Genomic DNA, 144,179 nt, shown 5'->3' on the forward strand with positions numbered 1-144,179 from the left:
TGCATTCACCTTATGACATCCAGTGGAACAGTCACTTTACAATAGTGCATCTAAATCTTAAAGGGGGGGGGGGGGGTTGAGAGGGATTACTTATCCTATCCTAGGTATTCCTTAAAGAGGTGGGGTTTCAGGTGTCTCCGGAAGGTGGTGATTGACTCCGCTGTCCTGGCGTCGTGAGGGAGTTTGTTCCACCATTGGGGGGGCCAGAGCAGCGAACAGTTTTGACTGGGCTGAGCGGGAGCTGTACTTCCTCAGTGGTAGGGAGGCGAGCAGGCCAGGCCATTCCCTGTTCACCCACGACTGTGTGGCCAAACACGACTCCAACACCATCATTAAGTTTGCTGAAGAAACAACAGCGGTAGGCCTGATTACCGACAATGATAAGATGGCCTATAGGGAGGAGGTTAGAGAACTGGCAGTGTGGCGCCAGGACAACAACCTCTCCCCCAATGTGAGCAAAACAAAGGAGCTGATTGTGGACTACAGGAAAAGGCAGGCTGAACAGGCCTCCATTAACATCTACGGGGCTGTAGTGAAGCGGGTCGAGGGTTTCCTTGGTCACTAATGAACTATCATGGTCCAAACACACCAAAACAGTCATGAAGAGGGCACAACCAAACCTTTTCCCCCTAAGGAGACTGAAAAGATTTGGCATGGGCCCCCAGATGCTCAAAAGGTTTTACAGCTGCACCATCGAGAGCATCCTGACCAGTTGCATCACCGCCTGGTATGGCAACTGCTCGGCATTTGACCATAAGGCGCTATAGAGGGTAGTGCGAACGGCCCAGTACATCACTGGGGCCAAGCTTCCTGCCATCCAGGACCTATATTATAGGTGGTGTCAGAAGAAAGCCCATAAAATTGTCAGAGACTCCAGTCACCCAAGTTATAGACTGTTTTCTCTGTTACCGCATGGCAAGCGGCTCCTCAACAGCTTCTACCCCCAAGCCATTAGACTGCTAAACAATTCATACAAATCGCCACCGGACAATTAACATTGACCCCTCCCCTTGTACACTGCTGATACTCACCGTTTGTTTGTTACCTATGCATATACACTTCGCCCCCACCTACATGTACAGATTACCTCAACTAGCCTGTACCCCTGCACACTGACTCTGTACCGGTACCCCCTGTATATATCCTCCACACTGACTCTGTACCATTGCCCCCTGTATATAGCCTCCACACTGACTCCGTACCATTGCCCCCTGTATATAGCCTCCACACTGACTCCGTACCATTGCCCCCTGTATATAGCCTCCACACTGACTCCGTACCATTGCCCCCTGTATATAGCCTCCACACTGACTCCGTACCATTGCCCCCTGTATATAGCCTCCACACTGACTCCGTACCATTGCCCCCTGTATATAACCTCCACACTGACTCCGTACCATTGCCCCCTGTATATAGCCTCCACACTGACTCTGTACCATTGCCCCCTGTATATAGCCTCCACACTGACTCCGTACCATTGCCCCCTGTATATAACCTCCACACTGACTCCGTACCATTGCCCCCTGTATATAGCCTCCACACTGACTCTGTACCGGTGCCCCCTGTATATATCCTCCACACTGACTCCGTACCATTGCCCCCTGTATATAGCCTCCACACTGACTCTGTACCGGTGCCCCCTGTATATATCCTCCACACTGACTCTGTACCGGTGCCCCCTGTATATATCCTCCACACTGACTCTGTACCGGTGCCCCCTGTATATAACCTCCACACTGACTCTGTACCGGTGCCCCCTGTATATATCCTCCACACTGACTCTGTACCGGTGCCCCCTGTATATATCCTCCACACTGACTCTGTACCGGTGCCCCCTGTATATATCCTCCACACTGACTCTGTACCGGTGCCCCCTGTATATATCCTCCACACTGACTCCGTACCGGTGCCCCCTGTATATATCCTCCACACTGACTCTGTACCGGTGCCCCCTGTATATAACCTCCACACTGACTCTGTACCGGTGCCCCCTGTATATATCCTCCACACTGACTCCGTACCGGTGCCCCCTGTATATATCCTCCACACTGACTCTGTACCGGTGCCCCCTGTATATATCCTCCACACTGACTCTGTACCGGTGCCCCCTGTATATATCCTCCACACTGACTCCGTACCGGTGCCCCCTGTATATATCCTCCACACTGACTCTGTACCGGTGCCCCCTGTATATAACCTCCACACTGACTCTGTACCGGTGCCCCCTGTATATATCCTCCACACTGACTCCGTACCGGTGCCCCCTGTATATATCCTCCACACTGACTCTGTACCGGTGCCCCCTGTATATATCCTCCACACTGACTCTGTACCGGTGCCCCCTGTATATATCCTCCACACTGACTCTGTACCGGTGCCCCCTGTATATATCCTTCACACTGACTCTGTACCGGTGCCCCCTGTATATATCCTCCACACTGACTCCGTACCGGTGCCCCCTGTATATATCCTCCACACTGACTCTGTACCGGTGCCCCCTGTATATATCCTCCACACTGACTCCGTACCGGTGCCCCCTGTATATAGCCTCGTTATTCTTATTGTGTTACTTTTTATTATTACTTTTATTTTAGTCTACTTGGTAAATATTTTCTACTTCTTGAACTGCACTGATGGTTAAGGGCTTGTAAGTCAGCATTTCACGGTCAAGTCTACACTGATGGTTAAGGGCTTGTAAGTCAGCATTTCACGGTCAAGTCTACACTGATGGTTAAGGGCTTGTAAGTCAGCATTTCACGGTCAAGTCTACACTGATGGTTAAGGGCTTGTAAGTCAGCATTTCACGGTCAAGTCTACACTGATGGTTAAGGGCTTGTAAGTCAGCATTTCACGGTCAAGTCTACACTGTATTTGGCACGTGGCAAATAAAGTTAGATTTGATTTGAACTTCCACAAAGCTGTGAACGATCTGAGAGATAAGGCAAGAAGGACCTTCTACGCCATCAAAAGGAACATCAAATTTGACATCCCATTTAGGATCTAGCTATAAAATACTTCAGTCATAGAACATGTTGCCCTTTATGGTTGTGAGGCCTAGGGCACCAACCAAATTGAGACTGCATGCAGAATTCTGCAAACACATCATCCATGTATAACGTAGAACACCAAATAATGCAGAGCAGAATTAGGATGATTCCCACTAATCATTCAAATTCAGAAATGAGCAATTCCATTCTACAACCACCTAAAAGGAAGCGATTCTCAAAGTCTCCATAACTAAGGCCTCACCTACAGAGAGATGAACCAGAGAATAGTCCCCTCAGCCCGTTGGTACTGGGACTCTGTTCACAAACAGACCCCACAGAGCCCCAGGACCGCAACACAATTAGACCCAACCAAATCATAACAAAACAAAAGTATAATTAATTTACACATTGGAAAAAACTGAACAAACTGGAATGTCTGTCTCTAATCAGAGAATACACAGTAACAGAATACCTGACCACTGTGACGAAACCCATATAAAGAAAAGCTTTGACTATGTCCTGCTTGCTATCAAGAGAGGCCGCTATTGCCCACTGCCCACACAATGAGGTGGAAAGCGAGCTGCACTTCCTAGCCTCCTGCCAAATGTATGAACATATTAGAGACAAGGTATTTCCCTCAGATTACACAGATCCACAAAGAATTTGAAAACAAATCCAATCTTGATAACCTCCTATATCTATTAGGTGAAATACCAACACAGCAGCAATATTTGTGACTTGTTGACACTAGAAAAAGGCAACCAGTGGTGCACAAACACCGTTGTAAATACAACCTTATTTGTTTATTTATTTGCACATTGTTACAATGCTGTACATAGCCAATAATATAACATCGGAAATGTCTATATTATTTCAAACTTCTGTGATTGTAATGTTTACTGTTAACTTTAGATTGTTTATTTCCATTTTGTTCATTGTATATTTCACTTGCTTTGGCCATGTAAACATATGTTTCCCAAGCCAATAAAGCTCTTTTAATTGAATTAAATGAGAGAGAGTCAGAGAGAGAGAGAGTATATGTTCTTTTGAAACCTTTGTGAGTGTAATGTTGACTGTTCATTTCTGATTGTTTATTTCACATTTGTTTATTATCTATTTCACTTGCTATGGCAATGTAAACACGTTTCCCTTGCCAATACAACTATTTGAATTTACAGTTTTTCTCAATTGCTAAAACACTAAAACCCATTGGCTGAACAACGTTCTCAGTTACCTGGACTCATTTAGCTAATTATGCAGTCTGTTCTCAATACCTTAAACCATTTCACATGATGAAACACAATTTGCAGATCTCACTTAGACTTTTCAGCAAAACTCTAAATACATTCTCATTCTCAAAACACATTCTGCACTCTAATGCACATGTCATCCATACTGGTAAACACAAGTGGCAACAATCAAATATAAATAGAGAACATATGTCATTGATTGAACACAACCACTCAAAATGTATTTAACTTGTTTCAAATGATGCGACAACCAATATAAGCCCGTTCAGATAGCAAACAGGTTGTTGAAGGTGGGAAGGAGAAGTCTGAGAATGGATACTGTAGTACAGTGCATTGTAGGATGTATGCTGTACAATGGACAAATTGTATGGCCCTGAACATTGTGCTTTCCATTTATTAACAGTACTGACTGCTCAATAGATTTTGACTGGTTGCAGGTTCATATCAACAAAGAACAAGAATTACAGTATCACAGAGACAAAGGACAAGTTTGTGAGATGCAGGGTACAGTACTGTAAATGTAGGGGTACAAGGAGGAGGAATAACAAAAAACTAAATTGCAAAGAGCAAAGCAGAGTAGTAATTTCTGATCAATTTTGAGCTACTATGATAGAACATGTTTTCGTTCATCAAAAGACAATGACGGAAAAATATGAATATTTTTTTAGATTAAAAATGTACTTCTCACTGACAATTGTAGGTTTTGAACAATGTGTTTTCTATTTTTCGGTGTATTGTTTACTGACTGCTTGAGAGTGTATATCATTTTGATTTTGACCACAGATAAAACTGTTTTGAGGCGAATGTTTCATTTTGCAAGAGGAGTCAGAGGTTATGTAAATAGTGCTTGAAGATGAGGTTTTGTGTTTAATGTTTTCAGGAAATGGAGCAAGGTTTCAGAAATTGTGTTTTAGCAATTGAGAAAAACTGTAATTGAATTGAGAGAGAGAGAGAGAGAGAGAGAGAGAGAGAGAGAGAGAGAGAGAGAGAGAGAGAGAGAGAGAGAGAGAGAGAGAGAGAGAGAGAGAGAGAGAGAGAGAGAGAAGAGAGAGAGAGAGAGAGAGACATGGTCAACTAGCTGACATCACTGTGTCGGGTCAGGAGCATGTAAACAGAGTAACACTAGATTGTCATTCAGAAATACCATAGATCAGTGGTATGTAATATATAATAATATATATAAATATAATAATAATAATGTATGTCATCAAAGTATCTACATCTCTCAACTACATCTCAAGACGACATACTGTAGATTTCTCCATGAACAGAGAGATGATATAACAATCTTTATACAAAACACATAATGGGATGCCTACTGTATTTGCATTTATTAAGGATCTCCATTAGCTGTTGCCAAGGCAGCAGCTACTCTTCCTGGGGTCCAAACAAGATGAAGGCAGTTACATCACACAAATAAAACAGTGCATCATGCAACACCTTGTTACACGACTACTCTGCCATGACATATCTACAATACAAAATGACTGTCTGAGGAGCTGTTGCAATATGAACATTTGGATTGTGTGTGTGTGTGTGTGTGTGTGTGTGTGTGTGTGTGTGTGTGTGTGTGTGTGTGTGTGTGTGTGTGTGTGTGTGTGTGTGTGTGTGTGTGTGTGTGTGTGTGTGTGTGTGTGTGTGTGTGTGTGTGTGTGTGTGTGTGTGTGTGTGTGTGTGTGTGTGTGTGTGTGTGTATTTGCACATGTCCTTCCACTCACATGTGCACATTTGCACTGTGAGAGGCTCCTGAGTGAATCTGCAAATGTAGTAAACACTATGACAATGCTGCCATCTACTGGAAGTAATACAGTCTTGCTACATGTCCATTACATTATTATTGTTACAGTTCTCTTCTCTGTCTGTCTGAGTATCCCACAGTATGAATGTCTCTCTCTCTCTCTCTCTCTCTCTCTCTGTGTGTGTGTGTGTGTGTGTGTGTGTGTGTGTGTGTGTGTGTGTGTGTGTGTGTGTGTGTGTGTGTGTGTGTGTGTGTGTGTGTGTGTGTGTGTGTGTGTGTGTGTGTGTGTGTGTGTGTGTGTGTGTGTGTGTGTGTGTGTTGGTTCTTCTATCCTTGTGGGGACCTAAAATCCCCAAAAGGATTGTAAGAAAAGGAAAATTCTCCCTTGTGGGGATTTTTCCCATTAGGACAAAGGCTATTTTAAGTTTAAGGTTACAATTAAGGTTAGGGTTAGAATTAGGGTAAGAGGTTAGTGGTTAGGTTTAGGGTTTAGGTTAGGGTAAGAGGTTAGTTGTTAGGTTAAGGTTAGGGTTAGAATTAGGGTTAGGGTAAGAGGTTAGTGGTTAGGTTTAGGGTTTAGGTTAGCGTAAGAGGTTAGTTGTTGTTAGGTTAAGGTTAGGGTTAGAATTAGGGTTAGGGTAAGAGGTTAGTGGTTAGGTTTAGGGTTAAGGTTAGGGTTAGGGTAAGAGGTTAGTTGTTAGGTTAAGGTGAGGGTTAGAATTAGGGTTAGGGTTAGGGTAAGAGGTTAGTGGTTAGGTTTAGGGTTAAGGTTAGGGTGAGGGAAAATAGGATTTTGGTCCACATGAAGGTAGAAGAACATAATGTGTGTATGTGACACAGGCAGGGTACTAATCTCCATACATATGGTTGAAATACATATGAACATGTTCTACACATGGTAGCCTAAGTAGGTAAGCATGTCTAAAGAACGGGCTATTATTGACGTCATGTAGGCTAGGCTATAGTGCTACTGAATACATTGAATATATTATAGAGGTGATTGTTAAGATGTGTTTAGGCCCAATCTAGTTGCTTATCCATACAGACTGAGGCCTATATCTTTAGACTTTTGCCTAGGTAGAGCTACAACATTGTGGGGAGATCAGTTTCATTCCCACTTTATTCCGTTTCAGATGGTTAGCAAATGAGGGTTATTTAATGACACAGGCTATATCATTTGGAATTACTTGCTTTATTGTCGGCATGTATCGATTTCGTCTTCGATATGTTTTTTCAATATAAGGTGTGCTTGCTAACTAAATTAAGAATTCTAATCGACAAATCGAGTTTCCTCTTCAAATCAACACGTTTAAACCAGCGGACCGGTCCGCGCCTTGCGCGTCAGCAGGCGACTGCACAGCACATGTCTTGATTGCCGATTGAGAAAAGCAAAGTGGTTTGGTTTGGGTGGATCCTGGATGGAAGGAGGCGATGGAATGTGTGTTTGCCGTGGACAGTGCGTCTTCCTATACGTCTTGTAATGATAACAGGACAAGCCACCCGAAACTCAACATCAACGTCATTGTGAGTCGCAGTGATCAAAGGTAGGCTGTTTGATCCGTCATTTTGCACCATTTCTCGATTATAATTATGGCGCTCGAAACAATGCGCATTGTGCTACTCTACTTGACGAGAATGGAGAACAATTTGATCACTGTGTAGACTATATTTTTGCTAAATGTATGACAAAACAGTCTCGTTACATTACACAATTCAGTCGAATTAGACAATTGACAAAACACAATCCTTAATCAGCTATAAGGGTATTCAGAATTAATGAGGGATTTAAAAAAATCGGTGGGAATATGATAGCGTGGTGTTTAAAAATGAAATGTCGATCAGAATGCATTTGACCAGGCCTGAATTAATTAATATGGTTATGGGGAGGTGAACAGACAATGTCTGACTGGATATACTGTCTTCTAATGGACATGTTCTCTGTTGACCCTATCAGTGAGACGTTTTCACAGCACAAAGGATGCAACAAACGGTTCCATGTATCAATAATGAGATTTCTGGTGACTCAAACACATACTAATTCTCCATAAGCACATACACTGCTACTCTCAAATCATTGCAGGTCTGTGTATCCCAACAACCATATATTGACCTGATGAAGAAGAGGGCTATTCTCTCTCTATTGCCTGAATTGTAATCTGCATTCTCATTGGATAGAGTGCATTGAAGTGGTCTAAGTACACCAAACAGTATTCTGTTATCTCATTGGATAGAGTGAATCAATGTGAGTATCCTCCGCCAATCAGTGGATGTCTAAAAACACAGCCATAGATTTACTACACATTGATTGTGTAGCTAGTACTGAGATGCTCAGATTCAGACTGTTGATGTAGTTGATTTGGATCCCCATTAGCTGTTGCATAAAGCCATATCTTTTCTTCCTGGGGTCCTGGAAGGAGTGCAGGCTAGCAGCATATAGAGCAAAATCCTGATCTGTATCATATTTTTATTTGATTTTTTATTTCACCTTTATTGGACCAGGTTGGCCAGTTGAGGACAAGTTCTCATTTACAACTGTGACCTGGCAAGACAGTCAGCCAGTCAGTCAGCCAGCCAGCGTGTCCATCTGTCAGCCAGACAGTCAGAAAGCCAGTTAGTCAGCCAGACAGTCAATCAGCCAGACAGTCAGCCAGTGGCCTTGTCATCTCTGTGTGACATCCTCCTGGTCATAAGCCTACTCTGTGCCAATCCAGGCCTTGTGTTGAGTACACTTGTACAAATGAACTGCACAAATCAAGAGTTCAACTGTCCTTTAAATCCATCCATCATTCCTTCCTCCCTGCCTTGAAGTAATTACTGATTTAACACAAGTGGATTGATAAAAGCAACGTTTCCATTAGAAACTTTACACCTATCCATGCACTTTATATCAGTGATTACTCAAAGGAAGGAAGGAAGGAAGTATCTCTCTGGGCACATCAATTCAATATCTATTCCACATTGGTTCAACGTAATGTCATTGAAATGATGTGGAAACAACGTTGATTCAACCAGTGTGTGCCCAGTGGGATGCATTAGAGCTCGACGTCCTGGTTTATGTCACTTTAAGACTTTATTCAAGACCTGTTCATTGTGGAGTGAACATGTAAAATCTAATTCATTTTACTCTATATAGAATTTCTGCTCTGTATGCAACTTATCCATTTAAGCTGATGCGATTGTTGATTGTTGTAACACAGGGTACTATTGAAAAAGAGACCCTGGTATCAATTTGGATTCCCTGTATAAATAAAGGTTAAATAAAAATAAATGAATATCAAATCTAAAATACCACCTTTCCATCTCTGAACAGATAAAGGAGGAGGAGCGTAATCAACTGTGAGAATGCACTGCTGTCTCTCTCTCACCCCCTCTCTCTGTCTCTCTCACCCCCTCCCTCTCTCGCTCTCTCTCGCCATCTTTCCCTCTCTCTTTCATCTGTCTGTAACATTGCTTCATTATTCTCTCCATCGGGACTATGCGCGTGCACAGAAGTGGGTGAATTTCATTCAATGAGAGATGGAGGGATGGGGAAATGGGGGAGGCAGCCTGGTAGCAGCATAGCTATGTTTCTTCAGAACAGGCTCTTCTCGTTTCTATCTCATGTATTTATACCAGAGTCATTTTACTCCAACACTGGAGGAAATGGACTAGTTAGTGAGTGTGGAAGTGCCGGTTTGATATGTGGGTCGCAACAGCCCCACTCACAGACAGACAATGTAATGTCACAGACATTTGCAGGGAGCAGAGAGATGGGGATGGGGGTGAAGGGGAGGTTGCCTTGTTACCATGGATGTGATGACCTGGTTGCCTCAGCAACGATCAGTAACACTTTTGACGCAAGGTCTTGTATATGAATCCACAACAGGGATCATTCATCTAGAATTTTCCTTTGTAAAGGTTGAGGCAAAAATATCCATTTTCAAAAGCTTAAAGCAGAAAAGCACCCACACATACAACCTCCATATTGATTGGTTGATGAGATCCATAATGTTGAGACAGTGGTCCTCTTCCAGGTCGTCACCTGCCTTTCACAGCTGTGTAGATGGAGGAAGCACTGTGTTGAGAAGGGCTTGTTTACATTTACATTTACATTTAAGTCATTTAGCAGACGCTCTTATCCAGAGCGACTTACAGGGTTAAAGGAACCACTAGGTGCATCATGATGGTGCTTAAAGCCACAGTATTCCCCATCCCTCCACCCCACCCCCCGAGCGAGAGAAGGGGTTGCAACCATGGCAACAGCTGTGTCCTGTGAGTGAGCTATTCACTTTCATCTGGATTACATTCTGTAGTGGAGCTGCCCCAGCAGATGAGATTTTGCCTCGCCAACAAGGTCTGTGTGTATGTGATGCAGGCCTTCCCAAACTCGGTCCTGCCCCCCTCGTTCATAAAACGGGTGACTGCCTGGGTGTGGAAGTGCGCCGCCCAACCTATCTGGGTTATATAACAGTCTATAAGCGTCAGAGGCACAGGCAAGTCATTCCCCCTCCACGCCTCCACTAAATGTGATCCATCTCTCCTCTGATTCTAATTCACACTTTGAACAGATAATAACCAGAGCATAGGCCCCAGTGTCTGTGACAAGCTGATGAGCCTCGCTCCCAGCCAAACACTAGCTTCCCTCCTGTTTGTGTGGGCTTCCCCGGTATAGAAAACAACAACAACTCTAACGCTACAAGTATGGGCTTCAGTTACTTGTCCACAGCCCGTAGTACTACTAGTAATTCACGTGGACAAAACACCATAACGAACGTTTTCTGCAGTAGATTACCTTTTGGATGTCGATATATATTTATATATATATATATATTTGCCATTTAGCAGACGCTTTTATCCAAAGCGACTTACAGTCATGTGTGCATACATTCTACGTATGGGTGGTCCCGGGGATCGAACCCACTACCACTAATCCTTCTGTCCCGTCTGTTTTGTTCTTAAGGAACTATGTTGCACTCAAATGTTTCTAGGATGCACGTTTTGTTCCAGCATGTATTTGACATGTAAAATGTTGCTTCTGTTTCAGACCTGGCCATGAATGACAGGACGTGTGACTGACCAAGGAAGCTTTGACAACACAACTTTAGACTAAAGAAAAATGATGTGTATCCTGGGTGGAACTGACTGTTAGCCTGATAACCATCGCTATGGCGTTTTGCAACGGCAGCCTGCTGGCTAGGTGTGCCCCCCTGATGGAGCTGGAAGAAGAGGAAGGGGTGGTGATTTCACCGCCGCCACCTCCGCCGCCAGGGGTTGGGACTACTAGTCCCCTCATGCCTGTCACCCTGCGTGTGACGCTGGCCGCTATCATGATCTTCATGATCGCCATCGGTTTCCTAGGCAACGCCATCGTGTGTCTGATCGTCTACCAGAAGCCCGCTATGCGTTCTGCCATCAACCTGCTCCTCGCTACGCTGGCATTCTCTGACATCATGCTCTCGCTGCTCTGCATGCCCTTCACCGCCGTCACCGTGGCTACCGCCGACTGGCGCTTCGGGGGAGGGTTCTGCCGTGCTTCCGTCATGCTCTATTGGCTCTTTGTCCTGGAGGGTGTGTCCATCCTCCTCATCATCAGCGTAGACCGTTTCCTCATTATCGTTCAGCGGCAGGACAAGCTGACGCCACACCGTGCCAAGCTGCTCATCGGCGCTTCCTGGGCGCTGTCCCTCTGCGTGGCGCTCCCGTCCGTGATCGGCTGGCGGGCGGGTGCGGCGGGTGTGACGGGAATTGGGGGGGCCTGGGCACCACAGTGCGTGCTGGGCTACAGTGAGTCGCTGGCCGACCGCTGCTACACGGTGCTGCTGGCAGTGGCTGTATTCTTTGTGCCGTTCGGCATCATGCTCTACTCCTACCTGTGCATCCTTAACACGGTCCGACGCAACGCCCTGCGCATCCACAACCACACCTCCGACCAGGCCAGCCTCCCAGTCCTCAACCAGGTCAGCAAGCTGGGCCTGACTGGCCTGCAACGTCCCCCGCAGGTCAATGTGGACATGAGCTTCAAGACGCGGGCCTTCACCACCATCCTCATCCTCTTCATCGGCTTCTCTGTGTGCTGGCTGCCCCACACAGTTGTCAGTTTGCTGGCCGTGTTCAGCCGGAGGTTCTACTTCAGCCCTGCCTTCTATCCGGTCAGTGTGGGGGCTCTGTGGCTCAGCTATCTGAAGACTGTGTTTAACCCAGTCATCTACTGCTGGAGGATCAGGAAGTTCCGGGAGGCGTGTCTGGAGTTCATGCCCAAGAGCTGCAGGCTGTGTCCCAGGGTGCCGGGCCGGAGCCACAGGAGGGTGAGACCCAGTAACATCTACGTGTGCAGTGAGACCCAGTCGGCTGTGTGACAGTAACATCTACGTGTGCAGTGAGACCCAGTCGGCTGTGTGACAGTAACATCTACGTGTGCAGTGAGACCCAGTCGGCTGTGTGACAGTAACATCTACGTGTGCAGTGAGACCCAGTCGGCTGTGTGACAGTAACATCTACGTGTGCAGTGAGACCCAGTCGGCTGTGTGACAGTAACATCTACGTGTGCAGTGAGACCCAGTCGGCTGTGTGACAGTAACATCTACGTGTGCAGTGAGACCCAGTCGGCTGTGTGACAGTAACATCTACGTGTGCAGTGAGACCCAGTCGGCTGTGTGACAGTAACATCTACGTGTGCAGTGAGACCCAGTCGGCTGTGTGACAGTAACATCTACGTGTGCAGTGAGACCCAGTCAGCTGTGTGGAACTAACGGTCACTCTGAGGACATGCCATGGTAACCGTGGAAAGCAGTGGTCACCAACTCTGATCTTGAAGCTACAGGGCGCTCCACTGGTGTAAAGGACATGCTATACTCTATACGATTTGTTAAGACATCAACATTTCAACAGTATAGACGGCTTGCTGCTAAAACATTGCTGTCTTTTAACTAATTATTTGCATTGGCGCAATAGTGGCGAGGACAGTACATTCTTGTGTTTTGTCTAAAGTGCTGTGGACACTGAACAGCCATGAACAGAGCCACTCAAAAGTCTTTATTTCCCTTCTCCTAAAAAAAGACCTGAAGAGAAATGATGTACAACTGGGAACAGTGTTTTCTAATGAACCATTTCCATGGTGTTTGTATAATTGGCTGAGTACTGTTGGTGATCGTTTACCCAGATGGTTGTTGTATATGTCTAATTATACTGAATGTAAATGAAAACGTTGGATAAAATTGTAAAGGAATGTTGATCAGTATAAAAGTGTTTCTGTGAATGAATAATTGATTAACTGAATGAACTAACAATCCAATTAACAGGTGTGTTGACATCATCAACTATGCATATGTAGCCTATAGACTGAGTAGAAATTAAAGATAACAAATCATGTTAAACACAGTTATAAGTTGTCTACATAAACTGTAATAGGCTAGCATTGTACCTTAAACTGGAACTAAAATATATGTTGGGCCATGCTGGTTGACAAAGGTAGAACATGTTGTCGAACACAAACCACGTACAGCCATCCCCTGCCTCTACAATGTCAATACAATGGTTGTGTTGCTGGGATACTAAAGACCTCTATTGGTTGTCGGATGCGGAGTGCATTTATGTGTGGAAGACCCATATCTTCCACAGCAGAACACACAGTCTGTGTTGTAGGTAATGCATCTCCATATGTACCGTGGTTAAACAGTTTACTGAGAGAAGTTCAAATCTAGGGCACACCATGTCAACTCATACACTTTGCGTACGGTGTGATTATCTCAATTCTACTGCTTGAATGAACAAGGAAAGATGTGTACTATGTACACATCGATGCCCAGGTAGAAGTGACCTTTAGACACAGATCTAGCATAAGTTTGCCTTACCCTATCTCCTAATAACCTTAGGCAAGACCTAAATATATCACAAAACAGGCTTTAGATTTAAGGGACAGGCAAAGGTTGCTTCGTTTTCTCAGCACACTGAGCTGCAAGAACTGACAGCGAAAACATCCCTACAGATCCTTTTTATGCAACATGAAAATAAAGTCTCTGCATTAAGTGTATCACTGGCTTACTTAAAATGAATGATACATAGACATAAGGAGAGGAAGCCATTATAATTGATTGAGACGTAGCCCATTTGAGCCCTACTTTGATGATGTATCTGATTGATGGGACAGATGAAATACGTCACAACCAGTCGTAGAGGATGCTGGGGCGAGAGGGCAAAGATGGCGCGCTCCACTAGCATGGGGCGTGAAGGGAAAGACACATCTCAGGATAGAGGCGCTTCTAACGCAGATCTCTTACTACACCCCGAGCTCCTGTCTCATGAGTTTATCCAGTTGGTTCTGAATGAGGTAAGAGACGAATCAGGGTTGAATTTCAACAAGGAGAGGGTTGATTTTGCGCTAGTCAGCTAGGTCCCAGCTAGCTAGCCTGTCAGCTAGCTAGCCACCGGTAGTTAACGTCAGCCAGCTTGTATTGTAGCCAAAATGGTCCGCTGATTTAGCTAGTTATTTATACCAGCGTCCGAACACTAAAGAGGCCATGCAAACCCAGCATGTTGGAAATATCGTCAGGAAAATATTATTAAACCAGCTTATAAAAATGTGTGAATCGGCTAAGGGCTTTATTTATTTATTTTTTTGCGCATGCGTCAGGTGAAATAAGGGATTACCTGGGGTGTATTTATTATTATTAACTGGGTGTTTCGAGCCCTGACTGCTGGCAGCTGTGGTATATCAGACGTATACCATAGGTATGACACATTTTATTTTTACTGCTCTAATTATGTTGGTAACCAGTTTATAATAGTAATAAGGGTTTGTGGTGTATGGCCAATATACCACGGCTAAGGGCTTTATCCAGGCACTCTGTGTTGTGTATAAGAACAGCCCTTAGCTGTGGTATATTGACCATATGCCACAAACCCCTGAGGTGCCTTATTGCTCCAGAGCACGCTGTAGCAAAACGTTTGTCTAGTTCATGAGTGTCAACTGGTGGTTTTAATGAGGCTCTAGCTAACACTTGTTTTGGCCCCTGTCCTGGATAGAAAAAGATAACCAGTGGAGACGATGGGAGCCGCGACCAGCTCACGGCTCTCTACCTCCGGCACGTCATCCCCCTCCCGCAGAGAGCGCTGCCAAACAACCGCTGGGGAAAGAGGATGGAGCAGACTCGAGCGCGACAGAGCACAGCCAGCGGACAGTCTCGTAGGTGGGGAGCGGATATGTTTCTCTAAAACGTGAAATCACCAAGGTGTCTGGACCTATCTAAAACATGCCATTTACATAACAAATAGAGATTTGGTTGATTTAAAAAAAACAATACTCCTTTTAACTCTGTTACATTGACAATACAAAAATACCACTGAGTCAGACTTTATTCAAAGGTAAACTCGGCATTCGAACAAGGAGATTTGAGAACCATACATATTGAAATGAGCGTGATGCAAGACTTTGCTCTGAGTATTTGTGCATGGGTGTTCTTCACGCTGTTACAACATGGGTGTTCTTCACGCTGTTACAACATGGGTGTTCTTCACGCTGTTACAACGTGGGTGTTCTTCGCGCTGTTACAACGTGGGTGTTCTTCACGTTGTTACAACGTGGGTGTTCTTCACGCTGTTACGTGGGTGTTCTTCACGCTGTTACAACGTGGGTGTTCTTCACGCTGTTACAACGTGGGTGTCCTTCACGCTGGTTACAACGTGGGTGTCCTTCACGCTGGTTACAACGTGGGTGTCCTTCACGCTGGTTACAACGTGGGTGTCCTTCACGCTGGGTACAACGTGGGTGTCCTTCACGCTGGGTACAACGTGGGTGTCCTTCACGCTGGTTACAACGTGGGTGTCCTTCACGCTGGGTACAACGTGGGTGTCCTTCACGCTGGGTACAACGTGGTAGCTACTGGACCAACTCTTAGTTGTTGAGGAAATCAGCCTGATATTAAAGAATGTCTCTCTGCAGTTTGATGGCCACAGATACCAAACAAAAAAACTTTGATTTCCAAGGATAACAAACCATACAACTCTTCGCAAAACCCCATTTACAGGTGGAACTGTGCAGATAAAGTTTAACAGAGTAAATCTAATGGTGGTGATATTTTTTTTTTTTTTTTTACTGTGTACATTGTTTAAAGTAGTCTTGTGCACACAGTTGCATGATTTGTTTAACTTTGAAATCAATGTTTGTTTTTTTGATGGGCATACATTTTGAATTGAAAAATCTGAGTCACTGTGGAATTGCCTTAATCCTACTGTAGCCTCAGTCAGTGTCCTGTTTTGTCTTACAGCTTCAGTGACGACCACAACAGGAAGAGGCCTCTGATCGTGTTCGATGGCAGCTCCTCTAAAAGTGGCCCCGTCAGACTGAAAAAGCCAGAGGGTCAGACCTCGGGGTCTGGCGTTACCGACAGATTCAAGCACCCTCCCTCCATGAACCTCTTCAGCCCCATACGCAAGCTGTCCAGCACCACCCCTACCCCCTCGTCCTCCCACAGCCCAGGAGGCCCCCATAGGAGTCCCACTGGGAATAAGGGTCTGGGGAGCCCTCCCTCCTCCCCCAAGTCAGTTAATCTCAAACGGGATGCAGACAGCTCGGTATGGAACCTCAGTATCTACTGGTCTATGCAAAATATTTTTCTAAAGATGATTTTCTGGTCACCAACCGTAGTCCTGGATAGCTGCAGGATTTAATTCCAACCAAAACAATGGATTCAGCAAATGGTATACTTAAGCAATAAGGCCCGAGGAGGTGTGGTATATGGCCAATATACCTTGGCTAAGGGCTGTTCTTATGCATGATGCAATGTGGAGTGTCTGGATATTGGCCAAATACCACAAACCCCCGAGGTGCCTTATTGCTATAATAAACTGGTTACCAATGTAATTAGAACAGTACAAATGCATTTTTGTATACCCGTGGTATACAATCTGTTTTACCACTGCTTTCATCCAATCAGCATTTAGTGTTCAAACCACCCGGTTTATAAATAATATATTATAATCCAATAAATCTGATGTAGATGAAACAGGTTTTTTATAGTTGCACTGGACCAAATGTTTTTACGTTCAGAAGCTCTCCAGAACCAGGGTTGGTGACTGCTTTCATGGGCTATTTGACTGACTTGGAAAGGTTTGGGAATGTTGATGTTATTAGCGAAACAGATCTGTGAATGTTGTCAGTAATCGTCTCTGTCTCCTCAGGGTGAGCTCAAAGAAAAGAAAAAGATCCAGAAAGTGACATGGCCTTGACCCTGGACCGTACCCAGAGACTCACCACTCCACTGTAGAGCAGTCATGAGCCACCTCACACTGGGGCATTCTCTGCCAGAGTCGGGACAATCACAGAACGGGTGGTGACATCCGTCCTCATTTACCTAACTGACCCCAGAACTACTCTCTGACCCTTTACCTGACCCTCAAGTGTCCTTACAATGAGTATTCTGCTCCTGGGACTTTACTGACTCTTAATGCAGACATGGCACCACAATATTTCTACGTTCATAAGTATTTTGTGGAATAAGCAGATTATCCCTAAATTCTGCTCTATGCATTATAATTCTGTGATGTGACCTACCTGACATCCTCTTAGAACAGTTAGAGTTCATCCTTCCAGTGCTGTTAGAGCTTGAGTTGAGGAGGTTGATGGTGTTTAACTTGATAGGAAAACATTGGGTCTACAATGCTAAGTTGTTATGCATCTTCATACGTCTGTGTGGCCGTACCATATCCACAGTGGGGCATGATGGGTAAGGGATTTCTCTGGGTTTTGATAATGATTCCTCTTACTGATCCTCAGTAGGAGGAACATTGCCACTGGCCGCCCCACCACCGTTACTGTTGCCGAGGTGCATCGTAATTGTAAAACTCATTGCAGTACATTTTTATTTTTTTATTTCACCTTTATTTAACCAGTTAGGCAAGTTGAGAACAAGTTCTCATTTACAATTTACATATAGCGCGTGCAATGATGTCGGGCGGGGGGGGGGGGGCACTGTTTTGTTGTTGGAAGGAACTTTGTTGCTGTTTTACAATTGAAGGATTCCAGCTTTATTGTACTGGTACTGTGACACTTGCATTTGTAATGGGATGTTTAGCTAGTGTGCCTTGACTTGAGTGGAGGTGCATTTGAATGAAATGGAAGTGAACCACCAGATGGTGCCAGAGACTCAGTCCTGCATTACTTGCAAGCGCCTGAGAAAGACTTTGCTCCTGGTCTAGGATCAGATTAGTCAACCTTGAATCCTACTCTTTACCATTAAGGCATCAAAGCATACCTGACCCAGGGCCAGCAGTTAGGGGCAACTTGTACCAACTCAAAGGCATTGTAGAAGATTTTCCCCAAATGTATTTAGCCGCCTCTACGTTCCAAAATGTAGATGTATAAAGGGAAGTGCCCATTGTTGGACTCCATCCTCTAACTCTGCCACCGCAGCTAAAGAAAACCCCAGAGGAAAAACTTCATGTCACTTCCTTAGTCATACAAGGTGTACAGCAGTTTGCATTTTTATAGGTCTTTATTTGGACTTCAGACACTGACTTCCTGTCAGCCCTTGTGACTGATAAGAGACATGTCTGTTGGCTCTCACCTTAATAGGCATGGCTCATCGTTACCAAGCATTTGCACCAGTGTCAGTCAAATGTATACGTGTTGGGGGTGATAAATAAACAGCTTAAAAACCAAACTGTCATTATTTACATTTTGGTTAATGTTTTTTTCTTCTTTTTGTTGTAGCTTTTGTTTTATTCCCATCTGAATAACATTACAAACTTTGCACCAGTGTAAATGCCCGGTAAATCTGAGTTAGTTCACATTTTCGCAACTTTGGGACTTATGCTCATACACACCTGTAGATAGCCTTTAAAATCTTAAAGGTATTTGGCACCCAAATCACACAATGACTGCAATAATTGTGTAGTTCAGGGGAAATATTCCGTTCAATACATAAACTCTGAATATATGACTCTTTATAATTATGACAGACATTCATGCGTAAAACCTCAAACTATGTGATGTATCAAGCCAGGGCATGCAGAAAGCAACATTTGCTGTTGCACTCCAAAACATTGTAATGTATATTTTTGAATTCATATAGTGTATATGGGGTTAGTAGCCTAATAACGAGTGTGTTGCTGATGCATGCAAGATCTTGCAACGCCCGGATAGGTATTTTACGTATTAGCAAACCACATAATGTTAAGGCAATCTGATGCCGGACTGCCCAGTCGATGACGTGGCACCCAATCATTGGTTGATGCATGCGACGTCTGAGAAGGGGATATATACACACAGTTGAAGTCGGAAGTTTACATACACTTAGGTTGGAGTCATTAAAACTCATTTTTCAACCACAAATTTCTTGACAACAAACTATAGTTTTGGCAAGTCGTTTAGGACATCTACTTTGTGCATGACACATTACATTTTTCCAACAGTTGTTGACAGATTATTTCACTTACAATTCACTGTATTACAATTCCAGTGGGTCAGAAGTTTACATACACTAAGTTGACTGTGCCTTAAACAGCTTGGAAAATTCCAGAAAATGATGTCATGGCTTTAGAAGCTTCTGATAGGCTAATTTACATCATTTGAGTCAATTGGAGGTGTACCTGTGGATGTATTTCAAGGCCTACCTTCAAACTCAGTGCCTCTTTGCTTGACATCATAGGAAAATCAAAAGAAATCAGCCAAGACCTCAGAATCTTTGTAGACCTCCACAAGTCTGGTTCATCCTTGGGAGACATTTCCAAACGCCTGAAGGTACCACGTTCATCTGTACAAACAATAGTACGCAAGTATAAACACCATGGGACCACGCAGTCGTCATACCACTCAGGAACGAGATGCATTCTGTCTCCTAGAGATGAACGTACTTTGGTGTGAAAAGTGCAAATCAATCCCAGAACAACAGCAAAGGACCTTGTGAAGATGCTGGAGGAAACAGGTACAAAAGTATCTATATCCACAGTAAAACAAGTCCTATATCGACATAACCTGAAAGGCCGCTCAGCAAGGAAGAAGCAACTGCTCCAAAACTGCCATAAAAATGCCAGACTACGGTTTGCAACTGCACATGGGGACAAAGATCGTAATTTTTGGAGAAATGTCCAATGGTCTGATGAAACAAAAATAGAACTGTTTGGCCATAATGACCATTGTTATGTTTTCGAGGATAAGGGGGAGGCTTGCAAACCGAAGGACACCATCCCAACCGTGAAGCATGGGGGTGGCAGCTTTGCTGCAGAAGACTGGTGTTCTTCCCAAAATAGATGGCATCATGAGGTAGGGAAATTATGTGGATATATTGATATATATATCTCAAGACATCAGACATCAGAAGTTAAAGCTTGGTCGCAAATGGGTCTTCCAAATGTACAATGTTCCCAATAATACTTCCAAAATTGTGGTAAAATGGCTTAAGGACAACAAAGTCAAGGTATTGGAGTGGCAGAACTGAATTTGTGGGCAGAACTGAAAAAGCGTGTGAGAGCAAGGAGGCCTACAAACGTGACTCAGTTACACCAGCTCTGTCAGGGCCAAAATTCACCCAACTTACTGTGGGAAGCTTGTGGAAGGCTACCCGAAACGTTTGACCCAAGTGAAACAATTTAAAGGCAATGCTACCAAATACTAATTGAGTGTATGTAAACTTCTGAACCACTGGGAATGTGATGAAAGAAATAAAAGCTGAAATAAATAATTCTCTCTACCATTAGTCTGACATTTCACATTCTTAAAATAAAGTGGTGAACCTAACTGACCTAAGACAGGGAATCTTTACTAGGATTTAAATGTCAGGAATTGTAAAAAACGGAGTTTAAATGTATTTGGCTAAGATGTATGTAAACTTCCGACCTCAACTCAGTACAGTGATACTCAGTTGTGCTCTGATAGGTCGTTGTTACTTCCTGGTTGTTTCGTTAATTTCCAATCAGACGTGTCGGCCACTCGCTGCCTGCCAGATGTCAGATGTCTTTGCCACACTCGGGGCACAGGATGTCGTCACGCTCGGTGAGGAAACCCCGGCCCACCAGGGAGACGGAGCACTTCTTACAGTTGAAGCAGTCGTTGTGCCACTGGCGCTCTTCAAACGAGATGTACTTACTGCCACCCAGACCTGAGAGAACGGGGAGAGATGAACACATGCTGTTATCAAAAGGTGAAGGATGTCTCTGCATCCAAAAACATAAATGAAGGAAACCATAGAGCAGTTATACTGTATCTTGCTTTCTCTTATCCATTTCCACAGATCAGTGATTGGGGAAGGAAGAAAGGTGGAGAACTTTAATAAGGATTCAAACAGGGCCACAGTGTACAGCGTGATGGGGTGAGTAAGTGACTGACTTCCTGATTTACAAGTTAGAACTGATTTAAAAGTGGCTATCTAACTGGCTGACTGACTCATTCTGTTAGAGACGGGTATACAATTTCCTCGCAGGTCTGCACAGATGATCGGATCGTTCTGTCATGTTTCCTTTAGTTCCTGATACACGAAGCACTGTTCCACGTGTCGTAAAGATCTGATAATCAGTGCGTGACCTGAGCAGAAAATGTGTATCCGCAACACACCCAGATGGATAGATAGTTTACCGCTGATTGGGGTGGTGCAGGAAGCACACTTCTTGGCATACAGGTTGCAGAAACAGTTGAGGCAGTAGGCAAAGTCGTCACGGGAGGTGAAGCGTTGGCCAGACAGCTGCTGCTTGCAGCCGGTGCACAGGAAGCAGTCCTTATGCCAGGGCTGGTCGCGATAGGTCACACCGCCAGTAATGATGGGCTATTATGGAGAGAGAGTTAGGTCAAATGTGACTGCACACAAATAAGCACATACACACCAACCAAGTGCTACACACCAGGCACCAACAGATACCAGATTTTAGTGGTTAAGCAATGCATTCAATAAATTGCCACGTGAGTGGATACTGAGGACATTTGTGGACATGTAAAGTACTAATCGTTCTTGCTCTAGTCTAGCTTGCCAGATTCACAGCCGGTCTTTCAGTAGTTGTAGAAAGAGCCCTGTTTTCTATCTCTCTGATGTATACGCCACTTTAGAGGACAGAAAAGGTGAGGAAGAGATACTACAGTATTTACTCTTAATATTATGACCTTAGACCTACCTTCTTGCAGTGCACACACTGCATGGCAAACTGTTTCTCGTAGCAGGGCACACAGAAGTTGTGGTTCTCCTTGGGGATGAAGCTCTTGGTGCCGATGGGCTGCTGGCAACGCTGGCAGGTGAAGCAGGTCTCATGCCAGCTGTTACCCTTATGCTCCATCTTCCTGGAGCCTGAATGGAGGGAGGGAGGGAGGGAGGGAGGGAGGGAGGGAGGGAGGGAGGGAGGGAGGGAGGGAGGGAGGGAGGGAGGGAGGGAGGGAGGGAGGGGAAAGTGGAGGAAGGAGGGATGGATGGGTGGGTAAAGGAATTAAGAAGTATAGAGAATGGAGAGTGCGAAAGAGGACACACATGCTACTCAGTCCTTGGGTTACACACAGTCCCTCACTGTCTGCCCCCTCAGAGCTGCTCTCTAAAATACTTCTTGGGTTTTAAAAAATTAATTAAATTAGAATTTTATTGGTCACATACACATGGTTTACAGATGTTAATGCGAGAATAGCAAAATGCTTATGCTTCTAGTTCCAACAATACTGTAATATCTAACAAGTCCTAAAGGCCCTAAACAACATTAGAATCACCATCGATAAGAGACAATACTGTGCAGCTGTATTCATTAAAGTGACTAGTGATCCATTTATTAAAGTGTCCAGTGATTGGGTCTCAATGTAGGTAGCAGCTTCTCTGAGTTAGTGATTGCTGTTTAGCAGTCTGATGGCCTTGAGATACAATCTGTTTTTCAATCTCTCTGTCTTTGTACCCACTGTGTTTGTATACAGAGGGGCATTGTTGTGTTCAAGGAAGTCTGGAGCTAATGTATTCAGTATCTACAGTACATTCAGTGTTTTTGCTCTGCTGCACCCCAGACCTCACTAGAGTAGAGTTACACTGACTGTCTGTCTGTTTGTCTGAGAGAAGCACCATCCCAAGGAATTATGGATATTATGATATTTAAAGACGTAGATTAGTTAGAATCATCCAAAACGTTCTACTACCACCACTACTACTACCATTGGTACTACTACTACTACTACTAGTACTACTACTGGTACTACTACTGGTACGACTACTACTGGTAGTACTACTACTGACACTACTACTACTACTACTGGTACTACTACTGGTATTGGTACTACTACTACTATTACTGATATTGGTACTACTACTACTACCACTGGTACTACTACTACGACTACTGGTACTATGATTTCTGCTACTACTACTGGTACTGGTACTGGCACTACTAATACTGGTACTACTACGACTACTACTGGTATTGGTATTACTACTACTACTACTACTGGCACTATTACTACTGGTACTACGACTACTACTGGTACTGGTACTACTACGACTACTACTGGTATTGGTACTACTGCTACTACTACTGGCACTACTACTACTGGCACTACTGGTACTGGTACTACTACTACTGGTACTACTACGCCTGGTACAACTGGCACTACTACTGCTGGTACTGGTACAACGAATACTACTACTACTATTACTACTACTGGTACTACTACTACTACTACTGCTGGCACTACTACTACTAATACTTGTACTGGTACTACTAATCCTGGTACTGCTACTGGTACGACTACTACTACTGGTACTGGTACAACTACGCCTACTGGTACTACTGGCACTACTACTACTACTGGTACTACTACGCCTACTGGCACTACTAATACTGGTACTGATACTACTAATTCTGGTACTACTACTATTATTACTACTACTACTGGAACTACTACTGGTACTTCTGGTACTACTACTACTGGCACTACTACTACTACTACTACTACTACTACTACTGCTGGCACTACTACTACTAATGTTGGTACTGGTACTACTAATCCTGGTACTACTACTGCTACTGGTACTACTACTACTACTACTGGTACTGGTACTACTACGCCTATTGGTACTACTGGCACTACTACTACTACTACTGGCACTATTACTACTGGTACTACGACTACTACTGGTACTAGTAATACTACTACTACTTGTACTGGTACTACTACTACTGGTACTACTACGCCTACTGGCACTACTACTACTAATACTAGTACTGGTACTACTAATTCTGGTACTATTACTATTACTACTACTACTACTGGCACTACTACTACTACTACTACTGGTACTACTACTGGTACTGCTGGTACTACTGCTACTGGCACCACTACTACTACTACTACTACTACTACTACTGGCACTACTACTACTGGTACTACTGCTACTACTACTACTACTACTGACACTGCTACTACTGCTGGTACTACTACTACTACTACTATGGGTACTACTACTACTGGTATTACTACCACTGCTGGTACTGGTACTACTACTACTGGTACTACTACTTCTATTTTTACTGGTACTACTACTACTACTACTACTGGTACTGGCACTACTACTACTGGTACTACTACGACTACTACTGGTATTGGTATTACTACTACTGGTACTACTACTACTACTACTGGCACTATTACTACTGGTACTACGACTACTACTGGTACTGGTACTACTACGACTACTACTTGTATTGGTACTACTGCTACTACTACTGGCACTACTACTATTGGCACTACTACTACTACTACTACTGGTACTGGTACTACTACTGGTATTACTACCACTGCTGGAACTGGTACTACTACTACTGGTACTACTACTTCTATTTTTACTGGTACTACTACTACTACTACTAGCACTACTACTACTGGTACTACTACTACTACTACTGACACTGCTACTACTGCTGGTACTGGTACTACTACTACTACTACTATGGATACTACTACTACTGGTATTACTACCACTGCTGGTACTGGTACTACTACTACTGGTACTACTACTTATATTTTTACTGGTACTACTACTACTACTGGTACTGGTACTACTACTACTGGTACTACTACTTCTATTTTTACTGGTACTACTACTACTACTACTACTACTACTACTACTACTGGTATTACTACCACTGCTGGTACTGGTACTACTACTACTGGTAATACTACTTCTATTTTTACTGGTACTACTACTACTACTACTACTACTACTACTACTGCTCAAACAAATCAACTCAAAATGTCAGGTCGGTAAAATAACGTAACTTCCTGAAGATTCATGGGAAGCTGTGTTTGTTTCTATTTCATTTGTTTTGATAAGGGCAGATCTAAATTGTGTTTGCAACCATTATGAAGGTTTGTGTACGTTGTGATAGTCCAAGATTAGTCTGTGTACATGCCTGTGTGCATGTCCGTGTGTGCATGCCCATGCGCATGCAAATGCCTGTGTGTGTGTGTGTGTTTACTATATGTAGATTAGATGAATGTTGGTTCTCACCAGGCATGATGGTCTTCTTGCACTCGTGGCACTTGGAGGAGTACTCATTGGAGTAGCACTCAGTGCAGAGCAGCTGGTCATCCTTGGTGGAGAAGGGCTTGTCCACCAGAGAGCGTTTACACTGGAAGCACTGGAAACACTCCTCGTGCCAGTGGCGGTCCTTATAGGACAGGTCCTACGGAGGCATCAGAGGGACAATTTCAGTCTTTATATCAGACAGCATGCTTCGACCATGTTCTTGGATGGAAGGTAAACTAAATGAGAGACAGTGCTAGTGGTTCATCCCTATTTGTATGTGTCATGCAATGCATACGTGTGTGTGTTCCTACCCTGGTGTACGTGTGTGTGTGTGTTCCTACCCTGGTGTACGTGTGTGTGTGTGTTCCTACCCTGGTGTACGTGTGTGTGTGTGTTCCTACCCTGGTGTACGTGTGTGTGTGTGTTCCTACCCTGGTGTACGTGTGTGTGTGTGTTCCTACCCTGGTGTACGTGTGTGTGTGTGTTCCTACCCTGGTGTACGTGTGTGTGTGTGTTCCTACCCTGGTGTACGTGTGTGTTCCTACCCTGGTGTACGTGTGTGTTCCTACCCTGGTGTACGTGTGTGTGTGTGTTCCTACCCTGGTGTACGTGTGTGTGTGTGTTCCTACCCTGGTGTGTGTGTGTGTTCCTACCCTGGTGTGTGTGTGTGTTCCTACCCTGGTGTGTGTGTGTTCCTACCCTGGTGTACGTGTGTGTGTGTTCCTACCCTGGTGTACGTGTGTGTGTGTTCCTACCCTGGTGTGTGTGTGTGTGTGCTCCTACCCTGGTGTGTGTGTGTGTTCCTACCCTGGTGTGTGTGTGTGTTCCTACCCTGGTGTGTGTGTGTGTTCCTACCCTGGTGTACGTGTGTGTGTGTGTTCCTACCCTGGTGTATGTGTGTGTGTGTGTTCCTACCCTGGTGTACGTGTGTGTGTGTGTTCCTACCCTGGTGTACGTGTGTGTGTGTTCCTACCCTGGTGTACGTGTGTGTGTGTTCCTACCCTGGTGTACGTGTGTGTGTGTTCCTACCCTGGTGTACGTGTGTGTGTGTGTTCCTACCCTGGTGTGTGTGTGTGTTCCTACCCTGGTGTATGTGTGTGTGTGTGCTCCTACCCTGGTGTATGTGTGCGTGTGTGTTCCTACCCTGGTGTACGTGTGTGTGTGTTCCTACCCTGGTGTTGCAGCCGATGGGTTTCTTGCAGTCCTCACAGGTGTTTGAGTACAGGCTCTCGTAGCATTTGACACAGTATGGGTTTTCCTCTCTCAGGACGTATTTCTTCCCGAACAGGGATTCCTTACAGTAGTGGCAGTCATAGCGCTCCGTCATCTTTGCACCGGGAATCCCAACTGAGGCAAGGGGAGAGAGAGAGTTTGAAAATATTATTTGTCCTTCTACTGTATAACCCATAACAGTCTAAGCTATGTCTAAGCCAGGAGGGCCTTACTACCCACACGAACATATTGAATAACATATTCACTACATGGAACAACAGACAGTCCCCCAAAACATCTAAAGAGGGTTTGTTCTGAAGTGTCTGTCCTATATCTGAGAGAGAGAATAAAGATCAGGATATATATATATATAATTTTCTCCTTATTTTTGGCACTAAACCATCTCCATATATACTTCCATAATTATTTTCAACTGGTACTGGGGGGACCTTCATACAAGTATTGTGAGGCCTGTGGGAAACCTAGAGCAAAACAGTAACAGACACATCTCAACATCACCTCTTCAGAGGAGACTGTGTGAATCAGGCATTCATGGTCGAATTGCTGCAAAGAAACCACTACTAAAGGACACCAATAAGAAGAAGAGACTTGCTTGGGCCAAGAAACACGAGCGATGGACATTAGACTGTTGGAAATCATTCCTTTGGTCTGATGAGTCCAAATTTGAGATTTTTGGTTCCAACCGTTGTGTCTTTGTGAGACGCGGTGTGGGTGAACAGATGATCTCTGCATGTGTGGTTCCCATCGTGAAGCATGAAGGAGGAGGTGTGATGGTGTGAGGGTACTTTGCTGGTGACACTGTCTGTGATTTATTTACAATTCAAGGCACACGTAACCAGCATGGCTACCATGGCAGTCTGCAGCGATACACCATCCCATCTGGTTTGCGCTTAGTGGGACTATCATTTGTTGTTCTCAGGACAAGGACCCAACACACCTCCAGGCTGTGTAAGGGCTATTTGACCAAGAAGGAGATTAATGGAGTGCTGCATCAGATGACATGGCCTCGACAATCAGCCAACCTCAACCCAATTGAGTTTGACCGCAGAGTGAAGGAAAAGCAGCCAACAAGTGCTCAGTATTTGTGGGAACTCCTTCAAGCCTGTTGGAAAACCATTCCAAGTGAAGCTGGTTGAGAGAAAGCCAAGAGTGTGCCAAACCGTCATCAAGGCAAAGGGTGGTTACTTTGAAAAATCTCAAATGTAAATTATATTTGGATTTTGTTTAACACTTTTTTGGTTACTACGTGATTCCATATGTAATATTTCATAGTTGTGATGTCTTCACTATTATTCTATAATATAGAAAATACTGTCCAAACTTTTGACTGGTACTGCATTTCAACCGTTCGCTGCCTGCATCCGCACGTCCGACTAGCATCACCACCCTGGATGGTTCCGACCTAGAATATGTGGACTTCTATAAGTACCTAGGTGTCTGGCTAGACTGTAAACTCTCCTTCCAGACTCATATCAAACATCTAAAATCAAATCTAGAGTCTGCTTTCTATTCCGCAACAAAGCCTCCTTCACTCACGCCACCAAACTTACCCTAGTAAAACTGACTATCCTACCGATCCTCGACTTTCGGCGATGTCATCTACAAAATAGCTTCCAATACTCTACTCAGCAAACTGAATGCAGTTTATCACAGTGCCATCCGTTTTGTTACTAAAGCACCTTATACCACACACCACTGCGACCTGTATGCTCTAGTCGGCTGGCCCTCGCTACATATTCGTCGCCAGACCCACTGGCTCCAGGTCATCTACAAGTCCATGCTAGGTAAAGCTCCACCTTATCTCAGTTCACTGGTCACGATGGCTCCAGCAGGTGTATCTCACTTATCAACCCTAAAGCCAACACCTCATTTGGCCGCCTTTCGTTCCAGGTCTCTGCTGCCTGTGACTGGAACGAATTGCAAAAATCGCCGAAGTTGGAGACTTTTATCTCCCTCACCAACTTCAAACATCTGCAATCTGAGCAGCTAACCGATCGCTGCAGCTGTACATAGTCTATCGGTAAATAGCCCACTCAATTTTACCTACCTCATCCCCATACTGTTTATATTTATTTGCTTTTCTGCTCTTTTGCACACCAATATCTCTATCTGTACATGACCATCTGATCATTTATCACTCCAGTGTTAATCTGCTAAATTGTAATTATTCGCCTACCTCCTCATGCCTTTTGCACACAATGTATAAAGACTTTTTTTCTACTGTGTTATTGACTTGTTAATTGTTTACTCCATGTGTAACTCTGTGTTGTCTGTTCACACTGCTATGCTTTATCTTGGTCAGGTCGCAGTTGCAAATGAGAACTTGTTCTCAACTGGCCTACCTGGTTAAATAAAGGTGAAATAAAAATAAAATAAAATAAATAAATGTGTTCTATATTCGTGTGTAGCCCAAACTGTTGGGACGCTACCGACAGAAGTTGGCAGATCTCTGTGGTTAAAATCTTGACAATAGATCAAACATATCATGATTTATTCCAGGACTCTTATGTTGTGAGAGTCTCATCTTTCCATAGAGGGGACGTTAGGACACTACGGACAATTTTGTAAGAAGACTGATTTTCGGGATGTCTCATGGTCTGATGAACACCGCTTTAGATGCGGAAGTGCAACATCAGAGGATGAGCTGAATTGAGATGCATCCAATGCAAAGAAAATATCTCTAGTTTAACAGATATCTCTGGTTTAACAGATATCTCTGGTTTAACAGATATCTCTGGTTTAACAGATATCTCTAGTTTAACAGATATCTCTGGTTTAACAGATATCTCTGGTTTAACAGATATCTCTGGTTTAACAGATATCTCTGGTTTAACAGATATCTCTGGTTTAACAGATATCTCAGGTTTAACAGATATCTCTGGTTTAACAGATATCTCTGGTTTAACAGATATCTCAGGTTTAACAGATATCTCAGGTTTAACAGATATCTCAGGTTTAACAGATATCTCAGGTTTAACAGATATCTCTGGTTTAACAGATATCTCTGGTTTAACAGATATCTCTGGTTTAACAGATATCTCTGGTTTAACAGATATCTCTGGTTTAACAGATATCTCTGGTTTAACAGATATCTCTGGTTTAACAGATATCTCTGGTTTAACAGATATCTCTAGTTTAACAGATATCTCAGGTTTAACAGATATCTCAGGTTTAACAGATATCTCAGGTTTAACAGATATATCAGGTTTAACAGATATATCAGGTTTAACAGATATCTCAGGTTTAACAGATATCTCTAGTTTAAACTCAGATTTTTATGGGGTTTTATGGGATATTTTAATTATGCTAATTGAATTTCCGCGGGCATCGACTCTAAGGGGGATAAATGGCTCATTCAAGTTATGGTCAAGAACCTTGATCCATTACCTGCATACTTTTGTAAGTATGTTTTTAAGAGTCCAATGAGATGAACAGAAGCCAGCTTGTAAAAGTCAAGTGTGTCTGTTGGCCTTCTCTGTGTCAGTGTTTATACAGAGATATCCGCTTCCTGACATTGAGTAGGAACAGAGAGGATACATCCTTCTCACAATCAGTCTGTTATAGTACATGAGAACTGGATCTCAATTCACTTGCCTGTCACTGCAATGAATATAATATCCACAAAGTGCATTTCAAATTCAAGCAAAGTGGAGGCAATGCAATATAGCACAATAGAGATCATTGACAAGACATTGAGGAAATCACAATACACATCTGCCTGTCATCTTTTAGCCAGTGTTATATTGCCGACAGTTGTAGTATCATGTTGTACTTTTGTGTACAGTATGTCTCTCTAGAGGGTTTAGTCTTTGACCTCTGTGTGTCAGTCTTTTGTCTGTTGGTGTGACAGCTGCTGGGTGACAGATGAGAGGAACACTATTAATAGCTCTATCTATCAATCGTACTTAGAGAGAGACAGGGGACCTTCGCCCCTGCGCATACCAACACTCACTATGTCACCATGCAGTCAGTCATCCATCACCTCACCTCCGGCTGTCAGCATCACAACGCACCACAACACAGCTCAGATGCCCACAGTGTGTGTGACACGGCACACTGGAAAAATGTCTACTCACGCTTTGCAGCTGTCAGCAGTCCAGCCCCTGATAAACCTCTGGTTATCCCTCTGTGTTTGGCCTGTCACTCTGCTGACCTGTGTATGTGTGTGTGTGTGTGTTTGTTTGTACGCGTGTGTGGCCGGCTGCCTCTGGAAGTCCCCAGTGTCCCAATCACACGACGCTGCATACCTCTCTCACTTTCCTCTCGCTCTCATTCTTCCTTCTCTCTTTCTTTCTGAGTTCTGACCTACTCCCCTCTTGCACACTGATTCCACCGTCATGGTTTGACCATATAAGGAGGCAAAGAAAAACAGGAGAACTTGAGAATGTCCCCCCTCACTTTCTTAATAAATTCCTTCTCTCTTTCCCTCTTATTCTTATTCACCCTCTCATCTCTCGCTAGATCTCTCTCCCTGTCCCCAACCCCCTCTCTCCATGTCCCCAACCCCCTCTCTCCATGTCCCCAACCCCCTCTCTCCCTGTCCCCAACCCCCTCTCTCCATGTCCCCAACCCCTCTCTCCCTGTCCCCAACCCCCTCTCTCCCTGTCCCCAACCCCCTCTCTCCCTGTCCCCAACCTCCTCTCTCCCTGTCCCCAACCCCCTCTCTCCCTGTCCCCAACCCCCTCTCTCCCTTTCCCCAACCCCCTCTCTCCCTTTCCCCAACCCCCTCTCTCCCTGTCCCCAAACCCCTCTCTCCCTGTCCCCAACCCCCTCTCTCTCTGTCCCCAACCCCCTCTCTCCCTGTCCCCAACCCCTCTCTCCCTGTCCCCAACCCCCTCTCTCCCTGTCCCCAACCCCCTCTCTCCCTGTCCCCAACCCCCTCTCTCTCTGTCCCCAACCCCCTCTCTCCCTGTCCCCAACCCCCTCTCTCCCTGTCCCCAACCCCCTCTCCCCCTGTCCCCAACCCCCTCTCTCTCTGTATTTGCTTTCCCTTGTTTTTCCAACCCGATACTGTCTATTTTTCTGTTTGCATTTCCTCATTACCTCATTCGTTCCCCCTTTCACTGGACTAAATCCCCTGTAATATCATGGTATGTTCTTCATGTATTACAGCCTTTGTGTATGAGATCCTCAGATATACCAATTCTTACTCAAGAATAGGGGTCCAAACAAGAATTGAAACTAAGACTGCATATGTTAAAGTGCTAGAGAAGGGTCTTGGTACTGGTCCAAATTAGATTGAAACAGGAAGTCAGAGGAATTTTCTGTTCTCTGTCTTCAATAGATTTACTATCCTATCTACCGGTAATAATGATTCTCCCTCTCTCTAATCCCTTTCCCAGTCTCTCCATCGCTGTCGCTCTTCCTCTACTCTACTTCCCCTCATCCATCCATCCATCCATCCATCATCTCTCGCTCTCTCGTTTTCTCGTTCTCTCTCGCTGTCTGGCTGTCTCTCTCTCTCTAACTCACTTAAATCAGGATTCAACTTGGTCCTAAAATAAAAGAGAAACTGAGCCCTAATAAAATCTCCAGCTATTTAAACGGTGGACAGCTGTTGGAGACGGGGCTCTGTGTTCTCTTCGATGTCACCTATACCAGCGACGCTAACGACAGACACCAACCACCTGACTAATATACACACACACACACACACACACACACACACACACACACACACACACACACACACACACACACACACACACACACACACACACACACACACACACACACACACACACACACACACACACACACACACACACACACACACACACACACACACACACACACGTGCACAGAATGAACACCTCAATGTGGAGGAATAGAGGGTATTTCTTAACTTTTGTCAGACATGTACAGTACTTTGCTTCTACTTGTAATACAAGTGTCATACAATGTAAGTACAAGTGTGCTGAACTCCTGGGAAGGTACATGCTGTGTCATGGTTCGACCCTGGGAAGGTACATGCTGTGTCATGGTTCGACCCTGGGAAGGTACATGCTGTGTCATGGTTCGACCCTGGGAAGGTACATGCTGTGTCATGGTTCGACCCTGGGAAGGTACATGCTGTGTCATGGTTCGACCCTGGGAAGGTACATGCTGTGTCATGGTTCGACCCTGGGAAGGTACATGCTGTGTCATGGTTCGACCCTGGGAAGGTACATGCTGTGTCATGGTTCGACCCTGGGAAGGTACATGCTGTGTCATGGTTCGACCCTGGGAAGGTACATGCTGTGTCATGGTTCGACCCTGGGAAGGTACATGCTGTGTCATGGTTCGACCCTTGGCTCTGAGGTATGATGGAATGCAGGTTTTGTCTGGTGAGGCACTGATTTTCTGAGTAAATGATTGAATCGAGTATTTTTCTGTCAATGATTGGATCATATGTCTGGGATGGGATTGAGTGCTGTCTGTGCTGTTGTCACATGTGTGCGTTTGCCCTAATTGTGTTATGCAATGCTGGAGAACCCATCTGAATCTCGCACACAAACACACTAAATTATGAAGATTTCTTCTGACTTTCACAAACCTGAGCAGTTAAACTCTCATTACGCTATAACCTTAAGTTAAAATGTCTTTTGTTTTTCACTATCATAATTAAACCTGTAATTCAATTGACTTGAGATAAGTTTAATATATTTACTGAGCAAGACAAAGATCCCACATCCATCCTCTCAACACCATAACCCTCCCTCCTCACACATCCACCCTCTCTCCTCCCCTCAACACCATAACCCTCCCTCCTCACACATCCACCCTCTCTCCTCCCCTCAACACCATAACCCTCCCTCCTCACCCATCCATCCTCTCAACACCATAACCCTCCCTCCTCACCCATCCACCCTCTCTCCTCCCCTCAACACCATAACCCTCCCTCCTCACCCATCCACCCTCTCTCCTCCCCTCCCCTCCCCTCAACACCATAACCCTCCCTCCTCACCCATCCACCCTCTCTCCTCCCCTCAATGCCATAACCCTCCCTCCTCACCCATCCATCCTCTCAACACCACAACCCTCCCTCCTCACCCATCCACCCTCTCTCCTCCCCTCCCCTCCCCTCAACACCATAACCCTCCCTCCTCACCCATCCACCCTCTCTCCTCCCCTCAACGCCATAACCCTCCCTCCTCACCCATCCATCCTCTCAACACCACAACCCTCCCTCCTCACCCATCCACCCTCTCTCCTCACCCATCCACCCTCTCTCCTCACCCATCCACCCTCTCTCCTCACCCATCCACCCTCTCTCCTCACTCATCCACCCTCTCTCCTCACCCATCCACCCTCTCTCCTCACCCATCCATCCTCTCTCCTCCCCTCAACACCATAACCCTCCCTCCTCACCCATCCATCCTCTCAACACCACAACCCTCCCTCCTCACCTGTCATCTCCCTTCCCGTCCCCTCAACATCATAACCCTCCCTCCTCACCCATCCATCCTCTCAACACCACAACCCTCCCTCCTCACCTGTCATCTCCTCTCCCTTCCCTCAACACCACAACCCTGCTTCCTCACCTGTCATCTCCTCTCCCGTCCCCTCAACACCACAACCCTGCTTCCTCACCTGTCATCTCCTCTCCCGTCCCCTCAACACCACAACCCTGCTTCCTCACCTGTCATCTCCTCTCCCTTCCCGTCCCCTCAACACCACAACACCACAACCCTCATCCATCCATCCTCTCTCCTCCCTTCTTTTCCACTACAAATCAGCCACCTCCCAATTTACCCCTGGAGTACCCACATCTGAACCCTGCTCTCTCTCTCAGCATCTCACTCAGTTGGAGGCTTGAGCCACAATGGTGGGAGTGGCCCACAGTGACACAAGTCTCTAATGATAGCCAGTACCCTCAGAGGAAACTGGAATGCTTTTAAGAGCCACGATAGAGGGGCTAGACAGGTGCTCAAAAAAGCTCAATGTTTCAACGACAAACTACTACAGAAATGCACCATCCCTCAAACATACAGGCTTCATATTTAGCATACCCAATGAGCTGAGTGAGCACTTTTGTGACTATTCCATTGGATCCATCCAGCCAGGACAGCACTGGACGCTATCCCTCAGTCTAAAGGGGTGGAACTCTGTTTCCCCAAATGTACCCCCCTTCGCCCATACCACTACCCACTCCTAACCATAACTATAGGGTATAGATAACTGGCAGATAGGCACAGAGCATATTAGACCCTGTCTGTCTGCCCTGTTTGTCTGCCCTGTCTGTCTGCCTTGTCTGTCAGCCATGTCTGTCAGCCCAGTATCCAGGCACACTGATAACACCTACACTTATCCTCTTGCATTAGATATTACAGCATAGCAAAGACAGGCTCTGCCACACGCACACACGCACACACGCACACATTCACACACACATGCATTGACTGATGGATCTTGTATCTGCATTGTGACAATGTAAATCTGCTGAAATTATTACCTTACCTTGCCTTGCTAAATAATAGCATTTAAAACGAAGTCCTCTACATCCAAAATAATTTCCTCTCCAAGGCACAGTGAATGCAGGACAGTAGGGTCAGGCTTTTCGAGGACACAGAAACACATCTTTAAGCTACCTAGTTTGATCATGCTTGTAATCTGTATCATAGAGAAGTAGTTGACACTGACTGAATTACCTCTAATTCAAAGTGACAGTGGCACATTTATTTAACAAAATAAGTCTATCAAGCTAAAGTTGAGTTAGTCAAATTAGTTAGAGAAATTAGGTCAAATGTCACGCATCAAAGCCGAAGTTCAGTCATAGTGTTCAAGGCCTGAATAACCGTAATCAGAGAGAGAGAGAGTTGTGGAGATTTAGGAGAAGGTTGGGAGTTATTGTTTGAGCTGAGTGGAGGGTGATTGTTTCAGGTGGTAGAGAAGAAGAGGTAATCAGATGGATGAATGGTGGAAAGATGGAAAAAAGAGAACATGGTTAAGTAGAGGGATAAGAGCTCAGATGGAGAGATGGAAAAAAGAGAACATGGTTAAGTAGAGGGATAAGAGCTCAGATGGAGAGATGGAAAAAAGAGAACATGGTTAAGTAGAGGGATAAGAGCTCAGGTGGAAAGATGGAAAAAAGAGAACATGGTTAAGTAGAGGGATAAGAGCTCAGGTGGAGAGAGGGAAAAAAGAGAACATGGTTAAGTAGAGGGATAAGAGCTCAGGTGGAAAGATGGAAAAAAGAGAACATGGTTAAGTAGAGGGATAAGAGCTCAGGTGGAGAGAGGGAAAAAAGAGAACATGGTTAAGTAGAGGGATAAGAGCTCAGGTGGAGAGAGGGAAAAAAGAGAACATGGTTAAGTAGAGGGATAAGAGCTCAGGTGGAGAGAGGGAAAAAAGAGAACATGGTTAAGTAGAGGGATAAGAGCTCAGGTGGAGAGAGGGAAAAAAGAGAACATGGTTAAGTAGAGGGATAAGAGCTCAGGTGGAGAGAGGGAATGGGCTTGTGAGAGGATGAGTGGAATGAAATGTTTTATGTCCCAGAAAAGGAGAAATAAGAGGAGTGAAGAAGGGATGGATGGGTAGAGGAGTGGACAGTGCTGAGTCCTACCTTTCCGTCTGTGGAGGGTGTGTGTCTGTGAGGAGTCTGCTCAGACTGAGACCGGTGAACAGAGGGCGAGCTGTAGTCACTCCTGATTGGATTACCCCACCCATAGACAACTAATTGTGGAGCGGGTGAGGAGGGGGTTGGGGGGTGAGGAGGGGGGGTTTGAAATGGGATATAAATACAATGGCCCTACAGAGAACTCTCTCTCTCTCCCACTCTCTCTCTCTCAACATACACACACACACACACACACACACACACACACACACACACACACACACACACACACACACACACACACACACACACACACACACACACACACACACACACACACACACACACACACACACACACACACACACACACACACACACACACACACACACACACACACACACACACACACTGTCACTCTGCCACACCAACTGCCCTTTGGCCTTGTAAGGCATTGCATTGTAGTTCACTAACCACACACAACTACTAACTACGCGGATGAGGAGATCAACTACTAATTTCTGTGTTTATAGTTTCCTCTCTCTCCCTGTAGACTCCTCTCCCTCCCTGTAGACCCCTCTCCCTCCCTGTAGACCCCTCTCCCTCCCTGTAGACCACTCTCTCTCCCTGTAGACCCCTCTCTCTCCCTGTAGACCCCTCTTTCTCTCGCTCTCTCTCGCTCTCTCTCTCTGTATATATCAGATCCAGCCCTACCATTCCCTCCTTTTTAATATTCTGATTGAGTAACCCTCTCCATCCCTCCCTCAATCCATCCCTTTTCCCTGCCTCAATCTAATCCCAACATCCTTTCATCCCTCCACTAACTCTGTGTCCCATTTTTCACAGAGAGGAAAGCCAGGAACAACACATCTCCCAGGATTGTTCCAGAATCCCAGTTCACAGACCTTCCTCCATTTGTGTTAGTTTGTGTTGTCTTCACAAAGAACAATCCTGTCATGAGACATTTTTTATTCGTTTTGAGCCCAGATTGCAACAGTACAGTCATTTAAACAGTTGAATCATTTAAACAGTTTAGTCTTGCGTCTAATGTTGTATGATATACCACCTACACACACACTTGTACTGTTGTGTACCTCATGACATTATGGCTCTTTGACGTGAGGCTAAGGTGGAAAGTATGCCGTGAGTTAAATGTTATAGAGCACTGTCCTCCTCTGAGATAGCTTTCAGAGAATCTCTCTATGTCCTTCCCTGTCTCTCCCTATCCATCCATCTCGATCATCCTCCCTCACATTCCCTGCCTCTCTCTCTCTCTCTCTCTCTCTCTCTCTCTCTCTCTCTCTCTCTCTCTCTCTCTCTCTCTCTCTCTCTCTCTCTCTCTCAGATGATGATGATGATGATGATGATGATGATGATGATAGCAGGTTTTCCTGGTCACTGTCCAGAAGGGAAGGAATGGGATCCCCTTGTGTGACTCAAGTGCTATATTTGTAAACTACATGTGGTGCTTATAGATGTTAATCAACATGAGGTGTGTGTGTGTGTGTTAATTATGGCCAACAGTATCCCTGATTGACTGTGGGAACGTATCGGGGAGGTAATGTGGTGTGTGATCAAATTTGATTTGTCACGTGCTGAATACAACATGTGTAGGTAGACCTTACAGTGAAATGATTACTTACAAGACCTTAACCAACAATGCAGTTTTAAGACAAATATGTGATAAGTAAAAAATAAGAAATAAAAGTAACAAATAATTAAAGAGCAGCAGTAAAATAACAATAGCGAGGCTATATACAGGGGGTACCGGTACAGAGTGAATGTGCGGGGCACCGGTGTCGAGGTAATATGTACATGTACGTAGAATTAGAGTGGCCATGCATAGATAATAAACAAAGAATAGCAGCAGTATAAAAGGGGGGGCAGGCAATGCAAATAGTCCGGGTAGCTATTTGATTAGCTGTTCAGGAGTCTTATGGCTTGGGGGTAGAAGCTGTTGAGAAGCCTCTTGGACCTAGACTTGGTGGTCCGATACTGCTTGCCGTGCGGTAGCAGAGAAAACAGTCTATGACTGGGGTGGCTGGAGTCTTTGACAATTTTTAGGGCCTTCCTCTGACACTGCCTGGTCAGCTTAGTGATGAGCTTTGAGGGCACTATGGTATTGAACGCTGAGCTGTAGTCAATGAACAGCATTCACACATAGGTGTTCCTTTTGTCCAGGTGGGAAAGGACAGTGTGGAGTGCAGTAGAGATTGCATCTTCTGTGGATCTGTTGGGGCGGTATGCAAATTGGAAGACACTTGCCAGTTGGTCAGCTCATGCTCAGAGTAATAGTCCTGGTAATCCATCTGGCCCTGCGGCCTTGTGAATGTTGACCTGTTTAAAGGTCTTATTCACAATGGCTATGGAGAACATGATCACACAGTCGTCTGGAACAGCTGATGCTCTCATGCATGTTTCATTGTTACTTGCATAGAAGTCATTTAGCATGTCTGCTAGGCTCGTGTCACTGGGCAGTTCGTGGCTGTGCTTCCCTTTGTAGTCTGTAATAGTTTGCAAGCCCTGCCACATCCGACGAGCGTTGGAGCCGGTGTAGTACGATTCAATCTTAGTCCTGTATTGAAGCTTTGCCTGTTTTATGGTTCGTCAGAGGGCATAGCGGGATTTCTTATAAACTTCCAGGTTAGAATCCCGCTCCTTGAAAGCGTCACCTCTACCCTTTAGCTCAGTGTGGATGTTGCCTGTAATCCATGGCTTCTGGTTGGGGTATGTACGTACGGTCTCTGTGGGGACAACGTCATCAATGCACTTATTGATGAAGCCAGTGACTGATGTGGTGTACTCCTCAATGCCATCGGAAGAATCCCAGAACATATTCCAGTCTATGCTAACAAAACAGTCCTGTAGTTTAGCATCTGCTTCATCTGACCACTTTTTTATTGACCAAGTCACTGGTGCTTCCTGCTTTAGTTTTTGCTTGTAAGCAGAAATCAGGAGGGTAGATTTATGGTCAAATTTGCCAAATGGAGGGCGAGGGAGAGCTTTGTATATGTCTCTGTGTGTGGAGTAAAGGCGGTCAAGTTTTTTCCCTTTGGTTACACATTTAACATGCTGATAGAAATGAGGTAAAACTGATTTAAGTTTCCCTGCATTAAAGTCCCTGGCCACTATGAGCGCCGCCTCTTGATGAGCATTTTCTTGTTTTCTTATGGCCTTCTACAGATCATTGAGTGTCGTCTTAGTGCATCGGTTTGTGGTGATAAATACACAGCTACGAAGAATATAGATGAAAACTCTTGGTAAATAGTGTGGTTTACAGCTTATCATGAGATAGGAGCGTATTGGTGAGGTAACGTGGTGTGTGATGGAGCGGAGAGGTGAGGTAACGTGATGTGTGATGGAGCGTATCGGTGAGGTAACGTGGTGTGGGTGATGGAGCGTATCGGTGATGTAACGTGGTGTGGGTGATGGAGCGTATCGGTGAGGTAACGTGGTGTGGGTGATGGAGCGTATCGGTGAGGTAACGTGGTGTGGGTGATGGAGCGTATCGGTGAGGTAACGTGGTGTGGGTGATGGAGCGTATCGGTGAGGTAACGTGGTGTGGGTGATGGAGCGTATCGGTGAGGTAACGTGGTGTGTGATGGAGCGTATCGGTGAGGTAACGTGGTGTGTGATGGAGCGTATCGGAGAGGTAACGTGGTGTGTGATGGAGCGTATCGGTGAGGTAACGTGGTGTGTGATGTATCGGTGAGGTAACGTGGTGTGTGATGGAGTGTATCGGTGAGGTAACGTGGTGTGTGATGGAGCGTATTGGTGAGGTAACGTGGTGTGTGATGGAGCGTATTGGTGAGGTAACGTGGTGTGTGTGTGTGATGGAGAGTCGGAGAGATAACTTGGTGTGTGTGTGTGTGTGCTGAGATTCAGCTGTGAATTAGACTGTAATGCTGATAATCACTGTGTGGAATTAAAGTCAACCCAACTACCACACTCACTAATAGATGTTCTGTCATGTTTTATTGCTGCCAATGCCAGGATGCTTATGTTGACATTATATTGACACAATTCATATCGCTGTCACTCCTCGCCCCAGCCCTTGACCCCCTTCCCAACCCCTCAATTCCCCGTCCCCACCCCATCTCTTCGCCCAGCTCAATGCGTCCTCGTCCCAGCCCTTAATTCCCTCCCCACACCACCCCCTTTCCCCATGCCACTCTACACCCCCTCAACCCCCCCATTCCATCACTGGCCCCCATGTATCCTCATCCCTGGGCTACCAGCCCAGTCGATAAGCCCAGCCGAGGGGATAACGCTGCAGCTGTCTGGGCACTACCAGGATCCATGGTGCTGTTAAAGCCTGGTGCTTACCGATGCCGCAAATACAGCCAGGACGGAAAGGTCAGGGCGCCCAGCCTCCGTCATCACCAGACCACCATTAATCATTTCCCCCCCAAACAGGCCCATCCCTGGGTTACACCAGAGCCCAGCTGATCCCCTGGAAGGGGAACCTTTTCAACCTTTGAACCGACCAGAGCTCCAGTACACTGACATGGATCCCTTGATAGAAATTGCTTTGATGGACCGGCCGTGACACAAGGTCACAAGGAGGAGGGATTCAAATTAGCAATCAGAGGTAACGGAAATTGAGGGAGTCATTTTGGAGAACATTGAGTGAGCTGTTATGGATGCAGGCTTTTGTTCTAGCCAAGCATTAACATATGTACAGTTGCAGTCAAAGCATTGGACACACCTTCTCATTCAAGGGTTTTTCTTTATTTCTACTGTTTTCTACATGTTCCATATCTCCTCTCCATGGTTGACCACAACAGAGAGGACATCCATACTGAAATGGGTATACCCAAGAGGACGCTCGTATATCATATACACACATCTCCTCTCCAGGGTTGACCACAACAGAGAGGACATCCATACTGAAATGGGTATACCCAAGAGGACACTCGTATATCATATACACACATCTCCTCTCCAGGGTTGACCACAACAGAGAGGACATCCATACTGAAATGGGTATACCCAAGAGGACACTTGTATATCATATACACACATCTCCTCCCACCAGCCTCCTCTGGTGTCAATGCATACTGAGCATGTTATCCACCTCTCGCTTCATGCCATAGCGGTTGTTCTCTCTGTACAAATGTGTCTCTTAAAAACACTGGGATTAAATTCAATCTACATCAGGCTAGTTATATTAGATATGATATTATACTGAACAAAAATATAAACGCAACATATAAAGTGTTTGTACCATGTTTCGAGAGCTAAAATAAAAGATCCCGGAAGTTTTCCATGTGCACAAAAAGCTTATTTCTCTCCAATTTAGTTAAAAAATGTGTTTACATCCCTGTTAGTGAGCATTTCTCCTTTGCCAAGGTTATCCATCCACCTGACAGGTGTGGCATATCAAGAAGTTGTTTGAACAGCATGATCATTACACTGTTAAATGTGCAGTTTTTTTAACACAACACAATGTCACAGATGTCTTAAGTTTTGAGGGAGTGTGCAATTGGCATGCTGACTGTTGTGCCATTCATCCACCGCCATCACCTCATGTTTCAACATGATAAATCACTGCTCTATGTCTCCCAGTTCTTCCATGGCCTGTATACTCACCAGACATGTCACCCATTAATAAGCATGTTTGGGATGCTCTGGAATGACGTGTACGACAGTGTGTTCCCACCAAATATCCAGAAACTTCACACTTTCATTGAAGAGGAGTGGGACAACATTCCACAGGCCACAATCAACAGCCTGATCAACTCTATGCGAAGGAGAGATCGCGCTGAAGGAGAGATCGCCCCGAATGAGGCAAATGGTCGTCACACCAGATACAGACTGGTATTTTCCCCTGCCCCAGTCCTCCTCTCTCTTCCCTTTCCCTGCCCCAGTCCTCCTCTCTCTCCCTCAGTCCTCCTCTCTCTCCCCTTCCCCAGTCCTCCTCTCTCTCCCTTTTCCCCTGCCCCAGTCCTCCTCTCTCTCCCCTTTCCCCTGCCCCAGTCCTCCTCTCTCTTCCCTTTCCCCTGCCCAAGTCCTCCTCTCTCTCCCTCAGTCCTCCTCTCTCTCCCTCAGTCCTCCTCTCTCTCCCTTTTCCCCTGCCCCAGTCCTCCTCTCTCTCCCCTTTTCCCTGCCCCAGTCCTCTCTCTCCCCTTTTCCCTGCCCCAGTCCTCCTCTCTCTCCCCTTTTCCCTGCCCCAGTCCTCCTCTCTCTCCCCTTTCCCCTGCCCAAGTCCTCCTCTCTCTTCCCTTGCCCCTGCCCCAGTCCTCCTCTCTCTCCCCTTTCCCCTGCCCCAGTCCTCCTCTCTCTCCCCTTTCCCCTGCCCCAGTCCTCCTCTCTCTTCCCTTTCCCCTGCCCAAGTCCTCCTCTCTCTCCCTCAGTCCTCCTCTCTCTCCCTCAGTCCTCCTCTCTCTCCCTTTTCCCCTGCCCCAGTCCTCCTCTCTCTCCCCTTTTCCCTGCCCCAGTCCTCCTCTCTCTCCCCTTTCCCCTGCCCAAGTCCTCCTCTCTCTTCCCTTGCCCCTGCCCCAGTCCTCCTCTCTCTCCCCTTTTCCCTGCCCCAGTCCTCCTCTCTCTCCCCTTTCCCCTGCCCAAGTCCTCCTCTCTCTCCCCTTTCCCCTGCCCAAGTCCTCCTCTCTCTCCCTCAGTCCTCCTCTCTCTCCCTCAGTCCTCCTCTCTCTCCCTCAGTCCTCCTCTCTCTCCCTTTTCCCCTGCCCCAGTCCTCCTCTCTCTCCCCTTTTCCCTGCCCCAGTCCTCCTCTCTCTCCCCTTTCCCCTGCCCAAGTCCTCCTCTCTCTTCCCTTGCCCCTGCCCCAGTCCTCCTCTCTCTTCCCTTTCCCCTGCCCCAGTCCTCGTCTCTCTTCCCTTTCCCCTGCCCCAGTCCTCCTCTCTCTTCCCTTTCCCCTGCCCCAGTCCTCCTCTCTCTTCCCTTTCCCCTGCCCAAGTCCTCCTCTCTCTTCCCTTTTCCCTACCCCAGTCCTCCTCTCTCTCCCCTTTCCACTTCCCCAGTCCTCCTCTCTCTCCCCTTTCCCCAAGTCCTGCTCTCTCTCCATTTCCCCTTTCCCCTGCCCCAGTCCTCCTCTCTCTCCCCTTTCCCCTGCCCCAATCCTCCTTTCTCTCCCCTTTCCACTTCCCCAGTCCTCCTCTCTCTCCCCTTTCCCCTGCCCCAGTCCTCCTCTCTCTCCCCTTTCCCCTGCCCCAGTCCTCCTCTCTCTCCCCTTTCCACTGCCCGAGTCCTCCTCTCTCTCCCCTTTCCACTGCCCCAGTCCTCCTCTCTCTCCCCTTTCCACTGCCCCAGTCCTCCTCTCTCTCCCCTTTCCACTGCCCCAGTCCTCCTCGCTCTCCCCTTTCCCCTGCCCCAGTCCCCCTCTCTCTCCCCTTTCCCCTGCCCCAGTCCTCCTCTCTCCCCCTTTCCCCAAGTCCTCTTCTCTCTCCCCTTTCCCCAAGTCCTCCTCTCTCTCCCCTTTCCCCAAGTCCTCCTCTCTCTCCCCTTTCCCCAAGTCCTCCTCTCTCTCCCCTTTCCCCTGCCCCAGTCCTCCTCTCTTTCCCCTGCCCCAGTCCTCCTCTCTCTCCCCTTTGCCCTGCCCCAGTCCTCCTCTCTCTCCCACAGTCCTCCTCTCTCTCCCCCAGTCCTCCTCTCTCTCCCAAAGTCCTTCTCTCTCTCCCACAGTCCTTCTCTCTCTCCCACAGTCCTTCTCTCTCTCCCACAGTCCTCCTCTCTCTCCCCCAGTCCTCATCTCTCTCCCCCAGTCCTCCTCTCTCTCCTCCAGTCCTCCTCTCTCTCCCCCAGTCCTTCTCTCTCTCACCCCTGCCCCAGTCCATCTGTCCTTCCCCTGTCCCAACCCTCTGTCTGGGCCAGCAGGACCCATCTGACCCATCTGTCTGGTCCAGAGGGTAACCAGGCCCCTTCACTTAGGCCTGCGTTTATCTAACTAATTCTGTCTGCTGGAGGGCGAGGACAGCTGGTGCGGTGACACGTGGGGAACGGGGTCCAACGCGGAGGATATGGATCCCCCAAAGCTATGGCAGTGATTAGAGAAGGAGGAGGAGGGGTGGATGAGAGAGAGGGGCAGGGAACTGGACAGGGGGTGAGGGGTGGCATTTATTTTGCCTGTCATCGAACGACTACCCCTCTCAACTCCCCTGCTATTTTAGTGGAGGGTGTGGAAGATAGTCTGGGGGGACAGTTTTGGCCTCAGACCACCCCTCATTATTATAATGTTTCTTTGTGTTCTTGTGGTGTGATATCAGCACGTCATTGGAGACTGAAACACTTTATTGTTGTTGCTTGAGAGTCTTACCCAACAGAAAATCAATGACAGATGAGATACTGTGGTCCGGGAGGTCTGCTGCTGATCACATTAAGTCTTCCTCTGCATTGGAGGTAAAAACACAGCCATGAAGGTCACCATTGATTAGGATCACCACCCTAATTATTGGTCAGTCGTGGGGGAGAGCTCAAATGGAAAAGTCACATACAGTAGCATAGCATTTCCCTTTTCTCAAGTCCTTACCCTATCCCCATCCCCCTCTCACCAAACAGACACCACGCTTCAAAACATTGTGTGGACTTCACGTCTTGGTGCGTGACTGACTGATCCAGTGTAGGGTCTGTTGTGGTGTGTTCATGTTGGACCATCGACAGTCTTCAGCCCTGTTTCAGTACTTTCAGAAGTCATTTTTCTTGCTCCCCTCCTGGTTGTTACTGGTCCAACATGATTGAATAGTTGTAGCAGGGGTTCCAATACATAGTGTTCATGACAGTATTTGTGTATGGTGTATTCATGACAGTATTTGTGTATGGTCAATCCTTGGCTTCGAGAGCTTTTTTTGTTCCAAGAAAATAGATTTGAGCACGTTCAGGAGAAAACATTTCAGACTGAACCTGCTGACTATCCCCTTGACCACAAACAGGTCATTTCAACCCAAAACAATCTGTGATATCACCTTTTTTTTCACCCAACTTTCAACCTAAATCCTGTGACATGGTGACATTCTTTGTTGAATTCACAATAGTTGAAAACTCAAACCAAATGTAAATCTAAACTCGACGCTGAACTGACGTCTGTGCCCAGTAGGATGTTACTATTGTTCCCCTCCTCAGAACACCACATTTACTGAGCAAGTGCATCTGAATTCAGTTCCTTCAGGGGCCCAAACTAATTCAAGGTCGAGACAGGTTTGCTGAAAAATAACCCTACCACCTAACTCTCATCAGCTAAATTAGTCTTGTTTTCTTGAAGCTAAAACATCATCACATTTTTACCAATGCCTTATCACTTTTGAAGAAAAGGTGGCCTCAAGCGTAGGACAATTTATGTTTTGAAGTCATGTGTCTTTGTTTGCGTGATGCCTAGTTTGTTCAATGCCCTATTGGTGGCCTATTTAGATGATTGTCTATTTGATGGTCTCTTTGTGCGATCTAGTTGTTTGTTTACTTGTTTTGATGGGAAGCACTCACTCACTGACTAGGGGCAGTATTCTGACTCCAATTTTCTTCAGTCTCCCATAGATGTTGATGAATGATTTCCAAGAAAGTCCGAATCAGCCCCCAGGAACATAACAGCGGCTGTCTTATAGTTATACAGTTGACTGACAATGCTTTTCCTAACTAAGTAACTTTCCTACTGAGTTCCACTCACTTTGATTTCATGCTTTTCAGAGTCTTCAAGAAAGGCCTGGTCTTGATAATTATATTACAGGTCTCATGTGCTTCTCATGTGCTTCTCATGTGCTTCTCATGTGCTTCTCATGTGCTTCTCATATGCTTCTCATGTGCTTCTCATGTGCTTCTCATGTGCTTCTCATATACAGTAGCAGTCAAACTTTTGGACACACCTACTCATTCAAGGGTTGTTCTTTCTTTATACTATTTTATACATTGCAGAATAATAGTGAAGACATCAAAACTATGAAATAACACATATGGAATCATGTAGTAACCAAAAAAGTGTTAAAAATATCCAAACATAGTGCTTGAATTTTGCGACTGCACTTGAAGAAACTTTCAAAGTTCTTGACTGACCTCCATGTGTTAAAGTAATGATGTACTGTCATTCCTCTTGGCTTATTTGACCTGTTCTTGCAATAACATTAATTTTTTATTTTGTTTAACTAGGCATATCGTCATGTGTGATGGACAGATACGGTTTGGACATAGAAAAGACAACCACCTTAACATCATGTAAGTGGGCCAGAATCAACACAGACACATGCACAGCCAGTGAAGTATATCAATTTCCCTTCTTTTCCATTGATTGACTCCAGTCAGTCCCATCTCGATTTATTAATGTTCTTTGCAGAAATTTTTCAATTACTGTATTTGATAATATTGGACTTGGTGTAGTCAGATATGCAATATTATCCATCCTCGAGGACCAATTTTACATAAAGACTTCCATGAATGACTGTTTTGTGTGAGCAACTAGACTTTCAACAGAGCCTTTTACAGTGCACTCTAGATTCCAAATTCCTACATACTTTTATTTACATTTTATTTGTCCAGGCGAGTCAATTAAGAACAAATTCTTATTTACAATGATGTCCTGAAACGGACATTCACATGATCCTATTGGTTGCTTCATATGTGTGCACAGCCACACTATATTGGCGTAGAGCCTCTGCAACCAGAGGAGCTCACTGACATTAGAGCTCAAAATGAACTGGTATTTTCCATCTGCGCAAGGACAGCCGTGGGATCCCCTCCTGATAACCCACAGAGGTGATGGAGACAGGAGGTGATCATTTGAGGCCGTCCCTGGAGATGGGGGTTACAGAATGGGGTGAGTGGGGTGCTGATGGATGGGATTTGGAGGGTTGTGGTTTCATATTGGAGTACATTTCTAAGGAGATCTTATTAAGAGTTCCCCAGAGCAAATCAAATCCAATTTTATTTGTCAGATACAGTGCCTTGCGAAAGTATTCGGCCCCCTTGAACTTTGCGACCTTTTGCCACATTTCAGGCTTCAAACATAAAGATATAAAACTTTATTTTTTTGTGAAGAATCAACAACAAGTGGGACACAATCATGAAGTGGAACGACATTTATTGGATATTTCAAACTTTTTTAACAAATCAAAAACTGAAAAATTGGGCGTGCACAATTATTCAGCCCCCTTAAGTTAATACTTTGTAGCGCCACCTTTTGCTGCGATTACAGCTGTAAGTCGCTTGGGGTATATCTCTATCAGTTTTGCACATTGAGAGACCAATTTTTTTTCCCATTCCTCCTTGCAAAACAGCTCGAGCTCAGTGAGGTTGGATGGAGAGCATTTGTGAACAGCAGTTTTCAGTTCTTTCCACAGATTCTCGATTGGATTCAGGTCTGGACTTTGACTTGGCCATTCTAACACCTGGATATGTTTATTTTTGAACCATTCCATTGTAGATTCTGCTTTATGTTTTGGATCATTGTCTTGTTGGAAGACAAATCTCCGTCCCAGTCTCAGGTCTTTTGCAGACTCCATCAGGTTTTCTTCCAGAATGGTCCTGAATTTGGCTCCATCCATCTTCCCATCAATTTTAACCATCTTCCCCGTCCCTGCTGAAGAAAAGCAGGCCCAAACCATGATGCTGCCACCATCATGTTTGACAGTGGGGATGGTGTGTTCAGGGTGATGATCTGTGTTGCTTTTACGCCAAACATAACGTTTTGCATTGTTGCCAAAAAGTTCAATTTTGGTTTCATCTGACCAGAGCACCTTCTTCCACATGTTTGGTGTGTCTCCCAGGTGGCTTGTGGCAAACTTTAAATGACACTTTTTATGGATATCTTTAAGAAATTGTTATGCAGGTGAATGAGGACCCAAAAGCGACTTGGCGAAAACAGAGTCTTTAATCCAGTATAAGGAAATAGCAATACTCCTAGACAAATCGGAGCGGTAAATAAAGCATAAAAACAATTTCACTCGTAATCACGAGAACTGACTGGAGACTCGATAATAAACTGCAGGTTGCCTCGGGAAGGCACTTGACCGTAGCAGACTCAGACACCTGCTCACCACGCAGCATCTGAGGGAAACACGACACGACAGGGCGATTCAAAGACACAGCACGGTGAACAATATACAAGGATCCGACAGGGCAGAAACGGAAAACAAGGGGAGAAATAGGGACTCTAATCAGGGGAAAAGATAGGGAACAGGTGTGGGAAGACTAAATGATTGATTAGGGGAATAGGAACAGCTGGGAGCAGGAACGGAACGACAGAGAGAAGAGAGAGAGGGAGGGAGAGAAAAAGGGGAACGAACCTAAAAAGACCAGCAGGGGGAAAACGAACAGAAGGAAAAGCAAAATGACAAGACAATATAAGACAAAACATGACAGTACCCCCCCACTCACCGAGCGCCTCCTGGCGCACTCGAGGAGGAATCCTGGCGGCAACGGAGGAAATCATCAATAAGTGAACGGTCCAGCACGTCCCGAGACGGAACCCAACTCCTCTCCTCAGGACCGTAACCCTCCCAATCCACTAAGTATTGGTGACCCCGTCCCCGAGAACGCATGTCCATGATCCTACGTACCTTGTAAATAGGTGCGCTCTCGACAAGGACGGGAGGGGGAGGGAAGACGAACGGGGTGCGAAGAAAGGGCTTGACACAGGAGACATGGAAGACAGGATGGACGCGACGAAGATGTCGCGGAAGAAGCAGTCGCACAGCGACAGGATTGACGACCTGGGAGACACGGAACGGACCAATGAACCGTGGAGTCAACTTACGAGAAGCTGTCGTAAGAGGAAGGTTGCGAGTGGAAAGCCACACTCTCTGGCCGCAACAATACCTTGGACTCTTAATCCTACGTTTATTGGCGGCTCTCACAGTCTGTGCCCTGTAACGGCAAAGTGCAGACCTCACCCTCCTCCAGGTGCGCTCACAACGTTGGACAAACGCTTGAGCGGAGGGAACGCTGGACTCGGCAAGCTGGGATGAGAACAGAGGAGGCTGGTAACCCAGACTACTCTGAAACGGAGATAACCCGGTAGCAGACGAAGGAAGCGAGTTGTGAGCGTATTCTGCCCAGGGGAGCTGTTCTGCCCAAGACGCAGGGTTTCTGAAAGAAAGGCTGCGTAGTATGCGACCAATCGTCTGATTGGCCCTCTCTGCTTGACCGTTAGACTGGGGATGAAACCCGGAAGAGAGACTGACGGACGCACCAATCAAACGACAGAACTCCCTCCAAAACTGTGACGTGAATTGCGGACCTCTGTCTGAAACGGCGTCTAACGGGAGGCCATGAATTCTGAACACATTCTCGATGATGATTTGTGCCGTCTCCTTAGCGGAAGGAAGTTTAGCGAGAGGAATGAAATGTGCCGCCTTAGAGAACCTATCGACAACCGTAAGAATCACAGTCTTCCCCGCAGACAAAGGCAGACCGGTAATGAAGTCTAGGGCGATGTGAGACCATGGTCGAGAAGGAATGGGGAGCGGTCTGAGACGACCGGCAGGAGGAGAGTTACCTGACTTAGTCTGCGCGCAGTCCGAACAAGCAGCCACGAAACGGCGCGTGTCACGCTCCTGAGTCGGCCACCAAAAGCGCTGGCGAATAGAAGCAAGAGTGCCTCGAACACCGGGATGACCAGCTAACTTGGCAGAGTGAGCCCACTGAAGAACAGCCAGACGAGTGGAAACAGGAACGAAAAGAAGGTTACTAGGACAAGCGCGCGGCGACGCAGTGTGCGTGAGTGCTTGCTTAACCTGTCTTTCAATTCCCAGACTGTCAACCCGACAACACGCCCATAAGGAAGAATCCCCTCGGGATCAGTAGAAGCCACAGAAGAACTAAAAAGACGGGATAAGGCATCAGGCTTGGTGTTCTTGCTACCCGGACGGTAAGAAATCACAAACTCGAAACGAGCGAAAAATAACGCCCAACGAGCTTGACGAGCATTAAGTCGTTTGGCAGAACGGATGTACTCAAGGTTCTTATGGTCTGTCCAAACGACAAAGGAACGGTCGCCCCCTCCAACCACTGTCGCCATTCGCCTAGGGCTAAGCAGATGGCGAGCAGTTGTGCGGTTACCCACATCATAGTTGCGTTCAGATGGCGACAGGCGATGAGAAAAATAAGCGCAAGGATGAACCTTATCGTCAGACTGGAAGCGCTGGGATAGAATGGCTCCCACGCCTACCTCTGAAGCGTCAACCTCGACAATGAATTGTCTAGTGACGTCAGGAGTAACGAGGATAGGAGCGGACGTAAAACGTTCTTTTAGAAGATCAAAAGCTCCCTGGGCGGAACCGGACCACTTAAAACACGTCTTGACAGAAGTAAGAGCTGTGAGAGGGGCAGCAACTTGACCGAAATTACGAATGAAATGCCGATAGAAATTAGCGAAACCTAGAAAGCGCTGCAACTCGACACGTGACCTTGGAACGGGCCACTCACTGACAGCTTGGACCTTAGCGGAATCCATCTGAATGCCTTCAGCGGAAATAACGGAACCGAGAAAAGTAACGGAGGAGACATGAAAAGAGCACTTCTCAGCCTTCACGTAGAGACAATTCTCTAAAAGGCGCTGGAGAACACGTCGAACGTGCTGAACATGAATCTCGAGTGACGGTGAAAAAATCAGGATATCGTCAAGGTAGACAAAAATAAAGATGTTCAGCATGTCTCTCAGAACATCATTAACTAATGCCTGAAAAACAGCTGGCGCATTGGCGAGACCAAACGGCAGAACCCGGTACTCAAAATGCCCTAACGGAGTGTTAAACGCCGTTTTCCACTCGTCCCCCTCTCTGATGCGCACGAGATGGTAAGCGTTACGAAGGTCCAACTTAGTAAAGCACCTGGCTCCCTGCAGAATCTCGAAGGCTGATGACATAAGGGGAAGCGGATAACGATTCTTAACCGTTAGGTCATTCAGCCCTCGATAATCCACGCAGGGGCGCAGAGTACCGTCCTTTTTCTTTACAAAAAAGAACCCCGCCCCGGCCGGAGAGGAAGAAGGCACTATGGTACCGGCGTCAAGAGACACAGACAAATAATCCTCGAGAGCCTTACGTTCGGGAGCCGACAGAGAGTATAGTCTACCCCGAGGAGGAGTGGTCCCCGGAAGGAGATCAATACTACAATCATACGACCGGTGAGGAGGAAGGGAGTTGGCTCGGGACCGACTGAAGACCGTGCGCAGATCATGATATTCCTCCGGCACTCCTGTCAAATCGCCAGGTTCCTCCTGAGAAGTGGGGACAGAAGAAATGGGAGGGATGGCAGACATTAAACACTTCACATGACAAGAAACGTTCCAGGATAGGATAGAATTACTAGACCAATTAATAGAAGGATTATGACATACTAGCCAGGGATGACCCAAAACAACAGGTGTAAAAGGTGAACGAAAAATCAAAAAAGAAATAGTCTCACTGTGGTTACCAGATACTGTGAGGGTTAAAGGTAGTGTCTCAAATCTGATACTGGGAAGATGACTACCATCTAAGGCGAACATGGGCGTAGGCTTGTCTAACTGTCTGAAAGGAATGTCATGTTTCCGAGCCCATGCTTCGTCCATGAAACAACCCTCAGCCCCAGAGTCTATCAAGGCACTGCATGTAGCACCCGAACCGGTCCAGCGTAGATGGACCGACATAGTAGTAAAGGATCTAGATGGAGAGACCTGAGTAGTAGCGCTCACCAGTAGCCCTCCGCTTACTGATGAGCTCTGGCTTTTACTGGACATGAATTGACAAAATGTCCATCAAATCCGCAATAGAGGCACAGGCGGTTGGTGATCCTCCGTTCCCTCTCCTTAGTCGAGATGCGAATACCTCCCAGCTGCATGGGCTCAGTCTCTGAGCCAGAGGAGGGAGATGGTTGCGATGCAGAGCAGGGAAACACCGTTGACGCGAGCTCTCTTCCACGAGCTTGGTGACGAAGATCTACCCGTCGTTCTATGCGGATGGCGAGAGCAATCAAAGAGTCCACACTGGAAGGAACCTCCCGGGAGAGAATCTCATCTTTGACCACTGCGTGGAGTCCCTCCAGAAAACGAGCGAGCAGCGCCGGCTCGTTCCAGTCACTAGAGGCAGCAAGAGTGCGAAACTCTATAGAGTAGTCCGTTATGGATCGATCACCTTGGCATAGGGAAGCCAGGGCCCTAGAAGCCTCCCTACCAAAAACTGAACGGTCAAAAACCCGAATCATCTCCTCTTTAAAGTTCTGGTAATTGTTTGAACAATCAGCCCTTGCCTCCCAGATAGCTGTGCCCCACTCTCGAGCCCGGCCAGTAAGGAGTGAAATGACGTAAGCAACCCGAGCTCTCTCTCTAGAGTATGTGTTGGGTTGGAGAGAGAACACAATATCACACTGGGTGAGAAAGGAGCGGCACTCCTTGGGCTGCCCGGAGTAGCAAGGTGGGTTATTAACCCTAGGTTCCGGAGGCTCGGCAGACCAGGAAGTAACAGGTGGCACGAGACGAAGACTCTGGAACTGTCCAGAGAGGTCGGAAACCTGAGCGGCCAGGTTCTCCATGGCATGACGAGCAGCAGACAATTCCTGCTCGTGTCTGCCGAGCATGGCTCCTTGGATTTCGACGGCAGTGTTACGAGCGTCTGTAGTCGCTGGGTCCATTCTTTGGTCGGATCCTTCTGTTATGCAGGTGAATGAGGACCCAAAAGCGACTTGGCGAAAACAGAGTCTTTAATCCAGTATAAGGAAATAGCAATACTCCTAGACAAATCGGAGCGGTAAATAAAGCATAAAAACAATTTCACTCGTAATCACGAGAACTGACTGGAGACTCGATAATAAACTGCAGGTTGCCTCGGGAAGGCACTTGACTGTAGCAGACTCAGACACCTGCTCACCACGCAGCATCTGAGGGAAACACGACACGACAGGGCGATACAAAGACACAGCACGGTGAACAATATACAAGGATCCGACAGGGCAGAAACGGAAAACAAGGGGAGAAATAGGGACTCTAATCAGGGGAAAAGATAGGGAACAGGTGTGGGAAGACTAAATGATTGATTAGGGGAATAGGAACAGCTGGGAGCAGGAACGGAACGACAGAGAGAAGAGAGAGAGGGAGGGAGAGAGAAAAAGGGGAACGAACCTAAAAAGACCAGCAGGGGGAAAACGAACAGAAGGAAAAGCAAAATGACAAGACAATATAAGACAAAACATGACAGAAATGGCTTTCTTCTTGCCACTCTTCCATAAAGGCCAGATTTGTGCAATATACGACTGATTGTTGTCCTATGGACAGAGTCTCCCACCTCAGCTGCAGATCTCTGCAGTTCATCCAGAGTGATCATGGGCCTCTTGGCTGCATCTCTGATCAGTCTTCTCCTTGTATAAGCTGAACATTTAGAGGGATGGCCAGGTCTTGGTAGATTTTCAGTGGTCTGATACTCCTTCCATTTCAATATTATTGCTTGCACAGTGCTCCTTGGGATGTTTAAAGCTTGGGAAATCGTTTTGTATCCAAATCCGGCTTTAAACTTCTTCACAACAGTATCTCGGACCTGCCTGGTGTACCTTGTTCTTCATGATGCTCTCTGCGCTTTTAACGGACCTCTGAGACTATTACAGTGCAGGTGCATTTATACGGAGACTTGATTACACACAGGTGGATTGTATTTATCATCATTAGTCATTTAGGTCAACATTGGATCATTCAGAGATCCTCACTGAACTTCTGGAGAGAGTTTGCTGCACTGAAAGTAAAGGGGCTGAATAATTTTGCACGCCCAATTTTTCAGTTTTTGATTTGTTAAAAAAGTTTAAAATACCAAATAAATGTCGTTCCACTTCATGATTGTGTCCCACTTGTTGTTGATTCTTCACAAAAAATACAGTTTTATATCTTTATGTTTGAAGCCTGAAATGTGGCAAAAGGTCGCAAAGTTCAAGGGGGCCGAATACTTTCGCAAGGCACTGTACACATGGTTAGCAGATGTTAATGCGAGTGTAGAAATAGGACTGGGGTAGAGCCATAGACCTCAGAACAGGAATAAGACTGTTGTAGCAACCTCTGCACCCCTACTTCCCCTACTTCCCGCGGCTATACAGCTACATCAGTATTAGTTTGATAAATCAACCAATTATTTCCTTTAGTTGTCGCTCTATGAAACTATTGTAGTACAAAGTTTTGTAATTATGCCTCATTACCTCTAGAAAATATGCAATAGGACATGGAAATTAAAGAACATAGAAACAGCCCAATGATAACAACAAGATCTAATCCTCTTAGCCTTCCCTGTCGTTGATTCTGGTATACCTGTCGGTGATTCTGGTATACCTGTCGGTGATTCTGGTATACCTATCGGTGATTCTGGTATACCTGTCAGTGATTCTGGTATACCTATCGGTGATTCTGGTATACCTGTCGGTGATTCTGGTATACCTGTCGGTGATTCTGGTATACCCCTGGTATACCTGTCGGTGATTCTGGTATACCTGTCGGTGATTCTGGTATACCCCTGGTATACCTGTCGGTGATTCTGGTATACCTGTCAGTGATTCTGGTATACCTGTCGGTGATTCTGGTATACCCCTTGTATACCTGTCGGTGATTCTGGTATACCTGTCAGTGATTCTGGTATACCTGTCGGTGATTCTGGTATACCTGTCAGTGATTCTGGTATACCTGTCAGTGATTCTGGTATACCTGTCAGTGATTCTGGTATACCTGTCGTGATTCTGGTATACCTGTCGGTGATTCTGGTATACCTGTCGGTGATTCTGGTATACCCCTGGTATACCTGTCGGTGATTCTGGTATACCTGTCAGTGATTCTGGTATACCTGTCGGTGATTCTGGTATAGGGGTAGATCCATAGACCTCAGAACAGGAGAAAGACTGGGGTAGACCCATAGAGCTCAGAACAAGAATAAGACAGGGGTAGACCCATAGACCTCAGAACATGAATAAGACAGGGGTAGACCCATAGACCTCAGAACAAGAATAGGATTGGGGTAGACCCATAGACCTCAGAACAAGAATAAGACAGGGGTAGACCCATAGACCTCAGCACAGGAATAAGACAGGGGTATACCCATAGACCTCAGAACAGGAATAAGACAGGGGTAGACCCATAGACCTCAGAACAGGAGAAAGACTGGGGTAGACCCATAGACCTCAGAACAGAAATAAGACTGGGGTAGACCCATAGACCTCAGAACAGGATAAAGACTGGGGTAGAACCATAGACCTCAGAACAGGATAAAGACTGGGGTAGAACCATAGACCTCAGAACAGAAATAAGACTGGGGTAGACCCATAGACCTTAGAACAGGATAAAGACTGGGGTAGAACCATAGACCTCAGAACAGGATAAAGACTGGGGTAGAACCATAGACCTCAGAACAGGATAAAGACTGGGGTAGAACCATAGACCTCAGAACAGGAGAAAGACTGGGGTAGACCCATAGACCTCAGAACAGGAATAAGACAGGGGTAGACCCATAGACCGTAGAACAGGAGAAAGACTAGGGTAGACCCATAGACCGTAGAACAGGAGAAAGACTAGGGTAGACCCATAGACCTCAGAACAGGAGAAAGACTAGGGTAGACCCATAGACCTCAGAACAGGAATAAGACTGGGGTAGAACCATAGACCATAGAACAGGAGAAAGACTAGGGTAGACCCATAGACCTCAGAACAGGAGAAAGACTAGGGTAGACCCATAGACCTCAGAACAAGAATAAGACAGGGGTAGACCCATAGACCGTAGAACAGGAGAAAGACTGGGGTAGACCCATAGACCTCAGAACAGGAATAAGACTGGGGTAGAACCATAGACCTCAGAACAAGAATAAGACAGGGGTAGACCCATAGACCTCAGAACAGGAATAAGACTGGGGTAGAACCATAGACCTCAGAACAGGAGAAAGACTGGGGTAGAACCATAGACCTCAGAACAGGAGAAAGACTGGGGTAGAACCATAGACCTCAGAACAGGAGAAAGACTGGGGTAGAACCATAGACCTCAGAACAGGAATAAGACAGGGGTAGATCCATAGACCTCAGAACAGGAGAAAGACTGGGGTAGACCCATAGAGCTCAGAACAAGAATAAGACAGGGGTAGACCCATAGACCTCAGAACATGAATAAGACAGGGGTAGACCCATAGACCTCAGAACAAGAATAGGATTGGGGTAGACCCATAGACCTCAGAACAAGAATAAGACAGGGGTAGACCCATAGACCTCAGCACAGGAATAAGACATAGACCTCAGAACAGGAATAAGACTGGGGTAGACCCATAGACCTCAGAACAGGATAAAAAGACTAGACCTCAGAACAGAAATAAGACTAGAGACCATAGACCTCAGAACAGGATAAAGACTGGGGTAGAACCATAGACCTCAGAACAGGATAAAGACTGGGGTAGAACCATAGACCTCAGAACAGGATAAAGACTGGGGTAGAACCATAGACCTCAGAACAGGATAAAGACTGGGGTAGACCCATAGACCTCAGAACAGGAGAAAGACTAGGGTAGACCCATAGACCTCAGAACAAGAATAAGACAGGGGTAGACCCATAGACCTCAGAACAGGAGAAAGACTGGGGTAGACCCATAGACCTCAGAACAGGAATAAGACAGGGGTAGACCCATAGACCTTAGAACAGGATAAAGACTGGGGTAGAACCATAGACCTCAGAACAGGATAAAGACTGGGGTAGAACCATAGACCTCAGAACAGGAGAAAGACTAGGGTAGACCCATAGACCTCAGAACAGGAATAAGACTGGGGTAGAACCATAGACCATAGAACAGGAGAAAGACTAGGGTAGACCCATAGACCTCAGAACAGGAGAAAGACTAGGGTAGACCCATAGACCGTAGAACAGGAGAAAGACTGGGGTAGACCCATAGACCTCAGAACAGGAATAAGACTGGGGTAGAACCATAGACCTCAGAACAAGAATAAGACAGGGGTAGACCCATAGACCTCAGAACAGGAATAAGACTGGGGTAGAACCATAGACCTCAGAACAGGAGAAAGACTGGGGTAGAACCATAGACCTCAGAACAGGAGAAAGACTGGGGTAGAACCATAGACCTCAGAACAGGAGAAAGACTGGGGTAGAACCATAGACCTCAGAACAGGAATAAGACAGGGGTAGATCCATAGACCTCAGAACAGGAGAAAGACTGGGGTAGACCCATAGAGCTCAGAACAAGAATAAGACAGGGGTAGACCCATAGACCTCAGAACATGAATAAGACAGGGGTAGACCCATAGACCTCAGAACAAGAATAGGATTGGGGTAGACCCATAGACCTCAGAACAAGAATAAGACAGGGGTAGACCCATAGACCTCAGCACAGGAATAAGACAGGGGTATACCCATAGACCTCAGAACAGGAATAAGACAGGGGTAGACCCATAGACCTGAGAACAGGAATAAGACAGGGGTAGACCCATAGACCTGAGAACAGGAATTAGACAGGGGTAGACCCATAGACCTCAGAACAAGAATAAGACAGGGATAGACCCATAGACCTCAGAACAAGAATAAGACAGGGGTAGACCCATAGACCTCAGAACAGGAATAAGACAGGGGTAGACCCATAGACCTCAGAACAGGAATAAGACAGGGGTAGACCCATAGACCTCAGAACAGGAATAAGACAGGGGTAGACCCATAGACCTCAGAACAGGAATAAGACAGGGGTAGACCCATAGACCTCAGAACAGGAATAGGACTGGGGTAGACCCATAGACCTCAGAACAGGAATAGGACCAGGGTAGACCCATAGACCTCAGAACATGAATAGGACTGGGGTAGACCCATAGACCTCAGAACAGGAATAGGACTGGGGTAGACCCATATACCTCAGAACCGGAATAGGACTGGGGTAGACCCATCGACCTCAGAACAGGAATAGGACTGGGGTAGACCCATATATCTCAGAACAGGAATAGGACTGGGGTAGACCCATAGACCTCAGAACAGGAATAGGACTGGGGTAGACCCATAGACCTCAGAACAGGAATAGGACCAGGGTAGACACATTGACCTCAGAAATCCCTTGCAATGGTGGTATTGTAAGATAGAGAAGAGGAGTCTGAGATGAGGGAAAGGGGGAGAGTGGTTGATGTTTTACTCAAGGAGGTATTTCACACCATTTTATTCTCCTTCATATTAATCACCATTCTCCATCTCGCTGTACATATAAGTGGAGTGATGACAGGCCTGAGGGTAGGTATGGAGTTACAGAATATTCTGGTCTGTTTTGATGTGTAGCTCATAGTGGATATTGTAGTCAAAGTCCAGGCTGTCACATAGGGCCACACTAATGATCCTCACCTATCTCATGACAGAATGAAACACTCTTATAGTTACAAACTGTTGATTGTATTTAGGCAAACTCTGTTTAAGTGCAGGTTTTCAGTTCCATTTTAATTACATAAACTTTATCTGCTCCTAATAGCGGCACGCTCCAATTTAGTGCACACTATCACATATCCGGACAGTCCCGAGACGTTGCATTGATCACGAGTCAACTTTACTGATGAACGTTGAAAACAAACAAAGGAATGGTTCTAAATCTCTGAATCAGAGCAATCAAGTACAGTATGTTACTAGTCTAAACTTTGCCCAGTAATGTTTTTATTGTTGAGGGATTGGAAGTACCCCCTTTCATCAATTGGAACTACCTATCAGATATCAGTCCTATGGTTTTGTTTCCTGAGTTGATGTGGTATGATACCTTATCCAGCAGCATTCACTTGGTGACCTGCCACAAGACATTCTTTAGTTGGAACACTATTCAATTACCAAATTAAATCTTGAGCTAAATTTAATTCCAACCAGTCCTTCCCAAACAAATGATTCAGAGAACTGCAGTACCAAGTAATTGTGAGAAGGGTTGTTCCAGGAAATGCCTGCCTTTTGCATCACTTCGATATTATAGTCCTTTCCTGCAGTCAAATGACCAAATTGCCCTCTAGTGGCCTCATGGGTGTAACGTTATTCAGAATTAATTATTTCATAATGAATCAATTCTTTTTTACAAATAAATGCCCAAAATCTGGTGTTTCTATGTCAAACAGTTTTGTTATATTTCAGTTTTCTGTTATGTAAATAAAGTGTAATATTGGGATGCAAACTCAATGTAATACATGTCTTCTCTATATCTGACATGGTATACAGGTCTCTACTTTTTGTTAAACCCATAACCATGTGTGAGGTGTATACTTTTGTTTCAAAGTATATTTGTTTAAGACTCCCAAGAAACACTCTGTGAGACCCCGATTTACCCCACTGCAGTAAACGTTAAGTAGAAATTGTACACCAATAAATACTGCATTATAAAAGCCTGTTATATTAAATGGAAGTGTCAATTAGTACCACATGGAGAATTAAATACATGTTAAATATGAATAAAGACTTGCTAAAATACATGTCCCTCCTTGCACCCTCTGTGACTTTTAGAAACATTTTAACCCACTTCAGCCAAGTTCTCACCATCATTGTAAAGCTCTAGTTTGGTTGTAGGCAGCAGCATACCACCCTGCATACCACCCTGCATACCACCCTGCATACCACCCTGCATACATTTACATTTACATTTAAGTCATTTAGCAGACGCTCTTATCCAGAGCGACTTACAAATTGGACCACCCAGCATACCACCCTGCATACCACACAGCATACCACCCTGCATACCACCCAGCATACCACCCTGCATACCACCCAGCATACCACCCTGCATACCACCCTGCATACCACCCAGCATACCACCCAGCATACCACCCAGCATACCACCCTGCATTCCACACAGCATACCACCCTGCATACCACCCTGCATACCACCCAGCATACCACCCAGCATACCACCCAGCATACCACCCAGCATACCACCCTGCATACCACCCTGCATACCACACTGCATACCACCCTGCATACCACCCTGCATACCACCCTGCATACCACCCTGCATACCACCCAGCATACCAACCTGCATACCACCCAGCATACCACCCTGCATACCACCCTGCATACCACCCTGCATACCACCCAGCATACCACCCAGCATACCAACCTGCATACCACCCTGCATACCACCCTGCATACCACCCAGCATACCACCCTGCATACCACCCTGCATACCAGCCTGCATACCAGCCTGCATACCACCCTGCATACCAGCCTGCATACCACCCTGCATACCAGCCTGCATACCACCCTGCATACCAGTCTGCATACCACCCAGCATACCACCCTGCATACCACCCTGCATACCACCCAGCATACCACCCTGCATACCACCCATCATACCACCCTGCATACCACCCAGCATACCACCCTGCATACCAGCCTGCATACCACCCCGCATACCACCCCGCATACCACCCTGCATACCAGCCTGCATACCACCCTGCATACCAGTCTGCATACCACCCAGCATAACACCCTGCATACCACCCTGTATACCACCCAGCATACCACCCTGCATACCACCCAGCATACCACCCTGCATACCAGCCTGCATACCACCCAGCATACCAGCCTGCATACCACCCCACATACCACCCTGCATACCACCCTGCATACCACCCTGCATACCAGCCTGCATACCACCCTGCATACCAGCCTGCATACCACCCTGCATACCAGCCTGCATACCACCCAGCATACCACCCTGCATACCACCCTGCATACCACCCAGCATACCACCCAGCATACAACCCAGCATACCACCCTGCATCCCACTGCTGGCTTGCCTCAGAAGCTTACCGGGATTGGTTCTGGATGGGAGACCAGATGCTACTGGAAGGGATGTTGGAGGGCCAGTAGGAGGCACTCTTTCCTCTGGTCTAAAAATATATCCCAGTGCCCCTTTAATTTTCTGTTTAATTATAACCCATTGAGATTGGGAAACTTTTTTTTAAATGAAGTTGAACATGTGCTCTTTATGACTGGATGTTATAATTAACTGAAATCTAACTTTTTTTCTGTATTTTAACTTCTTACTGGACACTTTGTGGCCTTTGTCAGTCCATTGCTCAAATGTTTTACATAAAATATTCTGCCATGTGTCGTTTGTCATTACTGGGAACTGGAGAACGATCCTCCTCCAGTCCAGTAAATCCTATCATATTCAGTCAGTCGTTCCCATTGGGACAGGGTGTCACCACCCAAAGACATATGGGTGCCTTGGTGCCGAAACAGGTGCCCAGCCTGCCAAAGCAATATGTCTAGCTGTAGTTAACCACTGGACTCCCAGAAGTCAGTGAGGTGATCTGGAAAAGCTGCTGACTGAGTGATGGATCGTTGGTCTGAAATGGAAGACATCCTACAGTCATGGGAAAGCAGGTGTTGACATGGGCCAAATTAGTTATTTAACTATGATTAATTGTTTGATCCCTGACAGGTTCCTCGAGATAGAGGGCTGAGGGGGGTGAGGGGGGGGGCACCTTTATGACTCACACACACACACACCAATTACATCAATATTAATTTATGTTCATGAATGTTTCATGTGTTTCGACCTTTCCCAAAATGAACATAGCTGGTTCAGAGCTTGTTTGGACATTTCAACCTGCGTGTCCTGATCGTGTCTGGTGTGGATGGACAGAATCAACAGGTGTGCTATGGCGCACGCGCGTGCCCGGTCTAGTCATCATGTAAGCACACACACCAACTACACAGAGCCGCGGGTAGTAGTTTGGAGGTGGAGGTGCTGCGATTATTTTAGTCTGGGGAGAGGACGATTGGAAAAATAGTTTTGCCTGCACTGCAGACAGTTGTATCGGTCTACAAATACAGGACTATTAAAGGGCCAGTGCACTACTTTTGTGGAAAAAATATCAATTTAGATTTGTTTGATTTTTCAGGGGGTGCTGTAGCAACCTCTGCACCCCTACTTCCCGCGGCTATACAGCTACATCAGTATTAGTTTGATAAATCAACCAATTATTTCCTTTAGTTGTCGCTCTATGAAACTATTGTAGTACAAAGTTTTGTAATTATGCCTCATTACCTCTAGAAAATATGCAATAGGACATGGAAATTAAAGAACATAGAAACAGCCCAATGATAACAACAAGATCTAATCCTCTTAGCCTTCCCTGTCGTTGATTCTGGTATACCTGTCAGTGATTCTGGTATACCTATCGGTGATTCTGGTATACCTGTCGGTGATTCTGGTATACCTGTCGGTGATTCTGGTATACCCCTGGTATATACCTGTCGGTGATTCTGGTATACCCCTGGTATACCTGTCGGTGATTCTGGTATACCTGTCGGTGATTCTGGTATACCTGTCGGTGATTCTGGTATACCTGTCGGTGATTCTGGTATACCTGTCGGTGATTCTGGTATACCTGTCGGTGATTCTGGTATACCTGTCGGTGATTCTGGTATACCTGTCGGTGATTCTGGTATACCTGTCGGTGATTCTGGTATACCGGTGATTCTGGTATACCTGTCGGTGATTCTGGTATACCTGTCGGTGATTCTGGTATACCTGTCGGTGATTCTGGTATACCCTGTCGGTGATTCTGGTATACCCCTGGATTCGGTGATTCTGGTATACCTGTCGGTGATTCTGGTATACCTGTCGGTGATTCTGGTATACCTGTCGGTGATTCTGGTATACCTGTCAGTGATTCTGGTATACCTATCGGTGATTCTGGTATACCTGTCGGTGATTCTGGTATACCCCTGGTATACCTGTCGGTGATTCTGGTATACCTGTCGGTGATTCTGGTATACCTGTCGGTGATTCTGGTATACCTGTCAGTGATTCTGGTATACCTGTCGGTGATTCTGGTATACCTGTCAGTGATTCTGGTATACCTGTCGGTGATTCTGGTATACCTGTCGGTGATTCTGGTATACCCCTGGTATACCTGTCGGTGATTCTGGTATACCTGTCGGTGATTCTGGTATACCTGTCGGTGATTCTGGTATACCTATCGGTGATTCTGGTATACCTGTCAGTGATTCTGGTATACCCCTGGTATACCTGTCGGTGATTCTGTTATATACCTGTCGGTGATTCTGGTATACCCCTGGTATACCTGTCGGTGATTCTGGTATACCTGTCGGTGATTCTGGTATACCTGTCGGTGATTCTGGTATACCTGTCAGTGATTCTGGTATACCTGTCGGTGATTCTGGTATACCTGTCGGTGATTCTGGTATACCTGTCAGTGATTCTGGTATACCTGTCGGTGATTCTGGTATACCTGTCGGTGATTCTGGTATACCTGTCGGTGATTCTGGTATACCCCTGGTATACCTGTCGGTGATTCTGGTATACCTGTCGGTGATTCTGGTATACCTGTCGGTGATTCTGGTATACCCCTGGTATACCTGTCGGTGATTCTGGTATACCTGTCGGTGATTCTGGTATACCTGTCGGTGATTCTGGTATACCTGTCCGTGATTCTGATATACCTGTCGGTGATTGTGGTATACCTGTCGGTGATTCTGGTATACCTGTCAGTGATTCTGATATACCTGTCGGTGATGTATTGTGTGCAGAGTGAGCTGGTATACCTGTCGGTGATTCTGGTATACCTGTCGGTGATTCTGGTATACCTGTCGGTGATGTATTGTGTGCAGAGTGAGCTGGTATACCTGTCCGTGATGTATTGTGTGCAGAGTGAGCTGGTATACCTGTCCGTGATGTATTGTGTGCAGAGTGAGCTGGTATACCTGTCCGTGATGTATTGTGTGCAGAGTGAGCTGGTATACCTGTCGGTGATGTATTGTGTGCAGAGTGAGCTGGTATACCTGTCGGTGATGTATTGTGTGCAGAGTGAGCTGGTATAACTGTCGGTGATTCTGGTATACCTGTCGGTGATTCTGGTATACCTGTCGGTGATTCTGGTATACCTGTCGGTGATTCTGGTATACCTGTCGGTGATTCTGGTATACCTGTCGGTGATTCTGGTATACCTGTCGGTGATGTATTGTGTGCAGAGTGAGCTGGTATACCTGTCGGTGATTCTGGTATACCTGTCGGTGATTCTGGTATACCTGTCGGTGATTCTGGTATACCTGTCGGTGATTCTGGTATACCCCTGGTATACCTGTCGGTGATTCTGGTATACCTGTCGGTGATTCTGGTATACCTGTCGGTGATTCTGGTATACCCCTGGTATACCTGTCGGTGATTCTGGTATACCTGTCGGTGATTCTGGTATACCTGTCGGTGATTCTGGTATACCTATCGGTGATTCTGGTATACCTGTCAGTGATTCTGGTATACCCCTGGTATACCTGTCGGTGATTCTGGTATACCTGTCGGTGATTCTGGTATACCCCTGGTATACCTGTCGGTGATTCTGGTATACCTGTCGGTGATTCTGGTATACCTGTCGGTGATTCTGGTATACCTGTCAGTGATTCTGGTATACCTGTCGGTGATTCTGGTATACCTGTCAGTGATTCTGGTATACCTGTCGGTGATTCTGGTATACCTGTCAGTGATTCTGGTATACCTGTCGGTGATTCTGGTATACCTGTCGGTGATTCTGGTATACCCCTGGTATACCTGTCGGTGATTCTGGTATACCTGTCGGTGATTCTGGTATACCTGTCGGTGATTCTGGTATACCTATCGGTGATTCTGATATACCTGTCGGTGATGTATTGTGTGCAGAGTGAGCTGGTATACCTGTCGGTGATTCTGGTATACCTGTCGGTGATTCTGGTATACCTGTCGGTGATTCTGGTATACCTGTCGGTGATTCTGGTATACCTGTCGGTGATTCTGGTATACCTGTCGGTGATTCTGATATACCTGTCGGTGATGTATTGTGTGCAGAGTGAGCTGGTATACCTGTCCGTGATGTATTGTGTGCAGAGTGAGCTGGTATACCTGTCCGTGATGTATTGTGTGCAGAGTGAGCTGGTATACCTGTCGGTGATGTATTGTGTGCAGAGTGAGCTGGTATACCTGTCGGTGATGTATTGTGTGCAGAGTGAGCTGGTATAACTGTCGGTGATTCTGGTATACCTGTCGGTGATTCTGGTATACCTGTCGGTGATTCTGGTATACCTGTCGGTGATTCTGGTATACCTGTCGGTGATTCTGGTATACCTGTCGGTGATTCTGGTATACCTGTCGGTGATTCTGGTATACCTGTCGGTGATGTATTGTGTGCAGAGTGAGCTGGTATACCTGTCGGTGATTCTGGTATACCTGTCGATGATTCTGGTATACCTGTCGGTGATTCTGGTATACCTGTCGGTGATTCTGGTATACCTGTCGGTGATTCTGGTATACCCCTGGTATACCTGTCGGTGATTCTGGTATACCTGTCGGTGATTCTGGTATACCTGTCGGTGATTCTGGTATACCTATCGGTGATTCTGGTATACCTATCGGTGATTCTGGTATACCTGTCAGTGATTCTGGTATACCCCTGGTATACCTGTCGGTGATTCTGGTATACCTGTCGGTGATTCTGGTATACCCCTGGTATACCTGTCGGTGATTCTGGTATACCTGTCGGTGATTCTGGTATACCTGTCGGTGATTCTGGTATACCTGTCAGTACCTGTCGGTGATTCTGGTATACCTGTCGGTGATTCTGGTATACCTGTCAGTGATTCTGGTATACCTGTCGGTGATTCTGGTATACCTGTCAGTGATTCTGGTATACCTGTCGGTGATTCTGGTATACCTGTCGGTGATTCTGGTATACCCTGGTGATACCTGGTATACCCTGGTATACCTGTCGGTGATTCTGGTATACCTGTCGGTGATTCTGGTATACCTGTCGGTGATTCTGGTATACCCCTGGTATACCTGTCGGTGATTCTAGTATACCTGTCGGTGATTCTGGTATACCTGTCGGTGATTCTGGTATACCTGTCGGTGATTCTGATATACCTGTCGGTGATTGTGGTATACCTGTCGGTGATTCTGGTATACCTGTCGGTGATTCTGGTATACCTGTCGGTGATTCTGGTATACATGTCGGTGATTCTGGTATACCTGTCGGTGATTCTGATATACCTGTCGGTGATGTATTGTGTGCAGAGTGAGCTGGTATACCTGTCCGTGATGTATTGTGTGCAGAGTGAGCTGGTATACCTGTCGGTGATGTATTGTGTGCAGAGTGAGCTGGTATACCTGTCGGTGATGTATTGTGTGCAGAGTGAGCTGGTATACCTGTCGGTGATGTATTGTGTGCAGAGTGAGCTGGTATAACTGTCGGTGATTCTGGTATACCTGTCGGTGATTCTGGTATACCTGTCGGTGATTCTGGAATACCTGTCGGTGATTCTGGTATACCTGTCGGTGATTCTGGTATACCTGTCTGTGATGTATTCTGGTATACCTGTCGGTGATTCTGGTATACCTGTCGGTGATTCTGGTATACCTGTCGGTGATTCTGGTATACCTGTCGGTGATTCTGGTATACCTGTCGGTGATTCTGGTATACCTGTCGGTGATGTATTGTGTGCAGAGTGAGCTGGTATACCTGTCGGTGATTCTGGTATACCTGTCGGTGATTCTGGTATACCTGTCGGTGATTCTGGTATACCTGTCAGTGATTCTGGTATACCCCTGGTATACCTGTCGGTGATTCTGGTATACCTGTCGGTGATTCTGGTATACCTGTCGGTGATTCTGATTCTGGTATACCTGTCGGTGATTCTGGTATACCTGTCGGTGATTCTGGTATACCTGTCGGTGATTCTGGTATACCTGTCAGTGATTCTGGTATACCCCTGGTATACCTGTCGGTGATTCTGGTATACCTGTCGGTGATTCTGGTATACCTGTCGGTGATTCTGGTATACCTGTCAGTGATTCTGGTATACCTGTCGGTGATTCTAGTATACCTGTCAGTGATTCTGGTATACCTGTCGGTGATTCTGGTATACCTGTCAGTGATTCTGGTATACCTGTCGGTGATTCTGGTATACCTGTCGGTGATTCTGATATACCTGTCGGTGATTGTGGTATACCTGTCGGTGATTCTGGTATACCTGTCGGTGATTCTGGTATACCTGTCAGTGATTCTGGTATACCTGTCGGTGATTCTGATATACCTGTCGGTGATTCTGGTATACCTGTCGGTGATTCTGGTATACCTGTCGGTGATTCTGGTATACCTGTCGGTGATTCTGGTATACCCCTCGGTGATACCTGTCGGTGATTCTGGTATACCTGTCGGTGATTCTGGTATACCTGTCGGTGATTCTGGTATACCTGTCGGTGATTCTGTATATCGGTGATTCTGATATACCTGTCGGTGATTGTGGTATACCTGTCGGTGATTCTGGTATACCTGTCAGTGATGCTGATATACCTGTCGGTGATGTATTGTGTGCAGAGTGAGCTGGTATACCTGTCGGTGATTCTGGTATACCTGTCGGTGATTCTGGTATACCTGTCGGTGATTCTGGTATACCTGTCGGTGATTCTGGTATACCTGTCGGTGATTCTGATATACCTGTCGGTGATGTATTGTGTGCAGAGTGAGCTGGTATACCTGTCCGTGATGTATTGTGTGCAGAGTGAGCTGGTATACCTGTCCGTGATGTATTGTGTGCAGAGTGAGCTGGTATACCTGTCGGTGATGTATTGTGTGCAGAGTGAGCTGGTATACCTGTCGGTGATGTATTGTGTGCAGAGTGAGCTGGTATACCCGTCGGTGATGTATTGTGTGCAGAGTGAGCTGGTATAACTGTCTGTGATTCTGGTATACCTGTCGGTGATGTATTGTGTGCAGAGTGAGCTGGTATACCTGTGGGTGATTCTGGTATACCTGTCGGTGAATCTGGTATACCTGTCGGTGATTCTGGTATACCTGTCGGTGATTCTGGTATACCTGTCGGTGATTCTGGTATACCTGTCGGTGATTCTGGTATACCTGTCGGTGATTCTGGTATACCTGTCGGTGATTCTGGTATACCCCTGGTATACCTGTCGGTGATTCTGGTATACCTGTCGGTGATTCTGGTATACCTGTCGGTGATTCTGGTATACCTGTCGGTGATTCTGGTATACCTGTCGGTGATTCTGGTATACCCGGTGATTGTGGTATACCTGTCGGTGATTCTGGTATACCTGTCGGGTGATTCTGGTATACCTGTCGGTGATTCTGATATACCTGTGGTGATTCTGGTATACCTGTCAGTGATTCTGGTATACCTGTCAGTGATTCTGGTATACCTGTCGGTGATTCTGATATACCTGTCAGTGATTCTGGTATACCTGTCGGTGATTCTGGTATACCTGTCGTGTGATTCTGGTATACCTGTCGGTGTGATTCTGGTATACCTGTTGTGTGATTCTGGTATACCTGTCGGTGATTCTGGTATACCTGTCAGTGATTCTGGTATACCTGTCGGTGATTCTGGTATACCTGTCATTGATTCTGGTATACCTGTTGGTGATTCTGGTATACCCCTGGTATACCTGTCGGTGATTCTGGTATACCTGTCGGTGATTCTGGTATACCTGTCGGTGATTCTGGTATACCTGTCGGTGATTCTGGTATACCCCTGGTATACCTGTCGGTGATTCTGGTATACCTGTCGGTGATTCTGGTATACCTGTCGGTGATTCTGGTATACCTGTCGGTGATTCTGATATACCTGTCGGTGATTGTGGTATACCTGTTGGTGATTCTGGTATACCTGTCAGTGATTCTGATATACCTGTCGGTGATGTATTGTGTGCAGAGTGAGCTGGTATACCTGTCGGTGATTCTGGTATACCTGTCGGTGATTCTGGTATACCTGTCGGTGATTCTGGTATACCTGTCGGTGATTCTGGTATACCTGTCGGTGATTCTGGTATACCTGTCGGTGATTCTGGTATACCTGTCAGTGATTCTGGTATACCTGTCGGTGATTCTGGTATACCTGTCAGTGATTCTGGTATACCTGTCGGTGATTCTGGTATACCTGTCGGTGATTCTGATATACCTGTCGGTGATTGTGGTATACCTGTCGGTGATTCTGGTATACCTGTCGGTGATTCTGGTATACCTGTCAGTGATTCTGGTATACCTGTCGGTGATTCTGATATACCTGTCGGTGATTCTGGTATACCTGTCGGTGATTCTGGTATACCTGTCGGTCATTCTGGTATACCTGTCGGTGATTCTGGTATACCCCTGGTATACCTGTCGGTGATTCTGGTATACCTGTCGGTGATTCTGGTATACCTGTCGGTGATTCTGGTATACCTGTCGGTGATTCTGATATACCTGTCGGTGATTGTGGTATACCTGTCGGTGATTCTGGTATACCTGTCAGTGATTCTGATATACCTGTCGGTGATGTATTGTGTGCAGAGTGAGCTGGTATACCTGTCGGTGATTCTGGTATACCTGTCGGTGATTCTGGTATACCTGTCGGTGATTCTGGTATACCTGTCGGTGATTCTGGTATACCTGTCGGTGATTCTGGTATACCTGTCGGTGATTCTGGTATACCTGTCGGTGATTCTGATATACCTGTCGGTGATGTATTGTGTGCAGAGTGAGCTGGTATACCTGTCCGTGATGTATTGTGTGCAGAGTGAGCTGGTATACCTGTCCGGTGATGTATTGTGTGCAGAGTGAGCTGGTATACCTGTCGGTGATGTATTGTGTGCAGAGTGAGCTGGTATACCTGTCGGTGATGTATTGTGTGCAGAGTGAGCTGGTATACCCGTCGGTGATGTATTGTGTGCAGAGTGAGCTGGTATAACTGTCGGTGATTCTGGTATACCTGTCGGTGATGTATTGTGTGCAGAGTGAGCTGGTATACCTGTCGGTGATTCTGGTATACCTGTCGGTGAATCTGGTATACCTGTCGGTGATTCTGGTATACCTGTCGGTGATTCTGGTATACCCCTCGTATACCTGTCGGTGATTCTGGTATACCTGTCGGTGATTCTGGTATACCTGTCGGTGATTCTGGTATACCCCTGGTATACCTGTCGGTGATTCTGGTATACCTGTCGGTGATTCTGGTATACCTGTCGGTGATTCTGGTATACCTGTCGGTGATTCTGGTATACCTATCGGTGATTCTGGTATACCTGTCAGTGATTCTGGTATACCCCTGGTATACCTGTCGGTGATTCTGGTATACCTGTCGGTGATTCTGGTATACCTGTCGGTGATTCTGGTATACCTGTCAGTGATTCTGGTATACCTGTCGGTGATTCTGGTATACCTGTCAGTGATTCTGGTATACCTGTCGGTGATTCTGATATACCTGTCAGTGATTCTGGTATACCTGTCGGTGATTCTGGTATACCTGTCGGTGATTCTGGTATACCTGTCGGTGATTCTGGTATACCTGTCCGTGATTCTGGTATACCTGTCGGTGATTCTGGTATACCTGTCAGTGATTCTGGTATACCTGTCGGTGATTCTGGTATACCTGTCAGTGATTCTGGTATACCTGTTGGTGATTCTGGTATACCCCTGGTATACCTGTCGGTGATTCTGGTATACCTGTCGGTGATTCTGGTATACCTGTCGGTGATTCTGGTATACCTGTCGGTGATTCTGGTATACCCCTGGTATACCTGTCGGTGATTCTGGTATACCTGTCGGTGATTCTGGTATACCTGTCGGTGATTCTGGTATACCTGTCGGTGATTCTGATATACCTGTCGGTGATTGTGGTATACCTGTTGGTGATTCTGGTATACCTGTCAGTGATTCTGATATACCTGTCGGTGATGTATTGTGTGCAGAGTGAGCTGGTATACCTGTCGGTGATTCTGGTATACCTGTCGGTGATTCTGGTATACCTGTCGGTGATTCTGGTATACCTGTCGGTGATTCTGGTATACCTGTCGGTGATTCTGGTATACCTGTCGGTGATTCTGATATACCTGTCGGTGATGTATTGTGTGCAGAGTGAGCTGGTATACCTGTCCGTGATGTGTTGTGTGCAGAGTGAGCTGGTATACCTGTCCGTGATGTATTGTGTGCAGAGTGAGCTGGTATACCTGTCGGTGATGTATTGTGTGCAGAGTGAGCTGGTATACCTGTCGGTGATGTATTGTGTGCAGAGTGAGCTGGTATACCCGTCGGTGATGTATTGTGTGCAGAGTGAGCTGTTATAACTGTCGGTGATTCTGGTATACCTGTCGGTGATTCTGGTATACCTGTCGGTGATTCTGGTATACCTGTCGGTGATTCTGGTATACCTGTCGGTGATGTATTGTGTGCAGAGTGAGCTGGTATACCTGTCGGTGATTCTGGTATACCTGTCGGTGAATCTGGTATACCTGTCGGTGATTCTGGTATACCTGTCGGTGATTCTGGTATACCCCTGGTATACCTGTCGGTGATTCTGGTATACCTGTCGGTGATTCTGGTATACCTGTCGGTGATTCTGGTATACCTATCGGTGATTCTGGTATACCTGTCAGTGATTCTGGTATACCCCTGGTATACCTGTCGGTGATTCTGGTATACCTGTCGGTGATTCTGGTATACCTGTCGGTGATTCTGGTATACCTGTCAGTGATTCTGGTATACCTGTCGGTGATTCTGGTATACCTGTCAGTGATTCTGGTATACCTGTCGGTGATTCTGATATACCTGTCAGTGATTCTGGTATACCTGTCGGTGATTCTGGTATACCTGTCGGTGATTCTGGTATACCTGTCGGTGATTCTGGTATACCCCTGGTATACCTGTCGGTGATTCTGGTATACCTGTCGGTGATTCTGGTATACCTGTCGGTGATTCTGGTATACCTGTCGGTGATTCTGGTATACCTGTCGGTGATTCTGGTATACCTGTCGGTGATTCTGGTATACCTGTCGGTGATTCTGGTATACCTGTCAGTGATTCTGGTATACCTGTCGGTGATTCTGTTATACCTGTCGGTGATTCTGATATACCTGTCGGTGATTGTGGTATACCTGTCGGTGATTCTGGTATACCTGTCGGTGATTCTGGTATACCTGTCGGTGATTCTGGTATACCTGTCGGTGATTCTGATATACCTGTCGGTGATTCTGGTATACCTGTCGGTGATTCTGGTATACCTGTCGGTGATTCTGGTATACCTGTCGGTGATTCTGGTATACCCCTGGTATACCTGTCGGTGATTCTGGTATACCTGTCGGTGATTCTGGTATACCTGTCGGTGATTCTGGTATACCTGTCAGTGATTCTTGTATACCTGTCGGTGATTCTGGTATACCTGTCAGTGATTCTGGTATACCTGTCGGTGATTCTGATATACCTGTCAGTGATTCTGGTATACCTGTCGGTGATTCTGGTATACCTGTCGGTGATTCTGGTATACCTGTCGGTGATTCTGGTATACCCCTGGTATACCTGTCGGTGATTCTGGTATACCTGTCGGTGATTCTGGTATACCTGTCGGTGATTCTGGTATACCTGTCGGTGATTCTGGTATACCTGTCGGTGATTCTGATATACCTGTCGGTGATTGTGGTATACCTGTCGGTGATTCTGGTATACCTGTCGGTGATTCTGGTATACCTGTCAGTGATTCTGGTATACCTGTCGGTGATTCTGTTATACCTGTCGGTGATTCTGATATACCTGTCGGTGATTGTGGTATACCTGTCGGTGATTCTGGTATACCTGTCGGTGATTCTGGTATACCTGTCGGTGATTCTGGTATACCTGTCGGTGATTCTGGTATACCTGTCGGTGATTCTGATATACCTGTCGGTGATTCTGGTATACCTGTCGGTGATTCTGGTATACCTGTTGGTGATTCTGGTATACCTGTCGGTGATTCTGGTATACCCCTGGTATACCTGTCGGTGATTCTGGTATACCTGTCGGTGATTCTGGTATACCTGTCGGTGATTCTGGTATACCTGTCGGTGATTCTGGTATACCTGTCGGTGATTCTGGTATACCTGTCGGTGATTCTGGTATACCTGTCGGTGATTCTGATATACCTGTCGGTGATGTATTGTGTGCAGAGTGAGCTGGTATACCTGTCCGTGATGTATTGTGTGCAGAGTGAGCTGGTATACCTGTCCGTGATGTATTGTGTGCAGAGTGAGCTGGTATACCTGTCCGTGATGTATTGTGTGCAGAGTGAGCTGGTATACCTGTCCGTGATGTATTGTGTGCAGAGTGAGCTGGTATACCTGTCGGTGATTCTGGTATACCTGTCGGTGATTCTGGTATACCTGTCGGTGATTCTGGTATACCTGTCGGTGATTCTGGTATACCTGTCGGTGATTCTGGTATACCTGTCGGTGATTCTGATATACCTGTCGGTGATGTATTGTGTGCAGAGTGAGCTGGTATACCTGTCCGTGATGTATTGTGTGCAGAGTGAGCTGGTATACCTGTCCGTGATGTATTGTGTGCAGAGTGAGCCGGTATACCTGTCGGTGATGTATTGTGTGCAGAGTGAGCTGGTATACCTGTCGGTGATGTATTGTGTGCAGAGTGAGCTGGTATACCCGTCGGTGATGTATTGTGTGCAGAGTGAGCTGGTATAACTGTCGGTGATTCTGGTATACCTGTCGGTGATTCTGGTATACCTGTCGGTGATTCTGGTATACCTGTCGGTGATTCTGGTATACCTGTCGGTGATGTATTGTGTGCAGAGTGAGCTGGTATACCTGTCGGTGATTCTGGTATACCTGTCGGTGATTCTGGTATACCTGTCGGTGATGTATTGTGTGCAGAGTGAGCTGGTATACCTGTCCGTGATGTATTGTGTGCAGAGTGAGCTGGTATACCAGTCGGTGATGTATTGTGTGCAGAGTGAGCTGGTATACCTGTCCGTGATGTATTGTGTGCAGAGTGAGCTGGTATACCTGTCGGTGATTCTGGTATACCTGTCGGTGATTCTGGTATACCTGTCGGTGATGTATTGTGTGCAGAGTGAGCTGGTATACCTGTCGGTGATGTATTGTGTGCAGAGTGAGCTGGTATACCTGTCGGTGATGTATTGTGTGCAGAGTGAGCTGGTATACCTGTCGGTGATGTATTGTGTGCAGAGTGAGCTGGTATACCTGTCGGTGATGTATTGTGTGCAGAGTGAGCTGGTATACCTGTCGGTGATGTATTGTGTGCAGAGTGAGCTGGTATACCTGTCGGTGATGTATTGTGTGCAGAGTGAGCTGGTATACCTGTCGGTGATGTATTGTGTGCAGAGTGAGCTGGTATACCTGTCGGTGATGTATTGTGTGCAGAGTGAGCTGGTATACCTGTCGGTGATGTATTGTCTGCAGAGTGAGCTGGTATACCTGTCGGTGATGTATTGTGTGCAGAGTGAGCTGGTATACCTGTCGGTGATGTATTGTGTGCAGAGTGAGCTGGTATACCTGTCGGTGATGTATTGTGTGCAGAGTGAGCTGGTATACCTGTCGGTGATGTATTGTGTGCAGAGTGAGCTGGTATACCTGTCGGTGATGTATTGTGTGCAGAGTGAGCTGGTATACCTGTCGGTGATGTATTGTGTGCAGAGTGAGCTGGTATACCTGTCGGTGATGTATTGTGTGCAGAGTGAGCTGGTATACCTGTCGGTGATGTATTGTGTGCAGAGTGAGCTGGTATACCTGTCGGTGATGTATTGTGTGCAGAGTGAGCTGGTATACCTGTCGGTGATGTATTGTGTGCAGAGTGAGCTGGTATACCTGTCGGTGATGTATTGTGTGCAGAGTGAGCTGGTATACCTGTCGGTGATGTATTGTGTGCAGAGTGAGCTGGTATACCTGTCGGTGATGTATTGTGTGCAGAGTGAGCTGGTATAACTGTCGGTGATGTATTGTGTGCAGAGTGAGCTGGTCCAAACTTTGCTTTGTTATGATTTAATTACGTTTACTCTTTCTCTTTTCTTTTTTTATACCCCTCCCTGAACAAATAACATCTCTGTGTAGAGTTAAGAGTACAGTGCACTCTGAAGCCATTGGTTTAAATTATACTGAATATTGTAAATGCTCTTTCTAGTGTGTGTATGTATTATTAGTGTATTCTGCAGAGACTGAATCATTTAAAAAAGGCATCAGTATGTTTCAAAGGTGCTGAGTTAATTGCATTGAGGTTCAATAGAAACAGAAAAAGTGTTGTGATGTTTTCGAATCATTTGATTATGTGAATATAGCAGGTTCTGGTACATCTCCAGCCATTGCTGGTGTAAAGATGGATTACAAGTAGGGGCCTGAGTTTTTCCTGATCACATGACCTGACCTGCGAAAACGGCAAGTAAAAAAAAAAGCAGGGGCAAGGGACTCAAAGAAAGAGACAGCGAACATCACCGCAGGGAGGGGGGAAGGGGGGATGAGTGTGAATATTTATTACAAACACATGGGGCCGCTTTTGGACAAGAAACAGCAAGTGTTGAAAACACCTCTTTTTCAATGTAGGCTACTGCAGTGTTATTGTGTTATATTTGGTGATAATGATGTAATTTGAATAACTCCTCAAAACAACTAAAGTGTCATGTCACCCTAGTCAAAAAATCCTATAGGATCAAATAAACATCTAATTAGAATCCCCCCAAAATCCTATAGAATCAAATAAACATCTAATTAGAATTCCCCCCAAAAATCCTATAGGATCAAACAAACATCTAATTAGAATTCCCCCAAAAATCCTATAGGATCAAATAAACATCTAATTAGAATCCCTCCAAAAATCCTATCAGATTTTGGAGCCTATCCTTTAGGATTGTATTCTATAGGATAAAATCTTATAGGATAGGACCATAAAGAATAGAATCATATAGGATAGGACCATATAGGATAGCATCATATAGGATAGCATCATATAGGATAGGACCATATAGGATAGAATCATATAGGATAGAATCATATAGGATAAGACCATATAGGATAGAATCATATAGGATAGCATCATATAGGATAAGACCATATAGGATAGCATCATATAGGATAGCATCATATAGGATAGCATCATATAGGATAGAATCATATAGGATATAATCATATAGGATAGGACCATATAGGATAGAATCAAATAGGATAGAATCATATAGCATAGGACCATACAGGATAGTATCATATAGGATAGAATCATATAGGATAGAATCATATAGGATAGAATCATATAGGATAAGACCATATAGGATAGAATCATATAGGATAGCATCATATAGGATAAGACCATATAGGATAGCATCATATAGGATAGCATCATATAGGATAGCATCATATAGGATAGAATCATATAGGATATAATCATATAGGATAGGACCATATAGGATAGAATCAAATAGGATAGAATCATATAGCATAGGACCATACAGGATAGTATCATATAGGATAGTATCATATAGGATAGAATCATATACGATAGAATCATATAGGATAGCATCATATAGGATAGAATCCACTGAGGATTCTACATGGAACCAAAAACTGTTTTCCTTTTTTCTAAGAGTGTAGTTGACTTGGCTACTTAACATATGGAGCACCCATCCTCCAAACCTCTTAGACAATTACCTATGGAGGTGGACATTGAAATAAGATTGAAATATGACATTTACATAAGGTTTCAGACCCTTTACTTAGTACTTTGTTTAAGCAAGTTTGGCAGCGATTACAGCCTCAAGTCATCTTGGGTATAACGCTACAAGTTTGGCACACCTGTATTTGGGGAGTTTCTCCCATTATTCTCTGCAGATCCTCTCAAGCTCTGTCAGGTTGGATGGGGATGGGGAGCGTCGCTGCACAGCTATCTTCAGGTCTCTCCAGACAGGTCTCTCCGGGCTCTGCTGGGCCACTTAAGGACATTCAGAGACTTGTCCTGAAGCCACTCCTGCGTTGTCTTAGCTGTGTACTGGGACCTCACCCCCAGTCTGAGGTCCTGAGCACTCTGGAGCAGGTTTTCATCAAGAATCTCTCTGTACTTTGCTCCATTCATCTTTCCCTTGATGTTGACTAGTCTCACAGTACCTGCCGCTGAAAAGCATCCCACAGAATGATGCTGCCACCATCATGCTTCACTGTAGGGATGGTGCCAGGTTTCCTCCAGACGTGACGCTTGGCAATCAGGCCAAAGACTTCAATCTTGGATTCATCAGCCAAGAGAATCTTGTTTCTCATGGTGTGAGAGTCTTTAGGGGCCCTTTGGCAAACTCCCAGCGTCATGTGCCTTTTACTGAGGAGTGACTTCCGTCTGGCCACTCTACCATAAAGGCCTGATTGGTAGAGTGCTGCAGAAATGGTTGTCCTTCTAGAACATTCTCCCATCTCCACAGAGGAACTCTGTAGCTCTGTCAGAGACAACATCAGGTTCTTGGTCAAAATCCTGTAGGATTTTTCTTGACGAGGGCAAGTTTCTACACACTGTACTACCACTACTGAAAACAAGCTAAAAATGCATAGTTCTGACAAATGCTCAGTGCTATTATCGAGAAAACTTCAAATATGAACTGAAGATGTCAGCTGAAAAAGAAAACAGAAGGTCGGATCTGTTCATCCAAGTAACAAGGGAAACAGCTACTTGTTTTTCTCAGACGGTTGAGATTCAGCGCATGACGGTCACAGAATACATTACATTGTCATAGCAGATGCTTTTATCCAGCAAATTCCTTTGTATTAAATTATGCCTTAAAGGGATACTTCGGGAATTTGGCAATGAGGCACCTTTATCTACTTCTCCAGTATGAAGGAAATAAGTTAGAGCTAGTTTCATGAGCCAATGCTAACTAGCATTAGCGCAATGACTGGAAGTCTATGGGTATCTGCTAGCATGCTAGGCATTGTGCTAACGCTAGTTAGCATTGGTTCGCAAAACTACCTCTAACTTACTGGACATACTGGACACCAAGACATACAAATGGTATCCACAAGTTCACCCGACTCCAGGGAAGTAGTTAAAGGGCCTCATTGTTAAAATCCCGAAGTATCCGTTAAAGAGACCAGTTGATCAGTTACCAGTACAGATCGTTATTCTGTCTGGAAAGTAACCATAGTAAAGAGACCAGTTGATCAGTTACAAGTACAGATCGTTATTCTGTCTGGAAAGTAACGGTAGTAAAGAGACCAGTTGATCAGTCACCAGTACAGATCGTTATTCTGTCTGGAAAGTAACCATAGTAAAGAAACCAGTTGATCAGTTACCAGTACAGATCGTTATTCTGTCTGGAAAGTAACGGTAGTAAAGAGACCAGTTGATCAGTCACCAGTACAGATCGTTATTCTGTCTGGAAAGTAACGGTTGTAAAGAGACCAGTTGATCAGTTACCAGTACAGATCGTTATTCTGTCTGGAAAGTAACGGTAGTAAAGAGACCAGTTGATCAGTTACCAGTACAGATCGTTATTCTGTCTGGAAAGTAGACCAGTTGATCAGTAAAGAGACCAGTTGATCAGTCACCAGTACAGATCGTTATTCTGTCTGGAAAGTAACGGTAGTAAAGAGACCAGTTGATCAGTTACCAGTACAGATCGTTATTCTGTCTGTAACGGTAGTAAAGAGACCAGTTGATCAGTCACCAGTACAGATCGTTATTCTGTCTGGAAAGTAACGGTAGTAAAGAGACCAGTTGATCAGAAGCACTCTTCAAATCTAATAGTCTCCTCAATCAATTCCTCAAAGCACTTATTATCTGTTGGCCCTATATTGCCACAATAGGGAGCATTCATTAAGGAAAGAACTGGTTCAGTCTAATGAATTGTTCTCCCATTTCGGAATGGCTGCATCCACATTGTCTTCCTTCGAGGAATTCACTTGTTTCCTTCCTTTTGCATTGCATCATTGTCATGTCTGTTTAAGCTATGACGTTAAAAGGAGCATGTAATGCAATTATTTACTTCTAAAGTACCAAAGTCAAACCAGAGAGAGAAATGGAAGGGCAACAGAGAGATAGAGTAGTTTGTTGTTTTGTATTTACACAGAGAAAAGTTGACTTTCTGGAAGTAAGCTGGTCACAGGCAGCTACGTTGTCCCTCTAAGGTGATGTCGCTTTACCTTCCTGAGACCTGGGTCACATTCAGTGGCAAGAAAAGTAAAACATTTTGAAACAGGGAGATACAACACCTGAACTTGTTGTTTTTGTTCAACATTGCAAATCAATTTGCTCAGGTACCCAAGTACTGAAGACCACAGTGGGTTCCATTCAGTGGAAACAACCTCCCTTTAGCGGATTCATTAAAATCAAACTTCCTCAAAATAACGACTGATAAAGGTTTCATAAGGAAACAAAATTGCAGAATAAATATTGAACAAAGGTCAGATTGGAGTGTTTGTCCTGGCTTCCATTCAAAGGCAGCAACGTGTCCTTTACACAGCAACCTGGAAGCTCAACAACATGTCCTTTACACAACAACCTGGAAGCTCAACAACATGTCATTTACACAGCAACCTGGAAGCTCAACAATGTGTCCTTTACACAGCAACCTGGAAGCTCAACAACATGTCCTTTACACAGCAACCTGGAAGCTCAACAACGTGTCATTTACACAGCAACCTGGAAGCTCAACAACATGACATTTTCACAGCAACCTGGAAGCTCAACAACATGTCATTTACACAGCAACCTGGAAGCTCAACAACATGTCATTTACACAGCAACCTGGAAGCTCAACAATATGTCATTTACACAGCAACCTGGAAGCTCAACAACGTGTCCTTTACACAGCAACCTGGAAGCTCAACAACGTGTCCTTTACACAGCAACCTGGAAGCTCAACAACATGTCCTTTACACAGCAACCTGGAAGCTCAACAACATGTAATTTACACAGCAACCTGGAAGCTCAACAACATGTCATTTACACAGCAACCTGGAAGCTCAACAACATGTCATGCATAAAGCAAGTTGTTATATCACTGTGTAAATAGTTTCCATTCCAGATAATACATTTAAATCTAGGTTGTTTTCTCTTTGACTCAGGTAAACTTCTGAATGAAAAAGAATCAGTCACTAGTCAACAAGGTATATGAGTAATAGAAGTGTCACACCACCCATTGTCCCTTGACTCTCCATCACAGCCAAGCCAAGACGGCAACACCCGGTTTTAACTAAATGTTCGGATTTACTTTTCGTAGCAGGGTAGGAGAACTTTCTGGCTAACACCTAACTCAGAGTCTGAAATGGCTCTTTGATGTTGTAAGCAAAATAGTCCATAATGAAGGGGGCTGTGCTCTTACTGATTGGCTTTCTCACTCAAACACCCATACACACTACCCAGGTCCATTACAATGGTTGGATTTTGAAATCCAAACAATGAGAGATCTCAACCTCTGAGGGCAAAAAAATACATTTAAGAGAACCAATCAAACCCATCTCACAATTTCTGAGTGAATATTGCATTAACAAACGGCCTCCTTTCCAGACCAGTGTGGCCAGTGAGTAATGTGGGTCGCATCAGTCAGGCTAGAAAGTAGGCACCAGGATGGGAGAATTAACGTAGCAGTTTAGGAGAATTACGTTAAGGCTAGGAAAAGAGTTAGGGTTACATAAAATAAATAATAAATAAATAAATATATATATATATGCAGTAGCAGTCAACATTTTGTACACACCTACTCATTCAAGGGTTTTTCTTTTTTTCTACATTGTAGCATATTAGAGAAGACATCAAAACTATGAAATAACACATATGGAGTCATGTAGGTTCCAAGAAAGTGTTAAACAAATAAATATTTTATATTTTATATTTGAGGTTCTTCAAAGTAGCCACTCTATGCCTTGATGACAGCTTTGCACACTCTTGGCATTTTCTCAACCAGCTTCACCTGGAATGGTTTTCCAACAGTCTTGAAGGAGTTCCCACATATGCTGAGCACTTGTTGGCTGCTTTTCCTGATTCACGCAGTCTCCTCTGAACAGTTGATGTTGAGATCTGTGTCTGTTACTTTTCTGCATTTATTTTGTCTACATTTATTTGGGCTGCAATTCCTGAGGCTGGTAACTCTAATGAACTTATCCTCTGCTGCAAAAGTAACTCTGGGTCTTCCTTTCCTGTGGCAGTCCTCATGAGAGCCAGTTTCATCATTGCGCTTGATGGTTTTTGCAACTGTCCTTGAAGAAACTTTAAAAGTTCTTGACATTTTCCAGATTGACTGACCTTCATGCCTTAAAGTAATGATGGACTGTCGTTTCTCTTTGCTTATTTGAGTTGTTCTTGCCATAATATGGACTTGGTCTTTTACCAAATATGGGTATCTTCTACATACCACCCCTACCTTGTCATAACTGACACAACTGATTGGCTTAAACACATTAATTCCACATATTAAGTGGCCAGTGATTCCAAGTCTATGTATAATGTACTAGTGATGTCTATTTAACAGAATTGAACAGTCTGATGGTCTTGAGATAGATGCTGTTTTTCAGTCTCTCATCCTAGCTTTGATGCACCTGTACTGGCCTTGCCTTCTGGATGATAGCGAGATGAAAAGGCAGTGGCTCAGGTAGTTGTTGTCCTAGATTATCTTTTTGGCCTTCCTGTGACATCGGGTCCTGTAGGTGTCTTGGAGGGAAGATAGTTTGCATTGGGCAGACCGCACCACCCTCTGGAGAGCCCTGCGGTTGTGGGAGGTGCAGTTGCCATACCAGGTGGTGACACAGCCCGACAGGATACTCACAATTGTGCATCCGTAGAAGTTTGCACTGTTGCGCCTTCTTCACCACACTAAATGTGTGAGTGGACCATTTCAGTTTGTGGGGCCTTCACCACCTGGGGGCGGCCCGTCAAGAAGTCCAGGCCCCATTGCACATGGTGGGGTTTAGACCCAGGGTCCTGAGCTTAATGATGAGCTTGGAGAGTAATATGGTGTTGAAGGCTGAGCTGGAGTCAATGAACAGAATTCTTATGTAGCTATTCCTCTGGTTCAGATGAGATAGGGCAGTGTGCAGTGCCGTGGCGATTGTATCGTCTGTGGATCTATTGGGCCGGTAAGCAAATTGAAGTGGGTCTAGGGTGTCAGGTAAGGTAGAGGTGATATCATCCTTAACTAGTCTCTCAAAGCAATTCATGATGACAGAGGTGCTACAGGACAAAAGTTATTTAGTTCAGTTACCTTTGCTTTCTTGGGTACAGGAACAATGGTGGACATCTTGAAGCATGTGGGGACAGCAGACTGGAATAGGGAGAGATTGAATATGTCCGTAAACACTCCAGCCAGCTGGTGTGCACGTGCTCCGAGGACGTGGCTAGGGATATTGTCTGTGAGGGTTAACACGCTTACTCACGTTGACCACAGAGAATGAGAGCCCACAGTCCTTCATAGCGGGCCGCGTTGGTGACACAGTGTTATTCTCAAAGGGGGCGAAGAAGGTGTTTAGCTTGTTCGGAAGCAAGACATCGGTGTCCGCGACTTGTCTGGTTTTCCCTTTGTAGTCCATGATTATCTGTAAACCCTGCCACATACGTTTCATGTCTGAGCCGTTAAATTGCGATTCCACTTTGTCTATATACTGGTGTTTTGCCTGTTTGATTGTCTTATGGAGGGAATAACTACACTGCTTGTATTCGGCCATATTCCCAGTCACCTTGCCATGGTTAAATGCGATGGTTTGCACTTTCAGTTTTGCGCGAATGCTGCCATCTATACACAGTTTCTGAATAGGGTAGGTTTAAATAGTCACAGTGGGTACAACATCTCCTATACACTTCCTGATAAACTCAGTCACCGTATTAGTATATACTTCGATATTATTCTCGGAGGCTAACCGGAACATATCCCAGTCTGCATGATCAAAACAATCTTGAAGTGTGGATTCCGATTGGTCAGACCAGCGTTGAATAGTTCTTAGCACGGGTACTTCCTGTTTGAGTTTCTGATTATAGGAAGGGAGGAGCAAAATGGAGTTGTGGACAGATTTGCCGAAAGTAGGGCAGGGGAGGGCCTTGTAGGCATCCCGGAAGTTGGAGTAGCAGTGGTCGAGTGTTTTAGCAGAGTGAGTACTACAGTCAATATGTTGATAGAATTTCGACATTATTTTCCTCTAATTTACTTTGTTAAAATCCCCAGCTACAGTAAATGCGGCCTCAGGATATGTGGTTTGCATAAAGTCCAGTGAAATTCTTTGAGGGCTGTCGTGGTATCGGCTTGAGGGGGGATATATACGGCTGTAACTATAACCAAAGATAATTATCTTGGGAGGTTATACGGTTAGCATTTGATTGTGAGGTATTCTAGGTCGGGTTAACAAAAGGACTTATTAAGTTCCTGTATGTTAGCACTATCAAACCACGAGTCGTTAATCATGAAACATACACCCCTGCCCTTCTTCTTCCCAGAGAGATATTTATTCCTGTCTGCGCAATGAACTGAGAACCCAGCTGGCTGGACTTATTCAGACAGTATATCTCGAGAGAGCAATGTTTCCGTGAAACAGAGTATATTACAATCCCTGATGTCTCTCTGGAAAGAAATCCTTGCCCTGAGCTCGTCAACTTTATTTTCCAGAGACTGGACATTAGCGAGTAATATACTCAGAAGCAGTGGGTGGTGTGCGCACCTCCTACGAACAAAGGATCCAATTCTGGAAAGTCGTATTCCTGGTCGTAATGCTGGTAGTGCTGGTGAGTTACTGTCACTCTGATATGCAATAGTTCGGCTCTATGTAATAACACCAAAAACAAATCTGGGCTAATAATGTAAGAAATAACACATAAAAAAAACTAAATAGTGCCAAGTTTCCTAAGAGATAAAAGCACGGCAGCCCTCTCTGTCATCGCCAGTTAACACCTGTTAATTGAAATGCATTCCTGTTAATTGAAATGCATTCCAGGTGACTACCTCATGAAGATGGTTGAGAGAATGCCAAGAGTGTGCAAAGCTGTCATCAAGGCAAAAGGTGGCTATTTGAAATAAAATAAATAAAATATATTTTGATTTGTTTAACACTTTTTTGGTTACTACATGATTCAATATGTGTTATTTCATAGTTTTGATGTCTTTACTATTATTCTACAATGAAGAAAATAATAAAAATACAGAAAAACCCTGGAATGAGTAGTTGTGTCCAACCTTTTGACTGGTACTGTATTTAAAAATGTATTTTGTTTTATATATATATATATTTAGACACAAGTTTTAAGTGTCCCATCTAGCCATGAACGCAACACCCCCCCTGTAAGCCTGGTTTGGCAGCGGTGACGTCACTAGGTCGAGTGAATTGAGGTGGAGGCAGCTACGTGAAAGGAATTGTTTTGAGAAATCAAAGAAAGTACGTGAATTAATTATTTTGCGCTTTTGCTTACGACTCGACTGGTTTGTGGAAACGGTTTATTTTCGTTCTTGTTCGAGTGTGTGTGCTTCGTCAGTCCCGGTTCTCGTTGGAGTGAACACAAAGGTAAGAAAATAATTAACTGAGCGTAAAGTTGGTGTGGTCGCCCCGGGTGATGTTTGTGGCGTGAACTATAGCCTATAGTCGCTGCATTTTATTTTCACAAATGTAGCATTGCGAACCATGACAAGTCAGTGGTTATAAACATTATACACAAGCCTATTTATCGTTTGGTACAAGGCCTAGACGTGGAAAATATATTCATGGATATTTTTGTCAGAACACTAAACTAAACGTCACTTTCTGATTCTTTCAGTCACTGTTTCGTCGTGTCCACACACTGGCGGTACAGTTGTTAGGCTATATGTGCGTTTTTACAGGATTGTTTAAATATGGTTAACGGGAATGTATTTTTTTACATGAAATAATGCACTTATTATTAGAAGTAGGCTGCAATATGCTAGTAGAGTATATCGTGTAAATGTCACATTCGACTCATACAAATGAATCTCTTGTGCTTGGACTGTTTGAAACCAAATATTGTCTGGTTTGCATTGTAGGCTGTTTTTCTTTAAGGGTTCCTCTTACTTTCAGTTTTGTCTATTTGTGGTTTTCAGGTTTCATCAAGTGGAGAACTGCTAAATGTTATCCCGTAGCCAATAACCTTTTCCCACAATTGGTCTTACAATCCAATCAAAACCTAGATTCCCGCACACATCTCATATCCGTTGGTATGAACATTTTGCTTAGACAATTAAACCATCTTCATTGCAAACCTTTATCACACATTAAGGAAAATTATATTTTGTTGTCAGAAAGAAAGGAGCTTCACATTGTAGGCTACGATAGCCAACAGATTTACATACAGTAGTAACCTGTAGTGCAGTCTGGAAGAATGGTTAATGAACTTCTTTCAAACACAGTCCAGACAAAAGAGCAATGACAGAAACAACTAAAGAAATATAATTTATAATCCACCGCTCTTTTGTCTACTAGGCTACTGTTTAGAAACCATCACTCAGCCTAAGGCTGACCTTTATGCAAATGAACTCACTCACACCACCACTCCACAGCAGTGGTTACTCCACAGTATGTTATTCCATCAGGCTTTCAGAGGTGTGAAGTGGTACCATTGAGAGATATTGTACTTTACAGTCAGGAATTAATCCCATTTTTTTTTTTTACCGGTGCTGCAAATGTCACATAAATGGCAGAACTAACACTTAGCTCTGTGCTGTGGACAGCAATATGAAACTGTTCCACTGATTAACAGACTCATATGGAAATTTAGCATATCAGCTTTTTTTTGTCCTTATCAGATCAGTTTTATGTGATGCGGATGAAGGTTCTGTATCTGGGACAGTCAGCGGGACAGTGGGTCAGGTGTAGTTTTGGGCCACACCCCTCTGAGAGGTAGGTCACCATGGCAACCCAGTTTTTACGGGACATGGTTGGCTGCCGTTGCAATGACAGGTATGTAAAATGCAGGTTTTGGCATTCTCTGTAGGCTTGTTGTTAAAGGTCCAATGCAGCTGTATTTTTACCTCGATATCAAATCATTTCTGGGTAACAATAGTAGCCTAGTGGTTAGAGCGTTGGACCAGTAACCGAAAGGTTGCAAGTTCGAATCCCCGAGCTGACAAGGTACAAATCTGTCGTTCTGCCCCTGAACAGGCAGTTAACCCACTGTTCCTAGGCCGTCATTGAAAATAAGAATTTGTTCTTAACTGACTTGCCTAGTAAAATAAAGGTAAAAAAATAAATAAAATGTACCTTGCTGTCATTGATTTAACATAAAATGCACTGGGGGAAAAGGGTTAATATCTATATAGCTATATTTATCCGAATACGCATGTTCTTAATTTCATATGGAGCTTGGATATTCTCCATAATGGAACAGTTTCTACATGCATCCAATCCGGACCTTAGAAATCTCCCTGCTACCTTATGAGTCCAGGGAGCTATCTGGGATGAGCTCCCTTCAAGACAAGCGCCTGACGCGCGTGCACCCACTTACCCTATTGCGATATCAAAATATTCTACAAATACGTATGTTTCAACATGCTGCCTTTATACTTAGGCATGAATGAATCCACTTTCGGAAATGTATAATATCTGTAGTCATTATCTGATCATTTATGGATCCGTATATAAAATTAACTGATTTCAATAAATATCCTTACGTGATCTTCACATCTTCAAATGTCTGTTCAAATAGACTAAATCTGACTGGTGATCAGTGTCCAGCCTCCAAATGATTTAACCTTTTTATTTTTATTTAACCTTTATTTAACCAGGAAAAGCACACTGAGACACAGAGTCTCTTTTTCAAGGGAGACCTGGCCAAGAAGGTAGCAACAATCAATACATTACATCATTAAAACATACAACACAACATGATCCAGCCTAAAAAAAAGTATTTACACTCCTCTGTAAGATTTCTATCAATATTTTAAATGAATTCAGTGGCACTAACATATCTAGATGAAGCATGGATTGTAGACTACTCCATGCCTTTGATGCACAAGAAGAGAAGGTAGTCTTGCCTAATACTGTGAATGTCCTGGGGACTTTAAGTAGCAACCACCTAGCACACCGGGTATGGTAACTGCTGGTGGTGAAGGAGACCAGACTACAGAGGTAAAGAGGGAGTTTACCCGAAAGGGCTTTGTAGATGAACGCATACAAATGTATCTTTCTGCGCATATAAAGTGAGGTCCAACCTACCATTCGGTACAAGGTGCAATGGTGGGTGAGTGACTTGGCATTTGTAATAAAGCGCTAGGATGCATGATAAACAGAGTTCAGTCTCTGTAAGACAGAGGAGTCTGCATGCATATACAACAAGTCACCATAATCAATTACAGAGAGAAAAGTGGCCTGAACAAGCTTCTTTCTAGTCATAAGCGGGAAGCAAGCCTTATTACGAAAATACAATTTCAATTTAAGCTTTGTCACAAGATTATCCACATGAACTTTAAATGACAACTTGTCATCCAACCAAATACCTAGGTATTTGTAGGATAACACTTTTTCAATGGATAAGCCACCATATGTGACAATGCTAACCTTTGGCAGAGTTCTAGCTCTGGTAAAGGTCATGAATTTAGACCATAAAGGGAGGCCTGCAGTGACTGAAAAGCAGTGTGGAGCTCTTCAACAGCCTGAACCAGAGAAGGAGCACATTAATACATGACTGTATCATCTGCATATATATGAACTTTGCTGGTTGCATCCCATTTCCCAAATCATTAATACAAATTGAGAACAACACAGGAGCTAAAATGGAACCCTGAGGCACACCTCTATTAATCTCTAGACAGCTAGACTTGTGATTGTCTGTATATACATATTGTGCTCTGTCAGAAAGATTGTTTCTAAACCAATTTACTGCCCCTTCACTGAGACCAATGTTTCAGAGTCTGTCGCTAGCAACAATTCATGGTCAACTGAATCAAAGGTCTTTGATAAATCCACAAACAGAGCAGCACAATGTTGATTTTTATCAAGTGCATTATTGATGTCATTTGCCACTGCCATAGCTGCAGTTGTGGTGCTGTGCCCCGATCTAAAGCCAGACTGAACCGTGCTCAGTATGTTCTTTTCAATTAAGTTTTTTAATTGTGAGTTCACTAGGGATTAATAGATTTTGGCCAGGATAGAGCGTTTAGAGGGAGGACTATAGTTAGTTATTAGCATCTGAGGGTTCTCCACCCTTTAGCAGTGGGAAGAGAAGCTGATTTCCAAATGTTGGGTATGGAATTGAGAGACTCAAGTTGAAAATGTGAGCCATAGGTTCAGTAATAATACCAGCTGCTATCTTTAAGAGGTAGGGATCCAGGTTGTCTGGACCTGCAGACTTTTTAGTGTCTATTGCCTTTATTGACCTCAGTATAAGAAACAGAACAGGCTCAAGGTTAAAATGGTTGACATGCGGGACTATATCATAGTTGACTGTAACAGAGCTTACTTTAGAGTCCTGGGCCCCACCATTATCAACAACTGAACCAGCAGATATGAAGTGCTTGTTAAAAAACCCTACAATATTGGCTTTATCCTTCACCTCATTAGATTCCATTGTTAATGGTCAGGAAGGTCAGAGGAGACATTAGAATCCATCGTTGAAGGCCAGAGGATACATTAGAATCCATTGTTAATGGTCAGGAAGGCCAGAGGATACATTAGAATCCATTGTTAATGGCCAAGAAGGCCAGAGGAGACATTAGAATCCATCATTAATGGTCAGGAAGGCCAGAGGATACATTAGAATCCATTGTTAATGGTCAGGAAGGCCAGAGGATACATTAGAATCCATTGTTAATGGCCAAGAAGGCCAGAGGATACATTAGAATCCATCGTTGAAGGCCAGAGGATACATTAGAATCCATCGTTGAAGGCCAGAGGATACATTAGAATCCATCGTTGAAGGCCAGAGGATACATTAGAATCCATCGTTGAAGGCCAGAGGATACATTAGAATCCATCGTTGAAGGCCAGAGGATACATTAGAATCCATCGTTGAAGGCCAGAGGATACATTAGAATCCATCGTTGAAGGCCAGAGGATACATTAGAATCCATCGTTCAAGGCCAGAGGATACATTAGAATCCATTGTTAATGGTCAGGAAGGCCAGAGGATACATTAGAATCCATTGTTAATGGTCAGGAAGGCCAGAGGATACATTAGAATCCATTGTTGAAGGCCAGAGGATACATTAGAATCCATTGTTGAAGGCCAGAGGATACATTAGAATCCATTGTTGAAGGCCAGAGGATACATTAGAATCCATTGTTGAAGGCCAGAGGATACATTAGAATCCATCGTTGAAGGCCAGAGGATACATTAGAATCCATTGTTAATGGTCAGGAAGGCCAGAGGATACATTAGAATCCATTGTTAATGGTCAGGAAGGCCAGAGGATACATTAGAATCCATCGTTGAAGGCCAGAGGATACATTAGAATCCATCGTTGAAGGCCAGAGGATACATTAGAATCCATTGTTAATGGTCAGGAAGGCCAGAGGATACATTAGAATCCATTGTTAATGGTCAGGAAGGCCAGAGGATACATTAGAATCCATTGTTAATGGTCAGGAAGGCCAGATGATACATTAGAATCCATCGTTGAAGGCCAGAGGATACATTAGAATCCATTGTTAATGGTCAGGAAGGCCAGAGGATACATTAGAATCCATTGTTAATGGTCAGGAAGGCCAGAGGATACATTAGAATCCATCGTTGAAGGCCAGAGGATACATTAGAATCCATTGTTAATGGTCAGGAAGGCCAGAGGATACATTAGAATCCATTGTTAATGGTCAGGAAGGCCAGAGGATACATTAGAATCCATTGTTAATGGTCAGGAAGGCCAGAGGATACATTAGAATCCATTGTTAATGGTCAGGAAGGCCAGAGGATACATTAGAATCCATTGTTAATGGTCAGGAAGGCCAGAGGATACATTAGAATCCATTGTTAATGGTCAGGAAGGCCAGAGGATACATTAGAACCTGACACTGATTTGATTCGCTTCCAGAACTTGGTAGGATTGTTTAGGTTCTCTGTGACTGCATTTAAATAGTAATCTGATTTGGACTTCCTGATCAATCCTGTGCATTTGTTTCTTAGCGCTCTGAAGGAGGCCCAGTCAACCGGATCATTTGTATGTCTAGCTTGAGCCCAAGAGATGTATTTCTAATTCATTCTGCCAAGTTATCTGAAAACCAGGGATTGTCTGTGCTGTGCAGACACTAGAGAAGAGAACACATGATTGAGAGGAATGGGAAGCAGTTGCTTTGTGAGCCTGATAATACATGATCTAAGTGATTTATAGTTGGTATTAAGCAGTCACAAAAGTATGCCTTATTTACTTTGAGGAACTACTAAAATAGTGGTATTGTCAGACAGCATAGGCAGCAGCTCTGTAGAGAGGAGGTGATGACTCTGTAGAGAGGAGGTGATGACTCTGTAGAGAGGAGGTGATGACTCTGTAGAGAGGAGGTGATGACTCTGTAGAGAGGAGGTGATGACTCTGTAGAGAGGAGGTGATGACTCTGTAGAGAGGAGGTGATGACTCTGTAGAGAGGAGGTGATGACTCTGTAGAGAGGAGGTGATGACTCTGTAGAGAGGAGGTGATGACTCTGTAGAGAGGAGGTGATGACTCTGTAGAGAGGAGGTGATGACTCTGTAGAGAGGAGGTGATGACTCTGTAGAGAGGAGGTGATGACTCTGTAGAGAGGAGGTGATGACTCTGTAGAGAGGAGGTGATGACTCTAGAGAGGAGGTGATGACTAGAGAGGAGGTGATGACTCTAGAGAGGAGGTGATGACTTGGAATGAAATAGTCATCAGCAATGTGAATAACTGATGATTATTAAGTCATAAGCAGTAATGGGCAGTCAAACCAATTACTTAAATTACTTAAAATCATACAATGTGATTTTCTGGATTTTTGTTTAGATTCCATCTCTCACAGTTGAAGTGTACCTATGATAAAAATTACAGACCTCTACATGCGTTGTAAGTAGGAAACACTGCCGATTTTGCAGGTTATCAAATACTTGTTGTCCCCACTGTATATATCTAACAGTTCCTCTCTCTTCATATCTGTGTTTCAGATCTCTCTATATACGTTTCTCTGTCTTGATCTGTGTTTCAGATCTGTATATCTATAACAGATTCTCTCTCCATGTCAGTGTTTAAGATCTGTATATCTATAACAGTTTCTTGTTCTCTTTGGAACACTGACCTAAATAGACTTGAATGTCTCCCTAAAAAGGCTATAATTATAGTGTTGAAGACTTGGTGGAGCCTTGCAAGCCCATAGCCCATCCCTTGATATTTAGTGGTTTCTCATTCCACTCAAACATATTGTTTTATCATATGTTATACGTTTGACAATTTTCTGACTGGCCATCCTGTAGAACTAGAACATGTGTAATCATCCACATTTATAGCTACGCTACACAATAAATAGTGACTTCCACTGTGACCTGTAAAACTGACCCAGAATCACCAAGACGTCATCATTACTCATCTGTTGTGCTTGTTTGAGAAAAGAAGCCATGTTGTAAAACCACCCATTCACAACACCACTGATTTGGTAGCACAGTAGCTGGTCCTAAACTCTCTGCTCTTTCTCCTACTGCAAAATGTTAATCTGCCCAATAGAGGACTAGATGGACACAGACCCAGATGGTTGGAGATAATATTATGTAATGAGGGATGGTAGGTCCAAAGGTTAGCTCATTGTTATTCTCCCTCTAATCGTGTTGTAATCAGGAACCGGACAGCCGTTAATCGTGGCAGCAGTTACAGGGTAAATCAATTTGAATTCAATCACTTTTTGACTGCACCCCTTTTCGATTTGAACAAAACCTTCCATACGTATTTGCCTGTTGTAGAAGTGCTCAGAAAGTGACTTTATGGACCTGAATACCAGAACATTCAATAGATAAAAGTGAACCTATTTAGCACAACCCACCATACCATGAGACTTTCATGTCTTCACCCCTGGAAATTATAAACAGTTGAGATATAATTTAAAAGCGGACAAACAGGGTTGTCAAACGTTAAAATAAAAATAAAATAAAATGTTAATAGAAAAAAAAATGTAATTGTTTTATCTTAAAGGTCAATGCATATGTTGTACCTTAAACCCTATTTGACATCATGAGGTGTGACCTCCATCGGTTGAGACACAACTTCCTCTTGAATACAGTCATGTTTTGGCTGATAAGTGCTAAAGTGGGAATAAAACGGACATTTAAAATGGTACCACAAAGATGGTTGGAGGTTCACACATCAGAGGATGTTGACTTGAATGTGAATCTGTTTTAAATGAGACTGTCAATCCTCCGTAGGAAACCTATTGAAATCGTATTGATGAGAACAGACCATCTTTATGGGGGGAGAGCCACATATGTCTCCGCATACACATTGCAATCCTACTTATAGTGAGAGCAAATGTTGAAGAGATGCATGTCATTTTAGGCACACGGTACATAATCATCAAAAACGTCCCTTCCAGCTTGGCACTCTTTTTAAGAGTTATCAGGTACAGACAGTCCAAGGAGACTTTGTCCTCTGGCTGACCCTTCTATTTCTGCCCTCTTTCATCAGAGATGATTCTACAGCCTTTTCCTTCTCCATTTCATTACACGGTGTACCAGCTCTCCCATTTTTCATCACTCACTCTCGTTCTCCTTCTCACTAATTTTAAGCCTTTTATCTCACTTCTGTCTCAACGCTCCCATCCTCCCTTCCCTCTCTCCACCCTCTCTCTCAGGTCCTTACTCCGCTTGCAGCCAACAACTGAACCAACAGTCTGTCAGCTCCAACAGACTAGTGTCACCACTGGGCACCCAGCCTAATCCTGTTCTGGGCTGCAGATACGGACAGAGAGGGAGACAGATAGAGGGGAAGGGGAGATGGCACTGGTACATTGGTATGTCTCTTTCATGGACCATCCACTCCCCATCCACAAGCCCTGACCCCAGCCCCATATGGTTCTGTAAGGCCCTTAAAACAGGCCCTTTTAAAAGACTCATATTTTAATGGGGGTGGGACCAGGAGGGGTGGTGGGGAGCTGGGAGGTGGGGTGGGGGGAGCTGGGACCAGGAGGGAGCTGGGACCAGGAGCTGGGACCAGGAGGGGGTGGGAGCTGGGACCAGGTGGGGTGGGGGAGCTGGGGGGGGGCTGGGAGCTGGGACCAGGTGGGGGTGGGGTGGGGGGAGCTGGGACCAGGAGGGAGCTGGGACCAGGAGGGGTGGGGGGGAGCTGGGACCAGGAGGGGGCTGGGACCAGGGGGCAGGATTTCTTTTGGGACAAGGAGTTCACACCACTGCCACACTGCCTCTTTCTCCCCTTCCTCACTTTACCCTCTCTCCCCAGACAGACAAAAGAACCCTCAGAGAAGTTCTCGTTAAAGAGTAATTAAGGGTGGATGGCACTCCCGCGCCATCTCCCAGTCTGCATGGCTGGCTTCAAATTACCCTGGTGAAAATTGGCACTTTGGGGCGAGGGGTGAAACCCAACACCCCTCTGAGTGAGAGAACGAGAGCGGTACAGACCTCAGTTCATGACCTCGTCTGAAACAAACACACACATCTGACCGAAGCAGTTCAGTAATATCACTGCATCAAGTTTTGGATTCCCTTAGCTTGCTATCTGGTCACTGGAAATACAGTGGGTGGTGGGATTCTCTGTGTGTGTTTGCATGCTGTCCTAGTTTTAGCCTGTGTACGAGTTGATAATTAAATACAAAGGCATCATTTAATTCCCTACTACTTGTGCACTCTCGCTGACAACTCATTGACACTTCCATTCTGTGAAAGTTGTCAAAGTCCCTGTCAACTTGGGGTAACAGTGTTACGCCCCCAGAGGCGGCAGGCGCAGCAGTCATATGTTAGTGCAAGGCTAAAGCAGCCGGTCACAGAAAGCAGGCATGTTGCCAGCAGTAGCATGACGCCGTGATTCCCTCTCTGCCTCCTGGCTTCAGTCATGTTCAGATAACCCAGATTGCCAGGGTGTTCTGAGGAGAGGTTAAACCCTCATGGAGCTGGACTGCCATTGTGGAGAGAGTGTGATGGGAGAGAGAAGTAGTTTGGGCGGTATCTAGATTGTCATACCGGGATATATGGTAATACCGGCTCTGAATACAAGGGGTGATTATTTTCAAACCCCGGTGAGTTTATGTGATCCGAAAGTTAGCAATGCTAACAAGCACATTTAAAACCCCATATAGAATGCTAATGAGTGCATTGTGGACATTTTAATAGTCTCTGATCTAAAGTGTTTGCAGGACAGACAACCCATCTCAAAGTTATACAAGTTTAAAAAAAAATGCAACTCACAGTTTTCTGTACACACGAAACAAATATTAGACAGCAAGGCTCTTGATCCAGGAGGGGATTCTCTGATGTTCCCTTGCGATGATTGATTTTGGAAGAAGTTAGCTAGATAACTATGTGGTTAACTGGTTACTTAATTAGCTAATCAAATGCACACTTGCAAAGCACAACCTGTGGCGTACTTCATTAGCATTGAATAGCCCCTGCGATATTAAACTTTTCAGGGAAGTTAGGAACCAATATACACAGGCAGTTAAGGAAAGGTAAGGCTAGCTTTTTCAAACAGAAATTTACATTCTGTAGCACAAACTCCAAAAAGTTCTGGGACACTGTAAAGTCCATGGAGAATAAAAGCACCTTTCCAGCTGCCCACTGCACTGAGGCTAGGAAACACTGTCTCCACTGATAAATCCACGATAATTGACATTTACATTTACATTTAAGTCATTTAGCAGACGCTCACCCATACGTAGAATGTATGCACACATGACTGTAAGTCGCTTTGGATAAAAGCGTCTGCTAAATGGCATATATTATTATTATTATTATTACAATTTCAATAAGCATTTTTCTACGGCTGGCCATGCTTTCCACCTGGCTACCCCTACCCCGGTTAACAGCCCTGCACCCCCCACAGCAACTTGCCTCAACCATTTCTCCTTCACCCAAATCCATATAGCCAATGTTCTGAAAGAGCTGCAAAATCTGGACCTCTACAAATCAGCCGGGCCAGACAATCTGGACCCTCTTTCTAAAATGATCCGCTGCAATTGTTGCAAACCTTATTACTAGCCTGTTGAACCTCTTTCATATCGTCTGAGATTCCCAAAGATTGGAAAGCTGCTGCGGTCAAACTGTTACAGACCTATCTATCCTGCCCTGCCTAGGGTCTTTGAAAGCCAAGTTAACAAACAGATCACCAACCATTTTGTACCTTCTCCACTATGGAATCTGGTTTCCGAGCTGGTCATGCACCTCAGCCACGCTTAAGGTCCTAAACAATATCATAACCGCCATCGATAAAAGACAGTATTGTGCAGCTGTATTCATCGACCTGGCCAAGGCTTTCGACTCTGTCAATCACCACATTCTTATCGGCAGACTCAACAGCCTTGGTTTCTCAAATGACTGCCTCGCCTAGTTCGCCAACTACTTCTCAGAAAGAGTTCAGTGTGTCAAATCGGAGGGCCTGTTGTCCAGACCTCTGGCAGTCTCTGTGGGGGTGCCAAAGTGTTCAATTCTCAGGCCGACTCTTTTCTCTGTATACATCAATGATGTCACTCTTGCTGCTATTGATTCTCTGATCCACCTCTATGCAGACAACTCTCCTTCCGTGGCCTCCAACTGCTCTTAATTGCAAGTTAAACTAAATGCATACTCTTCAACCGATCGCTGCCCGCACCTGCCTGCCCGTCCAGCATCACTACTCTGGGCGGTTCTGACTTAGAATATGTGGACAACAACAAATACCTAGGTGTCTGGTTAGACTGTAAACTCTCCTTCCAGACTCATATTAAACATCTCCAATCGCAACAAAGAATCCTTCACTCATGCTGCCAATCACACCCTTGTAAAACTGACTATCCTGCTGATCCTTGACTTTGGCGATGTCATTTACAAAATAGCCTCCAACACTCTGCTCAGCAAACTGGATGCAGTCTATCACAGTGCCATCATTTTGTCACAAAGCCCCATATACTACCCACCACTGCGACCTGTATGCTCTCGTTGGCTGGCCCTGGCTTCATATTCGTCGCCAAACCCACTGGCTCCAGGTAATCTATAAGTCTTTGCTAGGTAAAGCCCTGCCTTATCTCAGCTCACTGGTCACCATAGCAGCACCCACCCGTAGCACGCGCTCCAGCCGGTATATTTCACTGGATCAAGTCCCCAGCTGACAAGGTAAAAATCTGTCATTCTGCCCTTAAACAAGGCAGTTAACCCACTGTTCCCTGGTAGGCCGTCATTGTAAATAAGAATTTGTTCTTACTAGACTTACCTAGTTCAATAAATAACTTGATCACATGTTGCGTGCTGCGTAACAATGAGTTACTAGCAAGGCTCCGGTTTAGAATGTGTCTCTTAGGCCACTGAGAAGTTCTGACTGAACTACCCAATCACCCATCTCGGCATCGCTCTAGCTAGAGGAAACCTTGAGCTGTGATGTGCTATTTAACACCACCTGTCAATCAATTCATATAATATGCCTTCTGTGTGTAATTGATCATCATCCGAGTTCATAGTGTGCCATTGGTTAAAGCAGTTACTGATTTATCACGTATCACATTTCCTCTGGATTGGTCTCAATGGGTTAGTATCAAAGAACCCCTTCTCCCCTCTAGTAGTACCCACCAATACTGCAGTATGCCGCAGTGTTGATTCTCTCTCACACATGCACGCACGCACAAACACAGAGGGTGCACTATGAAACTGTTTTATTTATGAGATGGATGGCTTAAGGGTGGCTGGGGTCCTAACAAGATTACCAGGGCCAAACAAATACATGGCTACGCACAAGCAGATGCCTGTTGAATGTTGGTGTTTTGTGTGGAAGGAGTGACATCATTCTGCCTGTTTGGGAAAATAGAAACACTTCTGTTGCCTAGCGATGGGTTGTTTTGGCTTCCATTTTCTAAAAGAACATATCTTTTATTTGGTGTTGGTGTGTGACAATGTGTCATAGTTGGTAGTGTCAGGAGGTTTGTCCTGACCAAGAAAATGTCAGGCTCACACACACGCACACACTGGTTAATGCTGTGTCAGCCGGTCGTGACCGTGTGATTTTTAGTCTTGGGCCAGAGATGATCCTATTCACACAGGCTGCTTCCGTTTCTCTCCTCGGATTGTGCGTCAACCTTACTTCCTGGGGCTTGGAGCATTGTCACGACGTCAGAGCAGGGCTTATATAACACATGCACGGAGAGAAGTGACTCACCCCCAGCATATACCTGCAGCACACCAGGCCAAAGGCCATGGCAGCCACATTGACTGTCTCTGTGTGTAGAGGGGGAGGGAGAGAGAGAGAAAAAAATAAGCAGTCTTGTGGCATGCCAATGACCAGCAGGTGGATATGGTAGTGTAATGAAGTAAACCCACTTTTTTCACTCCAAATAGTTCTCTCTACACATTCTGTCTTTCTCATTCTCCCTGTACTGTCACTCTGGTGCCATTGGGTTGCTCTTCATCAAAGAGAATAATTCAGCTATTCAGAGCAGCTGTGGAGGAGAGAAGAGCGGGAGGTACAAAGAGAAGGTTAAGCACACGGTGAAAGAGTCAACAGCACTTTATATTACTGGAGAAAGAAGAGGGGCAGAGTAAGAGAGAACAAGAGACAATTTTTACTTACCATCATTTGCATATGTAGCGATTTTGGTTAAGTTAGCATCGAGCAGTGATGTCTACTTCCTGAGACCTTGAAGTACAGGTGCCAGGACTCGTGAATGCTTTGGCTTGTCAGATGTACAGAAATCGACTCCGTTACACATGCTAATCTGAATTTCCTGAAGCCAGCCTGGGAGACATAGCCAAGAGAATCTCATCCACATGTTATGCTCATGTTATGCTATATGCTCTGGTTCTTGACACCTATGGTGACTGCACAACACCATGTCTGTGTAGGCAAAGCTCTCCTCTCTCCTCACTCTGACTTACTCACAATATAGTTTATGTAGTAGAGAATAGGCCCTAGAGACGTCTTCAACCCTCTCCTGTCATAGTACCAGCCCCAGAGACGTCTTCAACCCTCTCCTGTCATAGTACCAGCCCCAGAGACGTCTTCAACCCTCTCCTGTCATAGTACCAGCCCCAGAGACGTCTTCAACCCTCTCCTGTCATAGTACCCAGCCCCAGGGACCCACTTAAATGATTAATTTCATTGCAAAAGACTTTATAAGGTTAAAGATAATGATTAAATAATTCTACCCGGAAATGTAACCATTAGGGATTAAAGGTTATGAACCTTTAATAAGGAATAATGAAAATATCTGGGGAAGAGAGAAATGTATGTTTGTGCCTAAAGAAGACACAGAGAACAATTAAACTGTGTTTGAACCGACTTGGCTAGAACTCTGAGAAAAGTATGATAGGACAGGGAGTACCCCTCCAGATTTCCCTAATCTGGGGGGAATGGAACTGTCAAACCGTGGTGAGAATTCTGGAGAAGATAGCTCTCCTAATGTTAGTGTGTGTGTGTGTATATGTAAGGAGAATGGTATAAAATGAATGTCTTTGTATATGAACTGAAGCGCTCTCGTGAATAAACATTGATTTTACTTTTCTAAACTGGGAATTCTGTCTTTTTCATTTAAACCAGAACTTTACCAACTCTGGGTTGCAGACTGATTAGAATCATTTAAATGTATGAAAATTGATAACAAAATTCCATGTAATTTGATGATACAGAAGTAGCAACACAAGGATATAACATCTATAGAAGAGACAGAGATGCTTATAGGGGAGGTGTTGCTGTGTCTATTCAGAGCCATATCCCTGTAATGCTTAGAGAATATCTTATTTTGAGTGTTATTGAAGTGTTGTGGTTGCAGGTTCACTTGGCACATCTAAAGCCTTTTCTTTTTGGATGTTGCTATTGGACACCAAGTGCTAACAGTCTGTATCTAAATAATGTGTGAAATGCTTGACAGTGTATGTGACGTAAACCGAGGTCTCCTTTCTTGGGGACCTGAATAAGCTGTGCACTCAAAAGGAAGCTTCTCACTGTAACCAGTGCCTTTAATCTGGATATGGTTATTAATCAATTTACCAGCGTGTTTACAAACACTACAGGAACAAGATTTAAATAAAAGTGATCTTTTTTTAAAAAAAGAATTAAAAAACTTCTTATGGCTGCAGGGGCAGTATTGAGTCGCTTGGATGAAAGGTGCCCAGAGTAAACAGCCTGCTCCTCAGTACCAGTTGCTAATGTATGCATATTAATATTAGTATTGTGTAGAAAACACTCTTCAGTTTCTAAAACAGTTTGAATGATGTCTGAGAGTATAACAGAACTCATACGGCAGGCAAAAACCTGAGAAGAAATCCAAACGGGAAGTGAGAAATCAGGTTTGTCGATTTTTCAACCCAGCCCCTATTGAATTCATCGTGGGATATGGATGAAGTTGCACTTCCTATGGCTTCCACTAGATGTCAACCGTCTTTAGAAACTTGAATGAGGCTTCTACTGTGTTGTGGGGCTGAATGGGAGCTGAATGAGCCAGGTCTCTGGCAGAGAGCCAAAGGCTGGTCACACGCAATTCACATGATAGCGACCTGCGTTCCATGGCTTCTCTACACACAAAGGAATTCTCCGGTTGGAACTTTATTGAAGATTTATGATAACAACACCCTAAAGATTGATTCTATACTTAGTTTGACAAGTTTCTTCGACCTGTAATATAACTTTTTGAAGTTTTCGTCCGATGTTCGGATGGACCTGCACGAGCGTTTGGATTTGTGTACTAGACACGCTAACAAAGGTAGCTACTTGGACATAAATAATGGACATTATCAAACAAATCAAGCATTTATTGTGGAACTAGGATTCCTGGGAGTGCATTCTGATGAAGATCATCAAAGGGAATATATATAATGTTCTGATTTCTGTTGACTCCAACATGGCGGATAATTGTATTTATTTTCTGAGGGCCGTCTCAGATTATTGCATAGTTTGGATTTTCCGTTAACTTGTTTGGGAGTTGGTTCCCCTGTCGGGATCAAATCAGCGGAAATTTCAAGAGCGCCACGTATAGTTTTTGATAAAAATCAAACTTTCATTAATACACACATGCAAGGTACTGAATTAAAGCTACACTCGTTGTGAATCTAGCCACCGAGGCAGATTTGTAAAATGCTTTTCGGCGAAAGCATGAGAAGCTATTATCTGATAGCATGCACCCCCAAAGTACTGGAACGTCATCTAAAACGACAGATTTTGCGGTAGCCGGCGCTACCCAAAACGCAGAAATAAAATATTCAACATTCATTACCTTTGACGAGCTTCTTTCTTGGCACTCCTATATTAACCATAAACATCACAATTGGGTCTTTTTCCCAATTTAAATCTGTCATTGTACAGCCAAAATGTCGTTTTCTGAAGACCGGTCTGATCCAGGAATATTCCCTTTTACAAGATGCAACGTCACTTTTTAAAATGACAAAAGTTGCCTATAAACTTTTACAAAACACTTCAAACTACTTTTCTAAACCAACTTTAGGTATTAATAAACGTTAATAATCTATACAATTCATCACGGGGCGATCTGTATTCGATAGCAGCTAGTCTTGAAATCAGCGGCCATCTTTTCCATTTTAATAACATCCTGTTGAGAGACTTAAACAGGAAAGGGCAAAACGTCATACAACCAAGGATTAAGTCTGCTAGAAATGCCAGCACTGGCGACATCGTGTGGAAGTTGTAGGCGTTTACAGAACATCTTCATGTATTTGCAGTCGCCTTAAACAATACATTGACTGGCGGATTAATATATTTTTTGTGTTTTTGGAGAACAGTTTTTCAAGGGATTTTTACTCCTAAACACGTTGTGTTATAGCCACAGACACGATTTAACCAGTTTTAGATACTTCAGAGTGTTTTCGATACACACATCATTTGCATATACTATATTCCTGGCATGAGTAGCAGGACTTTGACATGTTGCGCGATTTTAACAAAAAGCTGCAAAAATTCGCATGATCCTAAGTAAAAAATAAATAAATCTGATGCAGCGGTTGCATTAAGAGAGGTATATCTATAATTCCATGTGTATAACTTGTATTTTCATCTACATTTTGATGAGTATTTATGTTGAGTTGATGTGGTTATGTAAAATCACTGGATGTTTTTGGAACTAGTGAACGTAACATGCCAATGTAAACTCAGATTTTTAAAAATATAAATATGAACTTTATCAAACAAAACATGCATGTATTGTGTAACATGAAGTCCTATGAGTGTCATCTGATGAAGATCATCAAAGGTTAGGGATTAATTTGATCTCTTTGTGCTTTTTGTGACTCCTCTCTTTGGCTGGAAAAATGGCTGGGTTTTTCTGTGAGTTGGTGGTCACCTAACGTACAGCTTTCGCTGTAAAGCCTATTTGAAATCGGACACTGGTGGGATTAGCTCTACTGCTAAATCAGAGATCCATGCATCACGTGTTTGTTTTGACGGGTGTTTTAGCAGCCAGTCACTGTGAAAAGGACACATCCTGACCTGTAGGGAATTGGAGGTTAAACGTTAGCTGAGGGGAACCTGCAGGCAACTGCAGACCAGTGGCATCACATTTCCTCTGTGTGCTGAGTGTGTACAGTATGAGCAGTCTGCAGCCCCCCTGAGCTTAGTCCTCTGAGCTAACGGTGGTGCTTACACCAGCAGATCTCTGTTCTACTCCACGGTTTCTTTTCCATTCCTATATACCTGAGGGGTGTGCAGCGTGTGTGATCAACATGGCCAGTAATCTTCTCGATGTTCAAGGGATGGGTTTTCCATAGGGCATGATTTCCTCCCATGTTTCCACCATTCTCTTCTGGGGATGTGTTTGTCTTTAACTCCGTGTATATAATCAGAATAATATCAAGGCTAATCCTGTGGTGACATGGTGTCTTGTGCATGGATGAAAACCTTTCGGTGATATTCCCTGTTTTGATCACAATTGGTCATCCATGTGAATTGTGCAGATCCATTAAAAAACGTGTGTGGGGTCTGACAAAGAACAGACGCAGAGTGTATCACCCCATTGAGCTATATAAGAGGTGCAAACGGATTGTCTTCCTGGGACAATCTCAATACTCGTGTCCTCCACACCTTCTCAAAACACATTGGAGGAGAAGGTCAGAGGGGACAGAACTCTGGTTGTCTCATCCAATGGGTTTTGAGGAGAGCGGGTGCAAAGGAGTATGCCGTTGATATTCTCCCACTATATGCTCACTAACCTTACCTTCTCTGGTGGCTGTGTCATCACGCGCTCTTAACAAAAACACTGAATAGCAGTTTGGCTTAGAATACTGACACGACTGCAAAACGCAAACAAATGAATGTGAACAGAACAAAACAGTGGTACCAAGTAGGCTCAGTAAACACAATATCAGATGGATAAAGGCATGACACAATCTATATTCAGACCAGTGATATTAACCGTAAACTAAAGTTGAATGGGGATCCAAATCATGAAAACACAGCCTGCTACAGTGAGATGCAGCCATGACCAGCTGTCTTTCCAAACAAATAGGCCTATAGGTCCTCTTCTGACATGGAAACCACCCTACACTGGATTTACATTTGACCCACGTAAAGAATTAAGCCATGTCAGCATACCATAAACATGTTTCCTGAGTATTGAGATTATTCAAATATGTATTATGTACTTGTTGTTATATGCAACTGTATTACCTTTCTGGACTGTCACTAGTTATCATCCCTGCTTGTGGGAGGCACTATGATTGTTGGTGTGTTTGTCTGTGTGCCATTGATACACTTCAGATGTCCATTACTTTAAGTTACATTTAAACACATGACCTTAAGAAATCTAAGCAAATGGGCATCTGGTGTGACAGTGGCAGATGTATTTGAGTTGGGGAGAAACCAAAATATGTTACGATACCCCTTTTTTCGTGATATCTAATTGGTCCCATCGCTGCAACTCCCATACGGACTTGGGAGAGGCAAAGGTCGAGCCATGCGTCCTCCGAAACAACCCTGCCAAGCCGCACTGCTTCTTGACACAACCTGGAAGCCAGACTCAATAATGTGTCGGACTGGCGACCGTGTCAGCGTGCATGAACCCGGCCCGTCAAAGGAAACATGCTAGCACCCGGCTAGGCAATGCGGATGCTCAAGGAGCCATGTTAGGCCAGCTGGTTGTGCCACAGAACCCTCTCCAGTACTGTAACTGACACCAACATAAAGGACAGTTTGCAGAAGTACAGTCGTTGTGAATGAGGATTGTCTTGGATTTGCCTGGGTGGAGAGAGTGTAGTACAATAATCAATGATGATGTTCAGTACACTGCTTTAAATCAAATCAAATCAAATTTTATTTGTCACATACACATGGTTAGCAGATGTTAATGCGAGTGTAGCGAAATGCTTGTGCTTCTAGTTCCGACAATGCAGTGATAACCAACAAGTAATCTAACTAACAATTCCAAAACTACTGTCTTATACACAGTGTAAGGGGATAAGGAACATGTACATAAGGATATATGAATGAGTGATGGTACAGAGCAGCATACAGTAGATGGTATCGAGTACAGTATATACATATGAGATGAGTGTGTAGACAAAGTAAACAAAGTGGCATAGTTAAAGTGGCTAGTGATACATGTGTTACATAAGGATGCAGTCGATGTTGTAGAGTACAGTATATACATATGCATATGAGATGAATAATGTAGGGTAAGTAACATTATATAAGGTAGCATTGTTTAAAGTGGCTAGTGATATATTTACATCATTTCCCATCAATTCCCATTATTAAAATGGCTGGAGTTGGGTCAGTGTCAATGACAGTGTGTTGGCAGCAGCCACTCAATGTCAGTGGTGGCTATTTAACAGTCTGATGGCCTTGAGATAGAAGCTGTTTTTCAGTCTCTCGGTCCCAGCTTTGATGCACCTGTACTGACCTCGCCTTCTGGATGATAGCAGGGTGAACAGGCAGTGGTTCGGGTGGTTGATGTCCTTGATGATCTTTATGGCCTTCCTGTAACAACGGGTGGTGTAGGTGTCCTGGAGGGCAGGTAGTTTGCCCCCGGTGATGCGTTGTGCAGTCCTCACTACCCTCTGGAGAGCCTTACGGTTGAGGGCGGAGCAGTTGCCGTACCAGGCGGTGATACAGCCCGCCAGGATGCTCTCGATTGTGCATCTGTAGAAGTTTGTGAGTGCTTTTGGTGACAAGCCGAATTTCTTCAGCCTCCTGAGGTTGAATAGGCGCTGCTGCGCCTTCTTCACAACGCTGTCAGTGTGAGTGGACCAATTCAGTTTGTCTGTGATGTGTATGCCGAGGAACTTAAAACTAGCTACCCTCTCCACTACTGTTCCATCGATGTGGATAGGGGGTGTTCCCTCTGCTGTTTCCTGAAGTCCACAATCATCTCCTTAGTTTTGTTGACGTTGAGTGTGAGGTTATTTTCCTGACACCACACTCCAAGGGCCCTCACCTCCTCCCTGTAGGCCGTCTCGTCGTTGTTGGTAATCAAGCCTACCACTGTTGTGTCGTCCGCAAACTTGATGATTGAGTTGGAGGCGTGCGTGGCCACGCAGTCGTGGGTGAACAGGGAGTACAGGAGAGGGCTCAGAACGCACCCTTGTGGGGCCCCGTGTTGAGGATCAGCGGGGAGGAGATGTTGTTGCCTACCCTCACCACCTGGGGGCGGCCCGTCAGGAAGTCCAGTACCCAGTTGCACAGGGCGGGGTCGAGACCCAGGGTCTCGAGCTTGATGACGAGCTTGGAGGGTACTATGGTGTTGAATGCCGAGCTGTAGTCGATGAACAGCATTCTCACATAGGTATTCCTCTTGTCCAGGTGGGTTAGGGCAGTGTGCAGTGTGGTTGAGATTGCATCGTCTGTGGACCTATTTGGGCGGTAAGCAAATTGGAGTGGGTCTAGGGTGTCAGGTAGGGTGGAGGTGATATGGTCCTTGACTAGTCTCTCAAAGCACTTCATGATGACGGAAGTGAGTGCTACGGGCGGTAGTCGTTTAGCTCAGTTACCTTAGCTTTCTTGGGAACAGGAACAATGGTGGCCCTCTTGAAGCATGTGGGAACAGCAGACTGGTATAGGGATTGATTGAATATGTCCGTAAACACACCGGCCAGCTGGTCTGCGCATGCTCGGAGGGCGCGGCTGGGGATGCCGTCTGGGCCTGCAGCCTTGCGAGGGTTAACACGTTTAAATGTCTTAATCACCTCGGCTGCAGTGAAGGAGAGACTGCATGTTTCCGTTGCAGGCCGTGTCAGTGGCACTGTATTGTCCTCAAAGCGGGCAAAAAAGTTATTTAGTCTGCCTGGGAGCAAGACATCCTGGTCCGTGACTGGGCTGGATTTCATCTTGTAGTCCGTGATTGACTGTAGACCCTGCCACATGCCTCTTGTGTCTGAGCCATTGAATTGAGATTCCACTTTGTCTCTGTACTGACGCTTAGCTTGTTTGATAGCCTTACGGAGGGAATAGCTGCACTGTTTGTATTCAGTCATGTTGCCAGACACCTTGCCCTGATTAAAAGCAGTGGTTCGCGCTTTCAGTTTCACGCGAATGCTGCCATCAATCCACGGTTTCTGGTTAGGGAATGTTTTTATCGTTGCTATGGGAACGACATCTTCGACGCACGTTCTAATGAACTCGCACACCGAATCAGCGTATTCGTCAATATTCCCATCTGACGCAATACGAAACATGTCCCAGTCCACGTGATGGAAGCAGTCTTGGAGTGTAGAGTCAGCTTGGTCTGACCAGCGTTGGACAGACCTCAGCGTGGGAGCCTCTTGTTTTAATTTCTGCCTGTAGGCAGGGATCAGCAAAATGGAGTCGTGGTCAGCTTTTCCGAAAGGGGGGCGGGGCAGGGCCTTATATGCGTCGCGGAAGTTAGCCCACAGCCATGTGTGTTGTATTTCACCCTTTGGTTGACAATATGGCTGATTTTTACATTGGCACTGTGACAAAAACACACACACACACGTACGTGTTCACCTCAGCATTACCCTTACTCTTCCAGATGGTGCTAAACAAACTGAGCTGTACATCAAAGCTCTTTTATCTGTGCTTTGTATTGTGTGCCCAGGGACATGGAGGAAGGGACCATGCTGCCATCTCTCCTGGGGTAATACATGATTAACACTGTAGTCTGGTGCACTTCCGTTGAAGTGGTGAGAAATAAACAAAGGGAAGAGAAAACATGCCAGTCATATAAAACAATGGTAGTACAGTAGGAACCTGAGCGAGTCAAAGGTCACATCTAGAGACTGCAGGTGTAGTAGAGATGCTCTTAGTGATCGGCTATGAAAAGCCAACTGACATTTACTCCTGAGGTGCTGACCTGTTGCATCCTCTACAACCACTGTGATTATTATTATTTGACCCTGCTGGTCATTTATGAACATTTGAACATCTTGGCCATGTTCTGTTATAATCTTCACCCGGCACAGCCAGAAGAGGACTGGCCACTTCTCATAGCCTGGTTCCTCTCTAGGTTTCTTCCTAGGTTTTGGCCTTTCTAGGGAGTTTTACCTAGCCACCGTGCTTCTACACCTGCATTGCTTGCTGTTTTGAAGTTTTTAGGCTGGGTTTCTGTACAGCACTTTGAGATATCAGCTGATGTAAGAAGGGCTATATAAATACATTTGATTTGAGTAAGTTAGCCCAAAAAGAGGGAGGGGTTAAGATGGTCCTGGGACGGACTACATTAAAATAAAATAGGACACTTACTCCAACGCCTGTACCTAATTGCTTGACAACATTTTAAATCTCAACAGATTTCAAGCCAACTCCATCTTGTACTATGTGAAAGTCCAGGCATTTTATTCTACTACACAATTTTACCTCACTTTGTTGCAGTCTGACCAGTGAGTAAAGGTAGGTGTGTGTGTGTGAGACCACCACGCCAACCGTAACCATGGAAACTCACTAAACGATGTCTGTCCCACTCGGGGGAAGGGAAAGAAATGACAGAACCAGAGTGAAAGTGAGAAATTGCTTGAACATTTGGGAGTGAATGGAGTAAAGACTGAAAAGACTGAATGGAGAAAGATATAGGAATTCAGTTTGTTTTAGTGAAGCTGCACGTGTGACAGCGCTGTCCAAGGCAGCTGACCGGGATTGGGTGGACCCAAGACGCTGCCTACTCTTCTCTATGGGTGGAGAAGATGATGGAGAGGACAGTGATACTGTCTGAAAATGATGACCTCCCTGCTTTCTGAAGCACTGAGGTGGAGGGCTGTCACAGAAAGTCAACTATATATACTTCAGAAACTTTTTACACTGCACATTCAAATGTAGTCGTTTAGCTTTGGTGTATAACATTTGTAGAAATGCCATTTTCCGGTGCTGAAGAGAAGGACATGTAGAGCAGGTGTTTCTTAATCCTGGTCCTGGGGACCCAACGGGTGCACGGTTTTTCCATAGCACTTCCCACCTGAATCCATTAATCAACTCCTCAAACCTTTAATTAGTGATATCAGATGTTTGTCCCCAGGACCACGATTAATTAAGAAACACCTGGCATAGATTATGGTTATTTCAGTCTTAGCGCTTACTTATGCTCTCAGTCTATTTTGCTGTACAGGCTTTTGTCAGCGATATGGTTTAATCACAGTAGCTTTGATCAGGACTTACAATAGCTTAATTCGATAAGTCCCTCTTCCTGCTGTATTTTATCCCCACGATGTAGCCGGCTGAATGACTGCAGGCCTGGGCCTCGTTCTGTGGTCTGAGAATTCTGTCAGTAGCTCAAGCTAACTCCTCTGGGTCTATTTTGAGCAGGCACTTGTGAAGGACGGCATGATGTCTTCCTTTTGGGACCTCCCTGAGCCATCAAAGTCTTGGGTCTGTTGACAGTTTTTAGCCTGTCCTCTTTGATGACATCAAACACGGTAGTCATTTTCTGCCGCTCAAAATGAAGAGGAGCACGTACCAACCTCAGAGAGAGAGAGAGAGAGAGAGAGATGGGTCTAGCCAACTGCATTACATACCACACACACACACACACGTGTCCCGTTTAGTGTTTCAGGCCAGGCGTGAACAGAGTGGTAGGGCATGACTGTGGCAGTGGGCTCACTATAAAACACATCATTAACATTGACAGTGTCCCAATGAATTTGGCCACGATGACGAGGGCTTTGACCTGCTTTCAGCATCCATTGTCAACCTGCCAAAGCAGTCTGTTGTGGGTGCTGCTAGTAGGCCCCTCCAGATCACAGTGAACCGATGGGTCTATAGGTGTACCAGTAGCTGTTTCCTTATCCTGCAGTGTATTCATTCAGGATGCTTCAAAGGCACCCAGCCACCCTGATTCCTCAGTGTTAGGAGCTGGTCACTGGCTGGAGATCAACCAGTTTCCTCTACCTCAGTTTTAGAAATGACCCAAAGAAAATACCACCAATCAAATCAAAGTGTTGGGAAAAGGGAAGAATAGTTTGTTCCCCTGGGTCTTCCTCCGACTGGTTTTGACCTGAATGCCAAATCAATCAAATTTTATTTATATAGCCCTTCGTACATCAGCTGATATCTCAAAGTGCTGTACAGAAACCCAGCCTAAAACCCCAAACAGCAAGCAATGCAGGTGTAGAAGCACGGAGGGCTGTGCCAGTCTTGTTTACTATCTCTTTGTGTTGTGATGAAAAGGCCTGAGTTTTTTTCTCTCCCTGTCAGTGGAGAACTGTGAAGTGCTGAAGTAGTTCAATTCAGCACTCTGTCACTTCTTTCCACTCTCAATAGAGGGATGGAGGGTCAGGGGGGAGCAGTCTCCCTCTTTCTGCTATTCTCCCTTATTTTTAACCATGTGTCTTCCCTGTTTCTTCCCAATTTGATCCTTTTAAAGACAATCTGACAATAGCAGGCAGGCATAAATGACAATGCAGCTGAAACTTGATGGCTGTAGGGAAAGCGTAATGAAATGCATTTAGTTAGATACTAAAGATTTGCCTGGAGGGCGGACATCAGCTGTAACACATCTAGACCAGAACTGAGGTGTGTCGGCACTGTAACACATAGAACTGAGGTGTGTCGGCACTGTAACACATAGAACTGAGGTGTGTCGGCACTGTAACACATAGAACTGAGGTGTGTCGGCACTGTAACACATAGAACTGAGGTGCGTCGGCACTGTAACCCACTTAGACCAGAACTGAGGTGCGTCGGCACTGTAACGCATAGAACTGAGGTGCATCGGCACTGTAACGCATAGAACTGAGGTGCGTCGGCACTGTAACACATAGAACTGAGGTGCGTCGGCACTGTAACACATAGAACTGAGGTGCGTCGGCACTGTAACACATCTAGACCAGAACTGAGGTGCGTCGGCACTGTAACACATCTAGACCAGAACTGAGGCGCGTCGGCACTGTAACACATCTAGACCAGAACTGAGGTGCGTCGGCACTGTAACACATCTAGACCAGAACTGAGGTGCGTCGGCACTGTAACACATCTAGACCAGAACTGAGGTGCGTCGGCACTGTAACACATCTAGACCAGAACTGAGGTGCGTCGGCACTGTAACACATCTAGACCAGAACTGAGGTGCGTCGGCACTGTAACACAGAACTGAGGTGCGTCGGCACTGTAACACAGAACTGAGGTGCGTCGGCACTGTAACACAGAACTGAGGTGCGTCGGCACTGTAACACAGAACTGAGGTGCGTCGGCACTGTAACACAGAACTGAGGTGCGTCGGCACTAACGCATCTAGACCAGAACTGAGGTGCGTCGGCACTAACTCATCTAGACCAGAACTGAGGTGCGTCGGCACTAACTCATCTAGACCAGAACTGAGGTGCGTCGGCACTGTAACGCATAGAACTGAGGTGCGTCGGCACTGTAACGCATAGAACTGAGGTGCGTCGGCACTGTAACGCATAGAACTGATGTGCGTCGGCACTGTAACGCATAGAACTGAGGTGCGTCGGCACTGTAACGCATAGAACTGAGGTGCGTCGGCACTGTAACGCATAGAACTGAGGTGCGTCGGCACTGTAACGCATAGAACTGAGGTGCGTCGGCACTGTAACGCATAGAACTGAGGTGCGTCGGCACTGTAACGCATAGAACTGAGGTCAGCTGATAGGGTGTGGGGCACAGTAGTGTGTGTGTATAGTGAGAGTAGTGATGGGGGGGATCTATACCGTTTTAGTCAAAATGTGAGACTGTCGGCGTGTGTGTTTAGTGAGACTGGCGGCGTGTGTGTGAATGCCCAGAGTGGAGGATTGATCTTATTGTAAGTGGCATCCCCATCACTCTCCCTAATGAGCACGGTCGTCGGGGGAGACTGAATAATCACCATGGATACAGAGGTAGCGGGGCCATCACACTCTATCAGAACGCTGATGAACTGGGGAGGGAGGATGGATGAGACCGACTACAAGAGAAGGGAGGGAGTGTGGGTGAGAGACTACAAGAGAAGGGAGGGAGTGTGGGTGAGAGACTACAAGAGAAGGGAGGGTGGGTGAGACAGAGGTGAGACAGACTACAAGAGAGGAAGGGAGGGAGGGTGAGTGGGTGGGTGAGACAGACTACAAGAGAAGGGAGGGAGGGTGGATGAGACCGAGGTGAGACAGGCTACAAGAGAAGGGAGGGAGGGTGGGTGAGACCGAGGTGAGACAGGCTACAAGAGAAGGGAGGGAGGGTGGGTGGATGGGTGAGACAGACTACAAGAGAAGGGAGGGTGGGTGGGTGAGACAGACTACAAGAGAAGAGAGGGAGGGAGGGTGGGTGGGTGAGAGACTACAAGAGAAGAGAGGGAGGGAGGGTGGGTGGGTGAGAGACTACAAGAGAAGTGAGGGAGGGTGGATGAGAGACTATAAGAGAAGGGAGGGTGGATAAGAGACTACAAGAGAAGGGAGGGAGGGTGGATGAGAGACTACAAGAGAAGGGAGGGTGGATGAGAGACTACAAGAGAAGGGAGGGAGGGTGGATGAGAGACTACAAGAGAAGGGAGGGAGGGTGGATGAGAGACTACAAGAGAAGGGAGGGAGGGTGGATGAGAGACTACAAGAGAAGGGAGGGAGGGTGGATGAGAGCCTACAAGAGAAGGGAGGGAGGGTGGATGAGAGACTACAAGAGAAGGGAGGGAGGGTGGATGAGAGACTACAAGAGAAGAGAGGGAGGGAGGGTGGATGGGAGACTACAAGAGAAGAGAGGGAGGGAGGGTGGATGAGAGACTACAAGAGAAGGGAGGGAGGGTGGATGAGAGACTACAAGAGAAGAGAGGGAGGGAGGGTGGATGGGAGACTACAAGAGAAGAGAGGGAGGGAGGGTGGATGAGAGACTACAAGAGAAGGGAGGGAGGGTGGATGAGACCGAGGTGAGACATGCTACAAGAGACGAGAGGGTGGGTGAGAGACTATAAGAGAAGAGAGCATGGGTGGGTGAGACCGGTGGTTATTATCACACTCTTGTTACTGGTCTCATCCTTGTGTGTGGGGTTGATTTGGGATTGGTTGTGTGTGTCATTTTGATAGCAGACACTACTGCCCAATGATCACCTGTGGACGAGGTTAGATGTGTGTGTAACTGTGTATACAGCTGTTCTGTAAGCCACATTGGTAACACCTCACCCCTCTCACTCAACCTTCTGCATTGTTCCCAAGGCAAGGACCGGCTCAAAGGCAAGATTTGGCCTGCTCCTCTCCTACCCGCTCTACCTCCTCCTACCTGCTCTACCTGCTCTACCTCCTCCCTTTCTTTCAAGTCTAACCCAGTCCAGGCCTGTTCGAGAATCCTGTTAGGTAGCTTTAGTGCATGCAAGCAGGGGCACATCCACTATATTACAATGGTTCTGATGCTACACAGATGCTGGTGTGGCAGTAGTCTGTCTTGTCTCTCCAGTGACTGTGAGAAGAGACTAGTGGGGACAGTAAAGCGTCTGATGTACTAGAAATGAGTGGCACTGTGCTAAAACATCCATATACTTGACGGTGCATTAAGAAATGAGCCTGTCGTGGATAGTTTAATAATCTGTCTTAAAAAAAACACCATTTATGAAATACAGTGGGCTATATCCGAAGATCTAAATCTTTCCAGCTGTAATGGGATCTTTTATGTGGCATAATCGTGTGGCTCCGCTTCTCTTGAGTTATACGGTCCCGTGTGGCAGAGCTTCATCAGTGAATTGCCCTCATTAAAGAATAGTGTCGAAGACGATATGAGAAAGGGAATGTGTGATCCCAAGTGTCTTTCCCCCTGTGGGTCTGTCTCTAGAACACTCTAGTGTTTTGACTGTCTGCCAGCCAGTCAGCCAGCCAGCCTGCCTGCCAGCCAGCCCAGTCCTATGTTTAACCATCGGCCGTTAGCTAAGTTTCACACAGCAAGGGTTTAGCAGTTGTCTGTCTCTGTCGCTCTCGCACTCTTTCACCATGAATATGTAATCAGGCCATTACTATGCAACGTGCATTTTTAAACGGCGACTACCTCCTCACAGTAGAATAGTGTTACTATACTATTTACCTGCAGGTCAGGACTTCAACAGAAGGGAGGCTGTGATTGATTCGGGCCCTTGTTTATTGCTCCTCCAGGTTTGGGTTGAAAGAGGTAGACCTGGGCTGTCTCAACACAACATTTACATTACATTTAAGTCATTTAGCAGACGCTCTTATCCAAAGATGTAATGCATCAAAAGTAGACTGTTTTTAGTATTTCACTTTTCAAAAATGATAACATTTGGAGACGAGGTTGACTATTGTAGTACATTAGTGTTATTGTGTGAATTACTTCTCTCCCTCTTGTTCTTCTATGCGATCATCTCCGTTTCATGTTTACAAGGCGGCGCTTCAGTTGTTTATTTGACGGTTGTTTCCCAGCAGCAGTGGTTGAACTCTGGCGGAACATTCTAAACAGACTCTGAATTAGGATTTGTTTCATTCCACTGGCATGTGGGACCCAGAGAATTTCATTAGGCTGTTATGGGAAGACTTGATGGAACAGAACACTGATGGACTGAGCACACCTGGCCGGCTCTCATAAATATAGTCATTTAATATAGTGTTCACCTCATAAATATAGTCATTTAATACAGTGTTCACCTCATAAATATAGACATTTAATATAGTGTTCACCTCAGTCACACACACAGAAACACTCCCCAACACGCAGGCAGGCAGGCAGTCAGTCACACACAGAAACACTCCCCAACACGCAGACAGGCAGTCACACACACAGAAACACTCCCCAACACGCAGGCAAGGCAGTCACACACACACACACACAGAAACACTCCCCAACACGCAAGCAATCAGGCGCGCATACAGAAACACTCCCCAACACGCAGGCAGTCAGGCGCGCATACAGAAACACTCCCCAACACGCAGGCAGTCAGGCGCGCATACAATACATGTCTGAATGTACGGATACATGCTCACCCTTCCATGTATGTTCAGCTGTAAAGTATTGTGTGACTTCACCTGATTCCTGTCCTGCATGGTGAACTGGAGCATGTATACTCCCTGCAGAAAATCAGTATCTCGGTCTTAGGTCGAATTTGGGCTTGATGTGTGACTTACACTCTTCTCTCTCTTTCCAGGGGGACTCCATGAAAGATGACAGAGGAGGTGACAGTTGTAGCCAAGTGGGACTACACGGCCCAGCAGGACCAGGAACTTGACATCCGGAAGAATGATCGGCTTACTCTGCTGGATGACAGCAAGACTTGGTGGAGGGTGAGGAACGCCTCAAACCAGACCGGCTACGTCCCCTCCAACTATGTAGAGCGCAAGAACAGCCTGGTGAAGAAGGCCTCTCTGGTCAAGAACCTCAAAGACACACTGGGTAAGAGGGTTGGGGCTGAGTTTATCAGCATGTTGTTGGTGACAGTGGTGGTAGTTTATCAGTATGTTGTTGGTGGTAGTTTATCAGCATGTTGTTGGTGGTAGTTTATCAGCGTGTTGTTGGTGGTAGTTTATCAGCGTGTTGTTGGTGGTAGTTTATCAGCGTGTTGTTGGTGGTAGTTTATCAGCGTGTTGTTGGTGGTAGTTTATCAGCGTGTTGTTGGTGGTAGTTTATCAGCGTGTTGTTGGTGGTAGTTTATCGGCGTGTTGTTGGTGGTAGTTTGTCGGCGTGTTGTTGGTGGTAGTTTGTCGGCGTGTTGTTGGTGGTAGTTTGTCGGCGTGTTGTTGGTGGTAGTTTGTCGGCGTGTTGTTGGTGGTAGTTTGTCGGCGTGTTGTTGGTGGTAGTTTGTCGGCGTGTTGTTGGTGGTAGTTTGTCGGCGTGTTGTTGGTGGTAGTTTGTCGGCGTGTTGTTGGTGGTAGTTTGTCGGCGTGTTGTTGGTGGTAGTTTGTCGGCGTGTTGTTGGTGGTAGTTTGTCAGCGTGTTGTTGGTGGTAGTTTGTCAGCGTGTTGTTGGTGGTAGTTTGTCGGCGTGTTGTTGGTGGTAGTTTATCAGCGTGTTGTTGGTGGTAGTTTGTCAGTGTGTTGTTGGTCGGTGGTAGTTTTTCATTGTGTTGGTCGTTTCGGTGTGGTGGTCTGTGGTAGTTTCAGTGTGTTGGTGTCAGTGTGGCGGCGGCGGGGTTATCGGTACGGCGGCGGGGGGGTTTATCGGTACGGCGGCGGCGGCGGCAGGGTTATCGGTAGGGCAGCGGGTTATCGGTAGGGCTATCGTTGGCGGCGGCAGGGTTATCGGTAGGGCAGCGGGTTATCGGTAGGGCTATCGTTGGCAGCGGCAGGGTTATCGGTAGGGCAGCGGGTTATCGGTAGGGCTATCGTTGGCGGCGGCAGGGTTATCGTTATGTTGGCGGCGGCAGGCGTGGTAGTATATCAGCGTTAAAAAAGAGGGCTATCCCTTAACTTCCTCTTATATTTTGTCAATCCCCTCAGCACAACCGCTAGAAATTGACGAGGTCATTATTAACCCTTCTCCTGAATTGTATGTGTGTGTCCCACTCTGGTGCTGGGGCTGGATGTGAGCCTCTCTTACTTTACAGAGCAACTATCCACCAGCATCTCAGGAACCGTGTTCAGTTGGCCATCTCTCTGAGTTGCCACAGCTTGGTGTCTGTATGTCTTCTCAGTGTTCAGTTGGCCATCTCTCTGAGTTGCCACAGCTTGGTGTCTGTATGTCTTCTCAGTGTTCAGTTGGCCATCTCTCTGAGTTGCCACAGCTTGGTGTCTGTATGTCTTCTCAGTGTTCAGTTGGCCATCTCTCTGAGTTGACACAGTTTGACGTCTGATTATCCTCACATTAATAATACAAGCACTCATTCACGTGTGACTTGTGAGTGTAAAGGTCGTGCACCTGTCCCAGGTTTGTCAGCATTCCTCTTCACAGGTTTCCGGTTGGAAAGATTCCTAGTTTAGAGTTAAGGGTTCAGGATAATGCGTGTAACGTCATGAAAACTGCTCCGCACTCTACAGGATTATGGTAGATTAAATGTTATCCAAGATGTTTACTGAACATCCATGGATGATGAAACGTGATCCTGTCTCTGGGCAGGTGGAGACTGAAGAGACGTTGTCCTGTTATCTCTCGCATCTCCTTACTCCCTTTCTCCCTTTTTTATACTTTTTCATATACTCATATACATTTAGCTGAACTGTGAACTCTAGCGTGCACTAGAGAGAGAGACATAGGGAGTTGAGCACACAGGGAATTAGTATGGAGTTGCCCCCCACCCCCCCCCCCCTTTGTTGCTGTAACAGCCTCTACGCTTTTCGCAAGGCTTTCCCTAGATGTTGGAAAATTGCTGTGGGACTTGCTGCCATTCAGCCACGAGCATTAGTGAGGTCAGGCACCGATGTTGTGCGATTATCCCTGGCTTGCCGTCGGCGTTCCAATACTTCCCAAGGTGTTTGTTGGAGTTGAGGTCAGGGCTCTGTGCAGGCCGTTCAAGTTCTTCCACACTGATCTCAACAAACCAATTAATGCATGGACCTTGCTTTGTGTTCTGCGGAATTGTCATGCTGAAACCGGAAAGGGCTTTTTCCAAACTTTTGCCACAAAGTTGGATGCACAGAATCGTCCAGAATGGCGCTGTAGCGTTAAGATTTCCCTTCACTGGAACTAAGGGGCCTAGCCCCTAGCCCTTCCTTCCCCTAGCACAGTTGGCACTATGCATTGGGGAAGGAGGTATTCTCCAGACATCAACCAAATCATCACTCCAGAGAATGCGTTTCCACTGCTCCAGAGACCAATGGCGGTGATTGTTACACCACTCCAACCGATGCTTGGCATTTCGCATGGGGATCTTAGGCTTCTGTGCAGCTGCTCGGCCATTAAAACCCATTTCATAAAGCTCCCGATGAACAGCTCTTGTGCTTCCAGAGGCAGTTTGGAACTCAGTAGTGAGTGTTGCAACCAATGACAGATGTTTTTTACGTGCTACGCGCTTCAACACTCGTTCTATGAGCTTGTGTGGCCTACCACTTAGTGGCTGACCCGTTGTTGCTCCTAGACGTTTCCACGTCACAGTAACAGCACTTACAGTTGACCGGGGCAGCTCTAGCAGGGCAGAAATTTGACGACCTGACTTGTTGGAAAGTTGGCATCCTATGACGGTGCCACATTGAAAGTCACTGAGCTCTTCAGTAAGGCCATTCTACTGCCAATGTTTGTCTATGGAGATTGCATGGCTGTGTGCTCGATTTCATACTTGATTTCATAATTGAAATAGACTAATCCACTCATTTTGAAGGAGTGTTCACGTACTTTTGTGCATATATAGTGTACCTCTTCTCTGCTTGTGGGAGAGCGAGAGAGAAGTTTAGATCGAGAGAGAGGCGCACACAGACATACAGAGAAAGAGGGAGTGGGGAGGAGGCTATGCGAGGGGATGGGTAGTCTGTTTCAGACACACATATTCCCCTCTGCCCCAAGGGACGGCTCCATCAGACTGTGGGCCAACACTGCACAGCCTGTAACTGTCACTCGCCAGCACTGAGTCAGGACTGTGTGTGCGTGGGGAGTGCTCACGATGTGCACAGATCTAGCTTCTTTGTCTTGCCATGAATCTAAAAATATTTCTTGCAATAAGAAAACTAATTCTAGAGGCACTGAACCAACACTCATCAACAAACATTCTCACCTTCTCTGCTATCCCCTACACACTGTTATTCTGACACCAATGTGAGTGTATCCATAATTAAAGGGATGTCTCTATATGCCCGTTAAAGAGATGTGGCTGAGTCATTGAAGTCCTGTCTGCAGGCCAGTAAACCAGCTTCAGAGTGAGGTCTCTAACAAAGCAAGGCACTTGCCCACCCACCAACCATCAGGGCATGACGCGCTAGCCTGATGGTGTTGCAGCCTGTGGTGAAACCAAGAAACGACTAACTATCCGCGTCTGTTATTGAATTTTACATTATGGCCAGGTTCTACTTCAACCCCTAGCATTTCAAAATGTTGTATTTCATCATAAATCAATGTTTGGATGGTGAGGGTTCGGCAGTAACTTCTAATGTGTCTTATTTTGTGTGTGCGCACATGCATGCCGGCCCGCCTAGTAAAGTAAGCACTCAAAGTTATGGTTCCTCTTTTTCCAGTCAGGACTGCATGTTTCGCTGTGTCCTGGGTTGTTCTTCCTGAAGGGAGAAGCCCAGTAGCATTGATACAAAATGGCTGTGCAGGGGGCAACCATCTCCCCACTGACCCAAAATTGCAATGCTCAACCTTTTATTCTTGTCTTTTCTTTTTTTACTTTTGACCCATTTTTCTCATCTCTGACAGATATAGAGTGTACAGTACACACTGTCGTCGTGCCTGTCTGCCCGTAATGTTTGTGAAAACATAACTCGCTGGATGGTTATGGACTGAGCACATACAATAGCACTGTGTGTTAATAGCACTATGCTTTTACTGTAGCAATCTTTTAAATATTTGACAGGCCACAACCTTTCAATGGGGAAGAGAAATAATTGTATATATATACATACACACACACACACACACACACACACACACACACACACACACACACACACACACACACACACACACACACACACACACACACACACACACACACACACACACACACACACACACACACACACACACACACACACACACACACACACACACACACACACACAGTTGAAGTCTGAAGTTTACATGCACTTAGGTTGGAGTCATTAACTTGTTTTTCAACCACTCCACAAATTTCTTGTTAACAAACTATAGTTTTGTCAAGTCGGTTAGGACATCTACTTTGTGCATGACATGACACAAGTCATTTTTCCAACAATTGTTTACAGACAGATTATTTCACTTATAATTCACTGTATCACAATTCCGGTGGGTCGGAAGTTTACATACACTAAGTTGACTGTGCCTTTAAACAGCTCGGAAAATTCCAGAAAATGATGTCATGGCTCTAAAAGCTTCTGATAGGCTAATTGACATCACTTGAGTCAATTGGAGGTGTACCTGTGTATGTATTTCAAGGTCTACCTTCAAACTCAGTGCCTCTTTGCTTGACATCATTGGAAAATGAAAATAAATCAGCCTGCTGTACTGCAGCGCCAGCTGTGCCACCAGAGACTCTGGGTTCGCGCCCAGGCTCTGTCGTAATCGGCCGCGACCGGGAGGTCCGTGGGGCGACACAATAGGCCTAGTGTCGTCCGGGTTAGGTAGGGATATCCTTGTCTCATCGCGCACCAGCGATTCCTGTGGTGGGCCGGGCGCAGTGAGCGCTAACCAAGGTTGCCAGGTGCGTGGTGTTTCCTCCGACACATTGGTGCGGCTGGCTTCCGGGTTGGATGTGCGCTGTGTTAAGAAGCAGTGCGGCTTGGTTGGGTTGTGTATCGGAGGACGCATGACTTTCAACCTTCGTCTCTCCCGAGCCATACGGGAGTTGTAACGATGAGACAAGATGGTATACAATTGTTTAGTAGCTGCTATGAAAATGGGGTAAAAGAGGTTCATCCTTGGGAGCAATTTCGAAAATCCTGAAGGTACCACGTCTGTACAAACAATAGGATGCAAGTATAAAGACCACATAGCCGTCATACCACTCAGGAAGGAGATGTGTTCTGTCTCCTAGAGATGAATGTACTTTGGTGCGAAAAGTGCAAATCAATCCCAGAACAACAGCAAAGGACCTTGTGAAGATGCTGAAGGAAACAGGTACAAAAGTATCTATATCCATATTAAAACGAGTCCTATATCGACATAACCTGAAAGGCTGCTCAGCAAGGAAGAATACACTGCTCCAAAACCACCATTAAAAAAAGCCAGACTACGATTTGCAACTGCACATGGGGACAAAGATTGTACTTTTAGGGGAAATGTCTTCTGGTCTGATGAAACAAAAATATAACTGTTTGGCCATAATGACCATCGTTATGTTTTGAGGAAAAGGGGGAGGTTTGCATGCCGAAGAACACCATTCCAACCGTGAAGCATGGGGGTGGCAGCATCATGTTGTGGGGGTGCTTTGCTGCAGGAGGGACTGGTGCACTTCACAAAATAGATGGCATCATGTGGAGGCAAAGTTATATGGATATATTGAAGCATCTCAAGACATCAGTCAGGAAGTGAAAGCTTGGTCGCAAATGGGTCTTCCAAATGGACAATGACCCCAAGCATACTTCCAAAGTTGTGGCAAAAGGGCTTAAGGACAACAAAATCAAGGTATTGGAGTCGCCATCACAAAGACCTGACCTCAATCCTATAGAACATTTTGGGCAGAACTGAAAAAGTGTGTGCGAGTAAGGAGGCCTACAAACCTGACTCGGTTGCACCAGCTCTGTCAGGTAGAATGTGGGAAGCTTGTGGAAGGCTACTTGAAAATTTTGACCCAAGTTAAACAATTTAAAGGCAATGCTACCAAATATTAATTGAGTGTATGTAAACTTCTGACCCACTGGGAATGTGATGAAATAAATAGAAGCTGATAATAAATCATTCTCTCTTATTATTCTGACATTTCACATTCTTAAAATAAAGTGGTGATCCTAACTGACCTAAAACAAGGAATTTTTACCAGGATTAAATGTCAGGAATCGTGACAGAGTTTTTAAATGTATTTGGCAAAGGTGTATGTAAACTTCCGACTTCAACTGTGTGGATATATATATATATATATAAAACTACTGACTCCCCTGTGTCATTGTACTAACTCATCATGACTCCTTCTGATTGAACTGTGGATTGGCAGGGTTGGGGAGTAAAAAAACAACAACTCATCTGTTACATTACCAGATTAGAAATCATCCTGAAAAAACAGATGACTTCTAGGCTTACTTTAATATTCACAAAGGATGTTTACAATAAACTTTGACATCTTTTCTCAATGACATTCAAATCAATCAGCATTGAAAAACGTGCAAGTTTCTATGTTTGTTCTGCCTGAGAGAGTCTGACCACAAGTCCGAGACCACTACATGATGACACAGCGATGTGTCTGATCAATAATAGATCACAGGAATGAATATATTTATTTATTTTAGGCTACAGTTCAAGCAATGTCTTCCAATGCTGTGACCGCTGTCGGCATCCAAAGACCATACATACAACTTGAATAAACGCTTGGCAGTAAACACGACAGCAGTGGTTTAGCCGATAGGCGATACTGTATGGCAGTGGAGGCTCCTCGGGAGGAAGAGGGCCACCCTCAGTGAATTTCATATCAATTGTGAAACAAAGTTATCATTTTTAGATAACTATACTAAATATATTCACGTCACCAAATGATTCATTCAAAGTTTTGGCAGTAGCCTCAGCAGCACTCTGTAGGGTAGCACCATGGTGTGATCGGATCACCGCTAGCTTCCGTCCTTCTCTGGGTACATTGACTTCAATACAAAACCTAAGAGGCTCATGGTTCTCACCCCCTTCCACAGGAATTACTTACAACTTCCGGAGGACGTTCTCCAACCTATCAGAGCTCTTGCAACATGAACTGACATGTTGTCCACTCAAAGGATCAGAGAATGAATCTAGTACTGAAAGAAAAGCTACAACTAGCAAGCACTTCAGTGCATAAAGTATGGTTAGTAGTTAACTCGGAAAGACAATAGTTGAACAGTGAGAGGGAGAGAGCGAGAGACCCACAAAGAATAATTTGAAAACAAATGTGTTAAACTCCAATATCTATTGGGTGATATACCACAGTGTGCCTTCACAGCAGCAAAAACAAATCTGTTCCTACTGGCTTTTGCCAGATTTTGCCTTCACTCTCCTAAAGTTGCCGGTTTATAGGCTGCATGAGGATTCAGCAACCTTTCTCACGTGGAATGCTGGTTTATCGTAACATTTACATTTACATTTACATTTAAGTCATTTAGCAGACGCTCTTATCCAGAGCGACTTACAAATTGGTGCATTCACCTTATGACATCCAGTGGGACATTTCTACCAATCTGAGTGGCATTTATGGTTTTCATAAGCACATTTCTGTGGAAGAGTTTAATTTACTTTGTCTTCCTATCTCAATCATTGTCATGTGGTTCATCAAAATTATATCTAAACAATAAGGATACAAACCTAAAAAGTAACTTCACTTCTATTTCCATTGCCAACTATGTAAAAATAACCTACATAAAGCCAATAAATTAATACATTGCAGCCTACAGGTAGAAAATACCCTGATTTAAAAATAAATATCATATTGGCTACGCATGGCCTATCTGCAATGAACTTGAAACATTGTATGAAATATGCTGGGCGCTCAGAGGTTCCTGAGCCAGTGAGCTTGGGACAGACACAGCTTTAGGCTATTTGCGCAAGAGAAAAGAGGTCATCGGGTAGGCCTGTTCTATGTTTCCATTGGATCAGAGCATTAATTTTTTTCTCTTTCATGCTGAGTGGTTATTTAAAGGGAGAGGGCTGGAAAGATGTTTCCAATACATTGAGGAACTGTTGTCATTCTCAATGGATGTAAAAACAGACTTTGTTTTCTTGCTGTCTGAGGTTACTTTGAGATGCTCCACCGCTCATTAGTAGTGCTGCATTAAGCCAATCAGAAACACTATCTGATCTCCAAAGGGCACATTTCTATGCCTACATTTGCATGCAGGACAGGTAGCCTATAGGCCTACTTCTACGTATAATCCGGTGCGTGTCCTTACTCAACGTTGACAGAAACGCTCCAAACAAAAGACCATACCTAAATTGGAAAAACCCCTAAAAGGAATTAAATAAATCAAAACTTGTTTCTCTCAAGTATATGTTGTGTGCTCTGCAAACAGTGTGTCCACTCCAACAATGAGAACGTTAGACTGGAATAATTATATATTGAATGCATTAACAGAAATGACTGTATTCTAACAAACATTATAGATGACAAATTATAGGAATGAATGGTAAATGTACTACTGGTGATATAAGTCAGTGGTGGGCCGTCAGGGCCAGCAAGGCCTTCTCTGATGGCCTAAACATCATCAGAATATATATATTTTTTAAATATATTTTCCCACAAATATGTATTAAATTATTCTCCAGAGTAAGAGTTATACTCTTCATTTCATAGCTTTCCTCTTGGTTGCACTGCTTCCAGCCCCAGGTTGAGATTTGGAGGTCTGGTCTTTGTTAGATCTTTTATCCAATCATATTCAGCCATCATGTGTTGCCAGGGGTCTAAAATCTGCCCTCAGGCCTTCAGAATCAACACTGCGGGCGTTTGTAGTTTAAAGTGAATGGAAATTAAAATTTTAGTGTCAACCAATCAGCTTTAGAGTTGGCTATTGTACGCCTGCTGGCTGGCTCCAGTGTTACACAGGAGCCAGCTAGCAGGCGTAGTGCGTGCATGTCTTTTGATTGGATTACCAATATTGAGAGGCAGGTCCTATATGGGCAAGTCTATGCAAACCTCAGAACTAGGAAACTGAATTTGATAAACAAATTAATTTGCGTACTATAAGCTGTTTTTTTAACCCACAATGGCGGAAGGAGGAGAAGATACTGATTTGGTCGAGGATATAATTATAACACCATTCTCAAGACAAACTTTTCAAGAAAAGTTAGACATTGTCAGGACAGGTCGCCCGACGCCGACGCTACAAAGCCTGTCACAAGCGGGAAAGGGGTTTGTTCGCCACTTTCAAAGTTCCAACTACGAGCTCTATCAATGGCTCACAGGCTCCGAGAAGCACTGCAAACTGTACTGCTGGGAATGCCTATTATTTGCAAGTGATAGATTTGGTGTTTGGAGCCACACTGGCTTTGCAAACTTGAGTTGTCTAACCAAGGCAGCAATGAGACACGGCTGGGCACTTACAAGCAATGGTGCTTTTGAAAACTTTTGGAGACACCCGAGTGAATCTACAGCTCAACGAACAAGCGCGCAGGGCAACGGGAGCTGCACAATGAAAAGGTATTGTACTCTTCCCCTGCAATTCTATGAATAAAAATGTAAATTTCAAGGTGACGCAACGCCTGAATTTATACTGCGTTTCTGTCTAAATGTATAGTGTCTAGAGCCATGGCATCATAATGATGGTAATAATAGGTGGATTAATTCGGGTGGGACTGTGTAGGACCTCACTGAAGGCCCAGCCCCCAGGCCCACGGCACGCCACTGATATATGTAATGGGGAATTGACAGACACTAACAATCAAATGCAAATAATTCACACAATGAAGTTGACTGTGACTGTTCACAAATTGGCAGGAGAGAGCACATCCCTGTGGCCACCGCAATGGATTAGTATCCTGAGATGTAATAGCCTCAGACATGTCTCCTGTGCCATAAAAAATATATATGTACCTACCTCATGAAACTGGTTGAGAGAATGCCAAGAGAATGCAACGCTCTCATCAAGGCAAAGGATGGCTACTTAGAAGAAGCTCAAATATTAAATATAAATTTAGATTTTAACACTTTTTTTTGGTTACTATGGAATCATGATTCCATATGTGTTATTTCATAGTTTTGATGTCTTCACTATTATTCTAATTGTAGAAAATAGTAAAAATACAGGAAAACCCTCGAATGAGTAGGTGTGTCCACACTTCTGACTGGTACTCTATATTTGTTACGTAAATCTGTCGACCAACAGCCTATCGCCTAAACAATTGACCAGTCGACTAATTGGAGTCAGCCCTACTGATTACAATTGACAGGTAATTAGTAACTGTAACGTATGACATTGTAAGTCTCTTACCTAGGGCTGTTGCGATTACCGTATTACCGCCACACCGGCAGTCATGAGTCTTAAAGCAGTCAAATTCCACGTGACCGTGTAGTCACGGTAATTAGGATTCTCCCAGCTCTGATGCTGCTGAAGGTCATTAGTAGCCTACCAAACTTGCTAACTGCCTGGTTCTCAGCACTCTATTCTCCCTCTAATCACTCTGACATCAATGCAAATGTAATCAAAAATCTAATCAAACACTTCATGAGTCCATGAGCTCATGTTGCGCAACATTTCTATAGGCTATGCAATTGCGTGAGAAAACAGAGTGATGACCTTTATTAAAAAGAGGAGGATCCCATCAGCTTTCTATAGGCTAGGCCTACTATATTTATTTCTCAACTTTAGTAATATTAAGCACATTACTTATCTTTACAACAGGAGTATAGCCTACCAGGCTGGTATGAAAATGAACCACAGGAAAAGCATCCTCCATTCGCTATTTAAGTGCATAGATGACCTGTATTTTTATCTCTGCCCCTGTTTTGAGACTGGTGCATGATAATGATCTGTTCCAAATCAAAACAAATTGCACACATTATTTAGTATATGTGAAGACCAGCTTAAATCAAGAATTGTCTGATGGGTGACAATATAGCCTAGCTGGTGTACATAAGCAGCACGTAACTTTCAAGTTTGGGGAAGATCATTTTCACCATAAAAAATGCACCTTTTATAATAAATGCATTACATGCACAATTGCATTTGCGGTCACTTGAAAATTGTGTTTTTCCCTAATGGAACATTCGTGCTTAGGGTGCATTACATCCATACAAAGGGGATGCCGCTGTGAAATCCGAGGCATTATCAAGTGCTTGTCAAATTGTGAATGAGAGACTGATGAAATTTGTACAGCCTTCGCAAAAAAAACAAAGCGGAGCTCATGCCTTTCAAGCAACTTTTTTGCAAATCGTTAATCTCGTCATGCCGCCTTACAATGTATTAAAAACAAAACATAGCCCAACATTTGCAGAACAACTAAAGTTACATTAATAACTCTAAATTAAGCATATAGGAGTACCTATTTCTTTGTTAACCTCTCAACAAAAAATAGCCGCATGGTCGCACTCCCTCAAATCGTTTGGAGAAAATGTCCTTTATTTTATTCAGCATTGTTCAATTGTATTCTGCCTACTATAAAATAATGCCACGGCATTCTAAGCAAATCTTGTTTGTTTGCTAAATGAACTAGCCAGATCAGAACCTAACATAAGGACATCTCAGAGTATGCTATTCTGTTCTTCTGAAATAGACTACATTTTCTTCATATCATGCTTCTTTAGACCTGTCTAAAATAAATCATGGATTTATTGCGAAGTTGTAGGCTATATTTAATGGGTTTATTAGACATTTTTAAATGTAGATGTTCCAAAGGTCTGCATCACTGGCTTGCAGGTGATTAGTGGAAGCCAGGAGACGTAACGTAAACAACACTGCTAGCTAGCCTGCTAGCCCCCGAATAGCAACACTGCAGAAACTATTACACTCAACGGAACGACTTGATTAGTGTAGTGTCAACAACGCACCCACTGCCAGCTGGCCTACTTCAGCAGTACTGTATCATTTTAATCATTTTAGTCAATAAGATTCTTGCTATGTAGCTTAACTTTCTGAACATTCGAGACGTTTAGTCCACTTGTCATTCCAATCTCCTTTGCATTAGCGTAGCCTCTTCTGTAGCCTGTCAACTATGTGTCTGTTTATCCCTGTTCTCTCCTCTCTGCACAGACCATACAAACGCTCCACACCGCGTGGCCGCGGCCACCCTACTCTGGTCGTCCCAGCGCGCACGACCCACGTGGAGTTCCAGGTCTCCGGTAGCCTCTGGAACTGCCAATCTGCGGTCAACAAGGCAGAGTTCATCTCAGCCTATGCCTCCCTCCAGTCCCTCGACTTCTTGGCACTGACGGAAACATGGATCACCACAGACAACACTGCTACTCCTACTGCTCTCTCTTCGTCCGCCCACGTGTTCTCGCACACCCCGAGAGCGTCTGGTCAGCGGGGTGGTGGCACCGGGATCCTCATCTCTCCCAAGTGGTCATTCTCTCTTTCTCCCCTTACCCATCTGTCTATCGCCTCCTTTGAATTCCATGCTGTCACAGTTACTAGCCCTTTCAAGCTTAACATCCTTATCATTTATCGCCCTCCAGGTTCCCTCGGAGAGTTCATCAATGAGCTTGATGCCTTGATAAGCTCCTTTCCTGAGGACGGCTCACCTCTCACAGTTCTGGGCGACTTTAACCTCCCCACGTCTACCTTTGACTCTTTCCTCTCTGCCTCCTTCTTTCCACTCCTCTCCTCTTTTGACCTCACCCTCTCACCTTCCCCCTACTCACAAGGCAGGCAATACGCTCGACCTCATCTTTACTAGATGCTGTTCTTCCACTAACCTCACTGCAACTCCCCTCCAAGTCTCCGACCACTGCCTTGTATCCTTTTCCCTCTCGCTCTCATCCAACACCTCCCACACTGCCCCTACTCGGATGGTATCGCGCCGTCCCAACCTTCGCTCTCTCTCCCCGCTACTCTCTCCTCTTCCATCCTATCATCTCTTCCCTCCGCTCAAACCTTCTCCCACCTATCTCCTGATTCTGCCTCCTCAACCCTCATCTCCTCCCTCTCTGCATCCCTTGACTCTCTATGTCCCCTATCCTCCAGGCCGGCTCGGTCCTCCCCTCCCGCTCCGTGGCTCGATGACTCATTGCGAGCTCACAGAACAGGGCTCCGGGCAGCCGAGCGGAAATGGAGGAAAACTCGCCTCCCTGCGGACCTGGCATCCTTTCACTCCCTCCTCTCTACATTTTCCTCCTCTGTCTCTGCTGCTAAAGCCACTTTCTACCACGCTAAATTCCAAGCATCTGCCTCTAACCCTAGGAAGCTCTTTGCCACCTTCTCCTCCCTCCTGAATCCTCCGCCCCTTCCCCCCCCTCCTCCCTCTCTGCAGATGACTTCGTCAACCATTTTGAAAAGAAGGTCGACGACATCCGATCCTCGTTTGCTAAGTCAAACGACACCGCTGGTTCTGCTCACACTGCCCTACCCTGTGCTCTGACCTCTTTCTCCCCTCTCTCTCCAGATGAAATCTCGCGTCTTGTGACGGCCGGCCGCCCAACAACCTGCCCGCTTGACCCTATCCCCTCCTCTCTTCTCCAGACCATTTCCGGAGACCTTCTCCCTTACCTCACCTCGCTCATCAACTCATCCCTGACCGTTGGCTACGTCCCTTCCGTCTTCAAGAGAGCGAGAGTTGCACCCCTTCTGAAAAAACCTACACTCGATCCCTCCGATGTCAACAATTACAGACCAGTATCCCTTCTTTCTTTTCTCTCCAAAACTCTTGAACGTGCCGTCCTTGGCCAGCTCTCCCGCTATCTCTCTCTGAATGACCTTCTTGATCCAAATCAGTCAGGTTTCAAGACTAGTCATTCAACTGAGACTGCTCTCCTCTGTATCACGGAGGCGCTCCGCACTGCTAAAGCTAACTCTCTCTCCTCTGCTCTCATCCTTCTAGATCTATCGGCTGCCTTCGATACTGTGAACCATCAGATCCTCCTCTCCACCCTCTCCGAGTTGGGCATCTCCGGCGCGGCCCACGCTTGGATTGCGTCCTACCTGACAGGTCGCTCCTACCAGGTGGCGTGGCGAGAATCTGTCTCCTCACCACGCGCTCTCACCACTGGTGTCCCCCAGGGCTCTGTTCTTGGCCCTCTCCTATTCTCGCTATACACCAAGTCACTTGGCTCTGTCATAACCTCACATGGTCTCTCTTATCATTGCTATGCAGACGACACACAATTAATCTTCTCCTTTCCCCCTTCTGATGACCAGGTGGCGAATCGCATCTCTGCATGTCTGGCAGACATATCAGTGTGGATGACGGATCACCACCTCAAGCTGAACCTCGGCAAGACGGAGCTGCTCTTCCTCCCGGGGAAGGACTGCCCGTTCCATGATCTCGCCATCACGGTCGACAACTCCATTGTGTCCTCCTCCCAGAGCGCCAAGAACCTTGGCGTGATCCTGGACAACACCCTGTCGTTCTCTACTAACATCAAGGCGGTGGCCCGTTCCTGTAGGTTCATGCTCTACAACATCCGCAGAGTACGACCCTGCCTCACACAGGAAGCGGCGCAGGTCCTAATCCAGGCACTTGTCATCTCCCGTCTGGATTACTGCAACTCGCTGTTGGCTGGGCTCCCTGCCTGTGCCATTAAACCCCTTCAACTCATCCAGAACGCCGCAGCCCGTCTGGTGTTCAACCTTCCCAAGTTCTCTCACGTCACCCCGCTCCTCCGTTCACTCCACTGGCTTCCAGTTGAAGCTCGCATCCGCTACAAGACCATGGTGCTTGCCTACGGAGCTGTGAGGTGAACGGCACCTCAGTACCTCCAGGCTCTGATCAGGCCCTACACCCAAACAAGGGCACTGCGTTCATCCACCTCTGGCCTGCTCGCCTCCCTACCACTGAGGAAGTACAGCTCCCGCTCAGCCCAGTCAAAACTGTTCGCTGCCCTGGCCCCCCAATGGTGGAACAAACTCCCTCACGACGCCAGGACAGCGGAGTCAATCACCACCTTCCGGAGACACCTGAAACCCCACCTCTTTAAGGAATACCTAGGATAGGTTAAGTAATCCCTCTCACCCCACCCCCCCTAAGTTTTAGATGCACTATTGTTAAGTGACTGTCCCACTGGATGTCATAAGGTGAATGCACCAATTTGTAAGTCGCTCTGGATAAGAGCGTCTGCTAAATGACTTAAATGTAAAATGCTTAAATGTGTTTGTTGATTAACGATCAATTATCGTGAGACTGACAGTTATTTGCTTGACAATCACTGGCTGAGTAAATTTTGTGACCCTCACAGCTCTAATCCTACCCAACCTGTTGATATGCCAACCTCTGCGTCACTCTGGGTTGTTATTAAACATGCTGAGGTAGGGTTGTCATGGGTCAGTCTCCAGTGATGAATGAATAAGGATGGGGGGTGAAAGATGGAGTGTGGAAGGAGGGAATAGACTGTTCCGCTGCCAACCAGCAGACCAGAGCCTTGAAGTGGAAATGAGGGAGATGGAGAGTGTGTGTTTCAGCTGAGCTGGGCTGTGTGGGTCTCGGGGGACTTTGTGTCTGCTGCCCTCGGCATATCTCTGCTCTCTACCCTGAGGCAGTCGACAGCTCAGTCTCTCCACGGGATGGCTTGAAGTAGGCCCAGGAGGAGAGGTTTCATGTTGTCACATCAAGTGGGGCAACACACACACACACACACACACACACACAATGAGTAAGTATTTAACACACGTTAACATTAGCATTTTGATATCACAAACATAATTTGTGTTTATAGGCCGTTTTTAAGAGGACATTTTCCTGGAGCGCCAATAAAGGACTTTTTCAAATACTCCTCCAGAGTCACATGCACGTAAGACGTTTTGGTATATGGGGCGGCTAGGTAGCCTAGTGGTTAGAGCGTTGGACTAGTAACTGGAAGGTTGCAAGTTCAAACCCCCGAGCTGACAAGGATCAAATCTGTCGTTCTGCCTATTTCTAAAATGTTTTTTTTTTTAAACAAACAAAAAACAAATCCTCAGCAATCTACACACAATACCCATAATGACCAAGCGAAAAATAAAATACAGAAATACCTTAACCTCCCCCCCGCCTGAAGACATACCCAAATCTAAACACTCTGAAGTTTGTGTAAATGTGAATTGAATGTAGGAGAATATAACACAATAGATTTGGTTTAGATAATACAATGAAAAAAACTTTTTATTTTTTATTGTTGTATCTTTAAAATGAGCAAAGATAAAACATTCAGATCGGATGATGGGGACAATTTCAGTGGAAAACAAAAGAGGGCAACAGTACTTTTGCAAAGTTTCAGAATGATAACCTCCAAAATGAGTGTGCTACATGACATTTATCATGAATGGCATATAAGTGGACCCAGGTGTCCCACACAAGTAGCCCAAATGTACCCAAGTGGCCAAATTGGTGAAGTTATACATTTTGAATGGAATAACTATATACAAAATACCAAAATGGTATTCTAACATACCACCCCAAGAAAATGAGAAAAAAAAAAAATTTAAATTACATTTACTCAATAACACTTTGAATATTTGGAAGACCCTCAGTCCTCGACACAATATTATGCTGCTGATGCCAGGTGCATTAGCACATCCATGCCTGCAGAAATACATTTGGGCAGATGAACACCACTTGTGTTGGCACTGGGGGCTCCCATTCGAAGTCAGTGTCACTGTGAAAGAAAATGTTCAGTTAGAATAGTTTCACATATGAGTCCTGTATCAACACGTATAATTAACAGATATATATATATATAGAGTGCAGGGAACATAAGGTTGAATATAGTATTATTGACCTGCTAGATCTACTGTCTCTATTATATTATGACAGACCAGATAGATCTATTGTCTCCATTTCACTTTGGCCATTGTTGTGGGCCTGCCCTCCCCTCAACAGCCTTAAATAGGCTATTTCATTTCACAAATAATATTTTATATTATTAATTTCAAACAACGGCTTTAGCATGAGAAGAACTTACCAGTCAAAAACGATGTCCTCTTCGTTTAAAAAATATTCCTCCATTTGGGAATCGTCCTCAATCATTTTCTTCTAAAATTGTGTGTACATCTGTATATCCAGACTTAGATTTAGCTTTCCCTGACTTAGTTGCCATACTGATTGATATATAAGCACGATTCTAGGCTTTCGACCCATGTGAGACACTTGTATTTTCATGAATGTTTAATATGACTATTTATGTAGCGATCCCTGCATGTTGTTGAATATCATCCCGTTACCGGTTCCGTGTGCAGAGAGATTAATTACATAAGTATTCAGACCCTTTGCACTGAGACTCAAAATTGAGCTCTGTCTGGTGCATCCTGTTCAAATTGATCATCCTTGAGATCTTTCTACAACTTGATTGAAGTCCACCTGGGGTAAATTCAATTGATTGGACATGATCGGTCAACTGTTGACAGTGCATGTCAGAGCAAAAACAAAGCTATGAGGTTGAAGGAATTGTCCAGGATTGTGTCGTGGGTACAGATCTGGGGAAGGGTACCAAAACATTTCTACAGCATTGAATGTCCCCAAGAACACAGTGGCCTCCATTCTTAAATTGAAGAAGTTCGGAACCACCAAGACTCTCTTGGCTCCAGAGTGGTGCAGTGGTCTAAAACAATGCATCCCAGCTGCATCACATCCGGCCGTGACTGGGATTCCCATAGGGCGGCACATAATTGGCCCAGCGTTGTCTGGGTTTGTCCAGGGTAGGCCGTCATTGTAAATAAGAATTTGTTCTTAACTGACTTGCCTAGTTGAATAAAAATAATTATAGCTGGCCGCCCGGCCAAATTGACCAATCGGGCTAGAAGGGCCTTGGTCACAGATTTCCTCTGGACATTGGAGAACAGAAGGACAACCATCTCTGCAGCACTTCACCAATCAGTCCTTTATGGTAGAGTGGCCAGACGGAAGCCACTCCTCAGTGGCTTGTTGTACATGGACCTTGACTCTTCTTTTAAACATTATGGTCTGTTCAATATTCCTGTCTTGTTTGCATTTGTCATCCCCTTCTGTCTGTCTTTTTTTCCCTCGATCTTGCCCTCTTTTCTGCCCGCTTTTTCTCTCTCGCTCTCTTTCTCACTCTTTCTCACACCGCCCTCTTTTCTGTGAGTTCTGTCCTATGATGTCTGGTCTTCTGTGTGTTAGTAACAGCTGCCAAGGGAGCCTCCTCCCTCCACCTCTCCTCACCCATTTCTCTCTCGCACAACAAAGCAGGAGGAAAGTTTAGTGCCACTCTGTGTGAACCCGATAACTTTCTGAGTTAGCTGTCATCGACAGATCTGTGACCTGGCTCTACACTGCAACACAAACACACACAGTTGTCACTTTTCCCTGTGTTGTGACTAAACAAATTGCAGCATTGGGAATGTGTGTTTGCAGTGGAATGTAATTGTACGTACTGTATAACTAACAGAAGAACTAAATGATGTTTGGTGACTTTTATTTAAGATGTAATTGGTTTGTACAGTAAGAGCTGCCCAGCATCCAACCACCGGAGCCATTAGTCATCTGTATGTCAGTCACCCATCTCCCTAGGTGTGACAACTGAAAGCATCAGAACAAGTTTTAGTTGGCCCTAGCTAGCGCTCAACATGGGTTACAACAGGTAAATAATCAACATGGGGAGACAGGAGAGAGCTTGCTGTCTTCGTTATGCAGGAGATGGAGGCAGGGAGAGGAGATGGGTAGGTGTAGAGGCAGCTTTGATCCCCTGCCTGCCTGTCAGTACCACAGCAGAGCCATGCACCAGGCTGTCTGCTCCACTTTCCTCCCCAGCTCGAATGTACTATTTTCAGCTTTTTGAGGGGACTTGGTTAGCTGAGCTAGAGCATGTCGGTGGTGCTGAATGCCTGGTTTAATGAGGAGATGGGAGTTGTGACAATCACACCAGCAGTTGTGATGGTGTGTGTGTGTGTGTCACTTCGGTGTGTTTACTGTATGCGAGTTTGAGATAATTACTGTATGTAGTGCATGTGTGTACAATCTTGTATGTAGGTGCATGTGATTGTGAACATGAGTTTGAAGCTGTTCTGGCTCATGGTGCCCTATTATAAGACACTGTTGGTTTTTCCTTTATTCTGGCAGTTACCTGTATGTGTTTGTTTTGTCCTCTATCTTAAGTGTTTACTCCCCAACTGGGCCCAGAGTGCAGCCTGAAGCCTCCATTTAGTGCCCCAACCCCTCCTTGTCTCCCTCCCAGTGTCCTGAATCAGCTTCGGCTCCTTCGGGCTTATTTACTTTCTCAGTACCACTGGAGTTATAACTTATGTGTTTTCAGTTGTGGATATGAAAGATGTTTATATCATGGCATTGTTGAATACTCGTTTCTGATTAGTTTAGTTTGATCTGTTTTCCATTGAAATTTATTTCGTATATGTCATGCCTATTCATGATTTCGACTGGCTGAGAAAAACTGTCCGTCCCGACTCCCGACCCATATAGTTCATTACTATTGGACAGCAGGAGATTGTTTCAACATTGAAATTCAATGTTGGAAATGTCAGAGACCGACAGCAAGGTTTATGCAAATCAAGTCTATAAATTGTATGGCTGGGCTTGAAAACCAATAGGCATGCTAGCCGGTTGTCTCAAAAAACAAATAGCAGATGGGAGTTCTGAAAATGTCTAGTTCTGATGGTTTTTACATTAGAGATCAAGTCTATAAACTGTCTGTAGTTCATTTTTCCATGTTTGAGCTGCTTTTGAAAGCAAGTCAAATTGAAAACATTGGCATTGTGGTTTGGTTAGCTAAACTAGCAAGTCTGTGTTTGGTTACCAAGGCAACTACTGTAGCTTTCTAGTTAACTTGCTAGCTACTTCAGTACTTTCTAGAGGCAACTGTGTTCAATTATAGCCATGGTATAAAATAGATAATCAGCTTGGGGCTCTATGCGTTTTCAAGAAAATAATGAAACTCCTAGTTGTTTATTATTTTCCATAAGATCATAACCCCTTGTTGATTATTCCTTACTTAGTATCTGGTTATACAAGTGTTGTGGTACCAGTCCCTGCCAATACTGCCAACTAGAAGAAATCCACAGTACTTTTTATTCAATCCACTTGCAACACCAGACATGTTGTCTTTGACTGGTTCTCTAAAATAAAATGAAATGTCATGGTAGGTTAGCTTAACATACTGATGTAGTGATTTCTGTCTTTGTCTCTGTCTCAGGACTGGGTAAGGGCAGAAGGAAGCAGAGTGCCAGTGACGCCTCCCCCACGCCCAGCACAGATGCGGAGTACCCCTCCAATGGGAGTGGCGGAGGAGTGGCCGAGCGGGTCTACGACCTCAACATCCTGGCTGTGGTCAAGTTCTCGTACGTGGCGGAGCGCAAGGATGAGCTGACCCTAGCCAAGGGGTCACGGGTCACTGTGATGGAGAAGTGCAGTGACGGTTGGTGGCGGGGCAGCCAGGGAGGCCGTGTGGGCTGGTTCCCTTCCAACTATGTCCTGGAGGACCCCGCAGAGGGTGAAGGGGGTAGAGGTGGAAGGGACTCCCCAGGGAGGGACAGGGAGGCCACGATGACCAACGGGCGGGCGGGAGGTGGTGGCGGCAGCCGGGGTGGCGAGGGCAGTGGTGCGCTCCAGCTGGTCCAGACTCTGTACCCGTTCAGCTCAGTGACGGAGGAGGAGCTAAACTTTGAGAAAGGAGAGGTGATGGAGGTTGTTGAGAAACCTGAGAACGACCCAGAGTGGTGGCGCTGCCGGAACACCCGCGGTCTGGTGGGCCTGGTGCCCAAAAACTACGTGCTGGTGCTGAATGACACCAACGGGCCTCCCGGGCTCCCCGCTCTTCCGCTGTCGCCCCCCGGCTCCCCACAGATCGGCCACATGGCCCCGGCGTGTGAGGGCAAGTTTGCAGGCAGGGACTGGTACTATGGAGGGGTGACCAGACACCAAGCAGAGCTGGTCCTCAACGAGAGAGGACAGGAGGGGGATTTCCTCATACGTGACAGCGAGTCATCGGTGAGTGGGGGAGCAGAGGATGAAGGAAGGGGAGGGATTGGGGAAGGAGATAGGAGTGTGTGAGAAGAGATAGGCCAGGGGTTCCCAAACACTGCCCTGTGGGAAGGGGGAAGATCTCAATTGCATACTCCTCATGCCCCTCTCTGACCACCACCTCCAATGGGTTTTGAGGAGGTGACGGGGAGAGAGGACGCGAGGAGTTTGCAATTGAGATCTTCCCAAGGATAAAATACTAAATTGGAGGATAGGAGATATACAGTATCTGCACACATGAACAGCTATTGACCTGTGATTTATAAATGAAGTCATAGTGCCATCTGCTGGTGGATAGTTAGTAGGGTGTTTGTTGGAGATATTTCATCTATGTTGTGTAAGTGAACTGACTCTCGCTCTCTCCATCCTTCTCCCTCTAGCCCAGTGATTTCTCTGTGTCTCTGAAGGCACCTGGGAAGAACAAGCACTTCAAGGTGCAGTGTTCAGAGGAGGTCTACTGTATCGGCCAGCGCAAGTTCAGCTCCATAGATGAACTGGTGGAACACTACAAGAAAGCCCCCATCTTCACCAGTGAACAAGGAGACAAGCTCTACCTGGTCAAACCGCTGCCCGAACCCCAGCTATCCTCAACATGCTGAACTTGGGGAGAGACCTTACTGTCTGTTTTAGCCCAGTCACATAGTTCGTATTGGTTCTGTTTCCTTTGTTAGTTAAAAAAATATTTGAAATGTAAACCCTCTCCAGAGGTTCTGATGATGAAATTAAGATCACTAAAGGGACCACTGTAAACACTCTTTAGATTGTTTCTTCCTTTTGCTAATCCTCATCTATCAATCTCTTCCTCTATCTTCATCCTCATCCCTCATCTATCCATCTCTTCCTCTACCTTCATCCTCATCATCTATCCATCTCTTCCTCATCATCTATCCATCTCTTCCCACCTTCATCCTCATCTATCCATCTCTTCCTCCACCTTCAATCCTTGTCTATCCATCTCTTCCTCCACCTTCAATCCTTGTCTATCCATCTCTTCCACCACCTTCATCCTCGTCTATCCATCTCTTCCACCACCTTCATCCTCGTCTATCCATCTCTTCCTCCACCTTCATCCTCGTCTATCCATCTCTTCCTCCACCTTCATCCTCGTCTATCCATCTCTTCCTCCGCCTTCATCCTCGTCTATCCATCTCTTCCTCCGCCTTCATCCTCGTCTATCCATCTCTTCCTCCGCCTTCATCCTCGTCTATCCCTCTCTTCCTCCTCCTTCATCCTCGTCTATCCCTCTCTTCCTCCTCCTTCATCCTCGTCTATCCCTCTCTTCCTCCGCCTTCATCCTCGTCTATCCCTCTCTTCCTCCGCCTTCATCCTCGTCTATCCCTCTCTTCCTCCGCCTTCATCCTCGTCTATCCCTCTCTTCCTCCGCCTTCATCCTCGTCTATCCCTCTCTTCCTCCGCCTTCATCCTCGTCTATCCCTCTCTTCCTCCGCCTTCATCCTCGTCTATCCCTCTCTTCCTCCGCCTTCATCCTCGTCTATCCCTCTCCTCCTCCGCCTTCATCCTCGTCTATCCCTCTCTTCCTCTGCCTTCGTCCTCCTCGGAACTCAACTTCGAGAGAGAGATACTGTCAATGTGCCACCTGCTTACTGTATTGCTTTTCTATTGGCACTACACTTATTGTTCTGTTTTTCCATTGGCCCCAGCTCTACACTACTGATATTTGATTGGCTCCTGATGTACACTAATTGCCCTGTTCTATTGGCTCCAGCTCTACACTTAGTTCTCGATTCAATCTGGATGGCTGAAGCATTACAGATTGAACGCTAGAGATGTAAAGGTCATTTCTGATTTGAGCTGACAAGATGCAGTGTTTACCGTGAATGCAGTCTCCGCTAATGCGAGAACATATTCTTTCAATTTAAATCACGCTTTAACGCTGAACTTCCGCTATATGAATTGAGCCCTTACTGTACTGTATTCATTGGCCCTAGTGCTTTTTTTCCAATGAAATCAGGTCTTCAGGCGTTCTACTCTATGTAAATGTAGCTGATGGATGACACTTAATTCAAGAGTAATATGTTTTTTGTTTTTATATACTTCTTGCTACGTATCGGTCATGGGGTTCTCAGCTTTTATTAGATATAATATATCTGAATGTCATTGAGCATTGTTATTTAATTCTTGTTCCCACTGTATGTATATATTCAGAAGATGTGCATATATTAATCGTTTTGATCCAACCTATGGTACTGTACCACTGATCACGTGATGAGAATTGAAATGCTTATGTTCAATAAAAGTTTTTGCAGAATAACTCAAATCATAAGCCGTCTGCCCTTTCTGTCTCTGCTGTATCGTGAGACAAGTGGTAATTGCTGCTGGTCTCTGGGAGTGGATGTTATTATTCTACACTATAGTTAATCATAGAACTGTCTGGCTGTTTAAATACAGTCCGGCTGGCTGTTTTTAAATGCACTCTGGCTGCTGAGTGACTCAGGCCAGAGGAGATGACTGAGCGTTGTTGTCGTCTTTGATATCATGGCGGTCCGCAAACAATCGTTTAAGTACTGTGCTGGAATGTACGATCAATCATGAGCTGGCCAATTCTGTACTACCATGAAAACCAAATAAATCCCTACTAACATCTACCAAACCCTCCCCCAACCCCGTTAAATGTTATCTATATCATGCTTAAACGCTCCTCCCTTAGGATTGTTCAGCATGTCAACAATTTCAACAGTAACATCTTACCCCCAATATCTCTCTTGCTGTTTCCACAATAACCTTCAACCTAGCAATTCTGCTTTCCAGAACCCGAGTCGTTGTATTGATAACCTTCCCAATAAAAGCTATGAAGTCAACTGTATTCATTGTGTCCAGTATGTGGCCTCAATCACTCTTCCTCCCTTCACATGATCTTTATCGTCTATGGACATTGGGACCTCAGTCACGACTCCCCTCTGTATAATCACCACGTACATGTCCTTTAATCTTCTCCCCGTGTAAGCTTTTCCATTTTCAGAATCTTCTCTTGCTGAACCTGGCTACCACAACATGAACAATCTACCATTTTCAATGAACGGAGCTAATTTCACTTCACCTACCTCTTTCTCTATGGCATTAGTTAGTCGGATAGGGTGTGAGGCCCTGTGGTCTCATCAAACACTCACTATTTCCACTCCAACACATTACTCTTGATTCATACCTTGGCTCTCTTTATGCTTTCTTTACTAGATACTCCACTGCTTTCTGTATCATGATCTCTCTTCTATGTCTTTCCAGTACTGACCATTCCCGTCATTGACCCTCATTCTGCCGCTCCATACCATCAGAACTGACACCTATTGCATTCCAGCACAGCTGTTGCTTCACCAACATTTCCTTAATTTAGTCTCGATCCATCATTGGTTAACTGCTTTAGCACACTCTGCCCAACCCGCATGTTCTAGCTGTGTCTGAATCCTGGCTTAGGAAGACCAACACAAATTCTGACATTTTAATTCCAAACTACAACATTTTCAGACAAGATAGAACTGCCAAAGGGGGTGGTGTTGCAATCTACTGCAAAGATAGCCTGCAGAGTTCCTACTATCCAGGTCTGTACCCAAACAATTTGAACTTCTACTTTTAAAAATCCACCTCTCTAAAAACAAGTCTCTCACCGTTGGCGCCTGCTATAGACCACCCTCTGCCCCCAGCTGTGCTCTGGACACCAAATGTGAACTGATTGCCCCCCATCTATCTTCAGAGCTCGTGCTGCTAGGCGACCTAAACTGGAACGTGCTTAACACCCCAGCCATCCTACAATCTAAACTTGATGCCCTCAATCTCACACAAATTATCAATGAACCTACCAGGTACCTCCCCAAAGCCTTAAACACGGGCACCCTCATAGATATCATCCTAACCAACTTGCCCTCTAAATACACCTCTGCTGTCTTCAACCAAGATCTCAGCGATCACTGCCTCATTGCCTGCATCCGTAATGGGTCAGCGGTCAAACGACCTCCACTCATCACTGTAAAACTCTCCCTGAAACACTTCAGTGAGCAGGCCTTTCTAATCGACCTGGCAGGGGTATCCTGGAAGGATATTGATCTCATCCTGTCAGTAGAGGATGCCTGGATATTTTTTTAAATGCCTTCCTAACCATCTTAAATAAACATGCTCCATTCAATAAATTTAGAACCAGGAACAGATATAGCCCTTGGTTCTCCCCAGACCTGACTGCCCTTAACCAACACAAAAACATCCTATGGCGTTCTGCATTAGCATCGAACAGCCCCCGTGATATGCAGCTGTTCAGGGAAGCTTGAAACCATTATACACAGGCAGTTAGAAAAGCCAAGGCTAGCTTTTTCAAGCAGAAATTTGCTTCCTGCAACACTAACTCAAAAAGGTTCTGGGACACCACTGTAAAGTCCATGGAGAATAAGAACACCCCCTCCCAGCTGCCCACTGCACTGAAGATAGGAAACACTGTCACCACTGATAAATCCACCATAATTGAGAATTTCAATAAGCATCTTTCTACGGCTGGCCATGCTTTCCACCTGGCTACTCCTACCCCAGTCAACAGCACTGCACCCCCAACAGCAACTCGCCAAAGCCTTCCCCATTTCTCCTTCTCCCAAATCCGTTCAGCTGATGTTCTGAAAGAGCTGCAAAATCTGGACCCCTACAAATCAGCCGGGCTAGACAATCTGGACCCTTTCTTTCTAAAATTATCTGCCGAAATTGTTGCCACCCCTATTACTAGCCTGTTCAACCTCTCTTTCGTGTCGTCTGAGATTCCCAAAGATTGGAAAGCAGCTGCGGTCATACCCCTCTTCAAAGGGGGGGACACTCTTGACCCAAACTGCTACAGACCTATATCTATTCTACCATGCCTTTCTAAGGTCTTCGAAAGCCAAGTCAACAAACAGATAACCGACCATTTCGAATCTCACCATACCTTCTCTGCTATGCAATCTGGTTTCAGAGCTGGTCATGGGTGCACCTCAGCCACGCTCAAGGTCCTAAACGATATCTTAACCGCCATCGATAAGAAACATTACTGTGCAGCCGTATTCATCGATCTGGCCAAGGCTTTCGACTCTGTCAATCACCACATCCACATCGGCAGACTCGACAGCCTTGGTTTCTCCAATGATTGCCTCGCCTGGTTCACCAACTACTTCTCTGATAGAGTTCAGTGTGTCAAATTGGAGGGTCTGCTGTCCGGACCTCTGGCAGTCTCTATGGGGGTGCCACAGGGTTCAATTCTTGGACTGACTCTCTTCTCTGTATACATCAATGAGGTTGCTCTTGCTGCTGGTGAGTCTCTGATCCACCTCTACGCAGACGACACCATTCTGTATACTTCTGGCCCTTCTTTGGACACTGTGTTAACAACCCTCCAGGCAAGCTTCAATGCCATACAACTCTCCTTCCGTGGCCTCCAATTGCTCTTAAATACAAGTAAAACTAAATGCATGCTCTTCAACCGAACGCTACCTGCACCTACCCGCCTGTCCAACATCACTACTCTGGACGGCTCTGACTTAGAATACGTGGACAACTACAAATACTTAGGTGTCTGGTTAGACTGTAAACTCTCCTTCCAGACCCATATCAAACATCTCCAATCCAAAGTTAAATCTAGAATTGGCTTCCTATTTTGCTACAAAGCATCCTTCACTCATGCTGCCAAACATACCCTTGTAAAACTGATCATCCTACCAATCCTCGACTTTGGCGATGTCATTTACAAAATAGCCTCCAATACCCTACTCAACAAATTGGATGCAGTCTATCACAGTGCAATCCGTTTTGTCACCAAAGCCCCATATACTACCCACCATTGCGACCTGTACGCTCTCGTTGGCTGGCCCTCGCTTCATACTCGTCGCCAAACCCACTGGCTCCATGTCATCTACAAGACCCTGCTAGGTAAAGTCCCCCCTTATCTCAGCTCGCTGGTCACCATAGCATCTCCCACCTGTAGCACACTCTCCAGCAGGTATATCTCTCTAGTCACCCCCAAAACCAATTCTTTCTTTGGCCGTCTCTCCTTCCAGTTCTCTGCTGCCAATGACTGGAACGAACTACAAAAATCTCTGAAACTGGAAACACTTATCTCCCTCACTAGCTTTAAGCACCAACTGTCAGAGCAGCTCACAGATTACTGCACCTGTACATAGCCCATCTATAATTTAGCCCAAACAACTACCTCTTTGCCAACTGTATTTAATTTATTTATTTATTTTGCTCCTTTGCACCCCATTATTTTTATTTCTACTTTGCACATTCTTCCATTGCAAAACTACCATTCCAGTGTTTTACTTGCTATATTGTATTTACTTCGCAACCATGGCCTTTTTTGCCTTTACCTCCCTTCTCACCTCATTTGCTCACATCGTATATAGACTTGTTTATACTGTATTATTGACTGTGTTTGTTTTACTCCATGTGTAACTCTGTGTCGTTGTATCTTTCGAACTGCTTTGCTTTATCTTGGCCAGGTCGCAATTGTAAATGAGAACTTGTTCTCAACTGGTCTACCTGGTTAAATAAAGGTGTTCTCAACTAGCCTACCTGTCTACCTGGTTAAACTAGCCTACCTGGTTAAATAAAGGTGTTCTCAACTGGTCTACCTGGTTAAATAAAGGTGTTCTCAACTAGCCTACCTGGTTAAATAAAGGTGTTCTCAACTAGCCTACCTGGTTAAATAAAGGTGTTCTCAACTGGCCTACCTGGTTAAATAAAGGTGTTCTCAACTAGCCTACCTGGTTAAATAAAGGTGTTCTCAACTAGCCTACCTGGTTAAATAAAGGTGTTCTCAACTAGCCTACCTGGTTAAATAAAGGTGTTCTCAACTAGCCTACTTGGTTAAATAAAGGTGTTCTCAACTAGCCTACCTGGTTAAATAAAGGTGTTCTCAACTGGCCTACCTGGTTAAATAAAGGTGTTCTCAACTAGCCTACCTGGTTAAATAAAGGTGTCCTCAACTGGCCTACCTGGTTAAATAAAGGTGTTCTCAACTGGCCTACCTGGTTAAATAAAGGTGTTCTCAACTTGCCTACCTGGTTAAATAAAGGTGAAATCAAATAAAATTGAAATAAATAAATAAAATAAAACAGGTCTGATGACACCTAGCTGTCAACATGCAATTTGACAGATTGATTGACCTGGATCGACTGGCTTGTCTCAATCTGATCAGAGTATATCATTAATAGCTCCCTCACAGACAGTCTGTACAAATGATGCAAATGATTGTGAAAGCATAAACAGATGTCTGATTTGTCCTACACTGACACACACAATGACAACCTTGTCAGACATGGATTAAGGGCTCGATTCAATCAGATCCACTTTAGCCAACATCTGCATAGTGGTAGTTTTGATGGTGTTGGAGGTGGACCTGCGTTAGAGCTGTCAAATCCACAAGCGGCTACTGTCATTATACGTAAAGCTGACTGCACGATTCGCACTACAAATTCGAACACTGGAATGTGAGATGTAATCTACACCTCCATATAAATGATATATGATATAAATCATCATTATTTTTGTTGATTTTTCAATTTAAGTGGAATTATTCTATATAGCCTACATATTATCGTTCTGAACTTCTAACACGAATGGGGTGGATACGGCTTCTTGACAATGAGCGCAAGAGCAACTGCTCATGTTTATACCTTCCACACCGCCAAAACATCCGCTATGTAGGCAGGGCAGTGGCTGTTCTACCGCCCTAGGCAAGATCAAATAAATTGCTGCCCCCGACAAAAATAAGTCGCAGTAAGAAAATTACGTTGAAAATAAAATACGTATTTTTTTACGACGTTGAAGTTACGTTCATTTTAGGTTCTGAATAAAATCTGAAAATATCTATTTTCTCGGACATTGAAATAAGGTTCATTTTCGGTTCTGAATGAAAGCTGAAAATATCTATTTTAAAGATTTTGAAAATACGTATTTTCTGTATGTTGAAATCTGGGACATTTTTGGTTCTGAATGAAAGTTGAGTGACAATCTATGTAGTAAACATATTTCCAGCCTCCAGACAGTGGTGAATGGAAAGAGAAATCTGTTGCCAACTTTCACTGGAGACGTGTTTGTAAGTGATGTGTATGCCGAGGAACTATCACAACTCCACTGTGGTCCTGTCGATGTGAATAGAGGCGTGCTCTCTCCGTTGTCTCCCTAAGTTCACGATCAGCTCCTCCGTTTTGTTGAGGGAGGGGTTATTTTCCTGGCACCACTCTGCCAGGGCCCTCACCTCCCTGTAGGTTATATCATCATTGTTGGTAATCAGGCCTACTACTGTTGTGTCGTCTGGAAACGTGATGACTGAGTTGGAGGCCTGCATGGCCACGCAGTCATGGGTGAACAGGGAGTACAGCATGCACCCTTGTGGGGCCCCTGTGTAGTGGAGGTGTTGTTTCCTACCTTCTCCACCTGGAGGAGGCCCGTCAGGAAGTCCACGACCCAGTTGCACAGGGCGGGGTTCAGATCCAGGGCTCCGAGCTTAATGATACGCTTGGAGGGTACTATGGTGTTGAAGGCTGAGCTGTAGTCAATGAACAGCATTCTTGAATGAAGGTATTCCTCTTGTCCAGATGGGATAGGGCAGTGTGCAGTGAGATGGCGATTGCATTATTTGTGGGTCTATTGGGGCGGTATACAAATTGAAGTGGGTCTAGGGTGTCAGTTAAGGGGGAAGTGATATGATCCTTAACTAGTCTCTCAAACCACTTGATAATGACAGAAGTGAGTGCTACGGGACCGGCAGCCTTGCGAGGGTTAACACGCTTGAATGTCTTACGTCAGCCACTGAGAACGAGAGCCCACGGTCCTTGGGAGCGGACCGCATTGGTGGCACTGTGTTATCCTCAAAGCAGGTGAATGTAGGTGTTTAGTTTGTCTGGGAGAAAGACGTCGGTGTCTGCGACATGGCTGGTTTTCCCTTTGTAATCCGGGATTGTCTGTAGACCCTGCCACATACAGCCTAGTTTTAATGATTGTGAATGTTTTACCCTGACATTATCTGCTACATGGTTTATGTTAGATCTTTTTGTTGATGGAACGTTGGTGGAGCGCCACAGTGGTGCCTCCGATAGAGAGGCATGCTGGGAAATGACAAGCCAAATATTGGCTTTGACAAGGTGGGCACTGTTTATCACAGGGCTGCATCAGCTCTCACCTAAAAAGCCCATGTGCCACAGGTTGAGAGAAATTCTCATTGTTTTTGGGCAGAATGATGTGAGGTTTTACGTGTTGTTGGAGTTGCATGTTGGTCAGTTTAACTCAGTAAATGCCGCCCTTGTCAATCTGCAACCATAGGTGGGTGTCTTCTATCACCTGTTAACACTTTATCTGATTGAGGGGTCCTGTGTAGCTCAGTTGGTAGAGCATGGCGCTTGTAACGCCAGGGTAGTGGGTTCGATCCCCGGGACCACCCATACGTAGAATGTATGCACACATGACTGTAAGTCGCTTTGGATAAAAGCGTCTGCTAAATGGCATATATTATATTATTATATTATTGAATCTTGGCCTAAGGGTGTGTTGGTAGTCAATAACATGGTGTGAAATTGTAGCTTTCTTTCAAAATATTTCCGGTAACAACTGTATCACTACAGCAGGTAAATCCCCCTGTTAAGAGAAAGTGGGGGAGAGGATGATGAAATCAAATCAAATCAAATTGTATTTGTCACATACACATGGTTAACAGATGTTAATGCGAGTGT

General features: G+C 45.2%; 4 protein-coding genes and 1 long non-coding RNA gene across 8 annotated transcripts; 4 read left to right on the forward strand and 1 right to left on the reverse strand.

Annotated features, from left to right (window-relative positions):
* Positions 1-7,082: 7,082 nt before the first annotated feature.
* On the forward strand, positions 7,083-13,800 carry gpr45 (G protein-coupled receptor 45). 2 transcript variants are annotated; one of them, XM_046361167.1, is made up of 3 exons: positions 7,083-7,519; positions 10,999-12,274; positions 12,318-13,800. In XM_046361167.1, the coding sequence occupies exons 2-3, from the start codon at positions 11,120-11,122 to the stop codon at positions 12,351-12,353; spliced, it is 1,191 nt and encodes a 396-aa protein (XP_046217123.1). In that variant the 5' UTR covers positions 7,083-7,519; positions 10,999-11,119; the 3' UTR covers positions 12,354-13,800. The 2 variants fall into 2 exon arrangements, with proteins under 2 accessions (XP_046217123.1, XP_046217122.1); XM_046361166.1 differs by having other exon boundaries at positions 10,999-13,798.
* A 306-nt stretch (positions 13,801-14,106) lies between these two features.
* lg09h2orf49 (linkage group 09 C2orf49 homolog) lies at positions 14,107-17,898 on the forward strand. The gene is made up of 4 exons (XM_046363737.1): positions 14,107-14,280; positions 14,976-15,139; positions 16,217-16,523; positions 17,130-17,898. Exons 1-4 carry the CDS (start codon positions 14,152-14,154, stop codon positions 17,175-17,177), a joined length of 648 nt encoding a protein of 215 aa, XP_046219693.1. The 5' UTR covers positions 14,107-14,151; the 3' UTR covers positions 17,178-17,898.
* A 2,764-nt stretch (positions 17,899-20,662) lies between these two features.
* Positions 20,663-36,354, reverse strand: fhl2a (four and a half LIM domains 2a). 3 transcript variants are annotated; one of them, XM_046363740.1, is made up of 7 exons: positions 36,204-36,242; positions 35,099-35,194; positions 26,598-26,773; positions 25,409-25,583; positions 22,050-22,219; positions 21,520-21,706; positions 20,663-21,046 (listed from the first exon to the last, which is right to left on the reverse strand). In XM_046363740.1, the coding sequence occupies exons 3-7, from the start codon at positions 26,751-26,753 to the stop codon at positions 20,895-20,897; spliced, it is 840 nt and encodes a 279-aa protein (XP_046219696.1). In that variant the 5' UTR covers positions 26,754-26,773; positions 35,099-35,194; positions 36,204-36,242; the 3' UTR covers positions 20,663-20,894. The 3 variants fall into 3 exon arrangements, with proteins under 3 accessions (XP_046219696.1, XP_046219695.1, XP_046219697.1); XM_046363739.1 differs by lacking the exon at positions 35,099-35,194 and having other exon boundaries at positions 36,204-36,354; XM_046363741.1 differs by lacking the exons at positions 35,099-35,194; positions 36,204-36,242 and adding an exon at positions 30,736-30,890.
* On the forward strand, positions 20,682-41,450 carry LOC124044201. Its single transcript, XR_006840453.1, has 4 exons — positions 20,682-21,088; positions 21,179-21,256; positions 40,614-40,788; positions 40,985-41,450. It is a non-coding gene; the product is annotated as an uncharacterized LOC124044201 (long non-coding RNA).
* A 42,669-nt stretch (positions 41,451-84,119) lies between these two features.
* Positions 84,120-135,199, forward strand: nck2a (NCK adaptor protein 2a). The gene is made up of 4 exons (XM_046363742.1): positions 84,120-84,344; positions 113,351-113,595; positions 133,661-134,454; positions 134,868-135,199. Exons 2-4 carry the CDS (start codon positions 113,367-113,369, stop codon positions 135,084-135,086), a joined length of 1,242 nt encoding a protein of 413 aa, XP_046219698.1. The 5' UTR covers positions 84,120-84,344; positions 113,351-113,366; the 3' UTR covers positions 135,087-135,199.
* The last annotated feature ends 8,980 nt before the right edge of the window (positions 135,200-144,179 follow it).

This window comes from Oncorhynchus gorbuscha, linkage group LG09 (genome assembly GCF_021184085.1).
Source record: "Oncorhynchus gorbuscha isolate QuinsamMale2020 ecotype Even-year linkage group LG09, OgorEven_v1.0, whole genome shotgun sequence".
NCBI lineage: Eukaryota > Metazoa > Chordata > Actinopteri > Salmoniformes > Salmonidae > Oncorhynchus > Oncorhynchus gorbuscha.

What these genes read in the sequence shown, in the direction of transcription:
- gpr45 (XM_046361167.1), top strand. Translation starts at nt 11,120, where the DNA reads ATGGCGTTTTGCAACGGCAGCCTGCTGGCTAGGTGTGCCCCCCTGATG. An exon ending in GGAGGGTGAGACCCAGTAAC is followed by an intron (nt 12,275 to 12,317) that starts ATCTACGTGTGC and finishes TGTGACAGTAAC; the next exon opens with ATCTACGTGTGCAGTGAGAC.
- lg09h2orf49 (XM_046363737.1), top strand. Translation starts at nt 14,152, where the DNA reads ATGGCGCGCTCCACTAGCATGGGGCGTGAAGGGAAAGACACATCTCAG. An exon ending in TCCAGTTGGTTCTGAATGAG is followed by an intron (nt 14,281 to 14,975) that starts GTAAGAGACGAA and finishes TGTCCTGGATAG; the next exon opens with AAAAAGATAACCAGTGGAGA. An exon ending in AACGGGATGCAGACAGCTCG is followed by an intron (nt 16,524 to 17,129) that starts GTATGGAACCTC and finishes CTGTCTCCTCAG; the next exon opens with GGTGAGCTCAAAGAAAAGAA.
- fhl2a (XM_046363739.1), bottom strand. Translation starts at nt 26,753, where the DNA reads ATGACGGAGCGCTATGACTGCCACTACTGTAAGGAATCCCTGTTCGGG. An exon ending in CAAGAAGACCATCATGCCTG is followed by an intron (nt 22,220 to 25,408) that starts GTGAGAACCAAC and finishes CCCTCCATTCAG; the next exon opens with GCTCCAGGAAGATGGAGCAT. An exon ending in AGTGTGTGCACTGCAAGAAG is followed by an intron (nt 21,707 to 22,049) that starts GTAGGTCTAAGG and finishes TCTCCATAATAG; the next exon opens with CCCATCATTACTGGCGGTGT.
- nck2a (XM_046363742.1), top strand. Translation starts at nt 113,367, where the DNA reads ATGACAGAGGAGGTGACAGTTGTAGCCAAGTGGGACTACACGGCCCAG. An exon ending in GAACCTCAAAGACACACTGG is followed by an intron (nt 113,596 to 133,660) that starts GTAAGAGGGTTG and finishes TCTCTGTCTCAG; the next exon opens with GACTGGGTAAGGGCAGAAGG. An exon ending in TACGTGACAGCGAGTCATCG is followed by an intron (nt 134,455 to 134,867) that starts GTGAGTGGGGGA and finishes TTCTCCCTCTAG; the next exon opens with CCCAGTGATTTCTCTGTGTC.